At 35.5% G+C, this 121,896-nt stretch overlaps 2 protein-coding genes across 7 annotated transcripts; both read right to left on the bottom strand.

Annotated features, from left to right (window-relative positions):
• Nucleotides 1-4,449: 4,449 nt before the first annotated feature.
• On the bottom strand, nt 4,450-18,740 carry LOC120636689. 3 transcript variants are annotated; one of them, XM_039908257.1, is made up of 10 exons: nt 18,718-18,740; nt 15,466-15,646; nt 14,155-14,368; nt 13,193-13,314; nt 12,524-12,702; nt 8,420-8,592; nt 7,718-7,850; nt 7,041-7,205; nt 5,975-6,130; nt 4,450-4,626 (listed from the first exon to the last, which is right to left on the bottom strand). In XM_039908257.1, the coding sequence occupies exons 1-10, from the start codon at nt 18,728-18,730 to the stop codon at nt 4,481-4,483; spliced, it is 1,482 nt and encodes a 493-aa protein (XP_039764191.1). In that variant the 5' UTR covers nt 18,731-18,740; the 3' UTR covers nt 4,450-4,480. The 3 variants fall into 3 exon arrangements, with proteins under 3 accessions (XP_039764191.1, XP_039764193.1, XP_039764192.1); XM_039908258.1 differs by having other exon boundaries at nt 4,592-4,626; nt 5,981-6,130; XM_039908259.1 differs by lacking the exon at nt 5,975-6,130.
• Nucleotides 18,741-25,147: 6,407 nt separating this feature from the next.
• Nucleotides 25,148-60,783, bottom strand: LOC120636044 (amyloid beta A4 precursor protein-binding family B member 1-interacting protein). Of its 4 annotated transcripts, none has more exons than XM_039907308.1 (13): nt 60,686-60,783; nt 36,729-36,918; nt 35,854-35,987; nt 35,220-35,309; nt 34,716-34,932; nt 32,963-33,112; nt 31,385-31,573; nt 30,848-31,095; nt 29,628-29,720; nt 29,157-29,269; nt 28,394-28,485; nt 27,744-27,923; nt 25,148-27,618 (listed from the first exon to the last, which is right to left on the bottom strand). In XM_039907308.1, the coding sequence occupies exons 1-13, from the start codon at nt 60,779-60,781 to the stop codon at nt 26,369-26,371; spliced, it is 3,042 nt and encodes a 1,013-aa protein (XP_039763242.1). In that variant the 5' UTR covers nt 60,782-60,783; the 3' UTR covers nt 25,148-26,368. The 4 variants fall into 4 exon arrangements, with proteins under 4 accessions (XP_039763242.1, XP_039763241.1, XP_039763239.1 ...); XM_039907307.1 differs by having other exon boundaries at nt 34,716-34,950; nt 60,686-60,776; XM_039907305.1 differs by lacking the exon at nt 60,686-60,783 and adding an exon at nt 40,682-41,259 and having other exon boundaries at nt 34,716-34,950.
• Between the last annotated feature and the right edge of the window lie 61,113 nt (nt 60,784-121,896).

Here is a 121,896-nt window from a genome sequence, read left to right as displayed (position 1 = left end):
AAAAACTATTACTGTCTCGAATAATGGATTATCGATTTTGTGATTTTAAAGCAAGCGCGCTATGTATCGCAAACAGTGCGTTCAATGTCTGAAATCTATAAATGCATTTGCGCAACCCAACGAAAGTCGGGAGTTCGGTGGTGATTATGTAGAGACCTATTGCCCGATGTTAAGTTAAAAAATTATCATAAGAATGTAGTCAAATTCTTGAGAAGACCGAAAAAATTCGAACGCTCGTAATCGTAACTATTTACGAATCCCTGGACTCAGTTTTTGTTAGCACATCTCTTACACCCTTAGTAGGTAATTTTATCATGGCAGAATATTTACTGCTACCTCCTGTAATTTAATTTTAGGGCTCGTTTTGCACCCATTTGGAACCGTCTTGCCGACGCCCATGTTCGCCGCCACTGTTTTAGTATTCGTTAGTAGTATTTTACCTAAAGTTACCCCAAAGTGTCTTCATTTCTTAGAGTTGGGAATTTTGAAAGTTAATGGTTAAATATGTTATCATATGTTATCTTTTTGTTTTAGGAGTGCCGAGGAATATATATCCTCACGAGTAGTAGAGCTTTTAGTGACAGAGCTCGCCCGGGTAAGTACTACCGCTATGCCGTTCTGCCGCCAAGCAGCATCGCTGTGTTGCGGTCTGAAGGGCGTGGTTGCCGGTTTAATTACCGTCACATGAGGATTAAAACCTATGCCTTAAATTGATGGACACAAGCCGGTACTTTGCAGGACATGCCCTCGCATACCCTGCAAAGTGTTGCACTGTTTCTTGGCGATGTGTTTCCACTTACCATCAGGTGGACCATCTGATTAGTCTGTTAATTATTACTAAAAAATTAATAATAAAGAGTAATGTAAAGCAACAGAGTACCTACTTAGGTAACTATAGTTATAATATAACAATATTGGCTACATTTAAAATAAACCATTTTTACTTTAAAAAAAAAAGTTTTATTTATTTGATCCTATCCTATGTAGTTCATCATATCGACCCATTACCGGCCTACTACAGGGCACGGGTCTCCTCCCACAATGAGATGGGGTTAAGGCCGTAGTCCACCACGCTGGCCTAGTGCGGATTTGTGGACTCCACATACCTTTGAGAACATTATGTAGAACTCTCAGGCATGCTAGTAGAGCTATAGGTGATATGCTCGACCGTAACAATAGAACGATCTTCCTCCGAGCGGGTGATCGTGCTCGGGGACCGAGGTCCGGCCAATAATGTATTTACATAATGTAGAGTAAGTTCTCTAAATATGGACTACCATAAGGATTTGTTTAAATAAAACACAAAATAAGGAAGCTAAATCAGTCTTTTTAAATTCAATCAGAACATAAACTATTTTAGATTTATAAGCTATACTTAAAATGTCTTCAAGGAACAAATTGTTTAACAAACCTAATTTTTCAGTAAAATATTATAAATTTAAACATTTTAAATTAAGCAGCTCTATATGGACCACTAGGTTTTTTAAATGGACCTATGGTGTTTAATATGGAGCACACTACGTTCAATAGCGAATAATATCCATTTTTATTCAACAGTTATAATAACGTCCCTCAGTGTAGTAGATACAATAATGGTTATTGTAAAAATGGTCTTAAACAATCAATTATTAACTAATATTTATTCCTTAATTCTCTTTGCAAAATTCACACACAACAACAACACTCTCTGCATCTGCACATTCTTCGTGTGCCCATAGCTGACAAGAAGGGCATTGTACCCATTGTTCTCCGCGAACGTCTTTGGAAAATAGCATTTGCATTATCATTCTGGGATCGATCAGGACTTTCGTCAGTATCATCATTTACCGAATAGTTACCATCCTCGGAACTAGAAGTTGAATTTCGTAATTTTTCATGTGTTTTCTTTTTTTTGAGCTTTTTCTTTCGATTCGATTTTCGATTGTTTTTTCTTATGTTCTACATTTGTTTTTGGTCTCTTCTTTGTCTCCTCTTTTTTCCTTAGCTCCGTTTCAAGTTTTTTCTTTGGTCCAGATTTATTTTTTGTCATTATAATTTTCTTTGATTTCTCGTCTAATTTTCTTTTAAATTCAGATTTATTCTTGTCCCCTGCATTCTTTTTTATAAAATTTTGTTTTCTTTTTCAATGATTCTACTTCTTCTTTTTGCTTTTTTGATGTTTCCAAATCAAGTTTATATGTTGATGAAGTAAAAAAAGTGGATTTAGTTGCTTTTCTTCCTCTGTTACTCAATTTTGTCTTTAAGCTTGGTACAGGAAACAAATGTTGTGGAGATAAATAAAACATACGTATGGAAGGACCAGCGGATATGAAATCTGATAGCTCTTTAGATGGGTCGCTCTTGAACAGCCAATATCGCCATAGTCATAGAATCTTTGTCCCATATTTGCCTATTGCTTTGTTTAGGTGTTAACGCCATATCCTAAAACAAAAAGTGAACATGGTTTACAATATATGGACTATGGATCATAATATGGACCACTAGTCCATTTTTAAAACCATTCATAGGTCCATATTATAAAATGATACAATATCAAAGTTATAATTTGGTAAAAAAATAATGTTATAAGATACAGCTACGAATTACTTGACGAATAATTATTAACACTATAACGTTTCCCGAATGGGGACAGTTCAAATATATTGATTATAATTGTAGCAATAATAATGTTACAAAACTTACCGAAAATTTACATCAAATAGCTATAATCGCTATAATCTCAAAATGGTTGCCGCTGACACGTACGCACATGGAGCTCCGCTAGAATTTACTGGTGGAACGCGGCCAGGTTAGGCCATCAAATGCACCTAATTTCACATTGACAGCAGCGCCATCTTGCCTAATGTTGCTATGGTCCATATTATAAGACTGGTCCATATTTAGAGAACTTACTCTATGTCAATTAAAATCAAAAAGGTCTATGTAGGTAATATGTAACCTTGAACATTTTTCACTACGCTTTTTACGGCCGATTTTTACAGCCGAACTTTAGACGGCCGATTGACGCAGTTTGCTGCGACCCTGCTTTCTGAGTCCAAGGCCGTGGGTTCGATTCCCACAACTGGAAAATGTTTGTGTGATGAGCATGAGTGTTTTTCAGTGTCTGGGTGTTTATATGTATATTCTAAGTATTTATGTATATTATTCAAAAAAATATTCATCAGTCATCTTAGTACCCCTAACACAAGCTATGCTTACTTTGGGGCTAGGTGGCGATGTGTGTATTGTCGTAGTATATTTATTTATTATTTATTTACTTACGCTGAAAAATTGTCTTAGTTCGGATTGGCAGTTCCAGATATAGGTACAAAAACAAACGCACTTGTCAGCTTTTTTTTATTTTCATTTCAAGTTAGCATTAAGTATAAATAGCAGTCTAAGACGGTAGCGGGCTAATCTGTTACGGCTAGTGGCAGTTTTAATAAGCTATACCCCTAATCCCGGCTAAGTTTGTTTTGGGCTCTCACAAGACCAGTGCGCGTTTGGAACCCTCCCATCTTTAGTTTTAGGTTAACATAATATGTAGTTTTCACCATCACCATTAGTGATGACAAACAATTTTAAATTATGAATGCTAAATTGCTTGGCGGAACATCTGCCGCTACGGTGGTACGGCGGTGCCTTTGACAATACAAACATTTATTGACAACTAGATGTGCCCTAATTTTTTTACTGAACAGGTTATACTATCAGTTTAGTTTTGCCCAAATTTCGTGTAGATCTGATGAATATGCTTGGATATAGAGGGCCGAACTTCTCAGCTGACAGCAGCAAACCTCTAACTTAACTTACAGGCTTAGCGATACTGAATACATGAAGTGTTGCCACATTTATCAGTACTTCAGTGCTAGGACGAAATAAAAAATGTTAGAAAATTTCTTGGCATTTCCTTTTAGCATACGAATCATCTAACTAATTTCGATTCTTCCTTTAACGATGACTATTCTTTGTTAGTGATATGAGCTGAGACTAATGGACGTAGTGCTGCTGTTATGCGTTACATTATTTGCAGTTATTTATTATAGGGAATTAAAAGTATTTTAAATTAAGGCAAAACGGGAATAGATTTGTGGACCGGTCATTTGAGTTTGGCAATGTTTACGTGATGAAGGTTTCAAATAGTGGGAAATTAAAGTTCAAAAGCAAAAACAAGTAATTATATTATTCGCCCACAGACGTTGGTTTTGATATGTTGAAATTCTATCTTATACTTAATATTATATTCTATCTTATAGGTACTTGATATATATAGTTAATAGGTTTGTATAGTTGGCACTACAAGTACCTACGATGGAAAAACTTTCCGTTAGCAATTAATTGAGGTAGGTGGAGTGTAGTCTTGTAGCAGTAAGCTGCGTCCCGTAATTAACGCGGGGGAAGCCGCAGGGCACATCTAGTTATTTTACTAAAAGTATAATGTCAATTGTAACACAAAAAAAAACAAGTCGGTACAACTAAAAAGATATTTTATTTTAAAAAATTATGATTTGTAAACATTAATACAGAAAGAAATATCAAACAGTTCCATTATATCTTTAAATTTTTCAGTTAGGTTGTCTGCTACTTTCGCCATATAAGATCTTTTAGATTCTTCGTCTTGAATTTGTATGTTAATTTGCTTCATCTCTGTATAAAAAGCATTTAATTTAGTTTATTTTTAAATTTCGATTTTCTTATTTGACAGATCTTAAACACAGAAAATATTTTCCTAAAGTATACTAAAAATTACTGACCATAAGTAACTTACTCTACACACGCAATGCATAGTGCATTTAAATAAATTTTAACTCAGTTAAACAATAAGTTTGCGGGGCAATTAGGTAGGTATTAGTATAAAACCTTACATTTTAAATAATAAACATTGTTGTTCAATAAAATAATTATTGTATTAATTATAATGATATAACTGATTCAGACTATTTCCAGTCTAGTATGTAGCAAAATATCTATGTATTTTATGTGTATGTTTAAATAGTAATATGTATTTAAGTTTATATATTGATATAAATATATATATTGATATTTATATACAAATTTATAAATATATATGTTTTACTATATATATGTAGTATTAGTATGTAATGTTTATAATTAGCACAATTTAATTATTGCAGAATCCCGTTTTCTCTAATATGTTTCTTCAACCAAAGGTTGTCTGGAGGAGATCGCTTCAAGCGATAAGACCGCCTTTGTGCATATGTATAGTTTTTATTTTTTATTTTTTTTGTTAACCTGATCTTATATTTGTATGTGCAATAAAGACTTTTTCTTCTTCTTCTTCTTCTTCTGATTCTAATTGAGGAAACGTTGGATATTAACTTAACCTGTTTTACACTCACCAATGGGTGTTACCGAAGGAAAAAGTAACACTCATCTCTTTACTCGAATGGGACCAATATCTCATTCATGTTCTACAAATATTAGGTAATAGGGAAGCTAGGTTTGCCGAAGTCAGGTGTTATGGAATTTGCGTTTCCTCCTGCCTAGGACAGGTTCGCTATGCCTGAATGTTTCTCTTTGTTTCCGTTACCGACCATCATCATTAATGCCCGCCAACTCTTATTGGAGCGGTATGGTGTTAATTCTAGATTCCTCTCTCCTATTAGAAGAGAGGAGTGGATTTTGTTTATTATTTATAAATACTAGCGACCCGACCCGGCTTCGCACGGGTGCAATGTACTTAGATAAAAATGTGGGGCAATTCTAGTATTATGATAAATTATGATTACTACAGGATATCACATTCATATCTTTTGATTTCTTGGCTTACCTCTACCATATACAGAAGATTTATAATATGTAACATGCATAGTGCATGTTATATGTTATAAATTATCACTCCATTCAGAGATCATAAAGATTAAAGCGTAGGTACTGTTTGTTATTGTACCTACGCTTAAATCTTTATGATAGTCCACATTCTTAAAAGATAATACAAAGTAATAGACATTGAGTGTAATAAGTTGGTACAGACTCTCACAAACTCCGCAAGATATCATGATGAGAGCATCGTGCAGATCAGCAGTGTTGACAAGGCCTATGTACAGGAACCGCACAAGTCGTGGCATCAGCTCAAAAATGCGACGCATTGGTACTTCCACTGAACGCCATTGGTGGATGCTCAACGTTACTAGTAAGGAACACAAGATTTTTTTTAGGTTTTATAAATCTGTGGACACTGCCTCGTTAGTTTAGTAGGTCACATGTTCGACTCGAAAGCGGCGATAGCCCAATGGTTAGAGCTGCAGGCTCCCTTTCGGTGTGACTGAGTTCGATCTTCGACACGCACCTTTGAACTTTTCGTAGTTATGTGCGTGTTTAATTTTAGGAAATTTAAAAGATAACTTGTTTTAACGGTGAAGGAAAACATCGTGAGGAAACCTGCATGCCCGAGAGTTCTCCAATCCGCATGTGGCCAGCTTTGTGGACCCGGATCCAACCCGTGAGGACCTGTGTGGGCAATGGGTTGATAGTGATGACGAGAGAGGAGGCCTTCGTTGAGCAATGGGAAATTAGTAGGCTTATGGATGATTAGATTCGCCTAGCTCTAACCTTGACGACGTCCTTTGCTGCATGATATATAAAATGATTATCGCAGCACATCAAATGATTCGAGTGCCATATAAGTATGGATTACAAATATTAATTTGAATATTTCCCATGATGTCCTCCATGACGTATCCGTCAAAGGCGACACCTTAGCTTCATCACCTGAAACGTGCGCGGATATCCCAAGCGTAGCCAAATTTACTTTTAAAAATTTGATGGCACGACCCGCAGTAAAGTTGACGTCTGTATTAATATTACCTATATGTATAGAAAGGCTTTGTCCAAATATTTTTGTTGCGGTGCTTTGAGTCAAGGTGTTCAAAAGTTTTACATTTGTCACTTATCAGTGTGCGCCATGTACCGCTTGGCAATCCTCTCCCATTTGTTCCAAGATATATAGCATATTGCATGATGTTAGGTTAACTATAACCTTACATTATATTTAAGTACCTATTGAATTACCAAAAAAATATATTATTTTAATTACTCACCGAGTGTGTCAGCATATCGATAGCCAAGATAACGTATAAAACAGCTGATATCCGAATCTTGTCGCTGTGTGACATTCAAATCGATGCCAAGTTGCAGATGAGTTTCGCGCAGCGGAAGGCTGGGTGTAAGGAAACGCCGAATGTTGTCGTAGTCCCGGATACGATCTATTGCGGTCATAGACGAAATATGAAGAGTAATATTCACAGATGTTATTCTATTTATAAAAGAATATTTTCATTTATGTCACTACGAGCGGTGCTTCGTTATGTTTTGCCACGGTAATGTGTAACTACAGAGTACAGTTACAGATTACCGTGGCAAAACATAACCTGTAATTTTTTCTCAAAACTATCATCCGTTATTCTACGACCCATTGCGTCGCACCAAGGCATTCATTTGTTCTATCTGACTTCGGATATTAATTATAATTAATACCTGAAACTATTCTGAAAAGCAGTAACTAACAACAAAACAAAGGCTATATATTTTTTTTATTAGGACTACCAAAAAATTACATGTTTTATGGGTAACGGATAAATATAGCCCTAGGTTACTTATAGCCTATTCCGACTTTTATGTAGTCACATGCCATCATGTAGATTTAGTTCCAAACTTTTTTAGGAAGAGGTTACTTCTAGCAGTAGTAACTATAAGGCACAAAGCCTGTAACACTAACAGAAAACCATTAAAAGATAGAGATCGGGGCAGGCAATGGAAACGCGGCGCCATGCCGTGTCGGGGATTTCGAAGCCTCCAACGCCAAGCGAATGTCTCGCCCGCCCAGGGATCTGGTCTTCCCGGCAGATCAACTGGATACAGATTATAAAGAACATTACATACATTTCAATTAATATTGACTACCAAACTACCTAATATTTATTTTATTATATGTAAAATTGTTTAAATGAGGCGATGAGATGATGACATGACATTATTTTGCTTTACCAAAGAATCGCTTGTGTTACAATCTTTTATAACATTTTATTTTGAACATATTTTAAGACAACATATCGTATCTAAAATTGCTGGCTTTTAGTTCTACAGTACTCTTTACAATGTTTGTAAATGTTATTTAATTGTTATGGAACAATACAATACAATACAATGTTGATTACATAATGGAGTCACCTAGAAATTAGGCAGAGTAAAAGGTAGATATAAATATTTATCTCGCGGCGGTACTGGTATAAAAAGAAGCCCAGAGCTTAGCTTGAACGCACAACATAGCAAAACAATTTTCATCACGTCCCGGGAATCAATCCCACGAGCTGGTGGTCTGTCTAACCGCTTGACCAACGAGACAGTCTGACGACAAGAAATACTACGTAAGAAAAAAAATCATTTGTACGGATTAGGTTTAAAATAAGCTTAATCAAACCTGTAAGCGAAAATAAGGTCTCCTTATAACTGGTAATAATGAAAGAAGACAAAAGCCGCTGCCATCTGCGATGTGTGCATACTCCAGGGCTAGGACACGCAGGTTGCGTAGCTCCGCCAGGCACCGTACAAAACACTGGCGACTATCCGGCCGGTCAATGTACTTTCCACTTCCTGATACAAATTGAATAGGTATGTTATAAACACATTGTTTAATAATGTGTTAAAATTGGTATCTCTAAAATTACCTACTTTAGCTAATATTTTAGAATTAATGGTATAACCGATAAATGACAAGACAGACAATGTGTTTATAACATACCTATAGGTAGTAGGTACCAGTATAATTATTAACATATATATATACAAAATAATTATAATAAACTACTTACTCATAAATTCTAATACTAATATTGATGAATTTCATAAAGATGAGGTAGATTGTTATGCATCTCGCTCTCTATTCCATAAGATAAATGATTTAAAAACAATTGCCGGTTTCTTGCCGGCTTCTTCTGGAATCTGTCTTTCAAATCAGTGGAGAAGTGTTCAATAACATTAAAATTAACCGAAATAATATAATATATGCTAACATTAAAACGAGGAAAGATTGTTTTGTTTGTTTGTTTGTTTGTATCGAATAGGCTGTGAAACTACTAGACCTGAGTACTAGATTGTAACTGGATGATTTCTGTACATTGAATATATTTTTAAAATTTTGACCGGGGGATGCTCATAGTATAGTAATATGCTCGATACTGAGACCAAAACAGATTTTTATTTAATTTTTGTCTGTCTGTCCGGACATCACGTGGAAACTACTGAACGGATTTAAATAAAATTTGGTATAGTGGTAGCTGATATTCCAGGTCAACATATAGGATAGTTTTTATCCCGATAAACAATAAGTTTCCTCCTCTTCCTCTTCCTCTTCTTCATTATATAGTTTGGAAATAAATCTGGACCCGGTAGGTGGCGCTGCAGTTAGGTTCTTGGTTTTTTTAGATATTAAATCCGATAATAACAGATTTGATGCAGACGAAGTAGCGGATCAGCTAGTAATTATATATATTTATATCTAAAAAATTTGAGACTGAAGAATATTGCTATAATGTAACCGGAATTGGCAAAATATTGACCATAAAATAAATTTTTTGTGCGTGCGCGGAGAATACTATTGATGACCTACATACCTACAAATTATGTAAAGATATCTATGTGATTAAAGTATTTATTATTATCTACAAAACATCCAGGAGGAAATATATCTGACTAGCAGCTTTAATAGCTAGCGAATATAAAAATACGTTACGACTCGGGTGAAACCGCGTGGCAGAGCAGGTACAAAATAAAGATCCTAGATTTAAAAGATAGAAACGTTTGCTAGTTGCATTTACTTTGCTATAAGTACGTATGCAACGTTCAACTTCTAGAACTTGCGGCATGCATATGTTTATTAACTTTGCTTTTTTTATACTGAAGTAAATACAAACAAAAACTAATTCTTCGGCTCATTTATTTTAAACGGGAAAGTAAATTAAAACTGAAAAATCTACGTGCCTCAATCATTGTTTTTATAAAATTTATGTATTGCCTGAAGTAAATACTGCAATGTAGTGAAGTAAGCTTTCTAAGATATTGAGTAAAAAAGAACAAGCTGCATACAATCTTCGTTTCACGAAAAAAGATCAACCAACTCAGAATATTAATATGTTTATTGCGAATATTTTTCTTATGAAAATATCATTAGAATTATTGATGATGATGATCTGTTTTAGGATTTTCCACTTCTGCAGTCGGCGAAGTCGTTCCGCTGCTATGAGCTTGTGGTAAAATTGTAGTTGCAGTAGAGTTTTCAATGGTTCTGTATTGAAAGTTTGGCAGATTTCTTCTAGCTTCGTCTACGGTATCTCTCAACCGATTTGAGTTAACAGGTGGAGAGATTAACGTTTCTTCTAGACACTCTTTTACCAAATCTTTCATTTGCTGCTCATCCATCGGAGTTATAGTCGTAGCAGATTTCTCGATATGATTTTTCAATTCGTTTTCGATACGCAGAAGTTTCTCTTTGTTGGAATTAGTACGCCAGGGTCTTTTAGGATCCGCAGTGCTGATATTGACGTGGGTTATTTTCGTACTAGAACAATGAATAATAAGTTGGTACATTCTTACCTAGGTATCTATCTATACTTATATTATTTAAAATTAAAATAACATTTTTACTTTAGGTTGGCTAGACTTCAATTAGCTTTTTCTATAATTTATTTTGTAATACTGGTGATGTAATAAATAAAAATATAATAAACCAACACACTCAAATATAAAGTCTTTGCAATGTTTGTATAACTATAGTATGAATTATGGTATATTATATTTTTGACGCACCGTTTACTCTCCGCTAGCAGTTCCTGTAACTTGTTTTCGTTTTCCTCAAGTAGTTCTCTATCTGGCACGTAAGGATTTCCATAACTTTCATCTTCCATTTCCTCAATACTCATATTCCCATCGAATTTCTTATGAAAATCTCTAACTAGCTCGTTGCAACGTTCGGATAACTTTACTTCCGGTACTTCAAGTCCTTGTAATAGTTTTGCTATTTTAAATTTGTCCTCGTCAGTCGCCATCTCCTTCACCACGGATTAATGATTAGATCTTCACTGAGTATTGAAAAATGAAAGCATTGACAGAATGACGAACGGAAACAAATAGTATCGACGCAATCAATAATAAAACATCACTATGGAAACGTTCGTTAAAAGAGGTTAAAAGCCAGCGACCTCCCATCTACACATGTCATATCTTTATGTTATATTATCTATACCTACCTACTATAATTATAGAGATGAACTATTGTTTGTGTTTAATATTCATTTGTGCGGAATCTTTATTCGCCAAAAGGAAGCTAAACTACCATTAACTAACATTGGCTACAATGGACCCCGGATTATTTTAGTCCCCCAGATTGTCTGTCAGTTAGTTTGTTTCTTTGTTAGCTACGTTTGATGAAATTTGCCAGATGCAAGCTATCTGGCTGCATCCAGCCTACTTACATACGAAAGTACAGGGGTACCGTTTCCGCATAGTTATTTTTTACAAATTTTACAAAGAGAGTAAAGTTTTCATCTTGAAGATTGAATATATTCAGACCCGGGATAAACTGTTCCTACGGGATTTTTAAAACTTAAACAAACGCAGAAGAGGTTGCAGGCAACAGATGCCAATAATAATAACAACAGTGAAAAAACTACGTAATATAATTAGCAATCATTTATTGTTCATCGTTTTATTTTAGCCTGCATTAATTATAAAAAAGCAGTGCTAATGAACTGATTTAGCTACTCTCCGGCTACATCTGTGTAATAAGAGAACATGTTTACAAAGTAGACTGTCGTCATCAGCAATAAAACGGCACAAGGTAAGAAAAAACACATGAACTTTAAACAGGGACACAGAACTAACAAGCTGGGGCCGCATACTATCATGTTATTGAATCTAAAACTCATCCTCCAATTTGCAATGTTTTTCTCTTTTCACACATTTTTACTAACATTTCTTCTCCTTCTTCTTATTTCATATTATTAAAATAATGGCAAAAGTTAAACGTATTAACTGCTAATGTCATAGTTCTCAAAAAATCAAAGATTTTGATGCCCAAAATATCAAAGAGAATATACTCACTACGTTTTACAACAAAAATTTTATCACAAGAATTTAATCGTTTGAACGGGGTTCTTTTAAGAGACTCTGATGTTACACATTTGTGTATCTTGTGTTTGCTACCAGCCTAAACTTTGGATATAATTTTCTTACAATCCTATTACTTAAACACTGATGGATTTCAGTTTCATTCACTTGAATTGCCGTTCAGTGTAAGCTAAACGAACGAAATGTCGTCAGTTAGAGACACAGGAAAATAACCATGTTTCATGAGAAACAAACACCGTATCTTATATCCAGAAACTCTTATACTTAACTATACACCAAAAAAAAACCGTCAACTGCTCTTTTATAAAATAGAAAGGTTCGGCCGAGAAATGGACATGCATAGGCCGATTAATGATGATCATAATGAGGATTATGTACCTAGTAAAATAACTTCACTTACCAGTGGTATAGCTGTAGTTGATAAGGATAGGATTCTCATTGGGCAACACGAACCGCCAAAGGAATAAATATTTCAACGTGTTAGCTACGAAGCAGGAAAGCGTTTGAAGGACTTGAATGCCTTCCAATCGTGTACAACACAAGTTTTCTAACGACACCAGCTGTAATCTATCCTGAAAACTTAAGGTAACCTATAATAGGTATTTTGGTCAATAAATCAATAACCCTATAACATTCCACTGCTGGACTAAAGGCCGGGAGGGTTTGCTCATAATCACAGCGTTGAGCAGACGGGTTGGTGATGGCAGTAGATGGTAGTAATAGCACAGAGAACGATACTGCACGATATTTATTATATTCCCTTAGTCACCTACTAAGGCACTCGCGGGAAGAAGAGCGTTCGTGACCATTGTATTCTAACCTGTCGACAACAAACGGCACGTTTTCAGTAGGTACATATTCAAGCAAAAACGATGTGTGGGTAATAAACGCTAGGTCAGCAAGTAAAATAGTGTAATAAGCTCGATGGTGTTACCAGAGCCGGTCGCAATTTAATTTATGAATTATTGCGCAAACTTTGCTAACAAGTGTAATATGATTAAAAGCATAGAGTGTAATATAATTGCAGAAACAGCTGATGGAGTTATAGAAAGAAGGAATTGATACTTACCTAATTATACTCATGAGACTTTTTAAAAAGGACTTCCGTTTAAAATAGTCTAGACGCTCGATCCTAATTAGCTGATCCGATATTATCAGGCGATCCATTTGCTTTTGCTTCACTTCGATTTTCTAAGATAACAATTAGGTAACAACAGATAAGTAAATAGCGCTTTTATTAACTCTGACAAGCTACCTATTGTAACGAAACAGATTCTATTATGGAAGAAGGAAAATTTAAAAATAAATCGGAAAATGATAGATTAAATAATGGTAGATTCAGCAATTTATGTTAGACTACTAGCAGTAGTCTAACATAAATTGCTTAGTCTATAATGCTACTGCTAGCATATAGACAGGTAAGGTCGGTATAGAAAACATTACAGAAGTGAAAAATGAATGTAAGTAAACAGGCGAATTCCGGAAAAAAAGCGGTAAACTAACTCTTAGTTTACAGCTAAAACAACGCCTGTGTACAACTGTCAAAGATCTGGAGACTGGAGACTTCCATCATCATTGATAAAAGTGTGGCTTACATTTCTTCAAAATGTTCTCAATGACATGTGAAGTCGGCGCAGAACCAGCGTGGTGGACTACGGCCTGAACTCTTCTTATTCCGAGAGGAGACATGTTGTTGTTGTTAATCTTTACTGTGGAACGTCACTTTTGCATACAATAAAAATACAAAAGTGACTTTTGACAGCAAAGATCGCACGATTTATGCATTTCGACAGCCATTTGGCTCAGTGGGCAGTGACTCTGCTGTCCAATACACTGTCCAATACCGAACCAATTTTAGTACCGATTACACAATCTACGCTTACTTTGGGGCTAGGTAGCGAAGTTTGTTTTGTCGTAGTAATAAATATATTATTATTTTGCAAGCCTGTTATGAGATACCCAATCACCCTGCCGTACCCTACCAGCGTGCCTATATGGGGTCGGTAATGCCTTGATAAAGAACGAACAGACCTTTAATGTAAGTTCTAATGATCTGTGCAATTCTTTCCAATAAAGAGGTGATGGTAACTTCAATGCGGTATTTAATTTCCAGAGGTAGCTGCCAATAGACGATGGCAAACGAAGGTTGGGGTATTGATAACTGAACAGAACTTGTTCACAGTGAAGTTCCCCCAGAAAATACCTTTGTACGTCATGTATTGACCAGTATCGAGAATCAGTTGACCTGGAAAAGGATGTTGAGTTTATAACTAATAACTTGATAAAAATATTAAATAAAACGGCTAGCACCGTGCACCGTCATCGTCGTCTGCCTGTTTCAAAAGTAACGAACTACGTACTAAAGGATGTACCTATTGCAAATTGAAATTATCTCAGAAACATCAGAAAATGTAGGTACTTCTGTTACCGCATTTTTATTCCACGAAATGGGTGGGTAAGTGCGCTATTTCTCAGTACCGTCGCGTCGCGCGTTGCGTTCGTCGCTACGCTGCGTAGTACGCACACTTTCGTAGCGTTTTTGTGCATTTGGTTACTTTAGGCATTATTACGAGTTAAAATATTCAGATGTTTGAGGAGACACCGCGCCGTGGTGGCGTTAAAATTTCCGTCCGACCAACAACAAAATTCTTGCTCGAATGCGCACTTTTTTGAGCTTGTTATTAGTAAAGAAAACGCCTCGCTTCGTGAGATAAAATTACTTTACAGACGGTTGGCGCAGTGGGGAGCGGCCCTGCTTTCTGTGTCCAAGGCTGTGGGTTCGAATCCCGCAATGGGTGTTTTTTTTATATTCCACTACAAGTTGGCCCTTGACTGCAATCTCGCCTGGTAGTAAATAATGATGCAATCTAAGATGGTAGCGGCTAACCTGTGAGAAGGATGGTAGTCATACCTTCTACGCGTCATTAAATCGCACAAACGGATCATTAAATCGCACAGCGGCATGTCTTTGTCGGTAGGGTCGTAACCAGCCACGGCCAAAGCCTCTTTTGTCTGTTCTGTTTACTGTAATACTTTACAGAAAGTATTTAAGTATATTATTCATGAAAATATTCATCAGTCATTTTAGTACCCATAACACAAGCTAGGCTTACTTGGGGATGAGAGGGCGATGTGTGTATCGTCGTAGTCACTGACCTCAATGACTTTAGCCCAATGATGGTATTATTCGAATCAAACTGTATGACTTCTCGAACTTCGTGCGTTTCGGTAAAGCAATATTCGGGATCAGCCAAGCAAAGATACACTCGCAGCTTACTTCCGCGACGACAAAAAGTTTGAATCGAATTATACGTACTACCTAAATTTGTTTACAAAACTTACCTTAGAACGTCATCATCAATTACCAGGCCGTCGCTGCTCTCTACATAGTGCAGCCATATATGCCTATTCTGAGTCCAGTCAGCTATAGCTAATGGGCCACAACTGGGTTTATAACGATGCTGAGCTTGTGACCATGTTACGTTATCCAAATGTCCGATTATCTTTATACACTTACAATCATCTACAAAGTTATATAAGATGAAGTGTTATCTTTTAGACACCACAATACAGGAAACCTAGTTTTGTATAGGTATTGCTTATTACGTAAACGGAAAATGAAATATTATGGAACTTATATGCCATCTCATGTTCCCTAGCTTTCTGCTGCACATCATTATCGAGACTCACTTCCCAAGCTGCAAGATTGTCGACAAACCAGAGTGGCAAAACAACAACAAAACACCAACAAAAGCAGACTGGGTGATAGCAAACAACATAGTGACATATGAAAGCGTCCGATGGGCTATCGAATCATATCTGCAGGTTCCGGTCACATTTTCTCCGCTGTTCTACAATGGGCCGGATCATCTCATACCATGGCTAGCAGAAATCTTCAAAGCATGCTTAGCATACAGATACATACCGCTAACATGGAGGGAGGTAAAAGTAGTATTCTTACCTAAACCAGGTTAAAGCGACTACACACAACCCAATGATAGAATGGTCAGCTTTTAACTAAATTATTGAGTTTGGTATAAAATGTACGTTGTAACATCGTAGATTTCGGTATATAAATACGATACGCAACGAAACAATCTAAGTAAGAAAAACACGCCATGTTTCTATTCCTAAAATTTTCTCTTCTTTACCCTGGAAAAAGTTTTTCAGCCTTGATCTTACTGGATTCATAAATAGCACATTCATAAATAACAAGCACAGTTACATTTGTTTTTCAAGTGAGTTAGACCTATCAGCCTAACTCTAGAAGCCTAAACTAGAAATACTCGGAGATAGATATCTCCGAGACTGAACACTAAAACACTTACCCATACACCAGAATCAACACGCCTACTGCACAGGTAAATCAACAGAAACAGCTCTGCTTTCAGTTGTAAGTAAAATAGAACATGAACTGGAAAACTACCAATCGACCCTCGGGGCTTTTACCGACATCGAAGTAGCCTTCGACAAAACACAAAGTAACATTCAAGAGCATAGATTTAGCTCTTGCGAGATACAAAGTACCGAACACACTAAGAGCATGGATAAGAGCCCTCCTAGGACTAAGGGTCATCCAACTAGACTTTAAGTGAACAACCAAGGGTATTGTAGCAAAAGGTTGCCCACAAGGAGGAGTCCAATCCCCTATCCTGTGGAACGTGGTAGCTGACGACCTACTAACGAAAATGAATAAGAACGGTTTTCTCACCATAGGATATGCTGATGATATCATTATACTCATTAGTGGAAAACAAGAAAACACCTTAAGTACAATAATGCAAAACACACTAAAACTTCTAAAACAGTGGTGCAGGGAATAAGAACTTACTGTTAACCCGAAATTACAGAACTCGTATTATTTACCAACAAGTGGAAACCAAACTTTCCAAAAACTTGACTAAAATTATCAACCGAGGTAAAGAACCTTGGAGTAATGATGGACTCCATACTAAACTGGAAGACACCCATAGATACGAAAATCCAAAAATCAACGATCATTCTTAGCCAATGAAAAGGCATGGTAGGAAAAACCTGGGGGCTTAAACCACACATAATGAAATGGTAGTACTTAGCAGTCGTCAGGAGCTCACTAACTTATGCCTCACTAATATTGTGGCAGAGAACATTCCTTGCGACATCCCAGCTAGAACTACAAAAATTCCAACGACAACTAGGTGCTTAGCAATCACAGTCTGCATGAGCACATTACCACAGCTGCGCTGGAGGTTACACTATGTATACAACACGGGGCTACGGGCTGTGGAATGATACAAACACAGGACTCACAAAGATACTATCAAAAGAAATGACGAAATGTTCACAACTAAAGTGGATATGTGAAAAGATGCGGAAACAGTACGTGCTAGACAGGCACTATAAAGTAGCAGCTGAAGAAGGAATAACAGACAAAGCAGACACCGTAGTAAGAAGTCTACACTGACGGATCAAAGACAAACTCAGGAACAGGAGCAGGGGTAAACTGCCCAGAGCTAAACATAAACATTGCCCAAGCGCTTGGTAAGAACAACTCCGTCTTTCAAGCGGAGGACGAGGGCATAACAAAAGCAGTCATAGCCATGCTAAACAGAAAAGAAAAAGGCTTTAACATCAACATAAACAGTGACAGTCAAGCTGTACTAAAAGCCTTAACCAAACACAATACAACATCAAAATTCATACTGTACACAAAGTGGCCCTAAAATGGGTACAAGGTCACAGCGGAAACCGAGGAAATGACGCAGCCGACGAAATAGCGCGGCTGGCAACATCACTTAGGGACCTTAGCTGGACCGGAACCTATTATACTCATACCCTTCAGTGAATACAAAACATGGCTCCATAAACAGAAGCAATCAACACACTCGGAGCTGTGGTTTAAAACAAAAGATTGCAGACACACGACGGAGGCCTTACCAGACCTCAACCCACTATTAACAAAAAAATTACTTAAACTAAATCGGGTTAAACTAAGGAAAGTTGTAGGTATGATAACAGAGCTCTGCCTACAAAACAAACACCTTTCTATTTTAGGTATACCTGACAGTCGTCTGTGCAGAGCATGCATGGAGACGGAAGAAACACCGATACACGTAATGCTCCAATGCAATGGAGTAGCAAAACAACGCGCAGCACACCTTGCCTCCTCAGCAACACTTCATGAAGCACTCGGGCGGCCTGCTTAGCTTCTGGAGTGATCCAGCGGGGAGTCGCATCAGTGGCCATACTTAAAACGGACGGACCAACCAAGTGCGAAAACGGCCCAGGAACAGTAGAAGAAGAACATACACAGGATTGTGTTCCGAGTGTAAGTAAATTATGTTGCTTTAAATAAAACTACAACTGTTTTAGATAGGTACAGTGTGTGACCTTTCATTTGTGTCAATTAAATTTCTGTTATTGTAACTAATATTGGTTTACTGGTTAATTGTACACACAAATGTATCACTTTAATATTGACAGATTGTCATTAATAATGCTAGGTCAGGTAGGTATCTAACCGTTTTACTTCGCGGTCCAAAGATACGTGATGTTATCAAAACAAAAAGAGGGATATATATTCCTGTGATATACCTTACTGTTCGTTTTACATACCTTCGTCTTCCATGTTAAAAGTAATAATATTTTTAAGGTTTTAAATCTTTTGCTTTAAAATAATAAACGGATAAATTATGTATCATTATGTGCATTGTGCATATTAAAAGGTAAGGTTTTAAAAATGACAGCTTATGACAGGTGGTCTGGCATGTTCATTGATTGAATATCACTGACCTGTATTATCTATCTATTATACCAAGAGTATAATAGGGGTCAATAGTATTGGCAACATTAAAATACCCAGTGTCCTTAAAACCAAAACCGATTATTATTTAAAAAAAGAATATCATTTTAAATATGGTAAATTTTTAATTTATTGTCCGTCATAATATTATATATTCGGTAATCCTTTCCTACTATAAATGTAAATGTGGATGTTTGTCTTTTATAAACGGATTTGGATGAAATTTGGCATGAATTTGGCCTTTGACATGGAAGAGAACATAGGCTCTATTATCAATTTATTATACCAATAGTATAATAAAGGTCAGTGGGCAAGAATGTTATTACTCTGTTACTCGAGTCATTTATTATTTTTTACTTATTACTTAGGAGGATACGAACACTACTTTAAATTTATATTTTTGCGGTATGAATAAATTCGTTCAGTACTGAAAATAAAAATGTTCTTAGGTTCAGTAGGTACTGACATATACCTTTGTTGTCATTATCATCATTAGAATATCAACCCGTTACCGGCCCACTCCAAGTCACGGGTCTCCTCCCACAATGGTACTTTGGCATTCACGCCGTAGTCCACCACGCTGGCCTAATGCGGATTAGTGGACATCACAAGTGTTTGAGAGCATTATGGACAACTCTCAGGCAGGTTTCTTCAGGGTGCTTTTCCTTCGCCGTTAAAGCAAGTGATATTTTGATTGCTTAAAACGCAATCACTTAGAAAAGTTAGAGATGCGTGCTAGGATTTCGTATAGTATCCCACCTATTACATCAGGATACGACTTCAATACCGAAAATAGACTAGGTATGATACTCTGTGGTTTCGTTTACCAAAGTGTTTGCGAAGTATTTAGTTAGTACCGGTGTATATTTAACAATGTTATTAATAGAATGGTCAGCTTTTAACTAAATTATTGAGTTTGGTATAAAATGTACGGTGTAACATTGTAGATTTCGGTATATATATACGATACGCAACGAAACAATCTACGTAAGAAAAACACGCCATGTTTCTATTCTTAAAATTTTCTCTTTTTTACCCTGGAAAAAGTTTTTCAGCCTTGATCTTACTGGATTCATAAATAGCACATTCATAAATAACAAGCACAGTTACATTTGTTTTTCAAATGAGTTAGAAGGGAATTATTGAGAAAAGAAGCAAATAAAAAGGGTCAAGGTACTTGGCATTTCGGTATATTTGAAAAAATATACAAAGAATAATTATAATAATTATTTTAATCTGTACAATTTTAAACAGTTAAGGATACTAATAAATGCATTACATAAAGTGATTACTTAAAACATTCTCAAACGTAAATATGTATGTATAGAATAGATGCCGACACATAGAGAAAACGTAACCCGTATCTAAAGTTTAGTAATATCCTTTTAGTCTAGGACAATTATTAGTATATACAAAGTTAACGAACATTTAGTATATTTATTTAGGTTTATATTTATTTTAAAGTCTCATGCTAAGACTTCGCGCACGACAATAATAGTTATGAATTGAATCTATCCCATCCAATGATGCTATAAGTAAAAAGAGATGTTAACTAGCTAACCTCTTAGTTTAAGTTTTCACGTCAACAAACTATATAGTTTGCAATGTTTGTTAAAATTATATAATTTAACAGATTAACGCATATCCAGCGTTAAGTTTTTTAACTTCTCAAATTGCACAAGGGCTTATCGCAGTCAGTATAGGCACCTCACTGTTTTCGATAATTGTTCTTAGTTACTTTTATCCTGAGCTTTTATCGCACGACGCAACGCGATTATTACTTGTAGAAACCAAAAGTGATGTTTTACAGCAAATATCGCGGGATTTACGCCTGTCGCAAGCCTGTCGTGAGATACGTAATCACCCTGCGGAAAGTACTAAGAGCTCCCGCGTTTACACACACATTTACAGTTACGTAAATGTAAAGCGCGCGTCGCTTCGTGTGATAAAAGTTATATGCTATACACAGTAGGCAGTATACAATTTGGCATGTTTAAGCACATTCAAAAAACTATTCGTGCCATTTATCTTCTTAATTATAACATCTCTTTTTGATTATAACATCTTACAATATTAATGTAAGCCTAGGAGGATCAATAATAGTCTTAATTTATGTTCTTTTATAGCGTATCGGTTAAACCATATGCATACTAAAGAACAAAATAGGTACATCCATGAATTAAATGTTTGCTCATAAAACGTCTAGTTATAACTACATCAGTACAGGTTTAGCCGTTTATAATAGCTAGTAGATACCATACAAACACCACAATTGGCAATCCTCGGACATATAATTTAAAATCGGTGCACAATCAACTACATCGCGATACATTTGTCTATCGATTAATCTTATCCTATTTTAACATAAAATAAGTCACTGATACGACTTTCATTAATATGTTTCTAAATTTAAAACAAATTAGCGACTCTAGATTTTAGCTGTCCAACGTGCGGTTCTTAATAATTATGAGACATGGAAATTTATTGAAGAAGCCTCTAAACGCTTTGAATTGGCCAGTTAAAATGCGATCTCATGTTATAAAGGCACCCAATAAACATGCAATAATAAAATTTTAAATCATTATATAAGTCATACAAAACCTGCCACATTACTAGGTAAACCTATATATAGGTAATAGCACTTAAAGCGAAACACAACTCCAGGAATGAAAATTATCTTTATAATCGGAATTCAATGATAACATACTTGGGTTCTAAATTGAAACTCCAGAGGATTCAGATATATTAATAGATAAAAACATACGACTCATTACTCCTGTGTTCTATAAATTGTAGTATTTGCGCTGCCTGTTAGATGTTAAATTGCATGCTGTCGTTTAAAACGAAAAAAGTGATCAAATACCATGCCATGGTGTATGTTAAGATAGTGTACTATACATAGTACAAGATGTACGAACCGCGTCCACCTCGTAGATAACTAGCAGCCTCAACGCAATGTTTGATATAATGTTTGGAATAGTGCTTCTATAATTATATTAAATTATATTCATAGAAGCGCTATTCTAAAGTATTTATTTACTTCTTTTTATGGTGTTATGCTTCAGTATATTTTTTCTTGCTTGTTGCCGTTGTTATTAGATAACATACATAAATATCTACCGAGTTCGATGTTTGCTTACACAACTAACGTTTTATATTTTACAGATATGTAAGTGCTTTGCAGTTCAGACTAAGCTATATTTATAACAAAGTTTATTAGTTTCTTATTTGCGACTTCATTAAAATGTTGTATTGGCTGTACAAAGTAAATTGGAAAAGAATCCCTATGGGACGGAAGAAAATATCTCTCATACTTGATAAATTAAATCATGTCAACTAAACATCATTTACCTAAGATTTAATATAAAAGTAACTTGAGACAAAAAATGGGATGCTTATTAAATTATTTTTTATTAAATTTATGGACAAATTGGGGAAATCAAGTTTTCTCATTATCGTGAAAATTGTAAAACCTTTTGGCATTGTATACCTATTTTATATTAAACGGATCGCAACGCCAAATTCACTTTGTAAATTATAGTGTAGTCTGAATTCACACTTTGAGGATAAGTTAGCGAATACTTTGTATATTTGTATATATGTAAAGACATTATATATATGCAAAGATTGTTTGGTACGCAGCCTCTGGGCTGAGATCTCAAAAATCGATGCTCGAGTAGAGTGCTTTTCGGATTTGATATCGGATCGGATACTAAATATAAATAAGCCAAGACAACAGAGTAATATCTTCTCCTGTTTGGGAACCAACTTGTTTGCTCTTTGTGACTCTGAAGCTCGGCAATGCTTCTAGCATTGCCGAGCTTCAGAGTCATTAATAAAATAAAGAATTAGAAGCAGTAGTTTTACCGCTCGTATTAGTAAAATTATCGATATTAGCTAAAACGGTTCGGTTAAGTATATATTCCTGTTACTCAGCGTAGCTGCTCAAAAGCTAAGGGCAAATTCAAGTCTGCCGTAGCAGTGTCGACTTTATAAACCCTGCTAACTTCATCCGTAGGATTCGTATAATTCAAAAGGATCCGGAACATGTTTTGGACGCAAATTTATTGTCAAAGTCGGTAAAAATTTCAGTCTCACAAGCTGAGAGTCAATTGGATGGACCTTTTTGGAACAATATTTCAGTAGATACATAATTTTTACTAAGTATAATTTTGCTTACTAACAACGCTATAAAATTATTTTTCAATAGCGGCCTCATTATAACACAATAATTATTCTAGATAAATTCTGCTAATTTAGTCAGTCTGTCATTTTTAATAAACCATTGATTGTTATGCCGCAATAAAGGTATCCGATGTAAAAAGAAATTGGACAAATATAAATTGACCTAGAGTTAATTTTAATATGAAACAATCGTCATTGCTAGACCATGTTTCAAAAATAACAATTCATACATAATGAATAAATGTAGGTGTAGGTACCTACCAGATATTTACTTTGTACAAAAATTTATATCAGAGAACAGTCGTCTGTAGAGCACCTTAATATACAAATGGGATTAATAATAACAAATTATACAATTCATAGCTAAGACATTTTTATTAAAAAGTCTATACAATTCCTGCTATTTTTAATTCAAAAGCCTCTCAAAATTAAAATAAACTAGGTAAATCCAGTGTATAAAAGTACAAACACTAAAGAGAGTATTGGAATACGTTTAAACATAACTCAATAATGCGAAACATTGTTCAGTGTTCTACAGCATTATTTACCCTTGGCGATGTGAGAGACTGTAATTAAGTTTTAAAACTTTGTTTTGTGGGGCGCATTTCGCTATGCCCTGTCAGCAATTTAGGATCTAGAAAATTCGCAACTATATAGGTAAGCTAGAAAAAGCTAAAAAGTTCTGTTTAAAAATGTTTTTCTGTGGGTAGAATTATAATCTTTGAAAGTAATATATAATAGTTAGTATAAACTATTATAACTTATATTGCTTAAATTAAAAAATAATTAATGAGTTCCGATATTGTTGAAAGGGCACGTTATTTTGTTGACATATACTTGCTACGAGCAAAATTTTTCGACATTGAAATCGTAACTATGCTCGAAATGCATTTATGACCTTCAAGCACCATATTGAATCAAAATCGACTCGACTGATATTAAAGTATTGAAATATCAGCTTCGTGTTAAAAAAAAACAACGATTCTGTCTTTATAAGTATGAAGAAGACATGTGCCGACGCCACATATGTTATATGAAAAACTTTTAAATATTAACGTGGAAGTAGGTACTCGTTGGTCGCGGGAATCAATGATTTTGAATAGAGTCAGTGTTAAGATGATATAATGTGCGAATGCCATGAGACACCTCCTGCATTAAAGATCTCTATCTATTTAGAAGCCAGTAAAAAAGGACGGTTTGTTTCAGCAGAAATAGAACAGAAAATAATTACTCCGCCAAACCAGAGTTCGTAAATCTTACGAACTTATACATAATGGTTAAAATCACAGCCCAGAAAATAATGGATTACGCAAGAGTGAGATCAAAGATTGTATCTGTAAGGTTATCGCGCCAACGGCTTATGGTGCTCTCCGAGGCACGGCATTTCCTAACTCCGGACTAGTAGTGAAAATCCTTTAACAGAAAATACTCAATACCTAATAATTTTTGGCTCGTGAGGCAGATCGATCTTGCTCAAATTTCGAATAACCTGTACAAAAGCTCATAAAAGTGGCCATCGCCAACTCTGTCAATACCAAATTGGTATGAAATGGAAACTTTTTTTTTTAACATTGCACCCAAACAACGTTGTTTTTCTAATACTTACGAATAATTTTATTAACTAGATTTAATGATTCTTTTATTCCGTTTTGCGAAGTTCGTTTGCTACCTACGTACCTCTAAAACTTTTACCTCTAAAACGTCATTATTAGATGGCGTTTTAAAAGTTTTAGTATAATATGCCAAAATTTTAAGCACAGTAAAATTAACTAAATAAAAACGTTTCATAATAATATTTCTTACTTTAGTTGTATTCATAACTATGGCACAAAATAGGAATACATATTGTATTTCTCTCAACAATATGAACACTAACAGAGCAGTGAAAAATGTAAATTTATGAGTTTATTTTTTCTTGTTGTGCCTTGTTTGTTTATTTTTGGTTCATTTTGTATATTATGAAATAGATACATAGCTATTCTATAAATAACGTAGTTTATGTTATTCATCGGATATACACTTAAGTATATATTATAATGAGAATTTTGAAAAACAAAATCAGGTACTTACAAAAAATTAACTAATTATTTATCATCACACTCAGTTTATCTTTAATCCAGAAATCGTTTTATCTATAAATTGGAACAATCCTTGATATCGTTGCGAAGGTAATATAATAATTAAGGTTTGGGCGGTTAAGAGATACTATTTGTTTCTATAGTTTTAAATCGTATATCCTAGACGCTTGAGAGAAAAGTTTCCTTACTTCAAATTATCTTCACTTTGAATTATTATTATGAGTCGGTAATTATCAGTGGCGTAGCGAAGTCCTAGCTCTCTTAGTACCTCTTCCCAAGATCAATGCAGATATCCCACAGTGTTTAGCTACGAATAATAACTATTCGTAGGGAATTAGGAACTAAATATAATTTTGACAAAAGTCAAAGTAAATTCAATAAATACCTATATTATGCTATGTCAATTTTGTCGTCAAATTTCCATACGTCGAGATGATATAGCATCATCTCCGTAAGTTTCCTATTTCAAGACTGGAAATTAATCAATTTATTTTTTTAAACAACAAAATTACTGTTAAGAATTCGTAGTAAACAAATTATTTGTCACGCAAAGATTATGTACTGTTTGTATGAATAGGTTTCAAAGTTTACGTCACGAAACTAACTATGCTATGTTAACATTTCATTGTCATATCAGGACACAGGGCCTTGTTTATTCGCAATTTGTTTAATATTAATAATTTAACAAAATGACAAATCAATAGACAGCTATTTCTGTTTGAACTGGACCTGTAAAATTCGCCTTACGTTAGGTAGACCACTTCTTAATAGCACCGCCATACATTTTACCTCAAACTTGTTCCAACCTTACCTTCAAAATTACCATTGGTCGCATTTTAACACATTACTGAGAACTGAGTTCCATGCATAGATATAAATGAAACTAAATGGTCGACTGTTGAAGTTCATTTCAGCAGACCAAATGCAAATTAGCTACATCAGAGAGCCGCTCAGACTCTGATTAGATACTATACATAAAATCACTACATTTATGCAATCATGGACATTAACTACTACAACGCGATACACTTGGCGTTAACATTGATATTAAACATGAGAGTTCATTTATTTTATCGCTCGCAAGTCATTTCGTCACTCTTTCACAACATAAGTTCGTTGAAGAGTTCTAACGGTTTGAATCACGTGTATTGCACATTCGACAGGCTAAGCCACACAACGCGAGCGATATGTTCAGGCGGTCTCAAGCGGTCGGTTGCACCGCGGAAGTGTGTGCAGGCAACGAGGAATGCGAAGGTCCAGGTAGTCCAGGGTGTGTAGTCAAGTGAGTAGAGTCGCTACGGCGAGGCGGCGCTGGTGGTGGGCGTTTCTTTATAGGTTTTGGCTCCTCACGCCGAGGTGGCGCCTCCCTCCCGAAAACGTTTTCGTAAAATGGGTCTTCAACTTCGGTTCCGCTCCCATAATGCTCGTGTACCCACATGGACACACTTGTTTCCTTATAATCATCTGATAATGGATATTCTCTAAAACCCAGCACCTCGTGCGGTGTTGTTGCAGGTTCCAGTTTGCATTTCTGAGCGACCTGCCACTTTTTCCGCATCACTCTTTGCAGATCCTTAAGAAACTCTTTGGGTGGGTTGCTGTTTGATTCTGCCAGTTTTTTCGGGGATGACAGGCGAGTGCTTTCATTGCGCTTTGGTGGTGGTGGTTTCCGTGGTGAAGGTGGAGCGTCTGTTAAATTGAAGGTTATTTTCTTGTTTTTCTTATCTGAACAAGTTGGGAGATCATCTGCAAAGTTAACTTTCTTCATGGAGCTGGATCGTTCCTTCGCCGGTTCAGTCAATTTCTTTTGTATGGACGGGCTTCCATTACTGAGTTTCTTGGTCTGCAATTCAACGAGGCAAGCGCCGTAAGCAACATTCTGTTGCCCATAAATGCTCTTATCGGAGTGCAGAGAAGATGTTTTGGAATTATCGGAGTTGACGCTGTCTAGGGATGGTTGTCGTGGGAATAAGCGGCTCGGGTCAGAAATCAGAATACTATTTTTCTGACCAGCTCGTGCAGTTTGTTCTATTTGTTGAGCTGTTAATTGACTGACGATGTCTTGCACACGCCCTGAGTGGGCTTCTATTGTGTGTTCTGGTGGAGGCGGTGGAAGACTGAGTTGCGATCCGCAAATGTCTTCGATAGGATCGAGAGGCGGTGGGGGAGGTGGTAAAGAGTCAAGACTGAGCGTTGAGCTGAACATTCCATCAGGAACGTCATCAGTTGGTGGGGGTGGCAGTGGAAGATCCTCGACAGCGACTTCTTGCACTGGTTGCGCCTTGTCGTAAATAGTGTACCCGTAGAGAGATGAGGCGGTGTCGACGCTAGCCCTGTAGGGGTCTCGCGCGATAGTTTCGTAAATGCCATATGATGGAGAGGTCTGTTCAGTACGACTCGGGGTGCTGGAAGTGATGCTTCCAGTGCTGTATATTTGCGAGTCTGACGTTTCTGTAAAATAAATATAAAAACATGATTAAAATTATCAAATTATGGGAGCGGTCTCACTTTAATACTTATAATATTTAATGAGTTTAATATTAACCTAACATTAAATAATTGTTAAAGGCTTATACCTGTAGCTGTCGAGTGGTGACGTTTGAGAGTTGAATCGTCTCGTGGTCGTGGCCGCCGCGTGAGCGTCCCGGAGTCGCCGGGATCCGTGTCACCCTCATTTTCAACCATTTCTTTTAGCTGCCGTGTCATCCATGTCAGAGGGATGTTTGGTTTCATAGATGGTTTTCGTTTAATTGTTCCTGCATCAAAATTAATTGCGGGGGTTGAGTAGATAGTTGTATTTTTTAATAACGTGAAAACTCTTTCATAGGAAATATTATAAACATTGAGGTCTGTAAGTTTCAATTAAATACTAATTGTTCGTTCCGAACTAAGGTCTCGCACTGCAGAAAATAAAACTTTTACGTTTTAAGCGCAACGCCATCTATCGACTCATAGTAAAAGTTTCCATAACAACAAATTATTTAAGAGTATGAGGAAAACACCAGGACACAAAGCCTGTGCAAAAGCTACTTTAATAGCCCCTCAATACATCAAATAATTATCAAGGTAGGTAAGCAAATTTGAAATAATTCCCTCTATCCTATGAGAGAGCCTTAAGGGGTGCATCCAACGACATTAATATACTCAAAATTAAACCTAAAGAACCTCACTGATTTCAGGAAAAATATCGGCATAATATTTATACAAAATGTGTTATACTACTAACCCATAGGGAACTCGCAATCGAAAGCACTTTCGGACGCAGTTCCGCCATCGGAGAGACAACCGCTTGAACTCGACGACGAGGCCCGTGAATGTCTATCGGTACAATCATAACTTCATTAATTATTGCAATACTCTTTGTTAACCATAATACAAACACAAATTCGAATTTTTCTCAGATGATTTACTCTGTTACTAATACGCAAGTAATAAGGTGAGAGATTTGCTGAATGTCTAGGTGAAATTAAAAATCACACGCTTAGCAATTTACGTAGAATTATATAAAACCAGAACAAATAAATTTACCATTCCAATTTGCATATCTACATTTTATAAAAGCTATGCTTTTATACGCCTTTTTTTCCAAAACTCGCGAACCCTTCGCCGTACTTAAATATTTATTTCCAAACATTCGCTTTTTTAGCATAAACAAACAATATATCGAAACATATAATCGTTTTCGCCGCGAAGCAACAATAAAACACATTTTTATATATGAAACATAAAATATACTTGCAAGTTGCAAAGCATTATTGATAAAACTTTTAACTTGCAAATATATCTGAATTAAAGTGAACCCAAACAGTTTCTTAGCGATTTCCCTGGCGGTATAGTTTGAAATTCAACGATTCGTATCGGAATTGTGGCAAGTAAATTGATTAGCAAGTTGTATTCTGGCTAATAAGATTGGATCTGTTTGGAATCAACTTTTGTTAAAATTATCTTATTGTTTCAAGTCGTTATTGATGAACAATGGTAATACCAACCTTCCGCTGCTTATGTCCGAGTTAGCAGCACTGACATTGCTGGACGTAGACTGCGGGGGTATGTTGACCCCTACTGGCGCGGTGCCATTAGTTTTTGTAGGGATCGATGTTATCTGCAACAAAATACAGTTTCGTAAAGTTTTTTTATGACATAGGTATTTAATGCGGCAATAACTTTGAATTAATCATCAGGAAAATACGCTAAGTTATTTTATTACTGGCTTGTACGATGCAGAAAAATCAGGAAACCTTAAAAATTGTTTATTTTTTAGGTTTTATGTAACGCGTATCGGGTTTGTGACTCACACGAAAAATATTGAACCATCAGTTCACGTATATACAGAGGCAGAGTATTTTAAAACCACCAAATAAGCTACCTTACAAATCTGAGTATTAAAATAATGAAGGCATTAGAAGGCTACTAGTCAAAATGAAATTAGCTTATAGATTTACTAGTATCAATATACTTACGGAACAGGATCGTGCATGGGCCAGGTGGTCCAAGTCTTCCTGAGTCAACTCTTCGACGAGTGATCGGTAGTTTTCCAGCAACTGTCTACCATGCTGCAAATTCAAAAATTCGAATTCAAAATTCATTTATTGCAAGTAGGCCTAATATAAGCACTATTGAAACGTCAAGTCTGTCTGTCTGTAACTCTACCACCGGTTCGGAACAGATTCTACCGAGAAGAAGCCGGCAAGAAACTCAGCAGTTGCTCTTTTCCAACATCAACAATTTACATTTTACATTTTAACATTCATTTTTCTATCTTGTGAGAGATGAAAGCGGAGCCGGTTGCTTCCAAGCCACTTTGTCATTAAGAAATTCATCAATTGTATAGTAACCTCGCTGTAATAAATGTGTTTTAACATATTCTTTAAATTTATGCATTGGTAGGTCCAAAATTACCTCAGGAATCATATTATAAAAGCGTATACTCTATCCCACAAAAGACTTTTGTACCTTTCGCAGACGATATGCAGATGTCACTAATTTATGACCATTTCTTGTAAGTCGGCTGTTTATATCCACTTTTTGTTTATAAAGACTAATATGTTGTCTTATAAATATATTGTGAAGCTACAGAGGTATACCTATTTCTTAAAACTTCTCACGGAGGAATTCGCGTGATTTAAGTTTATAATATATTGATCGTACAGCTCTTTCTGCATCAGAAAATTAACATTTTAATTACAACGGAATAATAAATAATATTATTATAGTAACGAAATTGAACGATTCAATATTTATGCGCACGGTCATCTTATATTATCGAAAAATTAGTACCTAGTTATTTTAGAAAAAGTTAACAAACGAACTCCGAAAGTCAAGTTATGATTGAGTAAGGAGTGATAAAACGGAAAGGCAAACATCCAATATTCACATGACATTCACAAATCAAAGAAAGTTTTTGCAAAAATGGTTCAAGTCAAATTTATTACGTTACTTGGGGTCTGTATATATACTTGGGGTCTTGGGGTGTGTATAACTATGTCCACCTTCAGGCTTTAAGAAGACATCTGGTCTTCTCGTAATTAAACGTTTAGTTAGGTGTTATAATTGCAAACTTTTGGTGTAAAGCGCTAATAGCGCTAAGGTATGACCTTGATAACGGGAAATAAAAAACAAGAGGTGAAAAAGAATGTGCATTTCTGGTCAATCAATCCTCAAGTTGTTTTGTAAAACAAACCTTAGCTATTCGCATGGCAGTTATCCATCTTTCCAACGTCCTTTGGTCGTCGGCGCACAGGAACTTTATGAATTTAACGCTCTTTGGTTGTTGCAGTCTCGGATGCTTGATTGCGAAACAGTAATCTGTTGGCGATTTATACTTCTTCTTCCAATTCACTCCTAAATACACTTCGTTGGTGTCGAAAGTTGCCAAGCACACTAGCTCCTTCAACGTCTTCACTTTATCTTTCGGTAAATAGTACAGTCCTAATGGACAAAGGTAAATAAAGCGTATATTTATACAGTCAATAGAATAATCATGGAATCAAAACATCGCAATGGCAATAGATAATACGTTACAGATATTTCATAAAGTGTGGCCACACAATTCGCGTTGCATTTTTTATACATCTAATGGCTCAGTTGTAAAATGTCTTTATTATTTCCATGAGGCTTTTCTTAGACACGTTCTATTAATAAAGTGTAAATTGAGCCATAAAATGTAAAAGAATGAAAATGGCGAGAGTGGCAAATTTTACCATGTCTGCGTACTCACCAGATGGGCGGAGGACGAAATAGTACTTTTTCCATCCCTTTTTGGCGTCGCTTTTTAGATAAAGTGGGCCTTCCATTGGTGGCACGGGATTTCCAGATACAGAAGGCACCACGGATGAAGCACCGCTGTGGCCGAAGAATTCTTCTATTATAACTTGACGTGAATGTTCATCGTGTTCACTGGACCAACCTTTAAATAAATAAAGCACAATGTTATTGTGTTGCTGGCGAGTAGTCCATTTGATCTGAATAAATTAATATTATTGTGATAAAATATAAGGTTCAAATATCTAGTGGATTTGTATTTAATCCTATAACCTATCCTATAACTAAGGACTCCGCTGTCCGTTCGTCTGTCCGTCCGCCCGTCTGTCACCAAGCTGAATCTCATGAACCGTCATAGACAGATAATCTATTTCTGTTGCCGCTATAAAAACGAATACTAAAAAAACAGAATAAAATAAATATTTAAAGCGGCTCCCATAAAACAGACGTGATTGTTTATGCCGTTTTTATAGATAATGGTACGGGCCCGTTCGTGGTTGAGTCCAACTCGAACACGGCCAATTTTTTTTTAATTCAGAGATTTATTTATATTGTGTTTGTTTTTTTTTAAAATGAAAATAAGAATGTGTTTTATTATATATTTTTTTATCGCCGTATGACTGCTAAATTATAAAAAAAATAGAATTTAATAAATATTTGTTTATGGTATGATTAATAGATATAGATATCATATACTAATATTTGGTAATCAGCGATCGAAAACAATATTTTCTCTCGCTGTTGGTAACGTAAATTTATAAAATTAAAAACGTTAGCCATATGACGAAAGATTTAAACTCAACGATGCCATAAAGCATATTTTCCAACTATATCATTGTGCGTGTTAACTTCGCAGGTACAAAAACAAAAAAGGTAATCTAAAACCGTTACAAATTCATACCCATTGTATTTGTAACAGAAAGCCATTTAAGTTAAAAAGGAAGTTGACGAAACAAGAATTGAGGGTAAAACGTGGAGCCTAGCCATACAATAAAAATTAACAAAGTAGGCGAATAAGGAGGCCCAAATAAATAAAATCAACATGAAATTGATCATCATTTAACATCGTATTCAAACATAAATTATAGGAAACTATATTAGAAATTAAAACAAGTTAAGAAATTTATATCGATAAAACCTTTAGGTTATAATTTAATAAATAAATATAGCGTAAATACATACCTACATTCAATGTTTGATTCACAGTTTTTTTTGTGTGTTTCAACAAAAAATGAAAATAAGAATAAGTTTTATTCATTATTTATTATCGCAGGCCAAAAAATCTGAATTCAATGAATATTTATTGATGATATGATAAATAAATATAGATATAATATACTAATATTTGGTAATAAGCGAATTAAAAAAATATTTTCTCTCGCTGGTTGTAACGTAAATTACAAAATTGGAAATATAAAGAGTGGCTGGGTCACAGTCATATGGCGAAAGATTTAAAACCAACAATCCGACTACAGCATTGTTCGGGTCAACTTCGTAATTAATTTAAATTAAAATTAAATTAAAATTTTCATACCCCTGTCATCTTCTGTAAGCAGGAACTTTTCGGGGTTCTGGAAAAGTGATATTTTATCTGGTCTTTCAGCGAATAGGATCCTGTTCTTAGATTCCCGCGTCCACAGCATTAGATTATCGACCAGCATCTCGTGATCTTCGTACACTCGATCTAAAAAATATAACTACTGTTACAATAAAATCTACAAAAATAAACTGATTACATCAATCATCATTAAAATTAACTATAAAAATAGTTCATTTTAATGCAAAAGTGGGCTGTTTGTTTATCCTTCCATCCCTCATGCCCTAGCTAAGCAATCAATCTACTTGATTTTTAGCATAGATTTAATGTATTCAAGTTATAGTTTGGCATATGAAAGGACGAAGAGTAACATAGGCTATTTATAATCCCAAGAAAACCAACGCTTACTACTTGATTCGTAATAAACTCGGACGAAGAACGCGGACAATAGCTCGTACTCAATAAAATTTAAGCTTCTCTGATTTTTGTATTGTTTCATACATGAACTTTTCGGCCGCGTCGTTTTTGTAAAAGTACCTATAATAAGAATGAGGGCGCGTTAAAATATTTCCCCTCCAAGTAACTCTTAGTTAAAACGCTATTAGATTTGTTTATAATACCTATAGCTCATATACTGATTTTAGTGCGCGCTTTGGCCATTATATTAAAGAAGAGTTTTAGCATTTCGCAGTAGTTGTATTGTTCGCAGCAGTGAAAGCTTAATAGGTAAGCCTTTCGGGGAGACCGTGTTAAATCACGCACCTGTAACTTTTTGGAGTTATGTGCGTTTTAAATAACTAAATTTTCAAGCTTTCACGGTAAAGGAAAACATCGTGAGGTTATTCATATTGTGTTCAGGGACTTGTGAAGTCTGCCTATCCGTACTTGGCCACCGTGGTGGACTACGGTCTAAACCCTTTTGAGAAGGAGACCCGTGTCTCGTAATGGGGCGTAACGGGTTGATGATACTGGTGACTAGTTGAACTTAACTAGTCATTAGTTTATCTTCAGAAACTTCTGAAGATAAACTAATGCGATCGAGTAGGTAGGTACCTTCTGAACATATGGTGCGGCAAAATGTTAAATCGGCTTCAAGCTGATCGTGCATTATGATAGACGCACGCGCTGCGAGCAATGGATTTATATGTCTCGCTGTCTGTTATTATATGTATAATGAAAACTAGTAGTTGTCTGCAACTTCATAAGCGTGGAAATTTTCGGGTGTATGTTATTCTATGATCCTTAAACTAACACTATGCAAAAGAATATCGATCTCTTGCTCTGTGTAAAACAAGACAAATCTATTGAACTGGCACCATACATATTTCTTGTGTGAAAAGTAACCTATGTCTTAATCTAGGATATAATATACTGAATTTCAGTCAAAATGTTTTAGTGGTTGCGGCTTGAAGAAGTTACAAACATACACTGATATACAAACGTTCGATGTTATAACATTAGTCTGATGTCGTGTTAAAACAATCTTTTTGGAGATAGGTAAGTAAGGGCCTGGTGAAATGTGATGTGTTTCGCGGGCTACTTTATGTGCAGTCACAGAGCTCAATACGAAAAAGGTGCGGGCGGAGAGCGGATGCATTCGGAGCGTGCGGTGCGCTGCAATGCGCGTTCAGCTTTAAACAAGGTAACTTATTGCTATAAAATGTTAATCACTGCCTTTTACTATCGAATCACAAAGAAGTAAACACACAAACGAGTTTTTTTAAACAGCTGAAAGTAAATAATTAATTACCCATATGCAAATCCGGCAGGTGCTCCACTATCGCCCACTTTGGTTCCATTGTGACATGGTTTTTATCTGCGAGCAACCTTGCAACGTAGCCACATGTCATTTTTTCATCAACCAACAAGCTCTTTGAGGATCCATCCGTGGAAAACGCTTTTATGAACAGCTTCTTTATATTGGCCTCCCTCATTCGTTCCAATGCTAATTTAATTTTGTCCGCTTTCTGTTGAAAAACGGCATCCTGTAAACGTATTTTATAATCTAAAAACTAAAATTAAAAAGCATAATAAAAATATTTTTTAACAACTTTGTACCTACTATTTTCTTAGCGCGTTTAATGATAATCTGATCTTTAGGTAAAAGTGCCTATAGGCATTTTGTGAATGATTCTACTTATATATTTAAATAATTTGTTTCAATTCACTATTTTTATAGGTAGATTTTTTGGTTCAATGCAAAAAAAGTAAAATAAACGCAAATAAAGTATATTAAATAGCTTAATTTAATTACCTTCTGGTTCGGAAGTAAACTTAATTTCATTACTTTACACTTAGAGCTCGCACTACTTGATGCAGAAGACTCGCTAGATAGCATCGACACCTGAAAGTATAACAAAGTATTATGGGTTACATCAAAATAAAATAAACATTTAACATTTCTTTTCCCTGGTGCAGGGGTGAACGCTGATGTCTTAAGTGGACTGTCCCAATTTCGATCCTCAGTACGAGCAATTTACTCTGGTCTCGTCAGGCAAGACAGACCCATCTAAAAGATTTTGCGTTCTAGTACCATGCCGCGCTGTGGTTTAATAAACAAAAGTCGGTTTCCACCATTACGAGCCTACGACTATTTAGACAGCCTCGTCACAGAGAACCACGTGAGATTGCAGTCAAGGGCTAACTTTAGAGGAATACAAATAAATATAACAGCCACTCGACTTGACAGTGAACACCCACCTTTAATTTTTATTATTACTTTATTTATAAATTGCCTTTATTTTGCCAAATAGATGTAGCCACAATTTGGAAAAACAGTTTCGAAAGAACAGTACAGAACAGAACAGTTAGGGAAGAAGGAAGTGGTTTTTTTTATTTTAAACCACAGAGTCTACCACATCGAACTGGTTCTCATATTCGGTACTTACAGTATCACTAAAAGCGGAGTCATTGTCTGGGGAGTCCGTGCGCGCAACACTCGAGTTCCCGTCACCACACTCCTTGCGTTCCTGACGCTGTGAACTTTCGCCGTCTCCTCTTTCTTTGGATTGTGTAGAATAATCTAGAATGGACATCATAAACTTATAAAACCAAACATAAAACACACAATAATGTCTATGAATAGATATTAACTATGGTTCAGAGCTATTAACTCAACTTAGGCAATCAAAGAGCACGTACGAAAACTAAACGTGAACCTGGAATGGAGCTGCGTGAGGGATATAAGCTCAAAAATAGCTTTCTCCGCTTTCTTCGCCATGCTATAGAATAATTGTGCCAAAAGTGGGACATTATGAGGCTGAGGATGATGTTGACGATTGTGAACTCCAACCATACCGTTGGGTAAGTGGTCTACTTTTTTATACACATATATAAAAAAGTAACATAATTGTCGGACCAAGTAATCTTGTTTTCCACTTCCACTAAACACGCGCAAGGCATGCAAGGACCACTTCCAACGATTTGCCGCTCTTTGGTCCATCTACCTGAGGTGTTAAACCTTATGACACGAGTCATTTTTCAGGACAATATGATTATATTCTCGGTTATATTCTCTCGCAGTTTTAATTTACTCTCAGATTGTTCGCGCACGGGTGAGGTAATATTACCTATTACTCACATTATTTGGATATCCAAATAATGTAAGTCTTATACCAAACGGAACTTAATTTCTCCTTTTCTTTGTTGCCTTGCTTAGGTAGACGCTAGACACGTAAATTCTTTCCCGTGTCAGTGGGATAAAAATTTTGTCTCTGTGCTAGCATTGCAGCAGTGAGACATTAAAAGGCTAATGATAATGTACCTGCAGATACTCTGGATATTTCCTCGTCATATTCGGAATCGAGTGCGCACAGCTCTCCGAGTATTGCGTCCAGATCAGCATCCTGCGTCTCCTCCAAATTAGCCATTGAAAATCTGTACGTGTCTATCCTAGGAGCTACGATTTCTAATGGCCGTAATGCAGTTGGAGTCTCAGTCGTCGTGTTTAGACCCTGGAACAAGAGAGAATTTTATCAATGACTAATGGCCCCTAGCGACTTCGCCCTCGTCGAGTCAACTTTAAAACAAAGACCTAATTATGTCGTCGCGGACTATTTGTTTGAACTTTTAATGAGAAGCAATACAGTTGGGAAGAACTCCAAAAAATATTATTCCCGTTTCTGCTATATTTCTAATTGATGCACCGCTCTATTGGTCGTTGATATTATATAGCTTTCCTCGATAAATGGACAATGCAACACAAACAGAATTTTCCCATATTTCGCGGAGGTGTGCCGCTAGGACCTTCATCTGTACTTCGAAAAAATAATTTTTTAGATAGCCTTTGTGAATCGGTGGTGTTAACTTTGTATACTCGCGATAATTTCATACTCAAAAGTCTGATGAATGGATTAAAATAAAAGGTTTTGCTGTTATATAAATACCCATCATTTTAAAACTAGTTTTTTGAATAAGAATTGACACTGCGATACAAATAGCCCACTTCTTTTAATATTGACAATCTAATAAAATTTTTGAACACAAAAGCTGCTATTATGACTTGACTATACTTCTTCCCGGACTTTTTTATAGATATTAATTAGTTATTTAGGCATGTACTTAGTCCATCACTTTTATCTATTACCAATAGTTTTCTGATAATATTTCGTTTATTCTTAAATGGGGGTTCGCTGCTGTCCGCTAAAGTGTTCTTTTCTCTACCAATAATAATATTGACCAGATCTTCACGAAATTTTGGCAAAATTAAACTAATAATACAGTCTTTCCGGTAAAAGAAGAATTGATAAAATCGGTTAAGGTATAGCGGTTATAAAGTTAATTGTGTTTCGAGATGAATGTACCAAATTGCATTCAAATCCATTTAGTTGCTTTTGCATGATGCGCGACTAGAATTCCAAAAATTGCTTTTTTATTTTCTATTGCTTATTTCTAACGTCTCCCAGTTATAGTTATATTTGCAAAAATATTTGAAGGTACATACAAGGCTAGTCTATGATTTTTTTATATGTATAGATAAGTTGGACCTCACATGACCAACTTTGCATTATTAATATTTATGGAAGTATAAAAATATGGAGTTTTGAGCGATTAAATAACACTTTAACGTTGAAGGAATACATCGTGAAATCTGCATGCCTGAGGTTTCTCCATAATTTTATTAAAGGGCTTATAAGGTGTTAGGGCCACCAATCCGCACTTAGCCAGCACTTTAAAAGCACGTTAAGCCGTCGGCCAAGGTTATTATCACTTACATGCGAATAATCGTCAAAGCCCACCAACCCGCATTGCAGCAGCGTGCTGGGTTTACCGTCTATGCTCTAAAACCTTATCTCCTGAGAGAGGAGTAGCAGCAGTGGCATTAATAGGCTGCGGATGATGATGAAGAGTACCTATTCAAATTGCACGTTTAAATATAGGTATCATGCTAGCGGGTGCCCACGACTTCATCTGCGTGAGTTTACTGATTTCTTTTGAGTGAAGTGTTTTTGTTACGTTATACCCTGGCCTGCGACCCTGCGCGCCGCCCTTACCGAACGGACCTTATTGCCATATTTTGGCCAATTTACACAATACCCTTATAATTTACAGCCTATGTGTTATTCTGATGGATAACCTATATTCCTGTTAAGTTTCATCAAAGTTCAGTAGTTTTAGCTCGAAAGAGTAACAAACATCAATCCATTCATCCATTCTTAAAATCTATCGCATTTATAATGCTAGTAGGGAAAAGTAGATAGATACGCCAGTCAGTTTTTATCGGGCCACAAGGGTAGCAGGAATTGAATATGTATTAATGAATATTTGAGAAAATTGCGGCTAAATGCAGAGTAAGCCGGAGTTTGCCAACTTGCAGTCATGATGCATTGGATAACACTGATTGGAACTGCATTTCAGCGGAACTGCGTGGCCCACGATCTCTTCTAATATTTTAAATGCTAAATGTGTCTTAATGAAATTTGCAAATAACATAACTGGCGGTTGATATACTTTTTAATCAAAAAATTACATGGGAACAGTTTTCGCGAAATATATAAAATAAACCTATAACTATACATATATAGTAAAAGTTGTAAAACTTTAATTGAAAAATGAAAAAACGGTTGTAAAACCTGCCGTGTTGTATGGATCAGAATGATAAGTGTCAAAAGGGACTCATGAAAAAGAGAACACGTGATCGCAATGCGAATGTTGAAAAGGATGTGTGATGTGTGTGGTGTGACAAGGATGGATAAGATAAGAAGTTTAAGGGGAAGTTTAAAAGTGTCAGAAAAGATGAGAAATAATAGGCGTGGACTACGGCCTTAACCCCTTCTCTTGGTTGGAGGAGACCCGTACCCTGTAGTGGGCCGGAAAAGTCGGTACTTTTACCAACCGCTGAAAGTGGGAATTCAATAGTGGGAACGTATGCAATATGAGATTTCATAGTAATATTTGGAAGGTATGAGGTAGTTACTGAGAAAAGATTATTTGAAAATCTAACCTCTGATTTATGTCATTTTGAATCATAGGCTTTCGTAGATTTTAAATTTGTAGAATATACCTATTTTCTTATCGACTTTACATTTCATTAAAGTAGTAAACAATCACGCAATATTTATTAACAACGCCCTTTGACTTTAACCCTAAAATGTGCATCTTAACGATCTTATCTATTTTTTAACCAGACTAAGGTAGCACATCGAAATGAAATATAGGTATTTAAACGATTATTGTTCCTATTCCTAGTCTTAAATGATGACAAGATTCCACAACAATCTGTGTTTTCTTTTTTATAAATGTATTTTTGCTTCGCTTGTCTACTGCATCATCGTCAGAACAACGTTAAATATTTCAAAGATTATAAAATACAAAACACAGATTTGTCTGATTGTCTCCCATTATAACGAATTAAACCCAAAGTATAATTCGCATTCAAGGAGACCGTTTCATTCATTTATTTTTTACAACATTTTTTACCATTTTAGATACTGTCAATACTTCCATACTCAACGTACATACCTACCTACTTTGTTATTTATTTATGTGGGATGTTTAAAGCTCGCCAGTCGCTACGGAAATGGCATGAGCGCATCTAAGTTTAGTATCCATGTGACTGACAATGTAAAGGCGTGTGCTACTTGCATAGTATAAACAACAAAGTTCTTTAGCCGGTATTCACCCTTATGGTGGCCCCAGGAAACCCATTATTTACAAGTGGTCGTGGATTACGAATACAAATGTCTCATGTGCCTACGGGTACTTCTCATATTATGATGAATTAATTACTCACGAACATATATAGGTAGATAAGATCCCAAAACACTGGAAGGGAACGTATTGTCTTTGAAACAATGAACTCAGTTACTTTGTTTAATTATGCTTAAAGTATAACTTATTAATAATAACTTACGTTCTTCATAAACTAAACATGTTAGTATTGTAGATATTGTATTAATAAAAATAAAGCAATCCGCATAGGTACTGTCATGAACCCTTATTCTCTGCAATCCTAACACAAGTGACAAAATTTACGTCATAGCCCGCATTTTGTGCGAAGTTATAATTTAAATACTATGAGATTTAGGTCCATTATCATTATAGCCAGTGTTTTTAGATTCTGAATTTATTTTGCCGCATTTTTCCTAATTGACTGGAATTATTGTTGAAGTCTTTTAAAGTCTTGCAAAGTTTCACGTGCACTTTTCTATGGTCTGGTGGATCTATGGTTAAGTAAGCTATTTATATTTTAGTCGTTGTATTGGCTGGACTACATACCGTTGTGCTCATATCCAAACTTTTTTCAATAGTCTTATTCTCTACTGGGGAAGTTTCAACGCTTTTAGACTTGGTGGCGAGACGGAAACTTCTGTTGAGAGTGGAGAGGAAGCCTCCACGATGCCACTTGGTCTGTTCACTTAGTTGCACGTCCATCATTCCTCGCCCGTTCACATCGCACTGCAGTGACTCACCGTCCACCACTCACACTAGTAAACTATAAGCAAAGGCCGGCTTCGCATAAACTTTTCTTGAATCCGCTATTCACAGTCATATTTGTCATTAGGAAGTCACTATCCACTTAAGGATGTATATTTACACAGAATTTTTGTAAGCTTTCTTATAAAGCCTGGCAACCTAATCTTGAGTTTGTTAACACGCGACTTATTTGATTCCAGCGCCCCTGTCAAGTCGGAGTCTGCGCGTTTCGTTTTCGAGTATATAGTACAAACACTTAAGGGTGACCTCGCCCATTCACAACGTAACTGATAACAATATTTGTAAAACTTTCATTTCCACGATATTTTTTTTTAAATACAACAGAACAAAGGAGACGCGTTTGTGTTACGAAACGAATGCAGCGGACGCAATCTCGAACTCAACTAGAGTAAAGTTGCATTACAAAACGAGCGCCAAGCGGCAGGGACGGGTTAGCAGAGGGGGACGGTGCGGCAACCGCGAGGGAACTTGGGAAGTTGGCGACTCGATGCCGGCGCGCCAGAGGTGACGGACGAGCTCTCTGCTTGGCACAACACTCGACGCACGTGTGCGCCACGACCCGCTCCGTTTTGTTTGATAAGGATGGCGAGGCGGTGTGCGTGCGGAACCGCGCAGCCCTCCGCATGGCCTGGCCGGCCAACGAGTCTCTTGCCCCCGCTTTTGGCGCACCCAAATGACACTTTTAAAATTTAGGGTGGAGATTGGAAGAATCACCGAGTTACGCATTGCGTTATTCGGCGGAAATGTGTATAGGGATTAATTTCTATTTAAGAAACTAAGGCATAAAGTAACTCTTCCTATTACCAAAAGCACTGCCTACTTTACAATTTTTATATAACTCAGGAGGACATATTTTCCATTTTATACCATCTTTATACTTACCCTGATAAGAAAGCCCTGTGCACGGCATCACCCATAAATATAACCTATTTATTATACCTAACTAACTAATCGTTTGAATGGTGTACAAGTAATAATTAAATTATTTTATTAATATTATTATTTTTATTAATTAACGAGTTTGCTTTTCGTTTCATGGTACAAGAAGTGTAGCAAATTAAAAACAAAATCATACAGCGAAATCATAGACAGGTAACTATTTAAAAATAAAAATTGTTTGAATAGGTATACCTATTCTAACTGTTTTTTTTGTTTCTCTGTGAATCGAATTGGATCTCGATAATATTTAGCTCCATAATACTAACAAAATATTTAAATACCCAGTTAAATAACTTCTTTGCTGATGAAATCTGTCAATAACCATATTTTTTCTATTGTGTTTTTCTTAGGACGCAGGTAGGTAAGTACCTACTTATTGTTGAAATACTTATTGCAGTTAAGTAAATAAACCGATATTGTAATTTAAAACTCCTTGAACAAAAAGCAATGCTAGCCGATAGGTACTTATAACTAACCATCGCCGTGGCCTCGTGGGCATTAACTCTATTATACGCATTTAGATACTTAGGTAGGTATGTCTCACGTTATCATAATGTTCGTCTAGTAAAATTTTCCAGATCTCATTCTCGTTTGATAAATTATCAAACAATTTTTTTAGGCAGGTCAGTAGTAGATACAGAAGTTTTCCTGCATTGTATGAGTTAAATTAAAATGTTTTTATCAGGGCTCGGAAACCGGAAAATGTTCAAACCGGTTGCGGTCATTAACCCCGTTATCGGAGTATTTCGGTTAAGGTTTCGGTTTCGTTTTCTAACCGGTTAAAAAGAGAAACCGGTTCTTACTTATTTCACTGAATCGTTTGAAATTAACCGGTTTAACGAACTTTAATTTCAGTTTATTTGTTTTTAGGTGCACGCGCTGCTAAAAGTACGAGTAATCTGAAGCGGCAGGACTAAATGTTAAAAAAAAAACCGAGCCCTGATTTTAATACATTATTTAGCTAGATTGTTTTTTATTAACGTTCTTATTTATCGATAATGAATTTTTTTTTATATCTAGGCAGGTACCTACCAATACACTAAGGTAATTTTTTCTCCTATTCCTAAATTCGCATAAATAGATAATTTAACTAGCTGATAGGGCTTTTAGCAGTAGTAGAGTTTTTTGTGACAGAGCTCGTCCGCTAGAAATTTACTGTATTAGTTAGGAAATCAGCATGGTCCATTCTCATGCCTCAGAGAGTACGTTAAGCCGTCATTCCCGGTTATTTTAACTAACTTTTGACAATGCTCGTTAATCCTTTAAACCCGTATTGGAGCATCGCGAGGGACAAAGCATTAATCCCTCTTCCCGTGAAAAAGGAGACCTGTGACTAGCTGTGGAATAAATGGGCTGAGAATGATGGCGATGCGATAACTGACTTATCAAAATGTATCTACTTCGGTTCTAGGTGTAATAATTATATAAACTAAAATATTTTTTTTAGATAACTGCCAAAATAACTAAATCACTTGAACCTTACAAAAAACCCAAATTTATCTACTTCGGTTCTATGGGTGGGACCTATACAAATTAAAAGTATAATTCCTTAGAAAACTGCCTAAATAACTAATTGATTTAAACTTTTTTTTTAAGCGAAGACCAAACCTAGGCGTTCTACTGTCCGCGGTGGCATGCGAATTAGCGCTCTACCAAAAAATCTGTTATAGTAGTAATAAGAAGGTACTTTCGATTAATCACACAACTCATCTCATCTTGTGGTTGGTTGTGAATTTTCAAGTCAACGCAAATTCACGTTGGATCAGTTGGGTGCCTTAGCTTAGCTTAGCTTAGTAGCTTAACTTTCTGGTGATCTGTTGCAGAGTTATCGAAAGACAAACTAACAGACACTTTTGCTTGAATATTATCTTCATCATTAAATAGTCGCACAGATGAGAAACAACACATATGTAATATTACCAATAATATGGATTGTCAACAAGCTATGAGAGTTCCTCCAATAAATAAATAAAGCAAATAAAATCATCGTCATTATCGACAAGATCTTTTTTTTCATTATACAAGATGATATTCGTATTGCATGATATTATTCGTATTCCCCAGAATCAGTTTCCAAAGACTTGTGAAGTCTACCAATCCGCAATATGCTAGCGTGTTGGACACTACGGCCTTAAACCCTTGTCCTTCTGAGAGGAGTCCCTGTAGTGGACCGATAACAAGTTGTTGATGATGAAATGATGATAAAATCCAATTGGAATTAGAAGTTTATCCATAATTTAAAACTAAACCTGTCAACAGATTCAATAGCTAAATTAGCTAAATTTAAATATTAGCGATAAGGTAGTGGCCATTTGGATAGAATATAGTACTATGCCCACAAAAACAAAATGCAAATACACTTATCATATCCAAAGAATGTATAGCAAATGAAAACCGAAATAATCCGTATCTGAGACCGTCTGATAACCGTCTCAAGAGTTATGTGTGTAATCGAAACACTAATAGTTTTTGAGTAACTTCCATAGTTTTCACTGAAATAAATCAGATACAGCCACTGACGTAAACAGCCATGCATGCACATGCAAAATTAAAATCAAGGGACTCCTGTCACTTTATTAGGTACGTGTCGCGTAGCGTAAGTACACATTTAGCTCATTTTTTTAATTCCCGTAGGAATTTATATATAGGTCATATATTACGGAACTGTTTATTACAAAAATCTCAAATTAAGTACTATGGTGGAGTAACGTGTTTACCGCAGTTACAGCGCGCTTTTTTTTATATCGGCATCGATATGTGTTGAAATCGTTGTCGGCAGGTGCATTTTGATTTCCAAAAGGACGTTCCCTAAAATCTGCCGTCTGGTTCATACCTCCGTCTCACCGAGCCACCTGCTCTCCATCGCCGTAGAACTAGGATCAGCGTCATACGCTACCCTGTAACTTGGTAAAAAATCGTAGACTTCTCCATTTTTTATTACTTGTGTCAGAGTAAATGAAACAATTATGTATCACTTTTTAGTGAAATGTATGTTTCACAATAAAATTAAATACATTTTCTGTAAGCATGTTTTTATTAAAAAAAAATTTATTTAATTAAATTTTACTCTAAAAAGTAACTTTAACTGTTCGCCTTTATAACACGTAAGAAATAATGAGCTATGGTACCAATTTCATTGATATTTGTAGGCGTTTAATATTCCATTTAAAGCAACTTGTAATTGCGAAGTAATAGAACATTTTATTACAACGAGAAGAAGTGTGAGCTGTAATGATACTATACGAGAAGGTACGAGTAGGTGCATTGTATTCAAGAGTACTTCCGGCATAGTAGGTATGTAGGTACAGACCTCAGATAAAAAAAGTGGGCAAAAAATGAATGACAGGTGGGCTTAGTGTGCACCTGCAGAGGCTAGCGAGCCGGTATGGGACAGATGCCTTCCGCCAGTGAGATGTTTTACCTCTGGAGTAAACGCACTGTCGCGGATAGCTAGACGTTCCAACCGTACACACTCACTGGTGTCCACAAAAAGTCCGAAATTACAAGTAATAATTTTCGAAATTCAAAATTTGTTTGATATTAACTTCGATGCGCACACAAATAATTATAAGAACACAAAACAATTAAGAAGCTGAGCCTAAAGATGTAGCGTGCAAAAGTATCGCTGAAGTGATCCATGCTAGGCAATCAGCAAGAACACAAGAAACATATTAGACATATAACGTATTAGATAATGCTACTATAAAAATTCAAATACTTTATATCATACATAGGTACTCGTATGTATTCGCGTTCAAAACTGGTAGCAAAATAATATTTATATCCTCACGGCTCACATCTGAGTTAGCATATTATGATTGGTATCATTTGACTCACCGAAATAAAAAAATAATTTACCCTAATAAAATAAATTAATTGGTAATTAGAAAAATTAATGTGATTCCTAAAATAAATAGATGTTAAATATTGTTAACTTATTTACATAATTTGCAAATAAATCGCTCTAAAAGATTAGAAGGCCACCATATGCATCCGCTGTGGTTATTTTTTTGTAACCACATGGACTTCTTTTATTTCTTTTGATTACATGGTTTTATGAAAGACTAGAAGCGCCCGCGGCTTCGCGTTTATTGATACTAATCGCAAATAATATATAGTAAACGTGAACAGATTTGACTATTAGCTCTATTCCATAGGAGATACTTATGCATTTTATGACTTATGCTATTTTCTGATCGATGAACTAATATAAGCAAAAAATCAAGTCACTCCGTTGCTGCGTAATTAAAGCAAAACTAACACTGAATATGTGGAGACCTGTGCCCTGTAGTCACGGCACGGGTACTTCTCAAAGAAAGAGAAGGACTAAGGCTAACTGGCTAGGAGTAGATTGGTGGAATCCATACGCCTTTGAGAACATAAGAAGAACTCTCAGCATCAAGTTTTCTTCACCATAAAGCAAATGATAATTTATTGCTCAAAACGCACACAACTTCGGACAGTTGAGAGTCGCGTGTTGGGGATAGAACTACGACCTAGTTCTATCCCCAACACGCGACTCTCAATCCCTGAAAGTAATGTCGGAGTCCTAACCTAGAGAGGTTGTCCATAGCCGCTTGTAATGTCAGTAAGGATTTTAGTATATATGTAGATCCATACTTTATGTATGGATATTCACCCCTTGCTTTGCTTCTTCCGGCGTTAAGCAATAACACATTTCCTTTTGCACTAGTAACCTAACAAAAATAGTAAATTTTTTTGTTTCATTCAATTGTGTCATGATTATATTGACGGTCGATTGGCGCAGTGGGAAGCGACCTGTGCCGAGTCCAAGAACTGAGTATAAGACTATTTATTATATAACATATTCATCAGAAATCTTAGTGCCCATAACACAAGCTACCCTTACTTTGGGGCTAGATGGCGATGTGTGTATAGACAAAATATATTTATTATATCAATCAATTACCAGCACTATAGGGCACGGAATCCCCTCTCAAAAATGGTTAGGCCCTAGTCCACCACGCTGGCCGAGTTAAGATTGGTTTATTACTGCTTTGTAAAAAATATGAAGAACTCTGAGGCACGGCACGTTTTGCTCACAATGTTTTCCTTCACCATTCTCAAGCCAGTGATATTCCATTGCATAATTTAAAAACGCACATAACTCGGAAATGTTATGTGTCCGAAAGACGACGGCGCGGCGTAGCCCCAATCACTGGTCTACGAGTATCAGCACAGCATTTTTAGTTTGCTGGTATATATTTACACGCATTGGGTAATATTAAATTTGGAGTGAACGTTTAGTTTGCATGACCACTTGATCGAGGGAGTGACTACGATTTCAGCTGATTTACGGTCTCAAATGGAATTGTACTAACCTATAAACCAGGGGTGTGGTATGGCAGTTTACAAAAACGTCTAACCAGACTGTAAACCAAGAAAGAAATGAACAAACAGCATGAATAGCTATTTTTCGCCCTCTAGGTATAATTGAAACATTTTATTTCATGTCGACTGAGCGTGAATTTTATAGTCTTAAGTCGGTGACCGTGCGTAAATGAACTGCCTTTTGAATAGTTAAGCCGCATAGTTTTAATTAAATGTAATTGCTTTATTAATTATTTGGAGCAGTTACATGCTCCGCTACAAGTACATTTGCCCATAACATTTAGCTATAGACAAATTTAATGCTAGGCAATTCGTGATAGGATTCAAAAACATGAAACCAATAGGTTATCCTCATTTTCCATATTTGTCATGTACTCTGGTTCAAAGTATATATCACTGCTACTTTAGATAGGTTTGTAACAATGACATATTATATGCGTTTTTGTTAAAATATTAGTTCAACGCATAATAAAGGAAAATGGTTTCGCTTCCATTATTCTACGGCAGCTTGTGGTTTTTGTCATTAAGCCCGCGCAAACACACTGAAATCACTACATCAATGCACCACGGCATCTAAAGTACTCATAATTACACATTAAGCTGCAAAATTTAAGCTTTAATGCGTATGTTTCGGATCGCAGGTATTCTTTGCCCGGTAGCGCAACAGCTGTGCGGCCAGGTGCGACTATCCAAGATTCATAAATAAGTATTTGTTGTGCATCTGGCGCCGACATCATCTTAGCGAGTCTACCATCTGGATATGACACGGGAGCGGCTGCGTTGCAATTCCAATTAAACATATTTAACTTAAATGATAACCTCGAGGCACTTGTATTATGGTTATTTGCAATGACTATCGAAAGATGGAATTCTGTAAAAACGAACACAAATTTTACGTTATCTTTAAAAGTTAACAGCTTTCCTAGCCTTTTGTACCTTTTAAATATGCAATTAGTAATTTACCAAAAAAAAAAAACAAATATGAACATTGTTTTACAATGTTTTTACTTTTAAAGTATTTTCTAATATAAAATGATATGAGGACAATTTTTTGCTAACTTTTGTAATCAAATATTTTTTTGGTGACTCAAAGCGTAAGTTATTTTAGTCTGACTTATGAAAGATGATGAACCGATTTTCATTATGGACCCCAAAAATATTTTTTCGGAAGCCTGGGCGCATTTTTTTTGTTTTGTCCTTTTTTACATGGGTTTTTAAAAATAAATTTATTCTGCTCTGTAATATTATAATTTAGGTGAAAAATATTATGTTGTTGATTTTTGTGTCTTTTCAAAGTTTTTAAAACTGACTTGCTTTAGTGATATAAAGTGGGGTTTGGCTGACTAATGATTATAGATAACTGTGATAGCGCTGAGTTGATCTGATGATGGATTTTGGAAGGTCACAGAATCATCGTGGTAGGATAGTAAGATCGCGCTCTCTTTTCTTGATTCCAGTCCTGCTGCTGGCACTTATAAGTTCCATTCTACTCTGGTGTTTTTCGGTAGCCGTAAACGATCCTATTATTTCCTGCATATCTAACAAGCGTAGTGTTTGTGAAGTTTCAATCGAGAAAGCTGCAAACGCGTGCGCATTTGTTGTACATACAAAAACATATAAAGCCTTTATATCATTGCCATGAACGAGGCCTTAGAAAACAGATTTTAATTTAATACAATTCAGGTACATTATCCCATACCGGTCCTACAGTGGGCGCACCTAAAGAGATTTGTATCGGCGGCAGATGTTTCGAAAAACAGCGAGTCACGAAACGTGGCAACGCTTTCATAATTTTTTTGGTCCACCCTAATGCACCAGGCACGTGGTAACATTTAGAGCCCTCCAAACGATAAAATTCACCCTTGTCTATTATCACATGTAAGGTTTTAATAATATAAGGTTTCGTTGACATCAGGTTTTATTACATTATAGCTATATTATAAGCAGTGGCTTCAATTATACGGAACGAACAAAAAAATACGTGTTTTTTGAATTGCAATAATTATATTCATACCTTTTCGAATTATAAAGCATTACATAGAACTGTTGTCACAATGGAATAATAGGTTCACTAAAAGTTCAAATAATCTGGATCCATAATTAATAGTTCCAATATTCGTCTTGAAAATGGCGGAATAACAATTTTTTAGTTAATTTGGTTAAAGAGCAACAGTTTGTTTCTTGAATCCCGAAAGACACGTTCCCGGGATTTCACCATCAACATATTAACCCATTACCGGCCCACTAAATGGCACGGGTCTCCTCCCACAATGAGAAGGGGTTAAGGCGGTAGTCCACAAGGCTGGCCCAGTGAAAATTTATGAACTTCACACGCCTTTGAGAACGTTATGGACAACTCTTGGACATGCTAGATTCCTCACGATGTTTTCCTTCCCCGTTGAAGCAAGTGATATTTTATTCTATAAATTCCAGCTATTCCCGGGCTCGACCGTGACAACAATAAGTATCCTGCACCAATCTCAACGAATCAAGCTACTTCTGTTGCAATTTTCGTCAAGTGGTTCAGAAGTTGAGCCCGGCATAAGCTAACCAAACAAGCCCTTCTGTTACCAGATGAGGCAATCAACCGTGGTGTAATGTATCGCAAGAATTGGCACATAGGTTCCATGGTTTCAGGGTGTCCACCGCAAACGACACACATATACTATACTATATATGACTATATTAAACAAGGCAGATTCGCACCAATTAATCGTCTGGTAAATAGTTACAACAACCTGACCAACCCTGACATAGATATCTTTCACGATACCCTAGAAAGTTATAGGAAGAAAATTGTATGTGAATTAATTATAAAAATCTAAATCATTATTTTAATTTATTACTATTTATCAAGTTGTTATAATACCTTAATTCATATTTAAATTATTATTTTTAATGGTTTCTAGTTAAATACTTATTTTTAAGTTTTATGTTATTATAATGTGACCGGAGATAACTACGATAATTCTGTATACAGCTATAATATTGTAATGGCACCAGACAGAATTTGTAATTCTATAACATAATTTAATATTTTTTGAATGTAGTTACAATTAATTGCTGGTGTGCCTTATGAATAAATAAAATAAGCTCCATGATACGAGATGATTTCCAAAAGCGCCCGTCCTCGTTCCCAGCGTCAACCCATAAGGTACTCTTACCATCATCCCGGCTTATTCCTGGGGGCTCAATGGAACAGGAATATCTATAGTGGCAAGAGCCCTATGCCGTCGTATAAATGGATATCTAATACTTATGATTTCGTTCATGAGTGTAATAGTAACATTGACGAAATTACAAAAACAACAAACCAAATTGATAACTCCTCTTAAATGGCGTACTAACAATCTAATTTTGTACATATTTGGTACTAGCATTTTTAACTTTATACACATCTGTTGCTAATTTGTTAAACATGTTCGGCCCAGTCTATGGGATACACAAGTACATAAGTAGATACTCGTATATAAAAAGTAGGTCAATCTTATGCTCCACGCGTTTAACATGGGAGCATATTAAAACTATATTAGGTAATTAATTAAATTAACAAGAGAGATACGAATAAAAAGCTTAAAATTCAAAATTCAAAATTCATTTGTTTCAAGTAGGCCTTCTTTATGTGCACTTTTGAAACGTCAAGTATGTTTATTTGTAATGACTCTACCTACCACCGGTTCAGAAAGCAGATAGAGCTTAAAACGGAAAATATAAGTAAACTGGCCGATAATTCAGAATAAATTAATATATAATAAAAAATGCACTGTATGACCTAATATATTATATCTTCTAAAAATTTTTTTAAAATACTTGTCGGATGCGCTGTGTTGGCGCCTTAAGGGTCCGTTTCCACATATCAACGTGAATGTCAACAACCTTGCACAATCGTCCTACAGATTATTCATTGATGATGTGACGAAATTATTAAATCAATAAGCGGAGCGGAGCGAGAATTGGACTTCTGGTCCAATTCTGCTCCGCCTTGTTGAAATGCGCCCTAAGACCGTAACTAATTGCAATATTCGAATACTAGTATGATTGATCCAGTTCGTTACCCCGTCTAAAGTAATTTGATTGGTAAGATGGTGTAACGAACTGAATGACCTAACTAACTGAGTTGTGGATGCGGTCGAAGACAATGTTAGCCTAGACAAGAATACCCAGTTTTTTTGTTTATACACTACAAGTTATCCCACGACTGCAAGTTGGAGTTTGTCTGTTATATTAAATCCACGAAACGGTGACAGCCCAGTGAGCAGGAGCTCGACTTCACTTCCGTGGGGCCGAGTTCGAATACCAGCACGCACCTCCAGCTATTCTAAGTTATGTGGGTTTTCAGTATATAAAATGACACTTGCTTCAATCGTGAGAGAACCAGCATGTCCGAGAGTTATAGATAATGTTCTCGGTGTGTGGGGACCACCAATCTGCACTGGGCCAGCGTGGTGGACTACGGCTTGAACCCTTCTCATTGTGGGAAGAGCCCTTGCCCTGTAGTGGGGCGGTGATGGGTTGATATAATGATGATGATGATTATAATCATTAAACCCAAATAGCAACAAGTCTATATGCGACATTTTAACGTAACGCTAAATCACTTAGCGGCATACCTTTGTCGGTAGGTCGGTATCAAGCCACAGCCGAAGCCTCCCACCAGAACAGACCAGAGAAAATTCTTAAAATATAAATACCCAAATTGCGAATCGATACCGGGACATTAAACTTAAAACCAAAGCGTCCACCGCTGCGACAGCGAGGTCTTTGAAATGGTTCGGATGTTAAATCTGTAGGTAAACTTCCGAAGATGTATCCCGCTGGTACGGTTAACGGTTACTGTTCCGCGGTAATAAGTATCGTAGGTCTCCAGGACAACAGCTGTCACTGTGTTGTGTGATTGTAACCTACAAACAAATAATACAACAACACACTTTCGCATTTATAACGCATTCAAGTTTTAATTCTTTCGCGTAAAGTCGTTTGCGTGTATGCCATTTAAATATTTATAATTACAAACCATGTAGACTCGTATCCGGTGAACGGTTTCAATATGCACATAATTTAAAAAGACTAAGATAACATGGAGTGCAAATTACACGTATGTGAGATAATACATTTATAAATCGAGCTCGGTAAATAAACAAGAGATAAAGGTCAGTGGTAAATCGACAAAAACCTACAATTGAAACGAGCGCTAACCGTCTTTAGGTCGTCCGCGTCGCGTTGAGTTTTTAGGATTAATAAAGGCGAACACTAAGTAATTACAACGGCATTGTCGCGTAATCCTTATTTGCTGTCATTGAGTGGTCAGCTTTGAATATGTTTTGTTCGTTTATCTCGTAACGGAATTATGAAAACACTCTTGATATTTTGAATACTTGAATTTCTTCAAATAACTGTTTATCTTTTATTAGAGTAAGTAATAAATAATGCATTTAGGCCTCGCTTACGCACCTATTTTAACAGGCCTGGTTGGACCATGGTAAACCAAAATACACCTGTTTCTTACTGGAATATAGTACCTACATATTCATCATCATATCAAACCGTTACCAGCCATGGGGCATGGTCTCCTCCATGGCATGGTGCACACCTTTGAGAACATTATAGAGAACTCTAAGCATTCAGGTTTCCTCATGATGTTTTCCTTAACAGATTTTAAACAAGTGATATTTAAATTGCTTAAATGTAGGTAAATAACTTCAAAAAATTAGATGTGCGTGCTACGATTCGATCTCGGCTTCCTTCGGAACTCGGTGTAGTCGAAGTCCTAGCAACTAGGCTATCACCGGTGCGGTAATATTCTTCGGTATAAACTTCGGTAATAGTATTCGATTATCTAACAGTCATCTGGTATGTTTAGTTCAATTTAAGGTACCATTTGGTAATATAGGTAAGGCGAAGGAAGATAGCGTGAGGAAACGTCTATGCCTGAGAGATCTCCATAATGCTGGATAAGGCGCGTGAAGTCGACCAATCTGCACTTCACCAGCTCGATAGATTACGGCCTAAGTCTTTCTCAATCTGCGAGGAAACCCGGGCAGTTAATGGGTTCAAAATGAGGATTTTATTACGTTCTGGGTTCTGAAAGTTCTTTGTGGTTTCTTTCGGATTTCGTTTAAGATTATTGGTTCAATCAGACTTAGAAAGCCAGGTCGCTGCTCACTGCGCCAGTCAGCTGTCTGAATTTATGTAGTAGTGAATTGGAGAAGTTTCGCTTGGCATAACATTAAATTCTTTTAACTTAAATATGCAACTTATAAAAACATTTTTATTTTCAAGATACACATATTCCTAGCCAGGTCTGTGGCAGGCAAACGTTTGACTAAGGGGTCCGATAGTATTAAATGGAATATTAATAGATCAAAGCAGTTTAAAAATAGAAACAGAGCAGCACATGGCAGGGAATGGATTTTTTCAGTATCGTTTTTTTTCTGCGCTCACTCAAACGCGTTACCAGCTGCGTGCGTGATCATCCCACTTCAATTTAATAAGAGTTCTAACAAAATGTCATTACACTTTATGTCGAACCTAGATAAGCAAAAGTTCAAGAGACGGTGATTATTACCACACTGAAAGCGATTAGTTTTACTATTTTCTTAAATAAAAGGATTCATATTGCGAAAGTGCGCGCAGTTACAATGGGATTTTTACACAGATATAGTATATGGGCGTCAAGAGCAACTGCCGAGTTTCTTGCCGCTACTTGTCTTTAGAATCTGGCTTCAGTTAGTGCTTATGATGCAGTAAGCCTAGTTTCAACTTTTTTTTTATCCCGTTAATAAACGGTTCCTTTGATATGACAAGGATGGATCAAAATAGCAATTCCGCTAACGCCTTTTCATGTTAAAATGGCTGAACTAAATATAAAATTCGGGATTAAGGTTATATCTAGAAAATAGGATAAGTTATCAATATATCATATTTGGCAGCTGATTGGCGCAGTGGGCAACGATCCTGCCTTCTGAGTCTTTGATTAATATTTGTGTAAAGAACATGCATGTGTTTATCTGTGAATTATAAGTGTTTATGTATAATATTTCATAACAATTATTATTCAAAATAACCCATAACACATGCTACGCTTACTTTATGGCTACGTGGCCATCCATGTGTTACTGTCGTAGTAGGTAGGTATATATATATATATTTATATTTTTATTTATTTATTTAATTGGTATCTATGACCCATCACTACGCACTATACTATAACATAAATAGAATAATTAAAATCTAAACTAAAAAAAAAAAGATTACTTAATGTAATTCTATTAATATGCAATATTAAAAAAAAGTTACAAATTAAAATTTCTCTGTCCAGGCAGCCCTACGTGGAGTTTAATATACAACTAGTAAATTGGAGAGTCGTATCGATTTATTAGTACTTTCAGAATGCCGTTACTGCTTACCCACGTTCTTTTCTTAGGATGCTATTCGATTTCTTCTGATGACAAAAAAGTCATCAGTTAGGTACTGTCTAAGTTTGTTGCACAGGACAGATAAATAATATTATTAAATTCTTTATTGCACACACAAAAACAAAGTACAAAGAGAAACACAATAGATAAAATAAAAAAATAAAAAGCTAGTTTAGGTTGGCAGTTTGTAGTGTGTTCATACGGATAGAGAGATAAATCTGCTCATTATCATAATAACCTTTTAATCATCATAAGCACGACTCTTCACTCACAATGAGCAGGGCTTAGGCTATAGTCAATCACGCAACTGTGGATCATACCCTAAAATTTAAATATAGACCTTATAAGAGGAGCATTTTTTCCATTTTATGCAATTCCTGCTGTATGCATATCCTGGTAAGAAACCCAGTGCACGCCACTGGTGGATTCGTAGTTTTCTCACCACGTTCATGGGGAACTCTCAGATATTCAGGTTCCTCAAAGTGATGCTGATAAAATTTCATAATGTCATCATTATCATATGCATTGGACCAGTGGCGTGCACTTCATACGTGTGCAAAAGCACTGCATACCCTAAAATTGAAATATAGCCCTTATAAGAGGAGGATTTTTTCCATTATATGCAATTCCTGCTGTATGCATACCCTGGTAAGAAACCCAGTGCACGCCACTGCATTGGACAGAAAACCTGTCAATTTTTTAACACGACTGACACACGCAGAATCTTATAATATGTACTCGAAGTAGACATCATCATCATCATCATCATCAAAAGGAAGCCATTGCCAGTCCGCTACAGCCACGGGTATCCTCGCAGTATGAGAAGGCCTAGGCTAGGGCTTCCTAACCTGGGCGCTGCGGCGCTCGGGGGCTCCCTCGTAAAAAGTACAGAGTACAAAATAACAAAATAAAATATTTTTTAATTGTCTTTGTGCAGCTGTGTCACGGCTTGTCCCAAACTATGAAATATTGTGTGGAGATCACAAACTAACAAGTAACTATTTTTTTAAAAAGCTAGGTAACAGCGAGGGCGCTGTGACAAATTTAAGGTTGGCAAGCCCTGGTCTGGTTGTAGTCCACCACGCTGGTCAAGTGAGGATTGGTAAAGAATTCCCATCTTTTTCAGAACACAGGTAACTCTCAGACATTCAGTTTTCCTCATGATGTTCTCCTATATCGTTAAAGCAAGTGTTACGAAATTTCTAAAACATAACTCCGAATAGTTGTGGTGCATGTCGGGGTTCAATCTCGGTACCCCGAAAGCAAGTCCGACGACATAACTCACAACACAGTTTAATATTCTACTAAACTTTAATATTCGGACAAAATTTTTCAATTATAAGTACCTTCTAACCTAAACTAGAGCTTTTATCGGTGCAGGTTTAATATATCGATAAGCAGATATAATGAAACAAAAAAAGTTTTATAGTAGAACCCATTTTTGATACGGATCGGCGTGGCTTACGAGGAAATTGTATTGTTAGATCTGCCTTTTCGTTCCGCTTATTGTAACACTTATTGGAAGAAAGAATAGTAGACAAAAGTTTTTTTTTTTTTGATCAACTGACATTTATTATTAAACTAAATTCATAAATTCAGGGCATCTGAACTTTTGCAAAAGTGTCTCAATGACATCATAGTAGTATTAAAGAAAAAAAATAACAAACGTTTTATCCTTATCCTAAAATAAGAATTAAAACAGTTTCTCTGACCGGTTTCGGCCACGGTTCATCCAGACAGATTTTCCAATAACTTACGCGCAAGATATTATAGTCCGCAAACATTAGAGCACTCGTTATTCCCTCATATAGCCAGATGGGACAATAGATCCAACAAGACCGTAAAAAATTCAAGCGCACGACCGACAGCTTAACGTACTCTTCGTTGAATCACCGCCAATTTCTACACTCTTCGAGCTGATGCTATGAATTTCTTGATAGAAGCCAATAAGTACTATTGATTGGGCCGTTCCGGGGACCGAACCTCTGGGTTTCTGTCGCATTCGGCCCTGACCAATGAAACAAGTTTACCTAATTTTAATGTTTAAGCAAATAACGCATGTGTTATTTATTAGTAAGTATTGTTGTGAGATAATCTTTTCTTAGATTACTAATGAAAAGCTTTGGCAAGATGTAACTATCTACCTTAATCTACAAGGTCTTACCTTGCGTAATAGCTCCTTTACTCGACTGCATATAAATCACCAAATTATGTTATGTGGACAAATTTACTGAAGAACGTGTCCCTATAAGTTCTTACGAAAACGTGATGCTGGCAAACATATAATATATAAATAAATACAGGTAGCGTTCAAAAAGAAAGTAAATGTTAATCAATAATAGACTTTAACGATAGAAAACATTTAAACGTGTCTTAATTGTACCGTAGTTAATCATGTTTTCGAAGACATTAAACATTTAATTTGCCATTATTTACCTAAAGTAACCTATAATAATAAATAATAATAATAAATATACTACGACAATACAAACATCGCCACCTAGCCCCAAAGTAAGCGTAGCTTGTGTTATGGGTACTAAGATAACTGATGAATATTTTTATGAATTATATATACATAAACACTTAGAAAATACATATAAACACCCAGACACTGAAAAACACTTATGCTCATCACACAAACATATTTTCCAGTTGTGGGAATCGAACCCACGGCCTTCGACTCAGAAAGCAGGGTCGCTGCCCACTGCGCCAGTCGGCCGTCTATGTACCAGAGATAACTTTGAATTATTTCCATAACCTACATTGTTATATGTAGGTTATGGAAATATAAACAACTGAAACTTTAACTATATTTACTTAACCTTACTTACACTTACGTCAGAATATACATTTTTATCCTTTCCCAGGGGATATAAATGTCTCCTGCCCATGCTAGCCGTGCAGGAGACAAAAATTATATCCCCCGATTATATCCCCTGCCTGTTAAAATTAACGTGTCCACCTAGGTATATAAAAACGAAAATTGTCTATTCTCTGACCATATTTATCGTACCAGAATACATTATATATCTGGCTTCATCGAACATAACAAGCATTGCATACCATACAGAATATTAATTCAGCTATTAATGGCCATTATTGTATGCAGTGCATTGTGTCCAAAAACACTCAAAGTGTCCCGCACACGTCTCAACTTTACACCCACAGACCCACGGAATGTTGCTATGTCACAATTTTTTTCCTTTATTCCCATTTTATGGTGAACGCTTAGAACATAAGAGGTAAAATATTTACTGTCAACTGTTAAATGATGTTAAGTGACTATCCGTTTGTTCGAGAAACCAATCTAAAGTCAAGTGGTTTTTGATGCTCCATTGTTAGTCGTGTACACGGTTTCTGTATGTTCTTAATACTGTGATTACAAGATGCTCGCCGCAAATCATGCGGATGCAGACATATGCGTTTCGCACCTGCCGGGCCCGCGCCGGCTGCGTTCACCACGTGCGTGCATCAATCTTTGTTGCATACCATTTTGTATAATTAATCAGCGTTTTATTTATTTTGGACGCATTAAGCATACATATGGCGCATTAAAGAGTTTCAGTTAGGCAACTTGCTTATCAACTACCAAATAATCGGTGTGTGAATGACCGCTAAGGAGTAAACTATAAATAGACGCGTCGTGCGTCTTCAATAAAAAGACCTTTGCAATAACTTGACTTGTACAACACCAGTCGGAAATGGCGTATTACCGTACCTTTGCATAAAAATTCAAAACCTTTCACAGAGATCGGAATTTTTAAATGTATTAAATTGTCATATGAAAATACGAAGTGACAACCACAATATCAGCTGTGTTTACATTTAAGGACAAATGAGGTAACGTCACGAATTACCATGGTAACAGAAAATAAGTCCTGGATAAAATTAAAACAATTTTTTTTTTCATTACACACACATTTATAAATTAAACGTGTACATAACATTTGAACGTGTATATATGATTTTAAGTATTTTACATAAAAGGTGAAATATACTTTATTCGAAATATATATTTCTTATTGATATATCTCTATGTCGAGGATTAGTTTTATCTTTTATAGGTTTAGAGTTTTTTTTTTAATAGCTTTGTGTTTTTATTCACTTCGAGTTAGCCCTTGATTGCTATCTCACCTGATGGTAAGTGATGATGCAGTCTAAGATGGGATTGGGCTAGCCTGTTGAATAGCAGTTATATTAAAGTAAGTCAATTCCGGGCAATTACCTTGTTTAATTATTGCTGATATAGAACACGCAGCGCATCTACACTTTTACAACACCTTTACCTTATAGCACAGAAAAAAAGTCTGTATCAATATGCGAGATACCCCTGAGAGCAGGTGAGAATTTAGTATTTACATATAATTCGTTTGCTATAATATTTTATAGGCGACTAGCTGTTGCCCGCGACTTCATCTGCAATTGATTTTGTTTTTTGATTTGGCATTCAATTTAGTTGTAGTTCTAAAAAAAATTAAAGTATTCAGTATCGCTAAGCCTTAAATGAGGGGTTTGCTGTTGTCCGCTGAGGAGTTCTGTCCTCTATCTCCAACCACAGTTTGGGCAAAATGAAACTCATATTACAACCACTATAGTACAAAAATAATAATAAATTAAAATCGGTTATAATTTGTCAGAGTTATGGTGTGAAATCGTCAAAAACCAAAGGAACCAAGCTTAATATCGGGATAAAAAGTATCCTATATTACTTCTAACACTTCCAAGAATATGTGTAGGTACAATGTTTCATGAAAATCGGTTAAGTATTTATTGCGTGAAAGCGTAACAAATAAACTTACATTGACATTTATAATATTAGTAGAGATAGGGATAGGGAGAGGGATAGTAGGGATAGGGATAGGGAAGTAGGGATTTTGTTCGAGTTATCTTTACAGCAAATGATAGTTGACACGATCAAATTATACGTACCTACTTTTATTAATGCGGCAAACAATGATTAGAGGTACATGACGAAAAGTCGACTGACTTTTAGCTAAGTAACTTTTTGAGACCTTACTGGAGACGTTTTTTGATACAGTACTGCTCTGAGTGCAATTTTTTTGGACACACTGGTGTTCTGAAGTGATCGGTCTCCAGACAAAGTATAAGGCGTTCATAAACACCAGTCACGTGAAATCGGTGAATCGTGAGACGTTTATCTAATGACGTAACTCTTTCATACTGTTACTGTCAGTGTAAAAGTCACGGTCACTTTATAGGTTAATATTATTATCTACGTTGGATATTGTGATTAGCTAGCTTATTGGAGCATAATGTATAAAGTCAATGTAACGGTTCAGACCAAGTTTAATTTTTCATTAAAAAACAAAATGTATTGTTTTGAGTCCAAGGCCGTGGGTTCGATTCCCACAACTGGAGAGTGTTTGTGTGATGAACATGAATGCTTTTCAGTGTCTGGGTGTTTATCTGTATATTATAAGTATTTATGTGTATTATATTCATATATGGGTACTGAGATAGCTGAAGAATATTTATTCTTCAGCTATCTCAGTACCCATAACACAAGCTACGCATACTTTGGGGCTAGATGGCGATGTGTGTATTGTCTTAATATATTTATTAATTGTTCCTATTTTTTACTGTATGTGAATACATAGTTTTCGTGAGGTGACGGCAGATCAGAATTCAGTTTTCGCCACCCCTCCTCTACCCGTGGGTGTTTTACGAGGCGACTAGGCAATCACCTATCCCGTGTGCTCAGTGTGAGAAAACCCTCCCGTTGGGAGAGACCTTTAGTCCAGCAGCGAAATCTTAAAGGCTATTGATGTGAATAAACAAACTGAAGCGACCAAAGTTATGTCATTACATCCCGTTAAGCAAAGTTAACCTTAAGGTATAAGCCGCGATGTAAAAAAATCATTATAATTATTAGACTATCATTCACAAACGAAACTGAAACTTGTTATATATATATATATATATATATATAGAAAACGTAAGGTAGGCAGTGCATTTGTGCATGTATGTAGTGCACGGCACTGCATCGAGAAAAGAACCGGTTTTAAATACCGGTCAAAACATCCAGGGCCTTAGGACCGGATCAAGAGTAGGTACATACCGCAGTAAGAACGGTAAGCTCTCCAAGCCATTCGTTCAGCAGCGCCTCAGGGTCTTCGCCGGCGGCGCCCGCACCAGAGTCCTCGACCAGCGCCATCTGTAAAAACAAAAGTTTATAGTTTGGTGCAAACTAATATGCAAACTTTTTCCTGATTTCAAATTATTTTAGTGAACAGTAACAGTTCACAGTTCTGCTTTTGTATGTGATTTTTTTAAGGGTGGTATGCAAGTACCCCCTTTAGCAACCAGCATTTCATAAACCCCGTCCACTAATTAGACTGCCATTAGTCCATTAGTTTAGTTGTCTTTTAATTTATATCGTATTTTCTATATTTTTTAGTGTACAATAAGTACTAAAATAAAAAATAAAAATAGATAACAACTGCTGAAAGAAGTGAATTCCAAAACAATAGAATAACGAAAATGGTATCAGTCGGTGACGCGAAATAACAAGATTCTACCAATCCCAGGTCACGCATAATATGATACAGTCAATTACTGAATGTATTAGTCTAATTTATACATAGGCTGCCATACTACCCATCTGGCGCAATACGTAACTAGCATGTCGAGGTCATTAGTGACGCATGATTATCGAATTTCATCTAAATTATTAACGTGTTTTTAATTTTTATTTTCAAAATATTTGTTATTGATCTATAAATGAAACACAATATCATAGCAGACTTGAGGCCCAACTCCATGTAACTAAATAATGCATTGTCACTGAAGTTATATACAAATGTATGTCAAGTTTCAGCTCAATCGGATGCCAGCAAGTGCTTGAAAAATAGGTTACAGGTTTTGAACGGGAAAGACAAACGAACGGAGCTAGTATATTAAAAGCTTCAAAAAACACACATGTAAAAATACTTTTCATACAATATACAATATGTCTTCCTTCTTTCTTTAAATTTTTTTTTTGTGACCTGTACGTTAAAAATACATTCATTCATTAAATATATTGCATAAAATAGTTTATTATGAGAGAGCGGTTAACATTCGTAACTATCAATTAACACGCGCGAACACGTCGCACGTCGTCGTATGACAAATATTTTTATTGAGACTTTACAAAACGTAATTGCGGCCGCACGTTCTTATAAGTGTCGTTTCGGATTCGTACACTAAACTTAACTAATTTTATTTATTTATTTGGAAATATAAAAAAAAAATTATAATTAATGTTTGTATCATTATCAACAGGCCCGTGTAAATTATCATCGCATCAAAAACCTACATTAATTTTATGGTTAATTTTTTATACAAATAGACCATCCATGCTTTCGATTTATAAATACTTAATTGGTACACTATTCAATTGCCGTGCAAAAAATAAGTTAGAAGCCAGAACTATTTCTGAATTAAAAGCCTATTCCACACAATATAAACCGACCCATCGCATCGCATTGTCCGCGATTAACCTGCTTCAATAATTATCGATTTATCCGACTAGTACGAGTAGTTGCAGAGGTTAGCGCGTTTAAACTAACAAACAAAAAATGGCCTTTAAAAAGTAAAGATTTTTTCCAAACAAATATTTTGATACTTACAAAACAGTACATTTAAATAGTTTGCATAAAAGAAAGAGTTCATTGTGAGACAGTCGTTAACATTTTGAAAAAACAAGAATTTGCATATATGTACAAACCTTTTGTTAACTTTGGCATATTACTGTGGTATTGAGATTTCACAAACCCTTTCAATGGATACATGTTATATGAAAGGATTATTTTTGTCGTATTTTTAAAATTACAGGATCAAAGAAATGAAACAAGTCGGAGTGATTTACAACAGTTTCCCGAACAATGGAAACAGAACAATGCGAAATAATAGTTTAATTAGTTCTTACGAATTTTACATCCATATTTTCGGTATTTACTTTTAAACAGCTGATACACTTACGCGTAATTAGTGTGCATAAAAGAGTTTTTGTTCGAGTTTGGATTTACATAAATAAATATTTAACACGTGCAAACACTTTGCCCGAAATACTATTATTTTTTGAAAACCTTACAAACCTACCACACCTTTCCAACCTGCCGACCTACATATGGAGGTATATTAAGTTGGGAAGAAAGTCTACTAAGATTTTAAAGTTATCGGGCAGGAAGGTTTTATTTAAAAATCTACAGCGAAAAATGTGAGGGGACCATTTATTTCTGTGACTTAAGCAGTGAAAAGGGTCTAATCGATGTGCTTAGTTTTAGATTAATTTGAACTTTAATGTTGTTATTTTTATTTGTTTACTTCCTACTTCTTGCAACACAAATGAAGTTGTATTTTTTACTTATTTCTATTACAAATGTTGGTAGTGAATATTTGAAAACACTCTTGAAGATCGGGAGGGTGAGGTCGCAACTAAAACTTCACAGAACCGTTATAATTGGTGCACCAAGGCTGCACGTTGTAAAAAATCAAATAAAAGTACCATTTAGGATTAACACGTGCCAAATAAAAAGTATATTGGCATATCTGTCAAGACATTGTATGTATTACATTTATGCGATAGTGTATCTTATTTGTAAAGCATTAAGTGCTATTGTGCATAAATAGATTGTATAATTTTGTATATTTTTTGAAGGTTTATTTATTAAGTCTTTTGTACTGCTGCACTTTCATTTTAGTCCGGCAATGAAAGCCTAAGGCAAACGAGGTTGCTAAAAGAAAATATTTCGGATCTTTTGTAGAAAGTGCGTGTTGGCGATGATTTCATGTAGCTCTGGGCTTAATAAAGCCTAAAATGGTATCAAATGACGTGATCTAATTAAAATCTGGAGATATTTAGAGATCGTTAGTAGAACCCTAGGTGCCCAGGCAATTCTCAGAAGATGGAACGGCACAAGAGAGTGATGTGTGAACGTGTGAAGTATATTTTGAATTTCACGCCCTAAGTAAGTATGGTTTCAACTTAATATGTACCGATGTTTTAGGTAACCTTATTTTAAACAAAACAAAATATGAAAAAATAAAGCTTATTACAGTTTACAACCGCAGTTATTATTTCTTCTTTTAATCCTTTTTTGTTGATAGTATTATAGGACCACCAAAATTACACAATACACAATAATTAGGCATATAGAACATCGTCATTACATATTTTAAAAGCACCGTATATTAGAAGAGGTAACAGCGATTAGAGGTGGTAAGTTCTATAGAAAATGATGTACAATAATGTATATACCTGGAAGGTACCATTATTAAAAATGTGGCGCAGTCTGCCCAAATGTACGCGAGCCTTTACATGCCATCGCGGAAACCAGTGAGAACACAAACAGTATAGGTACGTTGCGGAAACTGGGCGTATTCAAAACTCTCCTGTTTTTTTGTGATTACCATAATACCTATTTTTTCACTGGATTTTACTGTTTTTATGAGACTTTTTTTTTAATTTCGGTAACATTGAATAAACAGACCGTCAAGTCTTGTCAGACTTATTGTTCTTTAGTTGTCAGACATCCAATAAAAGGGAACATTTCTATTGCGTAGGTACTTACCGATTATCAACAGAAAAAATATAAGTATGTTTTTATCAGCGAATTCTATTTTTGGTATAGGATAACGGGGATAAGAGTAGCGGAGCGTTTAATGTTATAATACAATAATAAGAAGTATCTAAAATACATTTTCGCTTTCTCATTATGAGTGCTTTCGCAACAAAAATATTTATCCCGAGATATAAAATAGGCAGTTATCTGAGTATTACGTTGTTATTTAATAATATGTATGCAGAGTCAATATTATCTAATGCCCTACATAATTTATATGAGGAAATATTTTAGAATGGACTAATCAACAAAGTGAAGTATGTACATAGATAATGAGACTTTTAATGTAGATACTCAAGAAAACCAGCATTGAATACTGCATATCTGTCTGTAACAAAGTTTATTTAAAAAATCCCGAGATGCTCCCTGTATACTTTTAAAGGGATACAATTAAGTTATGTTAAGTACAAGATTCGAGCTTTCTTCGCGCATTCCATCAAGAACGGTGCAGTGATTGAGCCGAAAATAGGCAACAAACAAAAAACTAACAACAAGAGACACTTTTTCGTAATACAAAACAATTATTATTAGCTATGGCAGTATAATAGATATTGAATTATTAAATGGATTAATTGAATTGAAATCGAGGGTTAGAGACAACTCTTAGGAACAAAATTCGCAACGAGGAAATTCATAGGAAAATCTAATTAACCGACATAGCTCAAAGGATAAATAAACCAAGTGACAGTTAGGTTAGTAAAACTTGAATTTTAAACTTCTGTTTTGGTGTTTTTAAAGAGTGCTAGTAGCTGTTTTGGCTTTGACACAACTATTTAGCGCATAAAAAACACATACGTGTATATGGAATTGCCCGTTATCCAAGTGTAACGCTGCAATTGTTATAACAATACACTGCAATACCGAAACCTACCTGTCATTTCGCATTCTTTGGGTGATTACTCCTTGTTTCATTAATTAATTAATTACAAAATGATGACCCGCAGAGCCTTAGCGCGCCAGGAGCAATCCAAATTACAATTGGCCCTGAAAGAATTAAAGGCAAGCAAGGAGCTATGCCCCCAATTGAATAATGAAAGAGACGAAAACGAAAAGGAATTATTAGACGTCCTTGGGAATAATAATAGACTAAAATTAGAACTATCGGATTTGCACATAAAGTATGTAGACATTGTAGAAGAGCGGGATAGACTTCAGTTATTAGTAAATAGGTTTGATGAGTGCCGTGCTGAGTATGAGGAGGCTCTGAGCCAGATTACTACCCTGCAGCGGGAGCTAAGTGATGCCCACCACCAGATCACCGAACTGGAAGATGCTGCCCATAACACAACAGCAATACACACTCAAAGCCTATATGAAGAATTAGTTGATAGGGCCCCGCAGTTGGTTACTGCTGCTGCTGACATGTCTACTGCTAATACCAACTTCTCTAATCTATTGATAGTCAAATCAGATACAGTAGTCAATCCCTGCAGCAGTAGGAAACTAAAAAAGTATATCAAAGTTAACCGATATATTAAAAAAACACAGAAACTGTTAAAAGTACATAAAAATTCTGTTAAATCTCTGAAACCAAAGAAAGAAAGTTTAGAATTATTGAATGAAATTAAAATGTATAGTTCACAGTTAGAAAGTAATAGATTAAGTTATGAATCTGACACACAAATCCTAGAAGCACAAATAGCCAGATTACAGACTTCTTTACGTACACTGGCAGTAAAGTTTGACATGTATCAAAGGCAAATGATATCTGAGTACACACAGACTTCAGATGAATGGCATAAGACAGAACAACCCAGTGGTAAATTAACTTCACTATCTACCCATAGTTTTGATAGTATAGGCAGTCATCCCCAGTCTGTGTCATCAGTGTCTTCACCCTCTAATGTGAGAAAGGTGTGTGTCAGGTTAAGTAACTCAAAATCACAAAACATAAATATTAATAATAATTCCTTTATTGAAGCAAATGCTCATAGTAGCAGTTCAATAAAAACAATTATGTACAGCGATGAAATTGGATGTAACATGGGCTTATATCTTAACTCTCAGTTGAATGGACACACAGTTTTGAACTACTGTTTACCCAACTCAAATTTAAAAGCTATTGTAGCTGCAATTTGTAGAAATAGGAATATGTTTGACTGTAAAACTAATTTAATTATCATAATGGGAAATAGAGGGAATGTTAACAAACCTGAGCTGATTAAACTTATTGATTCTTTAAATACATTAAATGTAAATAGTATTGTATTATACACATTTCCTTATTTTCATAACTTGCCACACCAAGAAAATACTATTAGGTATAATTTAAATATGACTTTGTACAATTTATGTACATATAATAAGAAATTTCATGTTATAGACTTTAGCAAATGTGCTAATCCTTCTTATAATTTGTACCGAGATAGATATTACCTATCACACTATTTTAAACAACAGATAGCTGTTTCGCTATCATATTTTTTTACCATAACAGCCAAGAACTTGGCTAAACCAGCTGCTTTTATTGAGCAGTGTAATAATTTTGACATGAAAACCTTGGAAATTATTCCAAGGTTCATTTTAGTTTAAACTAGTTAAGGAGACAACAGAGGTTTTCTCTTGCTTAGAAAAGCAGACAACTGAGTCTCCCTCAGGCACATATGAAAAAAATTATAGTAAGGGGTCGCACAATGTACTATTAAACCAAAAATATAATAAAAAATCTAATTCTAATTATATCAACTTGGTTCACCAAAATATTCAATGTATTAGAGGAAAAGACTTAGAGATTGAATTATTTTTAAATGATTTTAACATTAGCATTTTATGTATAACTGAGCACTGGTTGAAAACCCATGAATATTTGTTTAATTTTGGTAACCACCAGGTTGGTAGTTCGTTCACCAGGGTTACAGCGATTCATGGAGGCTCTTTAATTTTATGAAATAAAAATTTAAAATTTAAAAACAGAAACGATATTGTTAGCCTTTCTGTTGAACGGACAATAGAGCTAGCCTCGGTTGAACTAGAGCAATTTATAATTGTTACTGTTTATAGGCCACCCTTGTCAAACTTTGAACTTTTTGAAAAGGTAATGGATGAAGTGTTATTTAAAATATCAAAGTGTAAAAAAAAGTTAATAATATGCGGAGATTTTAATGTAAACATTTTAGAAAATAACTCTTTAAGTATCAAGTTATTGAATTTATTTAAAACTTACAATCTATCAAATATGTTCATGGAGCCCACAAGAATAACTGCTACTAGCGCCACCTGTTTGGACAACATCTTTACAAATATAATTCCTATAAGCAAAAATATTATTAGTAAATTAGACTCTGATCATTGTGGTCAAATTATTCAATTTGAAAATGTGAAGAAAAATGTTTCTAAACGTAAAATAACATTTGTTCCTGTAACATCCAACCGCATAGAGAAAATGAGAATTAGCCTAGTAAATGACCTCCCATTCCTTCCCTCAGGGGCGACTCCAAATGCAATGTACAGCTCTTTTTTCAATACCTTTAATAGACTATTTCATTCTATATTTACTAGTAAGTAGGTTGTGATTACTGATACATTAAATTTTAGTGAGTGGGCGACAGTTGAACTTCATAAAAATAGGCAAAAGCTGTACGAATTGTATGCTGAACGTCAATTTAACACTGGTGATAAGTTTGGGGATTATGTTAAATTGTTTTCCAAGAATTTTAAACGCGCTTGCCACTTAGAAAAGACGCGATACATCAAAAATAAAATTAAAAATAGCAGCAATGCAATCAAAACTACTTGGAACATAATTAATGAGGAGACGGGAAGAGTAACACCACGAAACATTAACTTTAAACTTAATGTAGATAATAAAGCCTTAACAATAGATTTCGAGGTGGCTACTGCTTTTGAAACATTCTTTACCAACATTCCCGTCTCCACAACAGAATCATTAAACTCTTCACCAGATATGGCTCTCTCTCTATTAAAGGAAAATGTGCCTGAGTGTAACCTTTATTTTAAATTCACGCATGTTAGTGGCTCTGACGTTATTAAAGCCTTTAAATTATTAATTAATAAAAAAACAAATGATCTGTGGGGCATTTCCGTAAACGTTGTCAAATCATTAATTGATATTGTTGCACCCGATTTAGCCTTAATATTTAATAATTGTATAGATTGTGGTGTGTTTCCTGACTTAATGAAACTTAGTAAAATAGTTCCATTGTTTAAATCGGGTAGTACTTCTGACCCCACTAACTTTAGACCAGTATCCGTACTACCCACTTTCAGTAAAATCTTTGAAAAACTAATTTTAAATCAATTACTTTACCATTTTCATAAGTATAATTTACTTCATATTAAGCAATTTGGTTTCACACGGGGTCGCTCAACAATCGATGCAGGTGTTGAGCTAATACAAAACATATTTGAAGCCTGGGAGGAGTCACGTGATGCACTTGGTGTGTTCTGTGACTTATCTAAGGCGTTTGATTGTGTTCAACACGAAACGGTAGTTAGGAAACTACACCACTATGGAATTCAGGGTGTAGCTCTAGACTTAATGAGTAACTATCTATGCGATAGAATTCAGAAAGTCGACGTGAATGGAAAACCGTCTAATGGATCAGTTATGAAAATAGGTGTCCCACAGGGGTCTATATTAGGACCATTTCTGTTCCTTATTTACATTAATGACCTTCCTTACCTTGCCAAGGACAAACACGGGATAGTTCTGTTTGCCGATGATACATCACTGACTTTTAAAATAAATCGACGTGAACTAGCTTTTGACGACGTAAACAACTCTCTCGCTAAAGTGGTACAGTGGTTTGAAGCTAATAATTTGGTTCTTAACGGAAAAAAAACCAAGTGTATAAAATTCACTTTACCTAATGTTAAACACGTGAAAACCACTGTACTACTTAATAATGAGGAACTGAAACTGGAGGATACGACAGTTTTTCTAGGAATAACTTTAGATTCTAAACTTCAATGGGGCCCTCATGTAAATAATTTATCGAACAGGCTTAGTTCTGCTGCCTATGCGGTAAAGAAGATACGCCATATGACCGACGTAGAAACTGCTAGACTGGTATATTTTAGTTACTTTCACAGCATTATGTCATATGGAATTTTACTTTGGGGTAATGCTGCTGATATTAGCACTATTTTCGTGCTGCAGAAGAGGGCTGTTCGTTCTATCTACAAAATGGGTCCGAGAGAGTCATTGAGAGATAAATTTAAAGATTTTAAAATAATGACAGTGTATAGTCAGTACATATTTGAAAATTTAATGTACGTTCATAAAAACATTTCTAAATTTAAGAAAAAATGTGACTGCAATAATTTAAACATTAGAAGTAAGAATAAACTTACAGTGCAATATACTAGGTTACATAAAATCCATAATTCGTTTAAAGGAAATTGCATACAATTCTACAATAAACTACCAATTGTCATCTTGGAGATGTCTCTTAAAAAGTTCAAAGTTTGTATTAAACGTAAGCTTATAGAAAAGTCCTATTATAGTATAAAGGACTACGTAAACGATAAAAAAGCTTGGGTGTAAATTATTGCTCTAACCAGGTTGATCTTCTAATAATTTAAAATGACATTGTGAGATGGTGATAACAAAAAAAAAAAAAAAAAACACCCGGCTAAGTTTGTTGTGGGCTTCTTCTTAGACCAGGACGCGTTTGGAACCCTCGTAGCTTTAGTTTTAAGTTTACGAATGTGGTTATCGAAATCATCTCACTACCGTGTGGTTCTTATGTACGCATCAAAAGTGCCACCTGTGGGCCTACTTGAATAAAGATATTTTTGACTTTGACTTTGACTTTTGACTTTGGATTAGCAAGTTGCAGTTTGCGGATAGTGTCGTACCGATGGCGTTCTAGAGTGGGGACCGCAAATTGGTAAACATTTGGAAAGGCGTAAGCTTTGCCGGCATATGAGCGTTCAAAGCTGAACTTATGTTTAGCTTGTATACCGGTGATGATGATAGAAGAGATCGCGGTCTCATAAGCATCTAATACAATCAAATCGCATGTAGATACCCTATCCCCACCATTTCGGATCACATGTAGATATCATATCCCGGTTTTACCACCCAAGATCCAAGTAAACCTAAACATGCGCGCAATATTAGGCAAACATGCGCATACTAGCATACCGTAGCCATCTAAGAGCCGGCAATAAAACACTTTATAACGTGCGGACTATGACGTTTTATAAATAGACGGGCTAGCCAACTGAGCGCGTCGAAGCGTTTTGCATTGCAATAATTTTCCTTTTGTCACTTTGGTACATAGCCGGAATGAAGATTGACGTTTTTTTATCCCAATTGCGGTGCAAAAAATACTATAAAGGATGACATTTGTATTCTAATATTTTGCGCACTTTCACTTTAACACAAGCTGCATATTTTGTTCATGCACGTCATTGTATTTCAAGTGTGTATGTATGTGGAAGTCGGTGGCGTCGTATTTCCCGAACACATTGCCCGATTTTGATTTTTCTTTTTTGTTTCCAAGGTTAGTAGAAAGTGTTCTTGAAAATCGATCCAATATGGCCGCGACTTCGAAATGGCGGATTACATAGATTTTCACAACTGCCTCAATATGGGCATCAAATGCGCTCTCTCAATGACTAGTAGAAAAATGTACACTATATTGAAAGTTATATTTTAATGCGCCAATCTCAGAAATATTTGTGCGATGGAAAAATATTGAATCTCGTTATGGCGGGTATAACGGCATGGCATAGCAAGACGTATTTATTCTCGGTTTCAAAAAAAATAAAATGTTGCTAATAAAATGCTTGGTATTAAGGCGTACAAGAAACGGTGAAAGCCCAGTGGGTAGGACTTCACTTTAGGTGGGGCGAGTTCGAATCCCAGCATGCAGGAATAACTTTTCTAAGTTATAAGCGTTTTAAGCAATTAAAATACGCGTATCACATGCTTCAAGGGTGAAGGAAAACATCGTTAGGAAATCTGCTTGTCTGGGAGTTCTGCATAATGTTCTCAAAGGTGTTTGGAATCCACTAGTCCTTACTGGGCATGCGAGGGAATGGCTTTAGCCCCTTTTATTGCGGGAGGAGACCCGTGCCCTATAGTGGGCCGGTAGTGCTTTGATATGATGATGAAGACGTTCAACGAAGTAACATTACGGTGAGCGATTAAGTGAATGCTGGGCAATTACCTTGGTTTATGATACAGCGAAGCATCGCATCTACAACGTGTAAATGAAAACCGAAATAATACTTTTCAGTTTTCAGAGGTACATTATGTACTGTCTCTGTGAATTATTTGTGAAACCGAAAACCTAATAGTTTTTGAGTTTTTATTGAAAGAAATCACATGTAAAATAAAAATTTTGTGACTCCTGTTACTTTATAGGTACGTGTCGCGTAGCGTAGGTACTATGCGCGTGTCGGTCTATTATCTTCAATAGGGTTGTCATAACTAAACACGATGTTTTGAATTCGTTTGTGTGGAAAAATAAATATGCATCTTTTGATTTGATATTTTAACAGGGTGATTTCTTATGAAACATACTTATGCATCCTTCAACATTATTTCGTACGTCTTAGGAGGCGTTAAAGTTACTATTAACACGAGGCTCTGATTATTTGTAAACTTTGTATAAAGGTAACATACTCTTGTGACGTAGATAATATTTTTCATTCCTTGTAAGCGACATAACTGCACCGTTGGTGATTGGTCTAGTTGGAAGCAGTACGGCTACTGCTAACGTATCAGGACCTCTTGATTTCCGGGAGATGCCTGGTTTAAGTGAATTCCAGGTAGGGCCAAAGTTTGGGTGTACCCCAACTTTAGAGTTTTGCCCAAGGGTCGGAGGTGCCCAAGGGTAGAACTTCGGAGCAATAAAACTTTTCCACCACGCCAAAACAAAATAAGGTAGGGCCAAAGTTGTATTGGGTTTTGTCTATTCAAAATGCTTATTAGACACCAGTCAGAATTATTAAATTAGTTTTGTCCACCTCCGTACCTCGGGGAGCACGTTACGCCGAAGAACCACGTCATTGTTACTAAAATTTTATCATTAAAGCCCCCAAACCCAATGTGGGTTGGTGGGTTTTAAAGAGCAGCATGGCTGTAACAGGATGCGTATGCCAAGTTATACTCGTAGGTTATTCATATGCTGAGAACTTATAAAAAGTTTTAAATTGACGTAGCAAAATAATTGCACGATTTATTTCTATCGTCTTTTTATCGTTAAACCCTTCCCTCTAATAGGATTATGAGTAAACAATATCTTACTAGAACGTAAAATAGCTTAACAAGTTAGCGGAGCGGCTTTGCCAATAGATCGATAGGGATTATTTTCTGAGCTTTTCTTTTTTGAACCGAGGTTTGAAGCGGTATTACTTAGGCGTTCCCATTAAACGACTTCAAAATAATTAATTATATTCATCCTCGTCAGATAATTATTTTTTCTCAACAACAGAGAAGGTTTTAGACCCATCATCCATTCCACTTCTATAATGCGGGTTATTCATAAATAATTGAAATGTTATAAATAGGTTTTTGATAAGCCAAATAATTGCCTTTAAATATATTTTATAAAACATTGTTTTTATAACACACCCACATTGTTAAACATTGTTTTATAATATGGTAACATACAACAAGATGTACACATTACTATAACAGTGCAATCTAACAATGTTCGTGTCTACAATTGCCGGTTTATACGAGTAGTTCTGCAATGACTTTTACTGTACTTGCAATTTTAATAACATAATGAATAATACCACAAAATGTTTTATAAACATATTTTGTCCACACCATTAGAATGAATATGTTTTTATAATATTGAAGATAAGTTAAGTGTGGAAAATTACTCGGTACTTTCCTAGTTTTGTAGGTATTATAAAAAAAATATCTATACTTAATAATTTTACAGCGTCTTAAAAATTTTGTAGAAAATATTTATTTCTTTATTTTTAGTTTTTTAACAAAGTCGGTTCTGTTTTCAAGAAAAGGTGCAATGACGGTAAGCTGAAGAACTTCATAAAATGTTCCATCCATAAGTATACTTGAGACAAGCTTGTTATACTTGAAAACAATCGTAAATGCTATGTACATAAGTATTTCTTTGAACAGAATGGTAAAATAGAATGATATGGATTGCATTTACGCTCGGTCACGTTGTGAAATAAGATTATATTATTTAACTGAAGACCTAGTTAAAATAATATCCAGGATAAAGGATAAACTTTACAAAAATTATCAAATTTTGTTAAGCGGTTTAGTTTTGAAAAGGTAATAAACGAAAAGACTAAAAGTTAAAGCTAAAGTTCATTCTTAAATATTACTATTTGTGATGCCCGTGAATTCATCTGCGTTTATTTTTGAACTACCTATCTGACCCGCGCAACTTCGTCTGCACCAAATCGTTTTAATTTTTTTAAAAACCTAGAAACTAATTGCAGCGCTAGGGCCAGTTTTATTTCCAAACTAGCTGACCCGCGCAACTTCGGCTGCATGAAATCGATTATTGTGTAATATCTTAAGAAAACAAAGAACCTAATTGCAGCGCCACCTACCGGGTCCAGTTTTATTTCCAAACTATATAATACGCGGCCGGGCGTCCCTCTGCATTTTTCTTGCTTTTAGCATTTCTATACCCGTCGTAACTTCTAAACATAGGTCTAATTAAAATTTAATCAAGAATTTGATGGACTCGTCACGTCATCTGTGACTAAAGCAATTTACATAAAGTCCGGCTGCTAAAAGCTTGTGTGAAGACATTGGTCCATCACGTAGACACTTGATGACATAATTAACTTTAAAATACAACTACAAATTCTTATCCTTGAGTTTAATAAGTTTCACTGAATGATACGTTCCCAGATAATTGTTTATTCGGCACTAACAAACATAGCTATTGAGTGAGGTGCTACATTGTACGAAAATGGATTGGACACCACATTTAATCGATGTTTATACAATTAATAATTCAAGAATTAATAAATGAGGCAGGCACACTTTTCCTTAGGTTTGTATATTTTATTTAAAAAAAGAAACGTATTTTTTCTGTATAAAAAAAATACTTTCTTGTTATATTTTTTCTTTCATTATATAATCATCAACTTTCTCAGGCTTTTAGTTGTATATTGGTAAAAACATGTCACTCTGATAGACAGGACACATCTGCAGCACCGCCTCGCTTAATTCACACTAGGATGCATCTTAATGCAACATATTAATAAACATTACTTAATTCAATATTCATTCTTTATTTTATTTTCAACTAGCCGACCCTCGCAACTTCGAACGCGTACGATTCATTCGAGAATCTAGAATAGATCTGATGCTAACATCATAATCATCGTGTATTTCAATATTTATCAGATCTTCATAATTATACTGTATTAGACAATACATAATTGGTAGTATAACTCTGATAGTCGAACTTTCAAATAATAAAAGAATTATTAAAATCGGTTCAAATTTAACGGAGCTATAAAGAAAAATAGATAAAAAAATTCATCCCGTTTCCCGGAGGAAACTTATAGTTTATCGGGATAAAAAGTATCGTATATGTTGACCCGGAATACCAGCTACCAGGCTACCACTATATTCAATTTTATTTAAATCCGTTCAGTAGTTTTCACGTGACAGACAGACAAAAGTTGAATAAATATCTGTTTTGGACTCAGTATCGATTATAAAGCATCCCCGGTCAAAATTTTCAAAATATATTAAATGTACAGAAATCTTCCCGTTACAGTTTTATTATAAGTATAGATATAGATGTAAGTCACCGTAAGAAGACCAGAAAGAATATGCAAAGTTTTTTAGTTTGACCTCTTGATCTTATCTTATAATTTGAGCAGGCACTTAATTGCTTTCGACTTTTTTACTGTACACGTGTCGTTCAAATACAAATACAAGAGAGATCAGTAGCTATCTAGAAACCTGACTAAACGTAATACCTATACATATGTTGTGTATACCGCAAAAATACATTTCAGCGAAATTTAAGATGGGTAGAGTCATTAATATATTTCATGTAACACGAGAGTGATCGCTATATAGTAGGAGAGAATAGCCTTAGCGATATTAAAATCGTTTGAAACTAATACGTTTTGTGGGGATCGTGTTTGTTTATCTTCGAATGCATGGTTAAGAGTATTAACGCTGAGCATGCACTGGTCTCTCCTCTCATAGTAGACTCATCTAGGATTCTAGACCTCGAACTTACCATAACGTACCAACGCGGGTCAGGAGGCGTTTAATGATTGTTACCATAATATTATGTTAGATGTGTTAACCGTCAGACAGACTAACGCTTCAAATTTACTTTACTACGAGTCATATGAGGGTGGATGGAAACTTATCGAATGTAAAGTTTCGAGAAACCGATAGTATATATTTAATATGCTATTGTTTGTTGAACTCGGAAAGAAGTCGATGTTTTCACTGGTACCTTATATTTAAAAATACTTTGTATTTCTATGCAAGAGTATTTAGTTTCAGCAAAACCGGTCGAGTTCAGCTAGTCCGTTAGTTTGAAATAAAAACTGGTAGAAATTAAAAAAAAACGACTGCCTACCAAATTGATTTTCATCAAACACGTTGCCTGTGTATACTCGGTATAATGTAACGATACCAAATACGTCCTAATTTATTTAGGTACTTATAAGATATGGTGGAACAAAGACGATCACTTAAATATAAACCCTGAAAACATTAGGGTCACTCCTTTTTAGGACATTCGTGTTTGTAATGATAATAAGTGGAGGTTAGCCTAGTCGTTAGGGCTCCGCTTTGGCAGAAATGAGCATGGCGGTATTACTTCCCTGGTCGGGCTAGGTCACGGAAAGCTCAACTAAAAAGGCTGCGCATCATGTTGGAATTACTGAACAAATTAAAAATGAAACTGCATGATTTGAGTTCATACTACGAGGTTGGACATAGGGTACTTTTTATCCCGAAATTCAGCACGTAACCTTTTGAATAGGGGTGACAATGTTTGACGATTTTAAAGCTCCATCAAATGTAAACCGATTTAAATAATTAGTTTTAGATAGGCTCAGTTAGTATCAGTTTAGTACCCAAATTTCGTGTAGACCTGATTAATATGATTGGAGATAAAGGACAGAACTCCACGGTGGACAGCAGCAAACCCCTCACTCAAAGCTTATCGGTAATGAAAACTTAAAGTGTTACCATATTTATCTATCTGGTCTGAACAAAAAATAAAAAAATGGCTTGACTTCAGCATACCAACCAACTAAACATGCGATTACTATTCTTTGTTAGGGAGAGGGGCATAGACCCACCCAATTACTGAGTTGGGTCAACGTTGCTTACCCAGCAAAATAAGTTAGAGTTATGAGATTAATGAGTAGTTCTGCTGTTAACCCACGAAATACATTGGGCAGTCATTCCTTATAAGGAATCAAATGTATTGAATCGGGAGCCGCCCCGGGCCGGTAATTTGAGTTTAGCAAAATGTATGTGGTTTCAAGTAGTGTAACTATCCTGACAGATATATTGTTAGCCCACCTATCTGTTTAAATATCTTGAAAGAAGTTGCAACGCTATCATGTACTTAATACAGGTACATAGGTTTTAATATCACTACCAGTTTGATTAAAAATAAATTTACGTAATTGTCTTACGTAAATTTATTTATTTTAGTTTGGTTTACGCAGGAAGGTTGTTAGAAGACTGGGTAGCAGTACTTTGCATCCTTAAATTTTCACGGCCGAAGCCGCAGGGCAAAGCTATTTAATTATAAATACTCAACTGCCTTTTTACGATTTTATTTCGTAGTGCTCTATTGTTTTAACAGAATACATTTTAAAACGAGTAGGTATCGCGCGCCCGGATTTGACGAAGCAATTTTATTTGAAGCCACTGCAGAGAGCTCTGTAGGTATCCAATTACGATAAAATACGTGCTTATATTATGTGTGTCTGATTGTGTTCGAGAAATATCCATTTCTGATTTTATAAAAAAAAGTCACACCTATATAGTAATGAATGACCAAGTAAAGGTTTCGCTGAGTAACCAAGAACCAACTGACTGACTGACTGACTGATTGACTGACTGCAGCGTAGAAAAAAGGAAAAATCCATAACAACGTACTCACAGGTTTGCCCGTGCAAATTATTCGCGTGCAGTGGCCCTTTCTTCCATACTAATATATTAATTGCGAACTTTGCTGCGTGAAACGATGTAAAACCAATAAATACATAATCGCTGTTGTCATTAAAAAACAAAAACAAAAACAAATAATTCTTTAATTTACCGCCATCTATGTAAAATATTATTAAATAAAAACATATGTTACATAACATTAAAAGAATATGAAGGGATTATTTGAAATTTTAGAAAAGCAGTGAAATTTCAAATCATCCCTTCACATTCAACATTCATCGAATTAAAAGCTGTTGCATCTGACTAAATAAAATAGTATTACACTTCTGAAGGACCAATGTAAACAGACATTTCTTTTCGGTGGTTTTAAACCACAGAGTAATGCGAAAGTTTGTCATTCGCCTGATGTTTCATTTATTGATGGTCTGTCAAATTGATGTCGTAAAACATTCCTGTTGTTTTTGATGCCCAATTGGCTGAAGCCTTGTTGCGAGTTTATTGGTGAAATGGCTATAAGTCTCATTAACAAATCGCAAGGGTCTCGTATACAGATTGCGAGTGTCTTTTATGAAAATTTAGCACTCCTCGTGTACAGGTCGCAAGTGCCGTTTATGCAAGTTTAGTTAGTCTCATAAACAGGTCGCAAGTATCTTGTATGCAAGTTTAGTACCTACGGCACGTATTTAGGTTGCAAGTGTTTTTTGTGTAATTACAAGTACACATCATATACAAGGAGCAAGTTTTGTTTATGCAAGTTTAGTACGTCTCATATACAGGTTGCAAGGGTTGTTTATGCAAGTACAATGCGTCTCGTATAACAGGAAATAAGTGTCGTTTATGCAAGTTGTGTACCTACGTCACGTAGTCAGTTTGCAAGTGCCTTTTATGCAAGTTTAGTACGTCTCGTATATGGAAAGCAAGTGTATTTTATGCAAATTTTGTACGTCTCATATACAAGAAGCAAGTTCCACTTATGCAAGTTTAGAACGTCTCGCATACAAGAAGCAAGTGTTGTTTATGCAGCTTAAGTGCGTATCGTATACAGGAAACAAGTGTTATTTATGTAAGTTTAGAGCGTCTCACACACAGGTCGCAAGGGTCTTTTATGCAAGTATAGTGCGTCTCTTAAACAGGAAATAAGTGTCGTTCATGCAAGTTCAGTTCCTACGTTACGTAGTCAGGTTGCAAGTGCATTTTATGCAAGTTTAGTACGTCTCGTATAACAGGAAACAAGTGTCGTTTATGCAAGTTTAGTACGTCTAATATACAGGTAGCAAGGGTCGATAGTTTGAGTTTATTAAGTCTCGTATACAGGTTGCTAGTGTCTTTAATGGAAGTTTAATACGTCTCGTACAGTTTGCAAATTATTTTTTATGTAAAATAAGTACGTCTAGTATAATACAGGTTGCAAGTGTCTTTTATGCAATTTTAGTTCGTCTCGAAGTCAGGGTGTAAATGTCTCTTATGCAAGTTTCGTACGTCTCGTATACTGATTGCAAGCGTCTTTTATACATGTTTAGTACGTCTCGCATACAGAAAGCATGTATCGTTTATGCAAGTTACAACTCGTGAAAATTTAGACATGTCGTATACAACTCGTGCAAAATTAGTATGTATCGTACAGAGGGAGCAAGTGTCGCTTATGTAAGTTTAGTACGTCTCTTATATAGCTCGCAAGGGTCTTTTATGCAACTATAGGATTATAGGTATAGCAGAAAGCCAGTGTCGTTTATGAAAGTTAAGTACGTCTAGTATACAAGTCAGAGTACGTCTCATATACAGGTTGCAAGGGTTGTTTATGCAAGTACAATGCGTCTCGTATAACAGGAAATAAGTGTCGTTTATGCAAGTTGTGTACCTACGTCACGTAGTCAGTTTGCAAGTGCCTTTTATGCAAGTTTAGTACGTCTCGTATATGGAAAGCAAGTGTATTTTATGCAAATTTTGTACGTCTCATATACAAGAAGCAAGTTCCACTTATGCAAGTTTAGAACGTCTCGCATACAAGAAGCAAGTGTTGTTTATGCAGCTTAAGTGCGTATCGTATACAGGAAACAAGTGTTATTTATGTAAGTTTAGAGCGTCTCACACACAGGTCGCAAGGGTCTTTTATGCAAGTATAGTGCGTCTCTTAAACAGGAAATAAGTGTCGTTCATGCAAGTTCAGTTCCTACGTTACGTAGTCAGGTTGCAAGTGCATTTTATGCAAGTTTAGTACGTCTCGTATAACAGGAAACAAGTGTCGTTTATGCAAGTTTAGTACGTCTAATATACAGGTAGCAAGGGTCGATAGTTTGAGTTTATTAAGTCTCGTATACAGGTTGCTAGTGTCTTTAATGGAAGTTTAATACGTCTCGTACAGTTTGCAAATTATTTTTTATGTAAAATAAGTACGTCTAGTATAATACAGGTTGCAAGTGTCTTTTATGCAATTTTAGTTCGTCTCGAAGTCAGGGTGTAAATGTCTCTTATGCAAGTTTCGTACGTCTCGTATACTGATTGCAAGCGTCTTTTATACATGTTTAGTACGTCTCGCATACAGAAAGCATGTATCGTTTATGCAAGTTACAACTCGTGAAAATTTAGACATGTCGTATACAACTCGTGCAAAATTAGTATGTATCGTACAGAGGGAGCAAGTGTCGCTTATGTAAGTTTAGTACGTCTCTTATATAGCTCGCAAGGGTCTTTTATGCAACTATAGGATTATAGGTATAGCAGAAAGCCAGTGTCGTTTATGAAAGTTAAGTACGTCTAGTATACAAGTCAGAAGTGTCTTTTATGAAAGTTTAGGTAGTCTCAAATAAAGGTCACACGTGTCTTTTATGCTAGTATAGCACGTCTCTTATATAGGAAGGAAGTGTCGTTAATGCAAGTTTAGTCCTATGTCTTGTATAAAGGCCAGAAGTATATTTTATTCAGGTTTAGTAACGTCTTGTATACAGGTCGCAAGTGTCTTTATGCAAGTACGCGACGCGTACCTAATAAGCTGGGAGGAGTCACATGATTTTAAATCGGTATGTGATTGCTGTATCTAATTTTTTTCAGTAAAAGCTGTGGCAGTTGTTTAACCAAAAACTATTGGCGTTTCGGTTTCACAAATAAGTCTTAGAGACATTAATAAATGTACTTTTGAAGCCTGTGAAGTAATCTGATTTCATTTACACGTTGTGATTATACATCTACCTAAGTTCGGTTATAAAATAGCGGACCTGTGCGACTTCGGCCGCGAATGAGTCGACTTAAAAAAATAGTCGTATGTAAAAATAATCATTAAATAGTCGTATAAATAGTGTAGTAGTAAATGAATCCTAGCTTGATCAATTTATCGCTGTATCCCTGTGTATACTAAATTTCATGAAAATCATTGGAGCCGAATCCGAGATTCCAATTATATATATACAAGAATTGCTCGTTTCAAGATATAAGATAACAGTTAATGAAACAAAACATATTTAATTGCTATGATCAAAATTAATGTTCATATGTAGACGAATAGATGGCTTTAGATAAACGACTTATAAATAAGACAGATTTATAGTATTCGAAAATTCTACTGCAGTTGGTATATATATATCTGTACATCATATCAATCGGTAATGGGTCGGTAATGGATTGATATGATGTGGTGCCCAGGCACGGGTCTCCTTCCACAATGAGAAGGGTTTTGGCCGTAGTCCGCTGGCTAAGTGCGGATTAGTTTAAGCGCCTTTGGGAACATTATGGAAAATACTCAGGCATTCAGCTTTCTTTACGATGTTTTCCTCTAACGTTGAAGCAAGTGATATATTAATTATTTAAAACGGACATAACTTAGAAAAGTAAGAGGCGCGTGCTGGGATTTTAATTGCCCCCCGAAGCTGAAGCCGATGTCCAGTACACTAGGCTATCACCGTTTCAAAGAGCATGCACGTATGTGTTCTATCTGTACGTATGTATAAAAATGTAAACTCGATAAGTCGATAATCGGAAAGTTCTGTTATCGCTTTAAATAAAGCACTAGAAATCTTAGCTAAGTAGGTAGGTACCGTCGTCGTGTCGCTCGGTAAATCCCTATGCGGAATTTCCGATAAAAATAACACGGTACTCCTTTACTAGGAGGCAATAAGTCTTTGAAAAATTGGAATTCAAAAACATAAGATTCCCGGGGCGTTTGCTGTGAGAAGAACCTCGCGTAGGATGTCACTTCGTGTGGGCGGACGGGTGCATCATTGCGGTCCATTCTTAAGTTGTGATCGATAGAGCCATTGAGCGTAGGTACTTTGACTGTGCTGAGCCATAGTTAGTGTTAAAACGTGGATATTTGAGGCTTTCGCTCACTTATAGTCGCTCACTTTAGCAGTAGAGCTTTTAGTGACAAAGCCTTATCCGGGGAAGTACTACCACCATGTTTATTTCTGCCGCTAACCATCATTGTTGCAATGCTGTGCTCCGATGAAGTGCGTGGTGGACAGTGTAATTACAGACACATGACTTAAAACTTATGCCTTAAATTGCCTCATGACTACGGCTCAGGCAAATGTACACAGGGCGGCACGTTGGGAGGCGTGTTCCTTGCATGCCCTGCTAAGAATTGCTCTTTCTATAAATCTGCCCTTCCTATAAAACTCCAACTTTCAACGAGTCGTCAACTCGTCGTCCATGACGAGGCGTCCTCATCTAGTCTACAACTCGTTGATTCCTATCACATCGACCCACATTGAACCAACCTTTGCGTTGTAGTTGTAAACGGGCTAGGTGGTTAGAAGCGTAAGGCGACTGGGAATCGTTTCACTAGTCGTCGACTATAATATTTTAATGCATGCTGCCCATCGACACTACATCAACCCATTTCCGGCCCACTACCGAGCCAGTCCACCAAGCCCTGATCAGATTGGTGGATTCCACACGCATTTGAGAACATTATGTAGATCTCTCAGGCATGCAGGTTTCCTCACGATGTTTCTCTTCACCGTTGAGGCAAGTGATATTTTAATTACTTAAAAAGCACAAAACTAAGAAATGTGCTGAGATTCGAACTCGGCCTCCGCAACTTAAAGGCGAACCCCTTCCCAATGCGCTATCATGCATGCTGAGATAACATGTAAATAATTGAACATTTACTATGTGATCATTACAAAAAAAAAACGAGTAAGTCATACTGTATTTACTGTTGGTTGTCCTTTATAAAGAAAAAAAAATACAGTAGGTATGGAACGAACTGACGATATTTTTACTCTGATATAACTTCTATAACTCATTACCACTATAAAACCACCCACTAATAGGGTGCAATGCTCCACACTCCCGGGATAGCCATTTAAATTTTGCGTGGGTTTTTTTGTGCACACAACATCAGTAATAACAAACATTTCAACACAGTCTGTTGCTTTCTAGGTATTCAAATGGTCTTATTCGATTCGACTCAAAATTCTCCAACGCTGGACACCTAACCATAATGTAAAACATTAAAATAACTCAATCAATAATGCCTCAAAAATACACAATGAAAAATAAAAACTAGAAGTTATATATTTTGCGAAAACGAGGTCGAAAAATTGGTGACGTGTCGGTGTCGAGTCGATGTCGAGTGGATTTTATGTGGTGAGGGCACTGGGACGCATAACTTTGTGACGTTTTAACTTTTCCAAAATCCTTTCTAATAGTTAGTATACTAAACTAAGTGTAAACTAGTGGTTCCCCACAACTTCATCAGCGTGATACTTCGTATAAGTATTTTTAACAATAGGAAACTGAACTGAACTGCTGAGTCGCATCACCCCGCCACGCTAAGACTTTTTTCAGAACCCAAGGATGTTCAACCAAAGCAACAAACACTTTTGGTTTATAACTAGTAAATAGATCTTACTATCTTTTATTCATTTAAGTATTATACATATATGTCTGCCCAGTGGTTTGCAGTTTTATAGAGGACTTTCGTCCAGCTGTGGACTGTTACAGACTGTTCATGGCTAATGCATGGAGTCGATACTATTTGAATTACAATCTTATTTTGGTAATTAATGATGCCTTATGATGGACACACATAAAATAACTGTCATTGAAAACCGCAGACAAATGCTAGTTAAAAGTTATTTATTATTCACAGTTTACTGGCTTATTTGGTGTTAGCGGTTATGTTGATGACTAGACAAATCTTTTTTTGCTTTTGCTATTGAAACAAGTAAATTAAGAATGACGTTTCATTTTAACTTTTAAGTTTGGTCGCTGACCTCGAAGTCCACTTAAGCCGCGACTTAACCCCTAAACAGAAATAACTCAACATAGTGATCGCAAGCTACATTGTTCGCGCAGACTAATAAAGGCGGAGGTGCAAAAATATATTTCTACTGCGCCGTTTAAATAATAAATGGCACCACGAAATTTTATAAAAGATTTTTATTTATTCCGTCAGTATTTTTGGAATAAAATTTTTATTTCACTACATCCAGAGGTGTTTTTTCCTCATACAAAATTTAATGTTTATTTTAGTGCATTCGTTTATTTGACATGTTGTTATATGTTTTCCTTTTAGAAATTATTAGCCTAGTAATATCCCACTGCTGCAAGAGAGAACAAGTTGCTTCAACACAAGGTCGTAAGTTATTTTTCCTTTGCTAAAATACTATATAACAAAGATTTCTTCAAATCCGGCTGATAATTCTTCAAACTAAAAAAACAAACGTTGCATCTTTATAATAAGTAAGTATTAAGCTTGCAAATAGACCGAAGAAGTTTGAAACAACAATTTCTATTAGCTTTTAGTTGACCAACAAGCATGCAACTTAAATAAAAGTTTGATGCAGTTTGCAAATTTTCTGGTACGGCAGATAAATTTTTAACCACATTATATAATTTCCTCCCTTAGTCACAGCGGAAATTAAATTAAGCGCCTGGACGCCCTTTAATTCTACATACATCTATCTAAAGATATATATATCGAGATACGGTGCGCGGCGCGGCGCTCCGATTATTTGGATGATACGTTTACCATAGTGGAAAAAGCTAGCGCCATCTATTTCGAATACGCTAAACTACGTTCTGGACGTAATAGGGGAGACTGGGGAAGTTTGTGCCACTAAAGGAAAATCTATAGTAACTTCTGTTTGTTTTCACATTTTAATTGACTTTTTTCGTATTCTGATTACTTCGACTAATTAACTTTAACTGATATATCGATATTCAAATCAAATCATGACTATAATTATTAAGTCCTATCGTTTAATAAATAAGTAGTCTGGGCTGCCTATGCATGTGTAAGTGGTATTAACTATAAGTAGTATAACTGAAACACACTAACTAAATATACATAAATTAAACGTTATATAATTTTTGTATATAAATAAATAAATATATTACAACAATACACACATCGCCATCTAGCCCCGAAGTAAGCGTAGGGTATGTTATGGATACTAAAAAAACTGATCAGTATTTTTTTTATGAATAATATACATAAATACTAAACAGAAAAAATGCTAAATATTAAACAGATAAACACGCAGACATTGAAAAACATTCATGTTCATCACTCAAAAACTTACACTTGTGGGAATTCCCTTGAATTCAAGAAAGCAGGGTTGATGCCCACTGCACCAATTGGCCGCCCAAATATAAAAGTACTAGGGATATTTAAAATATATTTTAATTATCTTTTGGAGCACACATATCATATCAGTGCACTCATCAAGTAGATGCAATTTATTTATTTTATTGGCTTTAATTATCCCGAAGTAACTTATTATTTAGATCTGTTTATTTAATGCCAAAGTACAGATCGTTATTTAATGAAACATACATATCCATCCAGTATTCTTATAACCGGTTTACAGTTATTATTTGTTGTCCTAAAAGATCGTAAAAACAGTTTTCCGAAAAATCTTAGTGTAGCCTTTTCGACCATATAAATTCCATTATGAAGATAAATGAGAGTATATACAGTTACTTCTTCCATGTTCCCGTGCACTGTTAACAAATCGAATGTGATCGAATACATCTAAAGCAGGGTGGTTTCTATTACCCACTGGCTCTGATTGCCCCGTCTTCCCCTACACTTTTAGGTACAGTTCGGGCAATTATTCACGACACAACTTTCTATTTTTGCAAATGAGTTAATCACGATTCGATCCAAGCCGGGTCGGCATGATTAGTTCCACTTGACTTCCACTTTATTACCTTGGAACTTGGGCACATTCATGAGGAACGTTTTCATGGGATGTATAGCCCGTGCTTTATTTATTGGACTTGACTTTATTTAAATAATCGTAGCATAAGCAATAGGTTCATAGAGATTATCGGCATAGCAATAAGTTGCTCGTCGTCAGAAAATCTTTTCGAACAATTTCATAACAGAAATTACAGTAGTGGTAATGAAAAATATGATAAAAAAAAATTTAAATATGTACTTTTGATGTGACAGTATAAGTAGCCTAAGCTCAAGGTAAAGTTAATAATAAAGAAAGAATAAAAAACAATTTTACTATTTATATTATATTTATTTATAACAAACTCAGGCTCAACGAATGTTCTATTTTTTTCAAAAAATTATTTAATTATTGCTCTGTAGACTTTCTGTATCAGGTATCTTTTTAACTAACGTCACATAAACTTTGGTGGTAATTTTTAAGAAATCAAGATGTAAACCTATTTTACTCTTCTCAAATTCTAAAATTCTGAATATGAATTAAGTTTTAAAAATTCTTAAATAAAGCTAAGTTACTAAGGTATCGCCGAGCTATTAGATTATTGTTGTTGGTTTAAAAAGATGTGTATATTATATAATCAAGGATTAAGTTTAAATTAGTAAGTAACACTTCTTTAGAAACCAAAAAAATATAATCAAAAAACAATAATTATCTATGAACATATATTACACTTTATTACTTTTGATCACCCAAAAAGTACAAATATATACACAGTACAGTATACACGGGTGTGTTACACTAATAAAGTATACATTTAACTCATGGAAAGCGATCGGGGACGATTTCGCGAGTTCCATGATTTCTTTTCACCCAAAAAAGTGCTCAACGCGCTCAATTGTATTTAAATCTGTCTAGGTATTAAATGGAAGCGTCATTAACTCTATATTATTTGCATTATTTAGATGAGACACTGATAGATAAATACGATATCATCTACGTATAGCAAGTCATACCGAAGCTTTTTTATCTGTGGGTTTTACAAAGCACCGTAAGCGCTTTACGTGAGCCTGGCAGCTTAAAGATCATTATGCATGAGTAGGTGTAACACAGCCTTGCAATTGCTATTTTATTGACATAGATATTACGAACAGCAGCAGCTTTTGAAAGTGAAACATTCTTATTTTTAGCTTCATTAGTATATTTCTTGCAAAGTAAAAATAATAAAAAGTAGAAGTTGTAAAGCTTTTTGGAACAGTTGTCTTTTCAGTTCGTCTGGTTTCAGTTGTCAGTTCGTCTAGCGAGGTACCATCGACAAGCTTATTTCTGCAATCATTCAGCATTGCTGTGCCCCGGTCTGCACGCCATACCCAGGAAAAGGATAAAAATTAATCTTCTCCCACAGCTTTACCAACTCTCAGAGCACTGACGCACAAGTCGAAATAATATCCAAATAATAAATGTGTAATAATAAACGGAGGTAAACTTCTCCTTTTCCATATTCCCGTGCTTTAGCAGGTAGATACGTTAGTTATTTCCTTGTTAGGGGATATAATACGGGGGATATATTTTATCTCCTGCCCGTGCTAGCCCTGCTGAAGAGCGGGGTTTCCTTTGTAGCTTTGGCACATGAGGCTTAACACCTACGCCTCAGGTAACATGACATACGGCGGAAATTTGTAGGTAATGTTCCGCGTATGCCTTGTGAAATGTTCCTTTACAGACGATGGTTTACCATTGACCGGGGTCTTTACAAAAACAACGAGTTGGTTTAAGAATTGTATGAAAATTGTGTTATTCATTAGCAATGTGTTTGGAACTATAGTCGTAAAAATGTAATAGGCCCGTTTTGACATTTGTCATCGCGACGTAACTAGTTATGAAACCATAAGACTCTGTACTCGATACTCACGATAAATCAATTCAAGTTTGTATCAGTACTGGATTGATATTATTATGTATTGTAAAGTGTTCGTTCGTTCAAAGTATTCCTTTAACTTCACAACCAATACGCGTGACTGGCTGTTGATTATACGTCCACTTTTCAACATGTTGAAACAGAGTTAGTACTATATAACAACAAACACAAAAATCGAGTCAAATCACTATGTTTAAATTAATGTCCAAAATAGAAGAGCCATAGTTAACGTAATAGTAAACAATATATATCAAACTTCATCATCATCATCATCATCTCAACCAATTGACGTCCACTGCTGGACATAGGTCTTTTGTAGGGAGTTCCACAATGCACGGTCCTGGGCCGCTTGCCTCCAACGGCTCCCAGCTACTCTCCTGATGTCATCTGTCCACCTCGTTTGGGGCCGACCTACGCTGCGTTTACCGGTGCGGGGTCGCCATTCCAGCACCTTAAGACCCCAACGTCCATCGGTTCTCCGAGCTATGTGCCCCGCCCATTGCCACTTCAGCTTCGCAACTCGCTGAGCTATGTCGGTAACTCTAGTTCTTCTACGGATCTCCTCATTTCTGATTTGATCACGTAGAGACACTCCTAACATAGCTCTCTCCATCGCCCGCTGAGTGACTCTGAGCCTTCTTATGAGGCCCATAGTTAGCGACCATGTCTCTGATCCGTAAGTCATCACTGGCAACACGCACTGTTCGAAGACTTTAGTCTTCAGGCACTGAGGGATTTTGGACGAGAAGATGTCACGAAGTTTCCCGAACGCTGCCCATCCGAGTTGGATTCGGCGGTTTACCTCTTTCTCGAAATTGGACCTACCTAACTGGATCGTGTGTCCTAGGTATATATACTCGTCTACAATTTCGAGTGCAGAGCTCCCAACAGTAATTGGGTGGAGCGGAACATGAGCGTTAGACATAATTTTCGTCTTGCTCATGTTCATACGAAGGCCCACCTGTTGAGAAACTCTGCTGAGGTCATTGAGCATCGCATTAAGGTCTTCCAGAGTCTCTGCCATTATGACTACATCGTCGGCAAACCGAAGTTGAGTGATGTACTCGCCGTTAATGTTGATGCCAAGCCCGTTCCAATCCAGAAGCTTAAAAACGTCCTCCAACGCAGCGGTAAACAGCTTCGGGGAGATAACATCTCCCTGTCGCACTCCTCGCTGCAGTTGGATCGGTTTCGTAGTCTGGTCCTGTATACGGACTGACATAGTGGCGTTTTTGTACAAACACTTCAAAACTTCGATGTACCGGTAGTCAATTCGGCATCTCTGCAGTGACCTTAACACAGCCTAGGTTTCCACCGAATCAAAGGCTTTCTCATAGTCCACAAACGCTAAGCAAAGTGGCCGGTTATACTCTTGAGTCTTCTGTATAACCTGCCGCAGCGTATGTATGTGGTCTATGGTACTGAAGCCCTTTCGGAAACCGGCTTGTATCAAACCAAACCCCCACCACCAAAACCAATATCAAACTTAACAATTATAAATTGCATGCTACTATAAAGTAAGCGCAAAAAGAATACTCGCGATATATTCTTTCGTATTATTTAACGTCCCCAAAAAATTTACGTATTTTTTAAAACACTGTATGTAATTGATTTTTATTTTTTTGTTTCTTTCAGTTTCGTTCCAAGTTACATTCTATGGTCTTGCACAAATGTCAAAACGGGCCTATTACATTTTTACGACTATAGTGAAGTGATGATGTGCGACGAGTGAAGTGAGCTTTTGGTCATTAAAGTTAATTTATTTGATTAAATTAATAATATACTAAAGTTTCAACCCTTCGGAGACTTTTACGCCTTCATTGTTATTTATTTATTTAATATGAAATCGCCAATATCCAGAATTACGGGAGTGCTCAATGTTTATTGAATTCTTGCTGTTCCCCGGTTCACCCACATTAGAATACTTCGCACGTCGAACCACCGAGCCGCATCACCCCCTCGCGTTTTTACTTTGTTTTGCTTAACACTCGTTCTGTCTGTGATCGGCTCTTAAGTGTAGGAGTGTTAGAATCGTAGGGGGCTGTTAAACAGTCTTTAACCCTTCTCAACGCTTGGACAACAACAGCGGTAAAAATAACTTAAATCAAACGGATAGTGCCAGCGATTAGCGAGTTTAAACAAAATAAACAAACAGTAATTATACAGCGGGCAGGATTTGTAAAGGGTATATTGTGTAGAATAGCATATAAATGTTTGGATGGAAATTACCAGAAACGCTACGTTTTTATGTTATTTTATTTTTACCGCTTTTAAATCTTTTAAAAATCAATCTATGGATCTAATAACGAGACGACATACATAATGAGTAAATTCGCCAAAAAATATTATTCTCCCTCTTAACCTCCTGTGATATATATATTTAAAATGATATGATATAAAACGACATTCACCATTCGGCCGCTTAAGAAATTTATTAAATTCGCCGCACGTACGCGAAATTCAATGACAGAAGAAAAGAAAGAGAAAAAAAAGAAGACAATAATAAATTAAATAACTTGGAGTTGTCCATTTTAAAGGTTCCGCAAGTTTTTAGAAGAGTGAACACATTTATAGTAAATTTTATTGTAACTTGGCAGGTGATTGCCAGGGCAACGGAAAAAATATCAAAATAGCACGTTTAGGCATAGAGTAAGTATTCCTATATACCTAAACTGATTACAGACAAACTTGAAAAAATCGGTACCTAATGCAAAAAACTTATGAAATGGCAGGGCCCAATTATAAACTTATATTTATAAGAGGAACCTCGGTCTGGCGAGTCCCTGAAATTAAGGTCTACTCGGTCCAACTTACTTGTTTAAAATAATATATTATTGTCTCTATTTCAAACCAGTTTATTTTATAATGTGTTACGCGACTGATCATCGCTGATGACTGAGTCCACACTGAGTCATCTATAAAATTATGAATGACTGTGCATAGAAAATATGAAGGATTTTAGTATGACTTTAATTTTTATTTAAAATTATAATAACATAATTCATGTAATGCGAAATCTGTGTACATAATATTAGGTCTTATCAGTTTTCAGTTTAAAATTTGAGAATTGCAATTTTTAAAAAATACTGAACTCCTCAAGTTAAAATTAAATAATTTAAATTCAAAGAAGAAGTCTAAGATAAATTTATTCCTAAAATCTGAAAACTTCTGCTCCATTTATCACACCTTTACAATATAGGTAGGTATTACTTGCTTAACACATAAATTGCACTAGAGGCGAAGGATGCGAAAGCTCAGATCTAAATTCAACACAAATATTTTTATTTGGAAACTAAGGTAGGTAGATCAGTAACGCAAAACACTTTCCTTTATATCAAATATAAAAAAAGGTATGCGGATTAAATATTTCTACGAATTTTCCACGAAATATCTCCTTGTCTAAAAATAGCTTATAAACGACTAGTAAACTGTTTAAAGGGCGTCCCACGGTTTGCTTTCTTATCGTACGTTTTGTGTTCCATTCGCTACATTAATCATAAAGGTTTTAAAACTTTTATGATAAGTCACATATTACTTACCTCGTAATTTAACAACGTAGGCCCCGCTTTATTTAACTTGCCAGCGCAATTAGTAAAGCTCCTGCACTCCACATACTGAATCCGTAAATCAGTTTAAATGTACTGTATAACTTATCACCAATTCACTAAACTTCACAACAATTTCAACGGAATTCTAATAGAAAATCATTCCACTTTTCCGCGCTAAATGTCCAGTTCGTGTTGTTAGGAATTCCGTATTCCGTAAATTAATCGCGTGTATTTAAATACCGGTATTTAAAACGCTTTCAGTCCGAGCTTTACGGAAATTTGAATATTACGTGGGCTTTGATTACATCGATTAGTATTGCACTATATTTTCCGTACTCCCGCAGGTTGCCGGCTGCCGTCTGCCGACTACGTGTTGCGTCAATAATAATTAACTCAGTATTCCGTTTAGTTCCGCGATAGGAGCGAGCGCGACGGGGACTCGGCTATGAATGGCGATCCTATGCGATTCGCATTTTGCGCTATCTTCAACATAGGTTCGTACTATATACCTACGTCGAGACTAGGTTTGCATTATTTATGTAGACTCTACTTACATAGTTTCTTTATATCTTAAGCATTCACAACAATACTTATTAGCTTGTTTCTCCACAGATAATGTTTAAAAACAATACTAGGTCGTATCACGTAGGTCTGTACCTATTCTTTGTTTACTATAATTTCAATAATAAAATTGACTTATCAATACGTAGATATGTTTTCTATATCGCTTTTATTTTGAGTCTTCCCCCTAATCACACCTAATGACTTCAAACGAACCAAAATGCATAGTAAAACATTATTTAAATCAAAAGATACGCTTATCTACTACTAAACTTTTTTTATGCGTTGATACACATTTTAAATGCAGTGAGATATAAATTTTTAGCTACGAGGTTTCCAAACTCGTCGGTGCTACATTAAGAAGCCTACACGAATTACTTATTGTAATATATGCAACATAGGAAGAAGTTTCTTTCAGAATCGAACACATATTAAGATTTAAATTATGTTGTTTAAACTGAAACTACTTAGTTAGTTTAAGTTTTTAAAAATAATATATATTTGAAAACATTATCATATATAATATTTGTCTGTTTAATATTATATATATATAATATTCAACACATTGAATCGTAAATAAGTGCATACATTTTGCCATAATTACTTTTTAGTATCAAGTGGGATTTACTAAATAAACAGGATCGTAAAATTACGAGAATCGTGACATTTTGTAAATTCAATATCTTTGTCATCTTTTTCTTTGCAAGAAGTTTTTTTATCGGTGGAAGGAAATTATATATAATTCATGTTCTCACTAAAAAATCAATTAGGAACTGTATCGTTGAGTTCTAAATCCTGTTGATGTTTTAGGATTCAGGATAGTGAAATCGTATTGAATGATGAATCAAAATTTCATATTATATATTACAAAGCCCACTACGGGCATCGGAGCTTTATTGGTTTATAGGAACAACAATAAAGAGGCATAATAGGAAATGAATGATAGGAATTTTACTTGTGATATACCTATGGTTGGCCAATATTAATTTCTGTACAGCCTGAATAAACTGAAAATACCTGTCTATCAATAAATAATAATAAATATTATTTCAGGCATCAAGGCTCATATTTTTTATTAGTAATAATACATTATTTCTATATAACTAAAAGATACCTAATAAAAAATAATACACAAAAACTAATACATAATATCTGAATATGCGAATCACGGCCACTCCAATCCATTTGCAATAGCACAGTAATGACTCACATACCTGCAGTCCAACCTGCCACTCCTGCCAGCAACCATCTTCAGGATGCTGTTGGTGCTTCCCCACAAATGCGGTTTCATCGCGATTGTTTAAGCTTTTATGAGGTTTAGGTCCCCAATTTTTGGGGATCCACAAATGTAAGTCAATCTATTCGATGTAATTATAAAGTGACCAAAAATATTTACGTCTAGTAAATATCATTTCAGTTTAGTGAATATCGTGTGAACAGCAATTGTTTTTTGTTCTTAAACTTATTAGAATGTACAAGCTGCAAAGTTTTTTTTTGTTCTTTGTTTTTATGGAGGGTTTGTTCAATTATGAACATGACACTATGCCACTCGGAGGTACTTAAAGGATATTCATTCCTTCCTACGCTTAATGGACACTATAATATAAGCTTTTTAACAAACTAAATTTTGGTTGCCTTTAAAGTAGAATATGTCAATTAAGTGGTAATTATCAAAAAGAGATTCAAAGCTAGTGTTTCTGCGCTTGTATGAGCACAATGACACTAACTTCGTTAATGCGGAATATTATTTTTAAAATGAGTGCAATAATTAAAGTAGGCAAAATAGTACATTAGTTCGTTCCAAATATTTATTTGAATTTTAATAAACCATTAAGCTTATGAGTATTTTTGAAGTCTTATGGCATTGTAATTCGTATATTATTTGATGCAGTCTATTTTCTAAGGTCGAACTCTAACGAGTTTTACCTTAAATAATTTAATATGTATGTTAAATCTACTATTAAGGTTGGAATAATTAGGTATTTGTATATTTTTGGAATTTGGAACAATAAAATAGCTATTTCATAACAAAATACTGTTTTGTTATCAACACCGCTTTAAATCACAACGTTGCGTTGGTGTTTCCTGTCTTTAATCTCTATGGATTTGAATATGCCTATCTCTATTTTGGCGGGTTACGAAATTAATACCACATTGTAATGCTTGTCGTACTTTACCCCTCAGAACAGTCGAAGGAGCAAACTGATTTCCTCGTAATAAAATATAATTCCACTTTGTATTATGAAATATATATATCATTAAGTGACATCTATGTAAAATCCAATTATTTGAATAAATACATGTTGACCTTGTCTGAAGACAATAAATGAAGACTTTGTCTATGACTATGGGCATAACTCGTGACTTACATGCACTATGTAAACAATCTCATGTAGAACTTCGTACTGGGTAAAGTTTTGATCAAGCAAAATGAACTTGTAAATCTGGCCTTTGGTATGAGATTTTCGGACTATTTATGACTATGCTAAGCACTATTTGGTTGTAGTAGATGTAGCTTGAGCAAGTAATTTGATATGCTTATGTCATATTATAATTTATGACTTACTACCTACTTTTTCCCATGCTCGTTTCACATTTTGTGCTTTAATTCCCCATCTCAACACGTATACATTTTATAATCGTTTAAAACGAAATGGAACAGCGAGGTCTGTGTATACTCTTAAACCCTCTGTCATAATATATGGACAGAGGGTTTTAAAGCCTTTGCCCAGACTTGGGAGACTATTCATCCTAGATGGATATTATACTGCTGTTGCTCGAGACTCGTTCTTATATTTTGTTTTTTTTTTTTATATTTCCGGTACTTTCATTATAAAAAAAATTGAATGAAATAATGCCGGAGAGGGCACTTTTTATCTAGTGGTATTAAATTAACCTACGCCCTATTCTAAGTCCTACCAAATGTGTACAAAAAATATAATCGGTATAAATAGAATCGGTGAAGCCGATTCGGAGGAGTTCGATAACAAACAGTGAATCTATTGAAGAAATACGATACTTTTTAAAATTTTACTACAAAACAGGTAAAAATGCAACGCAAGCCGCGAAAAACATTTGCGATGTTTATGGACCTAGTGCAGCGTCTGTGAGAGTAGCACAAATTTAGTTTAAGCGTTTTCAATCCGGAAATTTTGATGTTAAAGATGCACCTCGCTCTGGTCACCCTATTACGGATAAAATGAATGCCATTTTTGAAAAATTGGAGCAAGATAAACAAAATGATAAATTTTGCTTATTGCAATATCTGGTTAGTTTTCGCAAAGCTCGAATCGAGTCGACGAATTGACATTCAATATTTCAATAACATTGCATTTCTTCATTGTTTGACGTTTGAGTAGCAGCTAAGCGAGGCGGAATTCAGTTAGTATAACAATGACTACTTTACCTACCTAGTTATCACAACCGAATTGGGACGTTTTCATGTACTCGTCTAGTCAAACGGTGATAGTCCAGTTGTTAGGACTTCGGCTTCAGTTTCGTGGGGCCTAGTTTGAATCCTAGCACCTATAATTTTTCTAAAACTATGTACGTTTCAAGCAATTAAAATATCAGTCGTTGGAGCAACGGTGAAGTTAAACATCGTGAAAACATCGGGAAACCTGCATGCCTGATAGTCTTTATAAAGTTCTCAAAGGTATGTGGAGCCCGCCAATCCGCGCTAGGCCAGCGTGGTGGATTACGGCCCTAACCATTCTGATTGTGGGGGGAGACCCATGCTCTGTAGTGGGCCGGTAATGAGTCACTCGATGTAGGATGCTAGTTATACACCAGACTATTAGTATATTTCGTTTTTTTTATCTATGGATCAAATGTCTATACTAGACATTTGATTGATTAGCTGAGTAACTGTGATGACGTAAAATAAACGGATAAGTGTCTTATTTTATCATAATCGATATAGCGTACAGCTAACAATAAATAAACGAACAGGCACACTCACTTGTATTATATTTGTATAGACATAGATTTCTTTCAATTGGGAAATAGGCCGAAAATATATAGGATTACGGCTTACCCTGTATAAATCTTTTGCTAATCATAAACTGGTGCTGTTTATAGACGATTCGCTATATGACTCACGCGTATTGTTTGTATAAGTAAGTCTGTTTATCGCGCACCGAGTGGGCAAATATGATAATCGGGTTAAGTCCGTACGATGCGGATATCGCGGGAACATTATATTGGGCGCAGGCATAAAATCTAGTTTGAGCTATTCGTTATTTTTATTCTAAAAACTTCGTCTGAGATTATTTTCATGTTTTCGGTTTTATATTATACCGCGTGAGCAGTTGATGATTCAGTGTCCTTTGTATATCTCCAAATTGCAATCTCTGCCAAATTTCATTAAGAGTGGTAGTGTGGATCAATAAGCGAATAAAAAAAATAAAAAGCTCATTTGTAGTCGCTCCAAAGTTTAGGAACGGCAGCTTCCACTGAGAAATATCAAAAGCATAAACATTTTACAATTTAACATGAATTCAGAGGAAAGCGGAGTAGTGCTTTGCTTCAGAAATTCATCAAATGCAGAGCTACCTTGATGTAATAAATGTTTGACATTGCTAGATCTGAGAGCTCCAATCCGCTTAGTAGCAGCGTACGTAGGTTTCTGATCTTCTTAGAGAGAGGTGGGAGGAGACTGCACCTTTAGTATTATATTTGTACGCTCGCAATTTTACCTTTTCAGTATCGAAACATCATAACGTTAAAGTAACGTAGATTTTATTTCTTTTTTTATACATTCTACTAGGTATACATTCTTATTCTTATTAATTTTTTTTTATCACTCAATTAGCATCCTTAAATTTAAATTAGGTCATCCAACAATCAACATAGCTGGACGAATTGCGAAGTATCGCAAAAAAAAGAAACGTAACTCAAAAACTAAATTTAAACTACTGTGATAGTCATATAGCTCACCTATTTGTGGCAAAATATATTGTATCTCAGACTGATTGATGGATGGATTTTACTATGTCAAATATAATGCGATGGCTGGTCTAATACGGCCTTCAGAATAATCCTTATATATTCTAAAAATGTGGCTCGTGGTTATCGTTATTTCACGCACCAATGGAGCAACAGAGCGACGTTATTTTTCTGTATTGAAATAGCGGCGGGAGTGACTTGACATACTTATGATGCCGGGAAATAAATTCCACTCGGACAAATTCGCGTACAAACGCTAATCATGGTTAAAACGCGAAGCAAGAAAACGTGGGGTAAAAAGTATATTATTTTCTCTACGTACGACGAAGCGAGTAGTTTATCTTTGCTTTGACTGAAAATTAATTTAGTAGTTCATTCCAATCCTGCTGTCACACTTTGTTCCACAAAAGATCTTCATAGCACCATATTATTATAGCTTAACTTTAAATGGAAATGTGGAACTAAAAGAATATCCAGTTGTGTCTCTTCTTCTTCAAGTCAAATCAGAAGATATTATCTTTAAAATAAGGTCTAAATTTAAGATGATATCTTAAACATTTTTCCCCTTAGACACGGAACAAAGAAATTCGCTTTAGTCGGATACGAAGCAAAGTATCGAAAATAAAGAAAAAAAGGAATTCCTACATATTGATAAATTTTTTACTTTTTATTTATACTACTAAGTTTATTACTCTCACACATCCTACAGATTTTAAGGTACAATACACCAGTAGTAAGATGAGTTTTTTGTCGCCTGTTTCAATAGCGGAGGTGATTCTCCTCGGCGAGTAGTCATTATAGATGTAGGTAGAGTTTTCCGTGAATGATTCACGCGCTTTTCTCAATCTTCATAGTTATCTTATGAAACAGGGTGCGCTGACTCATTTAATGAAACAACATACTTAGTATAATTGTAAATGACTAGGAACATTGACGTAGTAGCAGAATTTGAAAGTCTCAGCATGCCAGTTATTTCTTTAATTGTCTCGATCTTTACTGTTAATAAACCTGAAAGAGTTAGTTTTTTGTTTGTTTGAAAGCGATAATATTTCTGCACACTATTTTAGCGATTCTTTGTTAAACTAAAAGTCGCATTTAACATGTTTTGTATTCTATATATGTAAGTGGCATATATAATAATAATAATAAATATACTACGACAATACACACATCGCCACCAAGCCCCAAAGTAAGCGTAGCTTGTGTTATGGGTACTAAGATGACTGATGAATATTTTTATGAATTATATATACATTAATACTTAGAAAATACATATAAACACCCAGACACTGAATAACAACAAACATTTTTCAGTTGTGGGAATCGAACCCACGGCCTTGGACTCAGAAAGCAGGGTCGCTGCCCACTGCGCCAGTCGGCCGTCAGATATATATAACAAATACCTACATATAAGAATCCTAATTAGTGTAGAGCTTTTTGTGACAATGCCTATGTGGGAAAATACTACCGCCATGCCTATTTCTGCCACCAAGATTCCATGGACCATCTGCTAGGTCCGTCATTTAATTGTTAAAATATAAAAAAACAAAACTGGTGCTGGTGATAAGGCGGTCTAAGACGGTCGAGAGCCTATCATCTTTCAGTTGTATTCAACCCCTTATCAGTTTCTAACCCTCACCTCCTTTCCACCAGACCAGTAAAGAAAAAATTTGTTCCCGTATTACTAGTTCAGTGTAGATCCTAACACACACCAAAGCATATTAAATGAATTTGAACTAGGCCAAACACAGTAGCTGTAGAGATAAGCGGCGACCACTCTATTATTATAACAACTCAATGAAGATTCTCAAATAAGAGTAATCATCATTCTATTCTATTAATGTCTGCTAGGCACATGCCTTCTATTGCATAGGGGTGATGTGCCTAGCAGGGGGGAGTAAGAATTTTAACCCTCCACGTTTCTCTAATGCGGGTTTGGCGGGTTTTAACGAATACCATTACATCAGAATCATATACATGATGACTGATTTTGAAAGACTGCTCTATGATGTTCGGAAGTATCAACTATAACAAAAATTTATTTATTTTTGCTAAAATTTAAAGGTTTTCTTGATTTAAATTGCTCTAGTTCTTCGACGGATATCCTTATTTCTGTTTTGACCACGAAGAGATACTCCTAACATACTCGTAGCTTTTTCCATCGCTCGCTGAGTGACTCTGAGCCTTCTTATGAAGCCCATAGCTAGCGACCACAGTGCAGTTTTATGTATTACAAATTAATAGCAATCTCACTAAGAAACAATAAATAAAAGATCCGTGGAAGTAATTCCCTTCCGATATTTGAGTGGCGTCTGAAGGACTTCTACCTCTCTTTGAGGGAAAGCGTTTGAAGTAGATTCTTTATTTTTGTTTGTAAATTATGTATTAAAATCTACTTATATATATATTATGTATGTTTCATATTTATATATTACGTATATTTATGTATCTTATCTATGTATTTATATCTATATATTTTATGTATATATACAAACACTCTTGACACTATCCTCTTGCTGTAAGTCCTGTCTTTAAAGGTAGCCTATAAGAGATTGCTTGCAGCAATACGGCCGCCTTTGCATGTTTACTTTGTTTACTGTATACTCCTTATTGTTTCTCTCCCTGTATGTTATACGTGCAATAAAGTGTTTCTTCTTCTTCATAATATAAAATATGAATCATATATCATTAAATTAATACCTATTCATCATGAGAAAAGAACCCATGGTGTTTCTGATCCGGAGTCGAACATACTTACTCCTTGACCAACGAGGTTGTAATTGAGTAATGTTATTGAAATCATAGATGAATAATTTTCTTGCGCGCTTGATTCTAACCACTTAATTTCCTTAACCTATCGTTTTATATTACAACTGATTGCGGTATTAACAATGGTAAGTATCAAAATAGCAAATATGTCAAGGCAGAAATTATATATATTTCGAACCATTTATACAAGTAGCGTGAGAAAGGGGGACGAGTCTCCAACCTTACTTGAAAATTACAACTAATGCACGACTGAAAAATAAAATATGAATTTAAATAAAACAAACATTAAACATTTCAAATTTCCTGTAAAAGTAACCATATAAAAAAGGTCTTGTATTATCATCACTTTTACAAATCAATATGTCTATAAATAATGTAAATATAACTAGCCATTCTTATGATTCAAGGCCCTAGTTGACCTTAAAGATAAATACAGCTAACGTTATGGTTGTCACTGCGTGTTTTGATGACTACTCAATTATGTCTCCAAAAATATTGATCTCAATAGAATTTGAATTATTATCAATACTATAATACACCATCGGCTTGAAAACCAGCGCTTGGCATGGTTATCAGCGTTTATTACTTCATCATCATCAACTCATTACCCAGCACGTGTCTCCTCTTAGAATGTGAATGGCTTAGGCCATAGTCCACCGCGATGGCGGTGAGGATTGCTGGACTGCACACACATTTGAGATCAATATGGAGAACTCTCACTCTCAGGCATGAAGGTTACCTCACGATGTATCCTTCGCCGGTAAAGCAAGTGATATTTAATTGTTTAAAACGGAGAAAAGTTAGAGTTGCGTGCCGTTGGTCGAACTTGGTCCCCCGAATGTGAAGCCGAAGCCTTACCCACTAAGCTATCGCCGTATTAAAATTACCTTAAAAGGTACACAGTTAATATCCGTATGGCACAGTCCAAGGCAGGTGGGTAAATAGGCGAAAAAAACAAAAAAAATGTGTGTGTGGTTTCTGCTTTCGTTCACATACGAGTATTTATTAACTAAGCTCGTACAGGGCAATTTTGCCGAAATCACAGAGATACGCGTCGGGTTTATTTATTTTTTATAAAATACGGTGTGATTAATATTCAACTGATGAAATGACAAAACAAAATTGGTCAATTGCGTGTTGGACCACGCACTGAGAGCGGTTTCGTACGGGAAAGAACGTTTAATATATTCCATATTACTTTATAATATTTAGATTGCTTATTTTTATCTGAATTCCCTACGAATTCCTACGTTTCCTTGATTTCCTACGTTCTAAAAGACCTTCCCACTGTAATGACTTTTAAAACGTATATACTCAAACGTATATAGTGTCATTTAATGACTTAAACTTATTTAGTTTTAATAAAAAAGGCTTAAAGAACCTTCTTTTTCATTCTTAAAGAGCTATCTGCCAATCCATATAATCTTCGTTTAATACGTTGGAACTATGACGGACAGGACAATATTACAAGGAATTTAAAGCTTATATTTTGGTAGATTATGATTTTTGACGTGACAACGTCTTATAAATTGGTTTGCCGGGTGACACTTCAAGAAACTGCGTTACGCTCCGCTCACGTTATGCGCTCACAATGAGAGCGAGTGAGAGGCACGCGTCCCTTCCACTCGGGCATGGTTAGCCCGCGTAAGAGCGAGAGAGACAGACATAAAAAGTGAAAGGCACGCGTCCCTTTGTAGTAAACGCTGTTTCATTGTACGCAAATGTATTGCAAGTTATTGTATGTATATTTGTATATAAATACGTATGTATGTGTAAAGGTAAAAATAAAATTTTGTTAATATGAAATTCAGTGCGAGATTCTTTGTATAAATTAATGTTTTAAATATAATTCTTTGTATAAATAAATGTTTTAAATTGTTACTATTATTTCATCCTTCTTCCTACTATACGAATGAATATTCACATTAAAATTATTTTACCACTCAAAGTCGTTGTCACGTAAAACTTTCGCCCGTATACCGACTTTACAGGCAACCAATTTTTTTTAAATAAATTTAATAAAGAACCGGGTTAGGCTATTCAGTGTAACTGCGTCGACCAATTGACAAATTGAAATAATTTTGTTTTGTTGAAATACTCATTCAATGTATTCAAAACTAAATTAGCTTCTTATATATTAAGTAATACCAATAAATTTAAAGACATACATTGAATGAGTAGATAATAGTAAAATTGAATTTAGTTTAGTCTAATGGCGAAGTGTATTAATTTATTATAGAAAACTAAGTTTCCTATGTAAGTGACTTAGGTCTTTTTATAGGAATAAATGTCTTTAAACCTAAACCTAAATAATTTTGGTGATATGTATTCATTCAAAATTAAACTAATGTCTGCATATTGCCATTTATGACTTATGGCTTATGGAACATGGTCTCTTAGTATGGTTGGGACTGATGTAAGAGTGTCACACAATCAGTAATTAAGAGATCCCTAGACGAATTGTACTTAGCGATATAGTACTGCGAGCAATACAGGGTTAAAAAAATTGGAGAAATTGGTAGACTGTCTAATAGAATAAGGTCGTTGGCGGCAATAGACGTGCAAAAGATCTATGTCCCGCAGTTAATGTCAGTCGGTTGACGCAGTGATGTTAATTTCAAAATAAATGAAAAACATAAGGGTTCCGCTTATTTCCGCCAACAGAACTCCAATAATATTCGCTTGGACTGTAAATTACGTGCGCGATCAACTAAAATATTGGAAACTTACCACATCCAATTAGAAACAAACTGAAAATAGAATACTAAGTCTTCCTGTATAACAATTGATATTTTTATGTGGTTATAATACTAAACCACAGGCTGGTTAGGTAGTTGATAGGACCACGTTCTAATGTGTACTTTCAGTTCTAACGATGATACGTTGAACAACCAACCAGCTCCATTTTTATTGTACCTACATAAACACATTAAAACCACTAACCGAATATCTTCCTTAAACTAAAAAAAAATTAAAAATAATGTAGTCGTTAGTACAGCGAGTGATATTCAAATTTCAATAGAAGAGTTTTTCAATTCATTTCATATTTGGTAAAATGCATGAAACAAATAAACTTCATCGCTCTAACCTATAATTGTTTAATCGGCTATCTGATATCGCTTTACGCACTATTCGTGAAACAATTCAATAAAAATTCCTTTTGAAAACGCGTTTTTAATACTCGGTCCCTTCAGCGATTGAGCCCAGAATGCTAAGCTGTCGGTCGATGCCGGTCATTATTCTGTACCTTTATGAGATCTTTATGATCCGAAACGTATACTGTTTAGTTTTAAGAGTGTAAATCTCACACTAAGTAATTCTGATAAGAGTCAGATGTAGTTGTCTAAGCTCACCAATCCGCATTGTTGTAGCGTGACGGGTCTAACTGTCTTCGATGAGAGATGAGTCCCTCTTACATCTTGCAATAATTAGGAACAGGATAAACATGTACTAAATCTTTTCTTTTTTCCGTAGTTTTTAAGTATTGCTGAAAGTAGGATAATTAGCACAATTTCTGTAACTAGCAGTATTTTAAAAGTAAGCTTCCTAAAAATGACGATCATCATCATCGATAGATACGATAACTACGGGAAAAAGACAAGATTTTGTATGATACCGAAGTATATTAATAATCTAACGGCCTTACTAATTATTATTTTATTGTCTGGCGATTACTGTTACAATAAATTCTCTTTTTCTGTCATCAGTAAGTTGTCATTCGAAAGGACATTGCGTCACTATAAACATAATATATATTTATTTGTAACGGGTAAGAAAATAAAAACCTAATTTAGAATGTGATAGATAATAAAGCGTCTTCATACAATATACTCGTACCTGCTTTCCACTTGATTTGAAAACCTCAGTTTAATATGTCTATTATTTATATTGCTAATCGTGGGGACCATTAAGGCCCATTTGCAATGAAAATAAAATCACTAGAGTTCGTGGTTATAGAATAAAAAAAAATCATAGACAGAACTGAAGCAGACATACCGAGAGAATAAAATCACGCCATAATTGTTCATTTCACCATTTGGTTGTAGAACCCTAAAAAAACGGGTGAACTGGAACCCTAAGTCATAGTCGTTCCCCTACATTCAAGGGTGACTTATAGACTAGTTATACCAGGCAGCTTTAAACAATAAGCCCTGATGAAAGCAATCAGTCCTATTCTGCGGCTCCGCACCGACCTATTAGACCGAGCCTTGTACTTCCGTCGGAGTGCTCTACAAAGTTAAAGTTCAAGCAAATTGGGTGTTTGTCTTCTAAGTTATTACTTAAGTTACAGATTGTGATAAATATGTAATGAAATTGAGGATTTTTTTTAGACTGTAAAGAGGTAGACAAGAAGGAGACAAGAGAGGAGGGTAGACAAATAAATATATATTTGCAAATAATCAACTCTGAATTGTATTTTATGACACAATTCTCTTTGAAAAATACATGACACTTAAAATATTTCAGCTCAAAGAAAGATAGAAAGTATGTTATTTTGTCCTTCCTTCACGCTCGAACTAAGCAATCAATGACCTTTTTTTGGCATAGAGTTAGGCTACTTTTTAACCCACAAAAAACAAACAGATTCCACGGGATTTGTAAAAATCCGTAATAAATTTGGACGGATAACGCATACTGTTATATTTATAAAACTGAATATTTGATTGATAGATGGTAAAACTTGTAATATATAAATGTATGTATCTATACTTTATTATTTTCAGGTTGTATTTATGTTGTATTTTTTGTAAGTCTATTGAATACGCTAGCCTCAACAACTAAAACTCCAATTTGTGAAATAAATTTGCTATGATTTTTCCTTTTGTTGAGGCTATAACAATTAATTAAACGTAGGTCAAACATCGGATTGCAGATAAGATAATATTTTTTAATATTATGTGCAAAGCCCACTAGCCGACATTGGCGGGCAGAGATGTGGGTTTAAGCTCAAAGTCCCTCTTGGCTATGACTTATTAGAGAGGAGGCGGTTCCCTCCAGTGAATATAAGAATCTTTTTGAGAAAAAGTTCCGCCGAGAGATTAGGTTTGATATAACTTCTATGCCCCTAATAGATTATTAGGGGCATAGAGATTGCAGTCCTTGACTGCACCTATGGTAAAACCACCACCAATGGCGAGGTGAAATGGTCACCTGGTGACCTTACTCGTATTGGAATTATAAAAAAAAACTTAATAGAAGAATGTTGATCATAATGAACCAAAGTCATTTTAATACACCGAATTCAACCTAATAGCCCTTCAAAATAAACTAGCCGTCGTACCTAGTGAAAGGTAAAACACATCACTAATGAATAGGCGAATCATGGCATGCAGTCCAAACTTCCGCTGCGAGTGATGCAGACGTAACTAAAATAGCGGCGAGCTGTGCAACGTCGACTGCACGTACCATAGTTCGTACACTATTGATTACTGTCACCACAATTTCAAATTCCTAGAGATTTACCTTCAATGTTACCTATGATTTCAGTTACCTTTTTTTTTGGAAACATAATATTTTAACAAAAATAAGACCGTCTTCAATACTAAATTTTATTCAAACTAAAAAGTTATTCTTTTTATATAAATCAAGCTTGAATACTATAGTCTATAAGCTACAACTAGCACATTTGCAACTACTCCTAATTGCTATAGAAAATTAGTATGTGTATCCCGATAAACTGAATACGTGAACAGGTGATATGTTATCTTGTGTGATGGCGTTTAAATAATGCATATTTATGCATTTCATTGTCTGTCCTCGAAACTCATCATCACATCTTAATGAAATTGAAATGGGACCATTTGAGAATAAAACCTTTTTGACAAAAAAAAACCATTTAGCAAATCCGTCTATTAACTACGTAGTTATACTTGAATGTACACAAAACAAAACAACTGAATTGATAACCTTTGTGAAGATAGTCGGTTAAAAATATTTACATGTTTTTAGATAATCCAGGTCAATTTAATAAATTTGCTACGCGAAAACAAATAATATTGTTGGTCAAAACTTTTTTTTGCGTTCCCGAACGGAGCTTGTGCGTAGTTCAGGGGGCTTAGTATTATTACTTTAAACAGTATTGTTTTGAAATGAGAGTTAAAGGTATTCGACATACCTTGACGACTTAAAAGTAATAATAATAATTCGGCAACAAACGGAAACAATATTAAAAATACTTTTCTAACCGATGGGAGGCCCTCTGGACTTAGATTGCAAAATACTTCCATCGAACATAATATTTTTGTATTATATTTTCAACGTCTTTTTCATTAATGTTTATTATTTGTTCATTAAACCCTCCTTTTTATTTTTCAAATAATAATAAATAGTTCCCTTTAAATCTATACTCTTTAATTGTAGAGAAGAATATTATACAGAAGTAACTTAATAAATTAAATATTATGACACTGCATTTACGTACAACCTCACCCACTCACCACCATTGTTAATTGCTAGAGACTTATCAGAAGAAATTTAATAAATATTATTACGTCTTTTTGTCGTCCAAATCAAATGAAAAGTCTCTTCCTTAGTCTGATAAAAAAGTGGTGTCTCTACCACTATCCGGTCCGGTTAACGGCAAACTTTTATGAGAGCCTGCGCCAACTACCAATGTATTGAAAACTCATGTTTTGTTTAATACATATATTATTCGTACACGGTATAGCCCTAACAGTACAATTGCAGTTTCTGCGACTTACCTACTAAACCTAGAAAAAGCCTTAATCGGATGCCTAAGGATTTCGGTGATTCTTCCTAAACATTTCACGAACTCTTGTGTGATGGCTAACGAAGTTAGGCGCCATGAAAAGTTGCGACAAAGTTTAAGGGACTCTTAAACTGACACCTGACAAAGTATTTATTCGGTTTCTTTTAATAACCTAATATCCATCCATACGAAAAATGAAAAATATGATACCTAATACAAACATAAATACCTCACCTTGTGTCAAGAACCATGCACAGGTTACGTTATATGACTTGCCTAGTGAGGATCGATTGGCGAAAGGTAAATGTATGCCTAGGTATCTTCCTTGATAAGGCGTTACTTACATAGCCATGGATGGCCTTGTCCGCCATTAGTGAAAACGGACATAAGACGCTCATGTTATTTTGATATTAGTTTGCATCATCTAGTTCGAAATTGTATGAAAAAATTAAACTAAGTGCATAGTAAAATTAGCATAGAATAGGTTGCATGGTATTAGGGAAAAAGAATGTTGGCGAATACTGGTGGCAGTTCTAACACGAGGCTAAAAATACTTCGATAATGGGCTAGCGCCAAGGTAAATATTTCTTTAAGGCGTGGACTACAATGCTATGCCAAACAAACAAAGATATTGTATCTAAAACACATATAAGTTTTCGGGTTTTTCGACAATTAAAGTTGTGGCAAATCATCCGTATTGTAAGCAAATCTGTATAACTTAAGGTTGTACCAAGCATCGCATAACGTTACTATGTTCCTATACGAAATCATACATCGCTGTGTCTATACCATAAGAAAGAGGACGCACAGATTGTATTGAAAACTGTTCTTTCTAAAGTCTATTAAAAGTTCATAAAGCAAATTGTAAAATCCCAAAAAATAAATATAAATCATATACCCTCTAAGTTTGCGTAAAGTTCGTCCTGCGGGTTACAAACGATTCGTGCTAGTGTACAAAAGCGAAATTATATAATGTGTTGAATTTTTAGTGACAAGGCTAAATGAATGGAAGCAGGACCTTCAGCATTCTTTCCTAAAAGTTAAAAAAAAATATTGATATACTTAGATGTCATAAGTAAACACTGAGAATGTTTTGAATTAGTTTGTTATATTTTTACAGGGTGATTCCTTATAAAATATATACTTACTTATGCACCCTTCCACAGTATTTCGTAATTTCGTTGTATAATAAATATAATATATATACATAGATATATATATCTTTATATTATATATATATATATATATTTTACCTTGTAAAATATTAAATCAAAAGTAGCATATTTATTTTTCCATACAAACGGATTCATAACATTCTAAGTGCTTACTTATGACAACCCCATTGAAGATTAAAATACCGACACGCGCATAGTACCTACGCTACGCAACGCGTACCCAATATAGTGATAGGAGTCACTTGATTTAAATGTTGGTGATGATAATATACCTTTAAAGCCTGTGAAATAATATTTCAGTTTTCATTTCCACGTTGTATATATAAAAAACTTCCCTATCAAACTGGCGACACTACCTACAAACAGACAGATTTGTCATTTCAGGTATTATTTTAGATTAGGCTAGCTACTTTTGGTAAATGCATTTTGAATAGTTGTTACAATAAAAAGATACTTCTTAAAATACCAATTATAGTATTTGTTAGTAGACCCTCTCCACATACACCATGAATACTCAAATTGCTGATGTAGATTGCATTTGTGTTCGAGACCTTAACGAGTTCTATGAAACTTTCACTTACAAATAGGTATGCATAGGCCATTATTTCAGAACATGATTACGTAACAAGTAAATAATTACTTTGTAATTAATAATAATGAAAGTAAACATTGTCGACGTAGTCTCAACCTATGCTAAAATAAATAAATATAAATATACTACGACAATACACACATCGCCATCTAGTCCCCAAAGTCAGCGTAGCTTGTGTTATGGGTACTAAGATAACTGACGAATAATTTTATGAATAATTTACATAATACACATATAAACACCCAGACACGGAAAAACATTCATGTTCATCACACAAACATTTTCCAGTTGTGGGAATCGAACCCACGGCCTTGGGCTCAAAAAGCACGGTCGCTACCCACTGCCCCATTCGGCCGTCAGATGGTATGGATGGACGGTATGGTATCTATTTGACTCCTGATTTCCTGTGGCATCAAATAATAATTTAACCGTGAAAGTTAAAAATAAACCCTTAGTGCTATGCACAGCTTTACAGGGATACTGATCTCGAGAAATTTTTCATAGAGCTAGCCTGCATTCTGGAGACGGAAATAAAAACTTTTAATCCTGGGAAAACCGTGGGATCTCGTGGGATTTTAACAAAACCGAAAAAAAACACGAACAAAATCGCGGGCAATAGCCAGTGTTTGATAGAAGAAAACACGTTATGAGTAAATTATATCACAGATATGAAGTAAGGTTAGTTAGTTAATATGATATATTTAGTTCTATACGTAAATTCTATTACAAGCTTCTATTCCTGACCTGCCACTTTCACCAGTTTCGCTTTCATCGCGTGCGCCCGAGATAGTTAAATGTAACTTAAGATTAAGCTTTAGTAATTGATGGATAGGCTTGTATTTCATTGTACTATCTACATTGCTTCCATACTATATCTATATTGTACATTAGAGGAGCAATTCTTTTTATTATTTCTTGCCGCGTGATGACGGCAGATTAGGATACAGTAGTCAGAACAAGTTCGCGTGAGTCGTACGAGGCGACTTAGATAATATAACGGGGAACGAGCGTCAGCGTCCTCTGTGATATTACCACTATCTAGGGCGATCACAAACCCGTATGCCCAGCGAGGTGACTATGGACAAACGTTCCCGATGAACGAACATCACCAATCTGCACCGGTGTACTATACAGATACCACGATACCCGTGGTATATTAACAAAGTTGCGGACCTAAGTTTCTTATTTAATAATTATATATAATAATAATTTCTTTATTTCAGGCAAAGCCCATATTAATACATTTAAAACAACAATTAGAATTACTTAATATACAACATCGAATTAAAAATTAAAATTATAGTATAAATTTATTCAAATGGCATGTCAAAAGTATAAAATATAAGACAAAATAAAAAAATAAAAAATAAAAAATAAAAAATTACAATGAATAATGTTAATTATTAAATTAAAAAAAAAAAAACTTGTAGTAATTTTTTATTTTACTACAAGTAAGCCCGTGACTGCAATATAATACCTGGTCTCAATGATGATGCAATTTAAGATGGTAGCGGCCTAACCTGTTAGAAATATGGCAGTTATATTAGACCATAACCCATTGGTTTCTACGCGTTATTGTATCAGAAAGCTAAATCGCTTTGTTGCATGGCTTCATGGCTTCACGGCCGAAACCTCCTACCAGACCAGACGAGAGAAAATTCAAAAAATCCAAACTGCACTCGTGCCAGGTATCAAACCCGAGATCTCCACAATACTCGCCAGGTGATCTTCAAAAAGTTATATCAAGAGTAATGTCAAGCCAAGCCAATAGCAATATTTTTATTTTTACAAAAAAACTTAAAGATACGTTATGACTTTACATTGTGTAATATGCTCTCTTACAAATTATGTAGGCTGCACTGTGCAATAAAGAAAAAGAATTGACATATATTTTGTACTAAAATTCCTCGACGCTAGGTGCTTTACCGACAAACGACTTTACTAACATATGAGTTTTTTACCACCTCATTTGAACCTTTGTAACACAAGCTCTTTTTTATAATCATCAATAATCAACCACTCTTGGATACAGGCCTCTTATAAGCAGCGCCAACTATTATATTTCCGGCCTTGCGCATCTGCTGCGTTCCGGAAGTCGTCGCTCCACATTGGGGCTCCACTTTTTATACTGTTCCAAATAAAATTCGAAATTAGAACAGAAAAACGATCACTGTTTTCCTTTTTACTAAATTGGTTTTCAATTGTATACAAATTTTTTCCAACAAAATTCATCACTATACAGCAAATCCTATACAAACATAACGCACACTAAACAGAATACTACAGCATACAACTACACAGAATGCTGTTAGTGAAATAAAACCAATCAATCTGCATATTCAAATGAAATTTGAATGAAATCTCTTTTCCATAAATAATTATTAACCTGTACATAAAATACAAAGCGGTTATAGCACAGTGGGTAGGAGCACGACTTCAGTTTCGGGTGGCCGCCTTCGAATCCCAGCACACACCTCTAAATTTTGTAAGTTATGTGCGTTTGAGGTAATTAATACTATCACTTGCTTCGACGGTGAAGGAAAACATCGCGAGGAAACCTGCATGAATGGGAGTTCTACATAATGTTCTAAATGGTATGTGGAGTCCACCAATCCGCACTGGGCCAGCGTGGTGAAATACGGTCGTAATGGGTCGATATAATGAGATAAAATACAACTATGTACGTATCTATTTTAACACGATACGCGATTGAATTGACGAAGCAATTTTGGGAATATATTATTATGAATAATAATGCAAAAGCCTTTTGCAATATTTGCTGCGAATTAAGCATTTAAATATAAATAGTTTCATTGCATTAAATACGATCAGGTCATTGACCGCGGTTTGTTAGTTTCTCTACACATCTATTTAATCTCCAATGCGCTGCCTCTATTTTTAGAGTACTATTTCCAGCTGTTAATGAAAATTGGCCGTTGTAAAAATACACTTTAGTGTAATTGCATATTCAATAACACTTTTTAAATTATATATTTATGATGTCTCGCCGGTCTAGTCGTTAGCATGTTCAACAAAGGATCACGAGGAATTCCTGGTCGGGCAAAATTATAAAAGGTATTAATTATAAAAGTTATAAGCCGTGTTTCGGAGAGCACCTAAACTACCCTACGGTAGTGTTAAAATTTTCATTTCCCTCAGCATGCATGTATAAATACTCAAAACAAACAACGAAGCCGGACCCTTTTGTGTTCAAGTATGGTAAAAACTCTGTCCGAAAAAAAAACGTATCATCCCGGGGAACCCCTGAAACAACGAGGGGAAATCCTTATGAGCTTTGTTTTGTGATGTGTGAATGAATTTGCATACATTCGGGACAGCTCGCGTTAGGCTTTCAATGTGCACATCAAAGGGCCCTAACACCAAAACCTTGAGCACCCTCCGACCACAAAATTATGCATATAAATTCAGTTTCTCATGAATCGAAAAATTTCATTCAGCTTCTAATCGAATCTATGGGTGAAATCAATAATAGACCTAAAAAACCAACTATAAAAGTTTAAAAAAAAATTTATAAAGTCGAAAGACAAAGTCCAAGTCGAATATTTCTTTATTCAAATACACACATAGATGACACGTTTGATGCGTTTATTACATACAAATTGTGTACATAGTAGTGAGTCGTGAAGGTGATAACTAAAATCGTAAACTTAAAACTTAACTACGAGGTTTCCAAACGCGCCCTGGTCTAAGAAGAAGCCCACAACAAATTTAGCCGAGCGTTCTTTTTGTTATCACCAACTCACATTGTATTCTGGAAATATTTAAGAAGCAACCTCGTTAGAGCAATAATTCACACTCAAGCTTTTGTATCGTTTACGTAAACCTTTATACTACAATAGGCCTCTTCTATAAGCTTTCGCTTGATACAAACTTTGAACTTTTTGAAAGACATCTCCAAGATATAAACTGATAATTTATTGTAAAATTGTATACAATTTCCTTTAAATGAATTACTTATACCTAAATTTATTAGCTATAGCGTTAGCAACGGAGATTAAGAACTCGATTATAATCTCAAATTCGAAGAGCTAAACAATAGCTATAAATAGCGTTTTATGTCTCTGAACACCAAATTAGATAATGTAGGTACACGGTGGGGCTTCGACATTGCTTTTCCTACTAATACTTAACGAATTATATGTATTTCTCTTTTTTAGTTTTGAAACCAAAATGGCGAAATGGGGAAACTTCGTGATACATTTTCGTCCAAAATCGTTCAGTGTATCAATTCTTTGAACAATGCGTGTTGACAGAGATGATTTATGGTTCTGAAACATGGTCGCTAGTTATGAGTCACCAAGCGGGCAATCGCGAGAGTGTTTCTACGTGATGAATTCAAACATTCGTTTATCCATAGTCGAAGTGTCGGTAATATACTTTTCATTTTTCGTGATGGTTGGCGGACCAAGCAGATGGTCCAACTGACGATAAGTATACTACCAGCGCCTATAAAAAAGGCAATACTAAGGCTGCCAGTCCACCGGAGCGGTGCGAGGCAGCGGAGCCGAGAAACGGACTAATGCGGAGCGCAGTTGCGTACTGTGTCTGGTTCACTTAAAAGCAGCGGAGATTTTGTGCAATCCTATTGGTTAATATTTCTCCGTTACTCGGCTCCGCTGCCTCGCTCCGCTCCGGTGGAATGGCAGCATAAGAAGGGTATGCAAATACTCGTCCTACAACATGCCGCCCAGAGTCCATCCACCTTAGGCGTAGGAGTTAAGACTCAATTACATCAGCAACTACGCCCATCAGACCGAAACAGAAATTGCTTTGCGGCAGAAATAAGCATTAAAAATCTCTACTACTACTTATTCTACTAATATTATTAATATGTATTTATGCCGTCATGGAAAACGGCATGACGCACTATTATGCTGTGACCCCATCTCTCTTCCTTGTATTTGTGCGCACGTGTCCATAAATAACCAATAATTACAGAATTTATTTTTTTAATGAATTTTTTTTTCGTTTTTATTAAATTTAAATTCTTAACTTTAATGTTTCTTATCTGCCCTTAACGGCCATCTTTTTATTATTATATTGTATGAGTACCTACTTTACAAAGGTAACTTAATGAAAGTTTTAAAATTAATATTTTAAGCAAATTTTAAGTTTATATATGACCATTATATGGAAGTATAATCTTCAAAATAACGTTTGTAACATAAACAAATATTTTTCATACGCATTTTATATAGTACTAGCATACCCAGCCCGCTTCGCCGGGCTAGATTTTGCTTTATTTTATTTAAACAATAATATATTAAAACATTTATTTCTCTCCGTGTTCATTCACTTCTATTCTCTTCTCGAGCGGGTGAAGATCATTATCTACACCCATGTACACCCAACAATAGAATATCATCATAGTAAATAAAAGCTGCATTTGACAGTTCAAAAATAGGAGTGCTCCGATCGTCACTAAACTTTACAGGATTACTCGCCAGGTCAATCCGGAGATTCCCTGAGAGTTTCATTGAAATCGGTCTAGCCGTTTCGGAGCCTATATGGAGCATACCACATTCTCTCTTTTATATATATAGATAGATAGATAAAGAAGATATTGTGTAATGTTATACAGGCAAAAAACACATTTACGAAATAATCTGAAGTGATATACTATTCCATTTCTTTTATACATAGTATATCATTCGTGTTTCGTTATTCGAATATAGATATGGAATAAATATTTTTCAACACCGGTTAGTTCTCGCTTTTGTTGTCCCAATCCTAAGCGTGCACTGCAGATATCGCTTCTAAGCGATATTCGCGGCCCGCCTATTGTATTCAACTACCACTATACATCCTTGTGGTTTTATTATTCCTTAACTTTTACTTTAAAGTGGTTTGCAGATAAATAAAGAGTAAAAATATATAACTGTACAATATTTTTTTTGGTAATAATATCAGATCAATAAAATTAAATAAACTAACAAATAGAACAGTATGCAAAAACATAATATAAACAGGAACAAATTATAATACATTTGTTCCTGTTTATATTATGTTTTCGCATACTGTTATATTTGTTAGTTTATTTAATTTTATTGATCTGATATTTTACTATGCTTTTATTAACATGTCCTTTTGTATTATGTTATTATGGTATCTATTTATTTTTTAAATTAATTGTTATTTTTTTGACAATGAATTGCCTACATGTTATAACTATACTATATACTTCCTTACCAAACAAAGATTCATTGATTGTTTTCTACATTGATTTAATACGCTCATCATCATCTCCACAACCCATTACCGGGTCACTACAGATCACGGGTCTCCTCCCACAATGAGAAAGGGTTAAGGCCGTAGTCCACACTCTGGCTCATTTTGGATTGGTGGACTCCACATACCCTTGAGAACATTATGTAGAACTCTCAGGCATGCAGGTTTCCTCACGATGTTTTCCTTCACCGTTGAAGCATCAAGCAAGTGATATTTTTGATGCCCTAAAAAGCACATGACTTAGAAAAGTTAGAGGTGCTGGGATTCGAACTCGGGTCCCCGAAAGTGAGGTCGAGCTCCTACCCAACGCGCTATCACCGCTTCAATTATTATGTAAATCAGTCGTTAATAGGAAACAAAAAGGTGAAGTTAACATTAATGACTTTGTGTGTTCGTAACCTTCTAGGTTACGAGTATCGGGACTTTAAAAGTAAATTTGAACTTGATCGGGTATTTAATAAGATGCGGCTCCCAAATATTGACAGAAACTCGGGAAGCCAAGGTAGGTAGGCACATGTACATGTTTGCACACATGCAGGCCGCCAGCAGGCGGCCATCACGCAGCGGTGGTGACGCGTGACGTCGCATATTTAAAAGCCGCAAAGCCTCCGCCGTAATGCGTGTGTAAAATAAATCGTGTAAAGACTTTTTCTACGAACATCGTTTGGATGCGGTTTATTTTTGAATCAAGTTAGTGGTTACCTTCGTATCAAATGAGTAATAAAAAATAATCCTGTGCAATTCACACACGGCAGAAATGGAATTTGCGGAAAAGTTGCCCTCCAAATATAATATAAAGTATCAGGAGTATTAGGATTAATGTAAGATTTATTACTTTTTTACCAAGCTTAAAAATTATTTAATATTTTTATTTAATATCTAGGTCATTCTTTCGCCGACTTAATGACAAGGACTTACTTGTTGTAAAGTGAAAAATAATTATTAACTATATAGTTATTCAGTCAAAATCGTGGTAATCTCCTCAATGATTTTATTAACAAAATGTAGAGCTGAACTTCGTGGTAAAATCATGTATCGGATAAAACTTACTTGTTACTGAAAGTAATTTTAATGTTTCGTACAAAGGAATCTGCTATAAAGGGGGTACAACATGGTCATCTACGTCATTCGGCTGCGATGCGCTGCCAGAGAATTCGATTAAAACGTTATGAAATTGTCAACGGGGTTAACAAATTTTCCACATAAGTTTGGGTCAATAGGGATTATATTGGCATTGGTTATTATTAAAAGTTAACGCTCCTTCCAATAGACTTCGTCTACTGCTCCTTTCGGCCATTAAAACCCCGCGAGAAAAAAAAATCCGGGATAAAAGCCTTCTACCCGTCTCCAATATGCAAGCTATAAGAAAGATTTCACCAAGATGGGTAAAGCGGTGAACCTTAAAAAAAAAGGCTATTTTTTAAAATTTCCGGGGTCTCGGTCCTGTATGTCCATCTTTACAATGCAAGCTATATATGCCTATGCAGAATTTCATCAAGATTTGTATAGATTTGAGCAGAGAGAGTATACTGGTTTAAAATATAAAATACCTAAGAGTTCATAAACTTCCCTTAAATTTGAGAACAGAAGTTTATAGGTTTAATTTTTTTATTTATCTTTTTTGCGCTTATACTTGCGTACAAACTTGAAATTTAATAGAAAGGTTTTGTCAAGGGCATAGGCATTAGATAATGGGATTAAATGGGGGACGATCAGTTGGAGGAAAATTCTGTTTTGTTATTAAATTGTCTGCAATGAGAGACAGTCTCTAATGATATTTTTACGAGTGAGTGAACAGGTCGCTATTATTTAGTTAACATTTTTCATCAGTCGCATCTAAATAGGTTGGTACCTACCCACTTAAATGTTAGGTTTACAGACAGACGTCATAAAGTAACCGGCTGGTTAAACGACAAAGAAATTTAATAAGTGCGTTTTAATTAGAGCGAATTCCCGACTCGCAGTAATGAGATGCACTCGCGGTCGAGGAGAAAAGGCATCTGTCGAGGACAAGGGAAAACGCACGTTTTATAATGACGTGGTTCTATACTAATATTTCCTTCACAAATTTCCTTTTTAGGTTTCAGGATTATCAACTCTCGTTTAATGCTTATTCTGCGTCATCATCGATCATTAGATTCCCCTCATAACGCTACTTCTATACGGGTTGGCGGGAAAAGGTTCATAAAGGAACTGCTTCTCCTTATGTCATATTGGCAACGACTGAAGCCAAAATTAAAGTTAAATCTTATAGTTAAAACTATAAGAAGAATTAGAAGATATAGAAGAGAAGTGCCCCTCCGCGACTTCGTCCGTGAGTCCACCTTAAAAGACAGACAGACCTTAAGAGAAAGTGGCGCGGATTTTTTTTTACAAAACAATGTGTGACGTTATCCCACGATTCCGTCACACATTGTTTTGGTGTAACTTCAACATATAAACTCACACGCTACTAAAAGAAGATATTTTTAGAAGCTCTCAAAAGGAATAATTTACCACTTTTTGAAACAATTTTCCGCGCCTATTTGTTGTAGCGGGATTTTATATAGCCTGTAGCTTTCCTCGATAAATGGAAAATCTAACAAAATGAATAATTTTAAAATAGGATCAGTAGATGCAGAGATTATGTTCTACAACCCTACCGCTTTGTAATTTACATGACGGAAACAAATAATTCTTAAGGCAATCAAACTTCACAGTATCGAGCACTCTGTAACCTTTCTCTTTATCGAACCAATATTATATTTACTATTAGCAGGAGAAAAAAGTCTGCCCTGTACTAAGATTACGCCAGTATTTGTGGCAGCGCAGTATTTTAGGTATTTATGACAGTTTATGCAATTTGTTTTTACTTGATAAAAATCCTTAATCAAAGAGCGTGGCCACATAACCAGGCTCCCACGTCACGTAAGTCCATTAAACCATCACGACAACACGACGGAAAGTCTGTTTTACTATCCATTAAACAGATCCTCTCAGATTATACTAGAAAGTTACCTACACAGTTGAGGTTCTCTCATAGTCACCACACTGCAAGTCAGTCCTCCGTCCCTTTAAACAGCTGATTTTAAAAAGTACTGATCAAATGTTATTTAAGATTTCATCAAAATATATAATAAATTAATAAAGATTCATTGGGTATCTGGTCTGTACTCAAATCTTATTATTATCAAGCTTTATTGATGTTAGATGCTGGCTGACACAGGCTTTTTAATTATTTATGTAGCATGGATTGTCACTTTGTCTATCTAGAGGATATTAAAAGTATCTGCAGTAAACTGAAGGCTACTTTTTATTGCAGCATAGTGTACAGCTTCTTTTGAAGGCTAAACTATTATGTAAGAGTAATACATTAACACGTTTTAAAATATGTCTGTCTCTCTGACTGTTAGTGTGGCATCTGTAACTATTGAGGCTTATTTTTATAAAGACTGGATCGATTTCGATAAAGCTTTTCAGTTTAGTAGATAGAATGTTCAAGGAGTGTTGAGGACTACTTGATATGTCCGTCGAGAAACTGGAAAACTACGTTTAACCGTGTTTCTGCGCGGACTACACGGATTGCTACTAGAGTAGCATAAAAATGAAACGCGCAAAGCGCTATTGAGTATCGAGGTGTTTTATTTGTTTGGTTTGGCAGCGACTGTGCGGCGTGTGGGAGCGGCGAGGAGTAGGGTTAGAGGGAGTAGGGAAGTGGGACGGGGCAGGGTGGATATTGATCGGGACGCCTGCACTACCTGACGATGCAGCACTGCATGGGAGCTCGGAATATTGGAGCCTCTGAATATATGGCGTATGATCTCCTTTGCAACCTTGCGAAGCGCTATTAAAGAGTAAACATTGCGTTATTGACGTGTTATGTGATTCGCGAAAATTGATACCTAACATCGTTTAGTACTTTTGCACTTTTTAACGCCGCTCTTTCAATAACGTTCAAAAAAGTTTGTATGCAACTTCTTGTCGGTAATTTTGAAGTAATTAATAACAAATTGAAAACGTATTTATCCACAACATATTTTCGCATTCTTAATAGAAATAGGATAGTAACTTAATTACTATTTGTCCGCCGGCGATTTTGTCCCAAGAGATTTAGTCTCTTGGGACAATATCGTTAAAACTCTTTTATTTTTATAATATAAGGGTGATTGCAATAAGTTGCCGAGATTTAAAAAAATATTGCCGAGCTATAAATAGTTACACGATTTAAAATAAAATGACATCACCTGGTTGAGTATTAACTTAACACAAAAACGCACAAGTATTAAAAAAACAGTAGAAAAATCGACTTAGGACTTTTTCAGCAAAATAATGATATCAATATCGGTCGGTTCTATTCATAACACAGAGATACAAACAGAAAAAAATCGAGCTTATAATTGTTCATCTTCTTGCGTCAGCGGTTAAAAAGATATGCTTTAAATTTGTCTTCATGTTGAATGGATTTTGATGAAACTTGGTAATTGTTAAGGTAGGTATCTATTTTAGGTCTGGAAATAATACATAGCACACTTTTAATTTACAATTCTAATATATTAAATAACAAAGTTTTTGGATTTATGCTTCTTTTACACAGAAACTTTCGTAATAGTATTTATGCACGCGTAGCTTCTAAATAATAATTAGTCGTCGTTCACAAGTAGAGTTGCGTTACGGGCTGGTCTGGTTGGTTTGGTTATTGGTATGTTTTCTGGCTCCTAGTACATCAGGATCATTGATTAAGTTTACAAACTTAACTTCAGTGTAGTATATTTGAAATTTACTGTACTTAATTACGACTCAATAAAATTTCAGATATACACTAACATGGGGGATGTGAGTGTTACAAACTTTCTTCCGTCATTCCGCACAATATACCCTGACCGTCGGCGTTTAATCGCTCGCCGCGAATATTACGTAGCGGGTGGGTTTTTTTAAAATGTAAACTGAATCGAAATAATTTAATAGGTTATTTATTATCTGTAGCTTCTCGCTTGCAATGTAAAATTTATCATGTGTGTGTGATATAATACATTATTTAATTAAAAGGCCTCCGGTCGTTGCGGTGTGGATTATTATAATCCTGTGAATATTCGCTTGGATATGAAATATACGAAATTTACCCAACATAATATTATGTCCGAATACACTCTAAACATATTATGCGTATGTAATTAAAAAAAAAAATACGACTGCCATTATTTTTACGAATTTTCACATTCACATGTAGTATGGCGCCATGCTGTGTAGTAGTATACTTATAATAAAACCGTATCTGGAAGATTTCTGTACATTTAATATATTTTGAAAATTTTGACCGGGAGATGCTTTATAATCGATACTGAGTCCAAAACAGATTAATTTAATTTTTGTCTGTCTGTCTGTCTGGCTGTCCGGGCATCACGTGGAAACTAACTGTAAACTAAACTAAACTAACTAAAATTTGGTATAATGACAGCTGATATTCCGGGTCAACATGTAGGATAATTTTTATCTCGATAAAAATAAGTTTCTTCTGGGAAATGGGATGTTATTTTTTATCAATCTTACTTTATATCTACGTTAAATTTGCACCGATTTTAATAATTCCTCCTTTTTTTGACAGACAATTTTAATCAAGATCTGTTTTATGAATATTGTCGGAGATCAAGGACATAATTCTTCACAGATAACAGTAAGTCGCAAGGCTATGCGACAACGATCGAATGCCTGCGTACCGTCCTACTAATATTATAAATGCGGAAGTTTGTGAGAATAGATGTATTGATGGATGGTTAGATCGATGGATGTTTGTTACGCTTTAACGCCACAACGAATGAACCGATTTTGCTAAAATTTGGCAGAGATACCTCCAATATAGTCTGGAATAGCTCATAGGTTTCTTTTTGTCCCGGAAAAGCAAACAGCTTCTACAGGATAGAATTGCTATTTTTTCCGGATTTTTCTTTCAAAATCCGCGCTTCGGAGTTTGAGATCAACGTGGTTTTTTGGATAGGCATAATTGAAAAATTATAAAGCTTTTAAATTTTGTTCGGTTGAACGGGCTAATCTCAGAAAATGCTGTTTCGATTTTTTTTTTTGGATTGGTTGTAACAATTATGTCTATATATCATCACGCTACGACCAATGGCTACTATCATTAGTGAGAAATGTTGCAAAAATTGAAAAAAAAATATACTTTTTGAGAGATTCTGATGCGTGCGATGCGTTAACGGTAAACGTTACGCCAAACTACGGAAGTACATATGTAGTAAGTATATCGGAATTGTCGAAATTGTTGTTTCTTTAAAGTTCTATAAAACAGTCCGCGACATCATACGACTATTTTTTTAAGCCGACTTATTCGCGGACGAATTTGTGCGGGTCCGCTAGTAAATATTATAATTAGTTAATTTATATTATAACTTATAAGTTTATTTAATTGGGGCCATGGAGTCTAAAAGCAGAAGAATTCTTGCGAGGCTCATTTTTTGCGTAAAGAAGCAGCTTGGCTGTTCAGCGTGAAAATGCAGCAAGCATTCTTGGCACTGTTCCACGCGGGCATGACCTATATATAATTACTGTCCAATTAGTTTAGTTATAAGAGTTTTTCGAAATTATCAATAAATACAACGAAATTGCGGATTTCAAGTTAATTTACTGATCTCTTTATATTATATGATAATTCTTTATGTTCTATATATACGCCAGAAAATATCATACTGGAAAATAGATGGAGTCCAACATGTATTTTCCAGTGTGATATTTTTCGTCGTGGAATTGTGTGTTTAGACGGCCTTACTCAAAATTCACATATCCCCACATATGGTAACTAACCTCTTTTTTCATAGAAGAGAGATTTACAGTTAATACCCTCCACGCCGCTAAAGGCATGTTCCGGATTTTCATATCACTATGGATTAATTTCGTAAAAAGTTTTATTTGTTATTCGTTACATTTACTAACGGGAAATGTAAATCCATTTCCGTTCAGTAAAAAATAATAGATGCCTACTTTCTGATTATTATCAAAATAATCGGAAACTAAAAATAAAAGATAAATATTTCAACCCCGATATTAACTCTCTCCGGTTTATTTTCCAAAAGGTTGGTACAGGTTTTTTGTTAAAGGTCGCGGATGTGTGCGAAAGCGTTCCCGTGGCCCAGCCACCAGGCGACTGGTAGGAGCACCGTGAGGTTTTAGTCGCTACGAGTCCGACATAATTACCGTGCCTCTCCGTGGCGCGGTGGTATCCATAAGGATAAATGTAATTTCGTTAAATGGTTTTAATTAAGTGCAAAAGGATAGATGAAAATTCGTACAAACTTTCTATTTCGCTTAACTTCATTAGGAATGTAGACTATAAAACCTTTTCTTTATGGGAATATTTTGACATTTACGTACGTTGCGTCGAAATTAAGTTTTTGTGAAGGTTCTGTGTTGTTTGTCATTCTCATTGTCAGTCGTGCTGAATCTCTCTCTCTTATCGCCTGGGAGTAGAAGTGGAGAGCTAAGAGGCTGGGAATGAGGCTGAATCATAATTACACGCAACCCCCATGGCGCAGCGATGAGCGCTGTGATTTTAAGTTGGAGGTCCCGGGCCCGATTCTCGGCAGAGTCAATTTGGGAATTTACAATTTCCCGACAAAGACGTGCCACTAAGCGCTTAAGAGTTCTGGTACGATGTCGCGTAGATATAGAGTAAGGCTAACTTGTAGTAAAATATAAAAAAATAACTTATGGTGTAAAGATCCATATGGACCCTTGCAAAAAAGGTCGTGCACGTCATTATAAGTTAGGGTTTCCAGATCAAAAAGCGAACTGAAACCACTGACATCGTGAAGCTGAGAGACCTAGAAGCTGAGGGACAATCGCCTACTGACCACAGAATCTACGGCCGATCACAAGTTCGATGGCTGGCAGCTGGGAAAAAATGTATGCTCAACAGAAGAAGATGGCGAGAGAAGGCCATTGCCTAGCGGACTAAAATTGGCTGAGGATTCTTATATAAAGAAAAAAAAACGGATAAGGACTATTTGTTTCTTT

The sequence above is a fragment of the Pararge aegeria genome, chromosome Z (genome assembly GCF_905163445.1).
Source record: "Pararge aegeria chromosome Z, ilParAegt1.1, whole genome shotgun sequence".
NCBI classification, from domain to species: domain Eukaryota; kingdom Metazoa; phylum Arthropoda; class Insecta; order Lepidoptera; family Nymphalidae; genus Pararge; species Pararge aegeria.
This window is presented reverse-complemented; position numbering and strand designations above follow the sequence as displayed.

What these genes read in the sequence shown, in the direction of transcription:
- LOC120636689 (XM_039908257.1), bottom strand. An exon ending in GACCTTATTTTCGCTTACAG is followed by an intron (nt 7,851 to 8,419) that starts GTTTGATTAAGC and finishes ATCTGTATCCAG; the next exon opens with TTGATCTGCCGGGAAGACCA. An exon ending in CTATCTTTTAATGGTTTTCT is followed by an intron (nt 7,206 to 7,717) that starts GTTAGTGTTACA and finishes TGACCGCAATAG; the next exon opens with ATCGTATCCGGGACTACGAC.
- LOC120636044 (XM_039907305.1), bottom strand. Translation starts at nt 40,840, where the DNA reads ATGATGGACGTGCAACTAAGTGAACAGACCAAGTGGCATCGTGGAGGC. An exon ending in CTGCCATGCGAATAGCTAAG is followed by an intron (nt 29,721 to 30,847) that starts GTTTGTTTTACA and finishes TTGAATTTGCAG; the next exon opens with CATGGTAGACAGTTGCTGGA. An exon ending in TCACCACTCGACAGCTACAG is followed by an intron (nt 27,619 to 27,743) that starts GTATAAGCCTTT and finishes TTTATTTTACAG; the next exon opens with AAACGTCAGACTCGCAAATA.